Source organism: Dryobates pubescens, chromosome 22 (genome assembly GCF_014839835.1).
Source record: "Dryobates pubescens isolate bDryPub1 chromosome 22, bDryPub1.pri, whole genome shotgun sequence".
NCBI classification, from domain to species: Eukaryota; Metazoa; Chordata; class Aves; order Piciformes; family Picidae; genus Dryobates; species Dryobates pubescens.
This window is the reverse complement of record NC_071633.1, coordinates 9473985-9618163: the sequence shown is the minus strand read 5'-3', so window position 1 is coordinate 9618163 and position 144179 is coordinate 9473985. Positions and strand designations below refer to the sequence as shown.

Sequence of the window (144179 nt, the reverse complement as noted above, 5' to 3'; positions counted from 1 at the left end):
TACGTGAAAGGAGGTTGTAACGAGGTGAGGGTCAGTCTCTTTCTGGTCTGTTGGTCTCAGGATGAGAGGAAATGGCCTCAAGTTTTGCCAGGGGAGGTTTAGATTGGGTATTAGGAAAAATCTCTTCACCAAAAGGTTGTCAAGCATTGGAACAGGCTGCCCAGGGAAGTGGTTGAGTCACCATCCCTGGAGGTACTTAAAAGATGTGCAGACGTGGCACTTCAGGACACGGTTAATAGTGGACTTAGCAGCATTAGGTTTACAGTTGAACTTGATGATCTGTTCTTTCTAATGTGAAAAAATATATATGTGGATCTGCTGCACAATGAAAAGGAAATCTCCCAAACTGCACGTTGCTGCTCTGAATTAGTATTTATAACAAGTTCACTGTGATCTTATCCCAAACCTGAGAATCTGTAATGTGAATATGAGCTGTTGTTGGTATGCTCATGGTGCGCTGAGCACTGCTGAGGGAAGCCGTCACCATCCAGGAGAGTCCTATGGAAATACCTCCATCTAGTGGGTGTTACTGGGCTGAGGACGCTCTTCTGGTGTGCCAGGACACTCACTGTTCACTGTTTTTATAGCAGTTGCACATCTATTATTTTACTGAGACTAAACAGCAGAAGTAGGAACCTCCTACTATTTGTAAAGTCATTTCAGATTTCACATGGGTATTCAAAAGCAACTTAAAATAATATGGTCTTTCAAGGACAGACTGTTCTGCTTATCACACTACAGGATACTCTGAGTACATTATGCCTAAACAAATTCCATTTTCTCTGATGGTTTGTCTATAAATTAGTGAGTTTTAAAATGAATTAAAAATACTGAAAGGTTTTTAGGCTTGACATAGCCTTTCACACAGTTAAAGGTACTGCTTTGCTCAGAATATTTTACATAAGGTGTTCACTGGATATGGAGAGTTGGCATGTTTGTAAATGTTCATTGTTGTCTTCAAGACAAAAACATGAGAGAGCAATGTGAAAATACAGTAGCATCCTGATGTGAGACATGACTAGAAATTCCCACACCTACTCTCTCTGTCTTTTTGAGGGAGTTGTTCTTAGCTGGCAAAAAAAATGCAAGTTTGTTCCTAAACCCACTAAAATTAGTAGGAGTTTTGATAGTAATTGAGTCAGGGCTTAGTGAGGAATATTTCAGGAAGGAATACAGAGTAGCAAAACCTGCAGTACATTCAGTCCTAAAGAAAGTATAGTGCTCATCTAATGGTCATCCAATTAATGTTTTCTTACTTGTCTTTCTCAGAAAGGATTAGTGTCTGAAACAGTGTAATAGTTATTTAGGGATGGTTGAATAATGTAATGGCATCTAACTTAATCAGATGCCTGTTGCTGATATTTGTAAGCAGGGTTTCAGATTCTCCAGTATCCCATCCAGGCTGGGAATTTCTGTTTTAAATCCAGGCTGCAGCACATTCTGGGTTTTTAGGTAAAAGGTGGGATAGGTTTCTGAGAGGAAATACACAGCACCTCAGGTGACTGGGATTCTAAAAATCTCTTTTGACACACTTCTTAATGCTTATCCTATTATCAACACATATGGTACGTAGATAGTTTTACACACAGTCATACATGCATATATATTCCTCAGAACAGTTAAAATCCTTTCTCTGTGGATACTTTTACAGGTATATATTACTTTCGTGTTCAACTGGCCTTTCACATTTATTCATGGGGTTTTTTCTTCTCAGGAAAATTTCCCTCAAAACAGTTCACCTTACAGTCTACAAGGTAGTGTTTTAAAATGTAGGTTTGACTACTGAGGTTATGAAACCAGGAGATTAATGTCATTAGCTCAAGTCAGGCACCATGGAGACAGGTGCCATATGTGTTTCCCCGTGTAGCTCTGCCAATGCACATCAATCTTGATCTGCAACATTCCTGCTATTCCAGTCCTGGGCCCTGTTGTGCCAAACTTTCTAGTTTATTTGTTTATAGGCACAGCAATGTTTTCACTGAAGCAGAAGTTATTGTGAATACCTTTTGCTCATTTTGAGCTTTTGCTTTTTACTCTGCTGGTATGATCTGTCTTGTCCATGGTGCCTGTTCTGACGGGGATGGCCCAGACATGGAGCTGACTGGCACTGAAGTAATACCATGATTTTACATGATCTGAATGCCAAAAGCAAAGAACGCCAAAGTTAATCATTGCTTACTAGGACTGACTCAGCCTCTCTAATCTGCTCTCTTTTTCATCCTCAGTCCTTGTCACTGTGGCACTTGACCTGCTTCCTCAGGGCTGGACTATGTACCTCCAGCATGCGTTGCACAGGAATCCAGTCTGGGAAGAGGAAATAATTCTTGCAAAGCTTTAGAGACCAACTCTGTTCAGAATAAAAGTCGTTGGGGGAAGACATGATGCCCTTGAGCTCTCTGGACTTAAAATTTCATATCTCAGGCAGTTACTCACCTTTCTCTTCCTGTGCTTGCAACAGAGCAACTTTGTCTTTTAAGTAGAGAGGAGTATCCAGCTCAGACAAATTGAGTATCTGTATGCAGGAGTTTTGCCTCCAGGACTGGGAGTAGAGATACAATCTTCTGCCACCACCACACCTATTCAGAATCTCCAGGAGGTAATTTTTATTTCTTTTTGTGCTATTTGTCACCACTTGTAAAGAGAGGAAGACAGCAGAACCCTGCTGAGCAACTGATATGTTTGTGCTGCTCTGTATTAAGAAGTAATGTTTTTGCATCACTTAGGTTGCATACTTCTAGTCTATTATGTTACCCACAGCTTTTCCCTTTCTGGATTTTTCCTCCAGCAGGCAAAATGGAAGGATAGGTTTTGCTCCTACTTAGCTCACATTGTGTACTCCTCCTAAGGAGTGATATATGAATACTTAGGACAGTAACAAAGTTCAAGTTTGTCATAGAGTCCAACCGGACTAGAATGGGCTTTGCAAAAAAAGTCCTGTAAGATGATATCTAGATTTGTAGAAACTTTTGCCTTATTTTGCCAGTGTCACTTAGATCAAAAATCAGCCCTGCAGAAAATGATAATGTGCTACCACAATCTGTCCAAGTGAAATGTTCTCAACACTGGAGCATCTGCCCTGACACGGTGCTCATCTGCTTGCCCAGAACACACTGCTGGTATGGCTGGGAGCAACGAGACTGAGCTTCTTCTTCACTAACACTTGTATGCATAGGAATCAGGAGGCAGGTGAGATGGACAACCCCTTTCCATGTAGGACCCTGGCATATATTGTATGAGATCTCAACAAAGGCACACAACATACAGATGGGCATCCTTCAGTATTTCCAAGATTTCACTTGACTGCTGCTCAGCATAATGAATAAAATTCAGGAGAGTCATTCTCTTGTGCCAAAGGTAACAAGTATTTACAATGACACTTCACCCATATATCAAAAGAATGTACAGGACCATAAGACACAAGGTCATGCTACTGGTATTTCCAGTCTAAGCAGAGAAAATCTGTCTTAGTTCCTTAGAGCATCCAGGTGGTGGTGCCAAATAGTAACTGCAAAGGACAGGTTTTTCTGAATTTTGAATGCTTGCTGTTTCTTAGACTATTTTTAACAACTGGCCTCTCTCTCTCAGTAGACTTAGCAGGTCAGCTTCTAAAAGTCAGTTGTTGTGTGTTTGCCTCACACAAAGGGATACAGCCCTCTTCTCTGATTTATTTGAAAGCTCGCTCTGTGCGCAGGGTGCAGGAGTTGTGTATAGATATACATGGATGATAAGTGCTGAAAGATCAGGCCCGGAACACTCCGGCCTGTAGGAGTATGTTTACTACTTCATAAATCATAGTTAACCTTAAGAACACATACACCTGTTTTCTGGGGCGGTGAGTATCTCTGTACCTGGCATTTATATAACTTCTCTGATCTGATGGCCTGTTCAGGATCTTTAGCACATTAATTATAGCTGTGGGTGAGTTAGCTTGTGACTTTCTTTTTCTGTGAAGTTCAGTAGTTACAAGTATTTAGTTTGGAAGAAGACACCTGTTTTCAAATTTTAAAAAGATGGGAAGGAACAGGGAGGGGACAAGGGGGAAGTGTCCAAGGAACAGTGTGTTATGTTTCATTGGCCAAACCGTGACCTATAAAATCTGCTGGTGAGAATAGAAAGTGTAATGCACCAATGACTGCACCCACAGTTTGTTTTCATTCTTTTTGGTACTTGATTATAAAGGTTAAAGCACGGGAAAGGGAGTGCTAACCTGAAGTGCTGGCTTTCCTATGGCTCCCTGCCATGTAAGTCAGTGCTGATTTCAAAGGGTCAGGTTCTTTACTGGCAGGTGGGAGGCAATGAGGAATAAACCCCAAGGAAGCCTGTTTCTACAGTAGGATCATAGTCACAGCTATTTTAGGAAGTGTTTTACCCTGTTCTGGAGGGTGCCCACTGTTCCCATCAGCCTCCAGCTGCCCGCTGAGAGATTGCAACAGACTGCTGCTTGCGCAAGACACGGGTATTGCTGAGATAGGCTGAGCAGATGGCAGGCTGCAAGTACGACTAGTTGGGGTGGGGAAAGTGTCAGAAAGGTGAGTCAGGCAGAGAGGCACGTGGAGAAAAGCACAACTACATCATGCTTCTTTTGCTTGAACTCCAGAACTGGTGGACAGGTAGCCAATGCAATTCATCCAAGCACCATGTCAGCGTTTTTCCAGAGCATAAAATTCAGATCTTTGATCACTGAAAGAAAGCAATTAAATGTTATATGCTTAATGAATGCTGAGAAGGACCTGACTCCAAAGACATCTGCTTAAGATTTCTGCTTACCAAAATAATTCCTTAGTTTGGTTTCAGGGATAAAGACACTTCAATATGCATGTTTATGGTAAAATTATGACATAAGAAGGAATATTAATAAGTAAGAAAAATATGTATAGTCTCTGGTATAGTAAAATCAATCAGTGTGATTGGTTTGTTCAGTACTTCAAAAATACATTGTGCAGTAGAAATATTAGAGGAACAGCTCAATCTGTTCTGAGATCATGTTTCTATCAAGTATGACTTTGTCTTATTTTGCTCTGCTAAAGTATGCCTCAAAAAGTTCCCTGAAGTATCCCTGTGCAACTGTGGAGGCCAATGATTTACACAAACTCATTAAGAAAATTAGATTGTCCTCAAAGAATTCTGAAAATGTTTGGAAAGACAATGGCTGCACTCTGCCCCCAGATGCTCTTGTGAAATCCTGCTGTAGTGAATGAAGGCTGGACTAGAGCTTGTTCATACTGGCTGAGCAGCTATAGCTTACAGTTACAGCATCTCTTCAGGGAAGTGGGGAGCCCATTTAAAACTTCCACAGTATCAGTTGTTCCTGTCTCCATGGTACCTTGAATCTGTCTTACAAGAATGACTTGAGATGGAGCAATGCAAGAAGTATGGGACAAATATTTCCACCCTTTACCTCCACAGAAACTAAGAACATGTTTGAATGCAGAGAGATAAAAGAACAATTACTGGTTAATCTCTAGTCTGGGTTGCATGACTACAGCTAAGAACAGACTGTAGCTGATTTGCCATGTGTGTATATAGAGTCATTTGCCATTTGATGAAAAGGGGATAAATTGTACCATTGGTGGAATTTCTCAAGCTACTTACCTGCTGCCTTTTCTAATGGGTGTTCAGTTAAACAAGGTTTTTCCTTTCCTGCAGGCAAGCAAATTGGTGTTTGTTTTTTTTTTTTCCCTTTTGATCTCTCAGAACTCTTTTTTTTAGCCAACTATCTTACCTTAATTCCTTTTGATAAAAGAACCCTTTTAATATGCACGTTAAGGTTGTTGGATAGGTCTGTTTGACATGCCGTTACAAAACTAAATAATTAGCTTTTTAAATGTCATGTATCACTTAGTTTTTCCTTATGTTTCATCACTAGATTTCACAATATCAAGAGTGTCTTGATTTTTGGTGTTTTTTCTTGACCTTCAGCTTCTAGATTTTTTTTGCTTTAAATAAACAGGAAAATAGCTTGCATATCAGGCTCTTGTGGTTGCAGAAAAGCACTTAATAACCTGCTCAGTTGTATGTGAAAAGCAAATTAAAAGCATATTTATTGTGAAAAAAACACTGACTGGGGGGTCTGGGCTCATGATTTTAGAAAGCTTGGGCTTGGTTGCATTGAGTACTGTGTCCAGTTCTGGGGCCCTCAGTTTAAGAGGGACATTGAGACACTTGAATGTGTCCAGAGAGGGGCAACGGGGCTGGTGAGAGGCCTTGAGCACAAGCCCTGTGGGGAGAGGCTGAGGGAGCTGGGATTGTTTGGCCTGGAGAAGAGGAGGCTCAGGGGAGACCTTGTTGCTGTCTACAACTCCCTGAAGGGAGGTTGGAGCCGGGAGGGAGTTGGTCTCTTCTCTCAAGCAACCAGCACCAGAATGAGGGGACATAGTCTCAGGCTGCGCCAGGGGAGGTTTAGGCTCAAGGTGAAAAGAAAGTTCTTCACTGAGAGAGTAATTCGCCATTGGAATGTGCTGCCCAGGGAGGTGGTGGAGTCACCATCCCTGAAGGTGTTCAAGAGGGGATTGGACGTGGCACTTGGTGCTATGGTTTAGTCATGGGGTCTGTGGTGATAGGTTGGACTTGATGATCTTTGAGGTCTCTTCCAACCTTGGTGATTCTGTGAGTCTGTGATTCATATATTGTTTTTCATTGTTAGCAGATAAACAGCAGGACAAGATTTCTGTACTGGAGAATTTAGGATTAAGAATTTAATGACTGTTTAGTGACACTGACTTTGCTGTCCTAGGCACATAGCAGTTTTCAACACATCTATAAATGTGAGTAATAATTTAGCCAATTACTATGAAAATAAAATCTATTTTTGTGAGCTGTTCAGATCATCTCCTCCATATGAGTTTTTCTAAACCAGGAATATCTGTGCTACTTTATGTGTGTGGCCTTTAATTATTGGTAAACTCCTACACTGAACATTGTATTTTAAGGAATGACTAGAAAAAAATAGGATTTGTATAACTTTTCTAAGATAAAATTTGTTATTAGCTACAGAATTGTAAAAATCCTCCAACTTTTAGGGTCTTTTTGGATGTTTTTTCTTTTTACCAGGCTGTGTGACTTGGAGGCAGCAACCTATTTTAGTGCCCTGTCACTTCTATTTTAAACATATAAATTAGTATTCAAATTTCCTGTCCTAATCTCATTAACACAGTGTTTTCTGTTGCAAATAATGGTGTCATCTCCTTTGCCTCTTCATTCAGAAAGCATAGAAAGATACTTTAGTTAGTACCTTGAGTTTTTGGGGTCTAAACTAGGTTTTGGACGCTTGTTCGAAATATTGGGGAAATATTACCATAAGCTTTAATTCTACAAGGATTTAAATGCACATGACATCTAACAATGTCATCTAGAAATGACAAATCTGTTACTATATTATGAGATTTTGTGCTTTTAGCCACTGCTAATGTGTATCTAATATGTGGAGCTCTTCATGACCTTACGATTAATGTTTTAAATAAATTATTTTCAAGCAAAGGTTTATTCAAACCCTTGAATTGTGCAGTAGATATCCTGTAATAATAGAGAGGGATTTTTACTTGTTTATCAGGAGTGAAATCAATACTCAAGCACAGAAGACGTATTTATCTGTGAATTTGCTGTGGAAGCCACTCTCTGATAGCAGAGACATGCTGTTGTAAAATAGTTTGCATTTCAAAATCACAGTTTTACAGGCATCATGTCACTGCAGCCTATAAAAAAAGATCTGACCCCCCTTATGCAACTGTTAGAAATGAACTGTGAATTATAATAGGAAGTGATAACTTCTAAAGAAGCATTCATACCAAATATTTCTATTACCAGGAATATATTTTTACTGGTGATTTATAAATAGATGGATTTATTTTATAAATAAAGGACAGATGCTGCACAAAATTAGATCCTTGGTAACCTGCTAAAGATTGCTCCTTTATACATGTAATACTTGCACTGTTCCATTTTTGAACACTTATACATAATCCTCAGATAGGCAGGACCTTCTGAGTTTGCCATTTGTCTGGTCTTGCCCATTGTTTTTTCCTTTCAATAGTTTATGAATATTAATTTTACACTAATCTGTAAAACCAGCACTAAGCACTATTGCTTTTTTTTTTCTGGTCTTATTTTCTTCATAATGAACACTTTAAAAATCTATGCAATAACTGGCATTTATTCTTCATGTATAAATGAGTAAACCAGGTTCCAGGTCCAAGTAGTTGTTTTCATCTTCTTTTATTTCCAGAACACTTTGCAACTCTACTGAGAGTGTTTAGCCTCAAATATTATATTCTTTTATCTCTGGGAGACAAGATGTGTAAGCAATAGGACAGAGGCTTTTTAATAACAAACACCAAATTAAACACAGCAGAGCTGTACCAAATCCCCAGGTAGAAATGTTCATGGAGAATTAGATAAGATTTTTTTAATTGTCCAATATAAAATCTAAAATGTCTGAGAAAATACTTCTCACCTGACACATCTATAGTCCACCTGATGTTTCAGAATATATTTCATATGGAGACTTCTTTTTCTGCTCAGTTTCTTCTCCTCTCCTGTAAAAACATGCAAAACTTGTTCAAGAAATGCAACTATTTCACCTCAAATTAAAATTTCAGTGCTTAACACAGAAGCTAAGAGGCCAAATACAGAGCTGAAATCCATGAGGTAGTAAGGGTACCGAGGGCTGTAAACTCTCATTGCTGATCTTTTAAATTAAAGAGTAGCTTCTCTCTTTCAGCTCTCCTATTTCTAACCTTATCTTGGTTGTTGTTACAGTTAGAAGCCTCCCAGAAACTGCACTTTGAGGTATCCAGTTTGAAAGTTTGGAGGATGAAAGTTAAAAATATTTTTTAAAAGGAGGCTTAGACACAGAGTGGGGAAAACACTAAAGTAGGCATTGGATCACAGTAGAAGGAGAATATCTGTGTCAGAAGAAAGACTGCTGCAGCCCAGGCCTCTGTCTTTTGTAGATGTACTCAGCTTTGCATGTTGATTAAAATCCTTTGAAGCTGACAGGGCTGAATAGTTGTGGGTGAACTTAAGCTGATATGTAAGTTGTCAAGTGCTGCATATTGCTAAGAATCAGGTTCTGTCAGAAGTCACCTTATCTTTTTTCCTTTGTCTGTTGTATCTCTGATAGATACAGCCAAAGATGGAATTTGTTGAATGTTCCAATTCTGACCTTGATCCTCCAACATCTCATTTAACTACTGACATGATAAAGGTATTTGTAAATGTTAAATCTTTGCAGGATTATCATCTAAAGTAGTATTAGAGCTTGATCCAACTGCTTCAGAGGCCTGCCCTAGATTTTGGTGATCAGTGTTTCAGAGTCATAGTAAAGGGATTAAGGTGCTGCCAGTGCTAACTGAAGATAGAGTTTTCCTAAAAGCAGGAGTCAGTGTTCCAGTATTGACAGAGCAAAGCATGTGACAGAAGGGTGCACGTTACATCCTGTATCTCACCATACTTAGGCTAGCACAACTCTGATGGTTTACAGTGGCTCCAGTAGCCTTCACTTTATTTATGCTTTCATAATCCAAATGCTTAGCAGTGTAAATATTTCCTCTGTGTGGCTATACACAGAGAAATGTATTTACTTATATAATGTGTGGGGCTATGTCATGGGAATGTAAAACTTATGCTAGTGTCTTCTGAGATGAGCAGGTTACCTGCTGCAGTGTCATGCAGATGTTAGGCCAGCTGCCATGGCCCTGTAACAGTGACTACCATGCCCAAAGCTCTCCAGGAGACTAAGCCTTTGCAGCATTGCAGATGTAAAATGGCACTTTTTATAGCACTTCAGCAGCTTGTATATATTAGGCTTTTGTGAAAAATAAAGGAAGATGTTAGAAAATCCTTTTCCCATCACTGGTACAGAAATATTCTGGGGTCTTCTCTTTTCCTCCACATTTGTCTGATTCCATTTACTTCTCTGCCTTCCTTGTATCAGGAGAGAATTCTCCTTTTTTCACAGGAGTGCAAGCAGGACTGGGGAAATGATACAGGGAGAGCTTGGGCACTGTATTTCTTGTAGTGGCTGACATGATATACAAGATGGCCTACAATCGGGGAGGGATACTTCCAGAATGTCTGTGAAATATTGCTGAAATGTGAACCAGGTGACTGAAAACTAGAGCAGAAAAAAAACCAAAAGTAACATTTTTGTGGTAATTTTTCTGTGTGAGAAATCTTCTAATGAATCAGGAAGGACATAAAAACTGACATCATGCTAGACTGGAAGACTTTATATGAAAAAAAAAAAAAAAAAAAAGGAAAAAATGAAAATTCCCCTCACCTGTTTTGTGATATATCTCAGGGCTACAGAAATTATGTTGTCTTGCTTGATATGATGATAGTCATGTTATCATGTGTTTTATAGCTGTTCCACCCGAGCAGCTTTATATCCATCACAAATGCACACTAGTTTTTCTTAAGAATGCTGGAACCAAAAAGAAAAAGCTATTATCACTTCCATTTTGTAGTGAAGAATCTGAAGGCCTGTTAGTTCGTTAGTTTCTTTGCCAGATCTGAGAGTCTAACTTCAGAATACTTTTCTCATTATATGACATCATCATGAACAAACTGATATTAAATGATATAAAATCATCATTCTTGCATAATGCCTTTCATCTCAGGATTTTAAAGCACTTTACAATCATTAATCTGTACCTCTTAACCCAGTAATCACATGAGTAAGGTCTTCCTCACACAGAAGAAACAGTTCTACATCTTTTCACATCCTGTCGAAGATGAGAGAAGCCAAGTTTACCCAGACAGGAACTGGGATTAAAACTCAGTACATCTGTTTTCCATAAGCATCTTTCTTTCAAACTCATCTACAGATCCTAAAGTCCCAATAAATATTAAGATATAGGTGGGTTTGGTGCAGATCTGAAACCTGATGCTTCTTGGTTTAAATTTAGGTTCTCCAGCTGGCACAGGTCTGTTTGCTGCTTTGCAGAAGAAAAAATTCTGTCATGTCATGCATGTAATTGCAGCTGGTTTGTTTGTTTGCTTTACTAATGTCTTCCTTTACAAGATGGATTTTGTTCAATATCTATTACCAATTCTGGTATATTGGTCAGCAGGGACAAGAAGAATACTTACCCAGATGAATAGCCTTCTCCCATGTGAATAACTAGTGACTTCTAATCCCCTCAATCACTCTGTATAGAGCAAGTAGAGAAAGAAAATCTTTCTATGGGACAGGAACATGATTCAGTAAAAGCTTTCAGAATATTAAATGAATGTACAGGAAGACTAAATTCTTCATAAAAGAAAAAAATATTGCTGTGTCTTTTCAAAGTAAAACATTATTTGTCATACTTTGTGTTACAGTTTTGCCCTTATTTTGGTTTAGGGTCATATTTGTTTGTTCGGGGGTGAATGGGCTTAGGGCCAGTATAAACCTGGACCTACTGTCAGAGAATCAAGGGTATCAACTCGTGTGAATGGTTTCTTCTGCTTGATCTAAATCTGCTATAGAAATCCACAATATCAGGTTTTGATCTCTCGCATAGCTACTATGTATTATCCAGTGCAGCCTTTCACTATCTTTTTCTGCTAAATCTTGTCTGTCTCTGTGCTTGTTTCTCATGACCAGAAACCTGTCTGTTTGATATTATTTGTCTTTAGATGAAGGAGGGTTGGCAGCCATACTTACCAGAAAAAAACACTTGGTACTGAGGTCTTCTAAATATAAACACTTGCTGAATTTACAGAGTTTACTTTTTCTCTTTATATGGAATTACTCCTCAGCTACTGTATCCTTTCAGATTCAGGCTGTTGTGTTATTTTTGAATCTTCCTATTTGAGAACAGTATTTCAAGCATTTGAACATTTTCTTTTTACCATTTGTAGAAGAGTGCTAGGCTTTGACCCTGTCACCACCCAAGATGTTTTGAAACTTGCCCACACCTTTATTTACTGTGGACTGCATTACTGTGATTCCTGCCAAACTTCCTGCCCAGACACTGTTATTAAAGGTTTTGTAAGAGTCAATATATTGAGAGCAGAACTTCATAATCTTTTTAAGCTTTTGAGTCATGTTATTTTATTATTGATTCTTTGCATTGTGTGATGGCATGCGTTACTCTTGATTCCTGCTTTTAAGTTGTTGTGTATACAAAGATATGTTTACAGCTTTGATTGTAGTCCAGTAATTCACAACATATAGCCAAGATGGTGAAATATTTTTTTTGTTCAAGTAGCATTTTTACCAAATTGTAGGATACAATGGCCTAAAAATAGATGTGTACCAGTATTTAAACTGGGGAAAGGTATGGATCATGAACTTCATGGTAGTTACTATGAGACTGCTAGAGGCAAAATCAGACAAAATCAAAGATGGGTTACAATAAGAAAACAAATAATTGATGGTAACATAATTAATACCGGTTGACATAGTTTTATGGGTGATAGAGCTTGACAATGGATATGTGATGTGCCTTTGTAAGTGTGACTAATAAGCATACCTATGTTTATACCTAATATATAATTCAGTCATCCTAAGGACATTGGACATTCTGATTAAAAAAGAATAAAATAAAAAAGGCAATATTAAAGAGTTAGCTAATTGGTAGGCTGGAAAAGTTGAGAGGAGATTAGTTAAATTATTTCTATTACTCCAAAGAGTTTGTACTTGCTCTGTTGATATGTCACATTTCTACCAGAGTCAACATGGCAAATGACTCCAAGTCACTTATAAAACTTAACCTGATTAATTTGCTAAGGCTCAATAACTTGGTAATATATGTGTGTGGATATTAACAACCGGTGCTTATTGAGGAAGAGTCTAACAAAGGATAATTTGTTTGTTTCATCCAAGAGTTAGCATTTATCACAGCCCACAAGCAAAGGAAAGGTGACTTCCAGTTCTATAACTAAGAAGAAGAAACACTCTAAATTAGGAAGGAGAAACTAGGTACATTGAAGCCACAAATAACGTGCAGCAGCAGGTTTTTCATTCTGAGGCAAGGTAGTTCTTGGTGCAATCTTCTTTGGTGTGCAAAAGCTTCCTTAATACTTGATCCTTTTTGATAAAGACTAAAGTATTTATAAAATGGGTACTATAATACAAGCAGAAAGTATATGGTGGAAGCTTAGCAGCCTGTGTTACATAGGAAGTCACATTGAATGATGATAAAGTTCCTTGGGTCTTAATCTATTCATATATCTTCCAATGAATCCTATTTTCCTTCAGATTACATACGACAATTCACACCAAAGTTTATCAGAGTCAGTGAAAAGAGTGAATAGTTTGAAAATAAGCCAATACTTTGAGTGCTTTAATGTTCACTTTTGGTAAAAAAAAAAAAAAAAATCACTTGAGATTATCCATTTTCTTTGAGTGACAATGGCATTGTTGTCAGATGAGGTGCTGCATCTGGGGGAGTAGTAACTCTTAGCCAACAAGACATAACTGACTTTAGAAATCACATAACCTGTGCTGTCTACAGCTTCACCCTTTTGTCATATCTGAGCACTTTCTGAAAGAGCACTGACGAACAGAATTACAATTTGTTGTAAGAACTACGGGATTTTCTTAGCAGCCAAATGCATATCTGATCCTGCACCACTTAGGTCAGTGGAAGTGGGATGAAACTAAATGGGTGTTAGTCTTGTGAAATTTTGGTATGTGCAAAAATGTGCTCATGCTGCATCCCTTCAGGTCAGGAGGTAGAGTTCCCTCTGTGACTAGCAAAATTTTTTCAGGGCCAAGTTAAGGAAGAAGGTTTATATTGCCTTGTCACTTTGGGAACTATTCACTCCCTCCTCAGTAAAGCTGGCTATGGTGACAAGTTTCCCAATTTACCTCCCTAAGTAAAAGCCTCTGAGTCTGTGGTGTTGGTGCTTCCTATGGAACCACTTCTGGTATAATTGATGGATTCTTGCTTTTGAGTATTTCTTAACCAAAGGCCGACTAATATATTACTCCTTGGTGAGTGGTTTTACTGTTCTATCTGACAGGCTGTATGTCAGTAGCAGTTTGTTGTATTCTTCATTTGCCTTGTCTTGATGGCGCTTGCTTTTGTGACTGCCTGGAAAGGTACACCTATGCACAAGATTGTGACCAAGCTGAACTCTAGCTGATTTGCTCTTTGCATCCACTTCTGAACTTATCCTATCAGAGCAAGGAGAAAGGTGGAAAGGGGAAACTAATCAAGTTACCCTCCACAAGAAAGGGTGAAGGAGTTGTTTAAGAACACAATACAAACAGAGCCCTTAGGAATAATACTGGTGCCTAGCATTAGTTTACTTTTTGTTCTGTACTGTTATACAACTCATTTCACTCCATCTAATCTAAAAAATACATTTGCATAATGACTTTGTTAAACAAAAGGTTGAACCATTTAACTGTACTTTGGCTGACTTGCACGTATTTTCAAATCCTAATAACTTTAAACGAGATAGAGTTTGCCAAGTTCTCTGTTTAATTAAGTCACTTATGTTTACATTTTCTTTTTAATCTGATTTCCTCCCTTTTCCCCTCTTTTTTTTTCTTCTTCTTTTCCCTGTTGCAGAACACAGCCCCAGGCATTCACACTTAGGCAGTTGTTCAAATCTGTTTTAAAACAAAATTTTAAATCAAAACTTTTTGCAGCTCTAGGGTCAGCATGAAGACCTGTGATGATATTACAGACCCATCTCTCTTTCCTTTTCCAGTAAATATATGCAAAATGTAGAGCTATAAAAATACTGCTTTTCAGGAGAAATTGATGTTACCTTGTCCAGTGGAAAGATCTTTGGCTTAGAAAGGAGAGGTAGGTATATCTTACACAAGCCTTTTTTTTTCCTCCTGATTAACAGCAAAGACTTAACAATGTCTAGATTTTGCAGTGTTGACAAGCAGCTTTGTCATTGCCATAGTAATACCGCTTGGTATGAGAGACAGAGAAATATGGAACCTGAAATGACATTCAGAGATGGGAAAAGTCATGGCATTTTGCAGATAATGAGTTATACAAATCTTGTGTAGGCACTAGTTCATTGTTCACACCTGTCAGTTTTCCATACTGAGCTCAGAGTAGTCCTGTGGTGATGTAAAAAGGTAGACACTTTGAACAAAAGCTGGAGTAGAAACAGATTTTAACACATTTGGAGCCAAAAACATTCTAGTATTTTTTTTTTGTCTTATGTTTCTATGGCATAGAAACACATCTGTGTATGTTTTCAGCTGCTTTTGAGTTACTTCACTGTGCTGCTGGCTGTGAAAGTGAGGGAACAACTTCTACAGATGAAAGGCCAGCAATGATAGCATTGGAATGTGACCTCAGACATTTATCAGAATGACATTGTCTGTCAGATGATACGGCGTTCTTATTTTTCCAACCACTTTTGGCATGGAATCAGGTCAGTTCAGGCTGGGGGCATATATTGCCATGCTTAGTTAATATGCAGTAGGTTTAATTTAAAAATCCCTTTCTTGCCTATAGACATTTAATGTGTTCCTCTGTAGCTTCCAACATGTTTTAAAAGTTTTCTTGAAAGACACCACTGGGATTAGAGAATGATTATTCACTGCAAGAAAAATGGAAATAAGCATTAAATGAGGATAATGTTCTTTCTGTAGATCATGGGTATTCTTCTGCTTAATAGACCAATGTCACATAAACTGTAAGTTCCTGCTTCAGACTTCTGAAGTACCTGAAGCAATGACAGAAAACACTATTATCTAAAAGATAGATTTTTGAGTAAATGAAGTTAATTTAGATTTAATTTTCATCTTCAGTCAGATTTTGAGCATGCTCATGATTTTCTCACCAGTTTTGAATCCTGTATTTGGGAAGTGCCTGGGCTGATTGGTTGAGTCATTTTCTGGTGATTAAGTGGTATGTCTCAACAGGAAGCATAGTGTAAAAGGCTTAAGGGAGTTTATAAATAGAAAGTGTTCTGAGGGAAAATCGTTACTCAGAAAGCAAATTCTATTGATACATGCCTGCAGAGATGTTGTCTCTTGCACAAGAACAGCTCTTTTTAATGGAAAATTCTATATCTTAAAAAAACCAAACCAAACCAAACCACAACAACAAAACACCTTTAATTACTTTATACAATTTCTTTACATCTTTATGTTACTCAGATGAATGTGGAGTGACACTAATCACTTTTAAACTTCAAAATGGAGTGCCTTGATATCTATCCTTTTGTTTTCAATGCTCTTGATTCCAAGAACATGCATTTCTTTAAATCCATGTTAAACTGGCAAAATCCTGATTTACTGTGCACTTCCTATGTGCTTTCTTCAGATAGAGTCCGTGCATGTGATACATCATAGATAGGGAGAAAAGAATGGGACACAAAAGCTAGGAGTTCCTGCATTAATGCTGCTTCTGCCATTGTTAAATTAGTGAGTTGCCTTAGATGAGTTTTCCAGCCATTTCCCTACTTTTTCCTGGGGCTGTGATTTGTTTCCACTTTGCTCTGGAAAGGTTGGATAACAGCTACTCGTCCACTTCAGGGTGGTATTTTACCACATACTGAATACAAAGCATAATAGGATCATAGAATCATAGAATCAATAAGGTTGGAAAAGACCTCAAAGATTATCAAGTCCAACCTATCACCCAAGACCTCATGACTACTAAACCATGGCACCAAGTGCCATGTCCAATCCCCTCTTGAAACCTCCAGGGACAGCGACTCCACCACCTCCCCAGGCAGCACATTCCAATGGCTAGCAACTCTCTCAGTGAAGAACTTTCTCTTCACCTTGAGCCTAAACCTCCCCTGGCACAGTTTGAGACTGTGTCCTCTTGTTCTGGTGCTGGTTGCCTGGGAGAAGAGACCAACCCCCACCTGGCTACAACCTCCCTTCAGGTAGTTGTAGAAAGCAATAACAGTCTCCCCCGAGCCTCCTCTTCTCCAGGCTAAACAACCTCAGCTCCCTCAGCCTCTCCCCACAGGGCTTGTGCTCGAGGCCTCTCACCAGCCTCAATCATCCAAACCTCTTCACATTTCCTCAGGATGCTGTACAGTTCCCTTCAACTCAATGACCTTGTCCACAAAACCAGAAAAGGTGTCTTTCATTCCCCCCCTCCAGTCAGCAGCAATCTTGGGATCCCTAGCTGGTCATATTACAGTGTAACTTACTGACAAACCCATCATCTGACTGCTAAGAGCAGTTCTGCCATTGCTTACAGAGGAACTGTGTTGTTAACACAGGAGAAAAATATTGTGGTCAAGTAATGGAACTAAAATCAGATTTTCCTAATTTATAGCTGGATCCAAAGATGACCAAAGACAGTGAGAGTCTTTCCACTGACTTCACTAAACTTCGCATGTTTGTCCACAGAAGTGCTGGTAATACAGCCGAGCCAAGCCCTGGGAGATACTCTAACCTCTTGTTCTCAGCTGATCTTCTTTGGACATTATTCAGAGCTGCTAGAAGATGCTACTGCACACACCACCAAGGGCAGGCCAAACTAAAAGCTGAAGCAAAAAAATGCTGTAGGAAAACTGACTAAAAAAGAAAAAGCCAAATATAAATAACAGTAAATGGTAGCAGTATTACAAGTTCCTCTGCCTCCAGGCAAATGCCTACACATTTATAAGTAATGACATGCAGACATCAGTTTAGTTTAAGATACTTATTGATGCTTTGTAGGCTAATGTTTTAAGCAAAACAGAAGCCAAGAGTGGGCAAGTTTCCAAAATCTGCCTATGTTGTGAAATTAAAAAAATGTACCTATAAGCTGTCTCTCCTGAGCACACAGTGAAATGTACACACTGGCTAAAAATCCTACTACCACACACCAAAAAACATCCTACTCTATCACAGGCTGAAGTAAATGATAAGAGAAGTGGCAGGGCTCATGAAGGAAACCAGCCAGTTAATTCAGTTAATTGACAATGGAAGTTTGCTTTTATTCTAATAAGGCAATTTCATCTATAAGGTTTCACAGTAAAACACTCTCTGAAACAGTCTGTTAGTTAAAAGCATTATCTATAACAGTCTGTTAGTTAGTGACTGTGTTTTATTGACATTTACTATGAATTATCCATTTATGTCTAAACTTTTGTTTACTGTCTGACAACAAATATTTATTTGTATGGGTGAATGTGAAAGGCCAGGAAGTACTACACTGTTGTAAACAAGTCGTTTGCATCCTATGAAGTTATTTCAAATTCACTTTTTCAATACTGAAAATACCTTTTAGTCTTTAGCTTAGACATTGTTAAAGAGTACTTTGGTGAATGGGTGATGCCAGATGCATATCTTGAAAGAGCAGCATAATTGCAGCTCATTAAGAAATGGAAAGAATGCAATATAGCCAAAAGAAGCACTTCACATGCAGAAAGAAGTGCTTTCAAATCAAGAAGGTTGAAGGCTGGAAGACTTCAGCTGTGCTGAGTTTCACAGGTCAATTTAATGTATGAATTTTAAACAACCTATGAAGAGCACTTGAAAGAAATGCCAGTTCTGTGAGCAACATGGAGCAATCATATGACGAGCTGACGGACTAAGTTTCTGCTCAACAGGATTTCCCCTGGGAATGTGGTGGTTGTTAGATGTCTTCATTTCAGCTGTTGTGAAAAGCACTTGTGCCCAGGCTTTGTTTTCTCCCCAAGTGCTGCTGTTACCATTCCAGAGAGTTCAAAGTGGTTTTACTCTCTGGGTGTTCAGGCTCCTCCTTCACCAGCTGAAATCTGATATTTCAAATGCTGGCTATGCATGAGCAGGAAGAGTGGAGGGATGCCAGCTGCCCTGTTTGACAAATTTGCAGATGCACAGGACTTTTTTTTTTTTTTTAATTAAAGAATGCGTTTTTTTTTTTTTTAATTATTCTGGCACGGAGACTGGAAAGCTGTTGGCAGGTGGTGCAACTCATGAAAGGTCTCTATGCTTGCTTATTTGAAGTTGCTAACATGGCATGATTCAATACTAAAGTATGGAGTTTATAAAAAATGTTTGCAGGTTGTCAAGAACAATATTAGTTGTGCTGTGATCCAGTGCACTCACATGAGCTAAAGAAACCCAAGCAACAGGAAGGAGACTGTTCAACAAATCTTAGTGTTACCTTGGGACCAGGTTGCAATTCATGAGGTGGCAACAGCCTGTCAAGCACTAAGACAGCCACGATTAGAAGTAGAGATCATGGTGGTGCAGAGCCTGCCATTGAGGAGGAGCCCAGGGAGGTGGTGGAGTCACCATCCCTGGAGGTGTTCAAGAGGGGATTTGATGTGGCACTTGATGCCATGGTCTAGTCATGAGGTCTGTGGTGACAGATTGGGCTTGATGATCTTTGAGGTCTCTTCCAAACTTAGTGATACTGAATGACCTGCAACATCTTTGAAATCTCCAAAGCTTATGCCAGGGAAGGAAATAACCATGGCCTTATTGCACGTGTGGTCTCAACATGTCAACTACTTGCTATAGAACTTCTTTTGCTTTGCCAGGTGGCATATAGCACCTGTCTCCCTTTCACAAGCAGTGTCGAAGGGGGTTGTCTCCTCCTGAGCCACTCTGGATTTGGCTGATGGGTTTCAGTAGCACTGATATGTGTGCATGGCCTGCATCTATACAGCAGCGTTGAGCTCCTCTGGGAGCTGGGGCATAGTGTAGGGCTGAACTCTTCCCTGCAGATCTATGGAAAACTGACAGTGCTGGGAGGGGGCCAATTTAACTGGGAAAACTGAAGTTGACTAAGCTTGAACAATTTAATTATCATTTAAAGTTAAAGATGCAAATGGCTTTAGGCCCCATTTCAGAAACCAGGGATGAAAGGGTAGAAACAGGAATAAGCTGCCTTTATTTTTTTTTTCTGTGATCAGATAAGAAAGAGAAAAATTCAGTGCTGCTGTAGCCAGATATAAAAATTAAGATGCAGTGGGGAGTTGAAAAGCAAGTAAACTTTCAAGAACCTATTCCTCAGTAGCTATTTGAGACCAGAGTAGCAATTTGAGCTCACTCTTGTATTTGTACCGAGAAAGAAGTCTGGTCTTGAGGATAATTTTCCTAAGGTTAAGGTAGTGATTAGAGACCTATAACTCACAACTTTACAACACCAGGTTTAGGAAGAAGTCTCTTTTGCATCTGTTCTACTGTGGGTAGCCTATCAATGCCATGAGTAACTCTAGCAGTTGTGTTGCTGTGCTGCTATTTGGCCTCTGGTGAGGACTACAGAATCCTTTTTTTACAGAACTTCGGGTTGGGTTTTTTTGCAGGTGAGTGAGGTCAGATGGAAAGCTGGTTACTGATTTAAAGGAGCATAGGACTGACTTCAGGGAAAGGTAGGAGGCTGATTGAAATTTTCTTCTTTACCAACAAGTATAGTAGTAAAAAATGCCAATATGTATATTCCATTGAAAATATCCACTTACTTCCTGGACCATAGCAACAACTGAGTGGTTTTGAACCAAAGATTTCATATACAACTATTTGTAACACATATAAGTCTGAATGAAATGTAAACCTGTATTAAAGCAAACCAAGCTTTTTCTATGCATCAGCACTTCTCTTGCTGAACTATAGAGAACCATAATCTGTATAATTTCTCTGGAATCTACATGTCCTTAGTTAGTGGAATATCACAGTATCATAGTCATACTGTGATACTGTGATATTCCACTCCTTTGGAATCCCATATCTTTTGAAAACCCTTATCACCATCATCTTGAAGAAAGAGTAAATATGACAATAAAAATGTCAGTGGCATTAATTGACATTTCCTGTTGATTCCAGAATATGGAAAGGAACTTTGGAAGTTGTAATTATACATTGGCCAGAGTCCTAATTATGACATGACAGTAAAATTCACATTTCTTCTTCTTTGCCCAGACCATGAGTTTACATTTCAGTTGTGCTGTAGTAGTCTCCAAGTCCGTCATGGCTACGTTTCATGTTTTTATATAAATACTGATTGTCAATGACATTAAACATGCATAACTTTTGTTTCTTAGCAACCTTATTTTTTAAACAAAGGGGTGCTTAATAAATGTAATTTATTTATTTTATGCTGTCAAGACAATAATGTACAACAGACAAACCCAATATTCAGCAGCTGATGACTGGTTTTTATTATCTCCATAGAGCAAGTTAGAAACATTTGTGTTAGATTGCATTGAAAAAAGACTACATCTTCTTCTTGGCCAATCCTCGCTGGCTAAGAATGAGAAGTGTGGTTATCTTTTCTTTAATGCAGCAAAATACAGCACAATATAAATGATCAGTCACCAGAATCTCCCAAAGTAAACTCTGGAATTGCCAAAGAAAGTACCTCCTTCCTCAAGAATGAAAGAAAAAAAAAAGAGATTTAACATTAAAGTTCTAACATGGTTTTGCTCATGCATATGGAGTAATTTTCATTAAAGAAACAATTAGAATAGCAAAGGCTAACCAGAAGTGTTTAACTTAAAAATGAAGAATGAGAATCTGTGAAACTGGAAGCATGACAATTAGAAGAGTTGTGCTTTCATCCTTGAGCTCGACCAGTATGTCTCAGTCTTCAGCTGTCTGAGGAACAGTAACTTCCCTAAAATATCATCAGAGACTATCTCTGCATTCAGACTTATCATGATGGTGCTCACTGGTTCAAACTCTCTGTCATTCTTCCATTAATGACATTCAGGGAAGAGTTTGCTCAGTAACACCCACCAAACGTAAATACCATTTAATTAAATAAAGTCTCTGCTAGATTTAATATGCTAACATCAAAGCATTTGAAAAGTGATCTTTGTCTCTGACAGAAGGTTTCCCACAGACAAGAAATAATCTCAGGCTCTTGCTGACAACACCTATAGAATGGTTAATTTGTATTGAGCATGTATTTACAGAAGGTTCTCTTTATTCACTGACAGTTACATTCTAGGAACTATTTTCATGCAGGTGCATGCTAAAGACATGAATCTTCTCTGTTGCTTTTTTAATTTTTCATTTGTTGTTAGGTTTGGTTGAGATTTTTTTTCCTCCAAATTTCCTCAGCACCTCTATCACAGATCACTGTATTTTTCTCCTGATATGATCTGAAGTAACCTAGCCAGCTGTTTTGCAATGTGACATCCTTTGAGCAGCTGACAGTTACTGGCTCATGCGGATGTTTTAGCACCCTAACAAGGCAAAATCTATTTACCAGCTGTATGCAGCCTGGAATTATTTGTCTTGAAAGACTGTGCATTGACTTAAATTTCTTTATCAGCTTAGCTGACCTTTAGGTTTCTCTTTGCTCTATGAAGTCTTAATCTGAAATGAAGTATGACCAAACTCAGAGTACATTTTCAGGGAAGGTGTTAGCACAGCAGTGCAGGAAGGAAATCTTATCAGCTTTGTTGAGCTTGGTTGGTTAGTTTTACACGGAATCATTTGTCAGCAGAATCCAAATCAACAAAGCTGCAAGTACTAGCTAAGAATATGAGGCCTGATGCAAAGCCTGTTGGAATCCATGAAAAATAATGATTACTTGATCCCTTTCTGAAGTCAGTGAGATGTTGACATTTATTTCAACAGAAGTAGCTCTACGCCCTTGATATTCTCTCATATGTATTTCTCAAAGTAGTGACTTTGCAAATCAAAGCAAAATCAGAATTGTATCTGAACACGCAAACCCAAATGTCAGAAATGAAAATATAAAATAGCTGTGGAATAGTCTTCAGGGCACTGAGGTCTCAGCATTAATAAAAGGAAGACATTTAGTGATACTCCTTAGGGAAAAAAAATCCAAATATATCCCCTATGGAAGACTAAATCTTCTAACAGCTGGCTAAATGAGTGGATAAGTACAGGGTGGGGAAAAAAAGGCAGAAAATGCAACTCTTTATTACAATGATTTATTCTGCCTTTCATAAAGTTTTACATTTCTTAAGGTTCTGGTTGTTACTTTCCAGAAACTCAAAGAATGTTCCCATGATTTGTAATTACAACACCACCGAGGGTGACATAATCCCTTACATGATGTGAAATGACACTGGGATGTGACTCTGCTGTAGGAATAAATACAGAATTGTAATTTTGTGCCTCACTAAAATGGGACTTATTCTAGGGAGTGTGAGGTTCATTCATTTTGCCTCCAAGGAAGGAACTTTTTGGTTCATGTACTGAAGATATTGAAGGGGCTGGTGCCAGTTAGCTGGGTACTCTGTGTGAGCTGGCAGTTATCAAAGTGTCATAGAAAACCAATCAGTTAACATTGAATGATGCTGGGAGCAAGAGATCATCCTGTGCTCAGACTACTGTATTAGAAATTTCACACCAGTAAAAACCTTTTTAGTTTCAGAAAAAAGATAGGATCCAAAAAGCATAATTTCCTAGGTTTGTGTCAGACAAGCTCTATCTCCTTTTTGTCAAAATAGTAGAGAAAATATTCAGGTGGAAAAAAACAACAAACTAAAATAATCCTACCCAAACAACAGAATATTTGCATTGATGAATGGAGGACTAATGTTGCCAACCTGAGGATGTGTTACTGGCTGGGTGTGCTGTGGGATGTTTGTTAGAAATGCCTTCTTCAAGGACAGGGGCAACACAGGGTAAACACAAATCCTGGCAGTTCAGTGCTGATGTGGTAGACCCCTACTGTGTTACTGCAGCAGAAGCTGTGAATGTATGAGAAGTTGCTAACATGAGGAAGGTAGGGTAGCGAAGGACTCATCTCCAAGCCTCCCTAAAAAAAGAGCTTGTAGTCATCTGTGGGAAGAGGGCTAGAAAATTTATCTAGGTGTGTTTAGTTGATACTTCTGTCTGTTTTTTAACTTAAGAAACAACAATCCTTTGGAATAGGTTAAATATTCATTATTCACCAGTGAACCAAAGTGTTTTGAACTGTTCTTCAGCAGGCATGTTAATGTCCAGAAACTTGAACAGAAATGTTGCTTAGAGGGTATCTGACACTAGAATAGTGTCATTATATGCTATGGGTATTATCTGACACGTTCAGGATTGGGTAGGAAGGGCTGTTTCCTGCACATGTGGTAAGAAAATCCAGCTATTCCAGGCTCCAGGAAAATATATGCTCCCACATGCTTCCTTTCCTTAGATCTGTTTTCTTTTCTTTAATCTATAAATCAAAATTCCTTTAAAAGAACCACTCCAATGGCTTTATACAGACATTCGTTTAAAGCTTGTTCATTACTGAGGGAAGAGAATATGACAATTTGTATTTAATTACTGATTCTCACCAGAGGTTAATATGATGACATACTTGAAACCAAGAAATACCCTATGCTACCCACAAAGGCCTTTCACCTGATGTAGTAGAATGTCAAAGCTTATGAGCCCCTATAAGGTAAAGAAGTCTTACTACCTTCTGTGTGAATTCTGAAACATGAAGGGGATGAGTGGTGGAGAAGGCAGTTCAGTACAGTCTACTGAGACTTAGGCTGTGACATCAAAACTGGACAGTCTCTTTCAAATAAAAAAGATAGTTAACTTTGAATAGATCCACAATTAATCAGAATTGATCAGGCAGGTTCTTTAAACACCACAAGAAGGGCTTTTGTTGTGTTGTCTATGTAGACAGCACTGCACTTAGAAGAATTTGAATAGATAGGCTTGCACATGTTGGGAAAGGGAGTGCTCCACATAATCATCTGCAGTGAGGGGATGAACATCCTACAGCATTTACCAGGTGTGGTTTTATACTAGTTGATAAGGCTGAATTGATTTTCATAAGGACTATTCTTATTCCTTTTTCCTATCCTTCCAACAGGGGAGAACAGCCTAGGACTGAAAACAAACAAGGAAAAAGTTTATGAAGCAGCTGCACTGTTAAAAATAATAGGTTAGGACCTTGGTCTGACTGGAAGGGGAGGCTGCACAGCACCCAGGGAACTTGCTATTTCCCTTTCTAGCTGAGTGTCCCATGCTTCACATAATGGAGGGTGGGCTAGGGCAGCCAACAGAGCCACAGCTAATGCTGAATTTGTAGTTCTTGATTAGTGTTTAGCAATTTAATCTTTACTGAATTGTGTTCAGCTTAGCTCCAAGTGATTAGACAGTATCTTAGTGATGTGTTCCTTTGGAGAGAGGTAGGTGTGACTGTGAATAAAGATTTCCTTAATTCTGTTTAAGTAACATCTAATGAAACATCATTTTAAAAGATGGTTATGATAATAGTTAAGAGCAGTGAGTATGAACTATAGATTTATCTTTTGGGCATTGTCACAGCTCAAGTATTTAAGGACAATGAATAAATATACTAACAATAGTTATTAGAATGACAAGGTCCTGGTGGTCTTCATGCAGCCCCTGACATGTCTCCCTAGGCAGTGTATAAGAATTTTGTAAGGACCTGGCAGGAGAGCATTGTTTTTTAGGGGCTTAATAACTTTTTCTGAGAGGGGTGGAGGGAAGAGGACAGATGGTGAAGAGATCTATGTGAAGCCAGTGCTGTAAGCATCTTTCCTAACCAAGAAGGGCCATCTTTCCAGAAGAAGGAAGTTCTGGAATATTTCTCAGGAGGGGTTAAATTCTTTTTCACTTGGTATCATCTGAGGTTTGTGTGGAGGAATCCTGCTTTCGTGTGGCTCTCAGTGCTGGGCAGAAACTAGGAAGACTTGGTACAAATCCTATAGATACTATTTCTTTCATGCAAACATCCTCCTTTACTAACTAGAGATTGCTTCTGCTGGAAGCTGGCCAAGCGCATTTTCTCATTCCTTGTTCTTGCCTTCCTCAAGGCTGATCAAGAAGACAGTATTTTAGATAACACCATTATTTCTCTATTCTTGGTTTATCACTTTGACTAAGAAGTACATTTAATCTCCCAAAGTTAAATAAGCAGATAGACTCCAATTCAAAAGTTAATGATTGAGTAAAACTTGGGTTCAGCCAAGCACAATGCAAGAACCTAGAAGGCAAATTTCTACCCAAATGAGAGGTATTTTCCACAACAAACTGCTTATTTTAGTGGTCAGCAAATGGTTTTAGAGAGCTGTTTAAATTCTTGGCTTGTAAGAGATTGTGTTACATTGAGCTGTGCATGGATACTTAGGAGCACGTTCACACTTGGTTTCTTTCCACCTTATCCAAAGCAGCTTTAAATTTGGCTCAGAGCAAGCAAGTGTGAAAAAGGTCAAGTAGCTCATGTCATGGCAGAGAAGGGTCCTGCTGCCTTGGTCTTCCACAGCCTTCTTCAAGGTCATTTAAGGTACAGTGTCTGTGTGGTGCATGTCAAAATATTTATGAATGTTTTAAGTTGCCTAAAAGCAGGCCTGCTAGGGTTTGTAGCAAACCTTTAGGTTTCAATATGAGCTTTAGCTGTGGAGCATTTTACCCTTGCTGTTGCAGCAGATCGAGGGAATCCTGTCTATCTTTTTTTCATAAAACTTCACTTCTACTGTTAGCAAGATGTTGTCACGTCCATGAAAGTCAAGGAGTTGTAGTGTAAGTGCTGTTAGGTACATGACTTGGTAATCCTGAACTTTCTTTCTAGTAGTTTTCTGTTCCCCTGATGACCTAAATCTTTTTAACTTTCCTGAATATATGACAGCCTTTAAACTTCCTGAAGCACAGAACCTGAATAGGCTCAAAGAGCGTTTTCCGAATTCTCTATTTCACGCTGCCCCAGACGCACTGCCACTGATCCCCGCTTCCCCAATTCACAGGTAGCCCCAATTCACAGGTAGCATCTCCTCCACCGCCCCTTCGGCACGTCCGCAGGGAATGCGGCTCGGAGCGGGGACCGGACAAGCAGGTGACCCTCTGCCTCTAGCCGGGGATGGGGGCAGAGCAGGGTGCGAGACCTGGGCGGCACCGGGCACGGCCGGCACCCCAAAACCACGGAGGGGTATGGGTAACAAAAATAATCCCTATGGGGGCAGCGAAAAAAATTCACATTGCTGGAAGCACTGGCGTCCGGCGGTGGCTCGCACGGGCTGGGGCAATCTCCCCGCCTCGGCCCGCCCCGCTCCGCTGGCCCCGCCCCGAGCCGCCCGGCGCCGACATGAGCCGAGCCGCGGGCAGCATGCGGGTCGCCGCTGCTGCGGGTAGGTCCGTGGGGCGGGTGGAGCAGGTGCGGTGGGAGCGGGGCGACTGCGGAGGGCAGCCACCGTGGCGAGAAGGGTCCCTCCGGGAGTGAGGGCACCCGCAGTCGGGCTTTGTCACCGGGAGTGAGGGCACCCGCAGTCGGGTTTGCCTTCCGCGGGTGGCGGCGCCAGGGATTGCGCCCTCCCGTCACTTCGCGGAGCGCAGGTGGCTGGTGGCCGGGGCTGAGCGAGGGGGGTTGCCCGGCCGGTGCCCGACGGGGCGTGCGAGCGCTTGCAGCGCTTGGGGGGCTGTGCGCTCTTGGCCGAGTTCGGTGCTTGCCGGCTGGGGTGCTTTCGCAGCCCAGGGTTGTACCTGCCCCCTGCGCGGCGGCAACACGGGGACTCCGATGCGGTGTTTGAGGGCGACGCAGCAAAAGTAACGCTTGTCTGTATTTCGTGAGTACCCGGTGACTGAGGCAGCGAAATGCTTTCTAAATGTGTTGCCACACTGAAGTGGGCTGTTGGGTTGGACGCCTCTTAATGAGCGTGTTAATCAACATAACATCCCTCTCTGCTCACCTTTTGGACTAATTGAATATGGCGTCTGTTGGGCTTTTCTTTGTGCTTTGAAGTATATGTTAACCTGTGATAGTAATTGTCTTGTCATGTTCACTGCGTTTTTAATGTGTAAATTCAGCATGTGACTTGAATTCAGACAGTTGGCCGTGGGTTGGCTCGAAGATCGATGACTGTAGATTTTTTTTGCCCCTAGGCTTATGGGCTTGAACCAGTATCAAAAAGTTTTAAGTTCTCTCTCAAGTTTATCGGAAAAGATTTGGAGGTCTCCGTCGACCTTAAACAACTGTTTACAATTGGCAACCTTGTTGGTACTTTCAGCCAAAATGCTATTTGAGCGTGGAAACCTAGCTGCATTCATGTAGCTAAAGATGGTCCCTACATCTCAAAACACAGGCGTGTTGGCATGGCTGGGAAACCTCCTGTGAAAGTGGACTTTTTTTCCAACACCACCCACCTACCCCTTTAGAGACTCAAATCTTACACGGAGGTGCAGTGCTGCTAGGCCTGGCTGGGGTGTAGCTTGCTCCCTGCCCAACTCTGTTGTTGATTTTGAGGAAGTTCTTAATCTCTCTGACTCAGTGTTCTAATCTTTAAAATGTCTTAATAAGACTTGTCACACTTGCCTCCCAGGGATATCTAATTGATGAAGTGCCTTGATCTGGGAGAAAAGGGAGCATCATACCTCCCTCATTTTGCCACTCTGTATTGGTTGCTGATTGTATTACATGGGTGGGAAACAGATTATCCAACCTCCAAACTGGAGTTCATGTCTACTGGCATTTCCAGAAGCATATGTCCAAACATACAGTGGATTTTATTCCCTCTGGAGGATGCCTATGAAAGTGTACTTCTAAAATAAGGTACTGAAGCATCAGCAAGTTTTTGTTCCTAACTTCAGCGATATTACACATTTATTATGCATTTTCTCTTTGTGTATTATGAGGTCAGTAAATGTTTTAAGAATTAAAATTATGTTGGGTCACTTATCCTTGATCTTAGTCTAACTCAGACTGAGACTCAGCCTCAGTTTTTTGCGTGTTTTGCTTCTTTAGAAACTGGAAAATAGTGCAACAGTTTTACAATTCTCTGGTTGAAAACATAAGTTGTCTTTTAAAGTATTTACCTTTTTTTACCATTTTACTTGCTGCCTAGAGCAGTAATTAGCCACTTCACTCCCCTGACTTGAATCCCACCCCACCTCTTCCTTATCATCTGCCTCCTGCTTTGGGCAGATAGCAGAGCCTGCAGTGGCAATAGCAAAGGGCTGGGGTGATGAGGGTCACCAGCAACTAAATCAGCTGCTATGAGTGGACACACCTACTTACAGCACACCTACTTTCCCCTAAAGCCTTGGGTTGAGACAATTGTAGTGCTTTTCCTGCACTTAGCTGGGTGCTGGGAGGCTGCTTTATGATTGGGCTGACCAGCCAGGTACCAGTGTGTTTGGCTCCTGTGTTTTATTTGGTTCTTCTTTTCAAGACTGTTGCTGCAAGGCATGTCTTATCCCCCATAGTAGACAGACCCATGAACTTGAGAATTGACAAACAAATGCTACTTGACGCTGGTTAGTGCTGTTCTTTTCATAATGCTGGAAAAAAGTATGGGAGATGCTGCTAATACTGTGTTACAGTTTGCAACTAAAATTTTAGTTGTGAACAGAAATTTCCAGTAGGAGACGGGTGGACATCTCAGAGTGCGTGGCAAAGAAAGCAAGTTCCAATGGGAAACGGGGGGATGCTGCATCTGAATTCCTCTTGTGTGAGGCCTGCAGCAAGTGACTTTTCCTGCCTTATCTGTAAACCTAGGTAAATTCATAGCAAGCCAGTAAAGCATATAAAAATGAGATGTCTCTGTTTTGAAACTCTGACTTCCTCTTTCTTTTTGTTTTTGTTCTTAGTTGCATTAATACTACCCTAGAGATGTACAGCAGTAAAATTTCCCTGGTAACAGGGTAGTGGTTGGACTACTGTTTGTGAGGAGTTCAGGTTTCCTTCAGCTTTGTCTAGAAGTAAATGTGGTTTGAAAAGATTTCCCCCCATCCTTATTTTACCCCCCAAGGTATTCTGAAGTAGAGTTTTCTTATATGGTATCCATGTCCCATTCCTTGTGGACATGAGAGAGACTTATTTTTTTGGCTGGAGACGTTCTTTAAATGTAAGAAATGATGAAACGAGAGGTGATTGCTGTCCAGTTTCTCCATGGGTAGGCTTTAGGTCTTTCATTTCTTTTAGCAATACCTTGTATCTGCTCCAGCTGTCTCACTGCTCTGGTATTTTATAATTAGTATCTTGAAAACTCAAGGGAAAACTTTCAAATGCTATATATTTCCCACTGGGACCCTTCCACATGGCTGTAACATTTGTTGTGAGTCCTTGGTGACGTGTAGCTATTCCTCAGGAGTCCTTCTCAGTTTGATTCCCCTGGTGTCAGCAGAAAAACTGTTTTCTAGTAGAGGAGGCTTTGCTGCTTAGGGGCACGGTGTGTTTTGATTCCCTTAAAATGAAGACAATTTCAGATGACTGAAACTAAGGTCTGCCACCCTGTATGCTGCTCCTGTTTTTTCAGCTTGCTCGTGTGTTATATCTGGAGCCAAGAAGCTACAGGAAAGCTGGGGTTGCTCTGTGTGGCTGTACAGGCAGCCTGGCATGCATGTATCTGTATAATATACATTTAGCCTGTGCATTCTGTATGTGAGCAAATTCTTTCTTTGATGCACCTTTTCTTTTCAAGCTCTTTCTGTCAGGTGTCCATTAATTTGGAAAACACAGCCTCTGCTGCATCTGGCTGCTGGGGGGTGGCATGCTGTGTGCTTTGCTCATCACTAGGCCCAGTTTTAGAGGTGTTTATACTGCAAATTGACTCTTTCAGAAGTGGTATTAGTAGTTTGGGGTATTCCAGCATGGTACATTAGACTGTCTCCAGCAAATACAGATATTCTACTTTAAGGCTATTAAGTGTCCACTGAATCAGCGGCTATGCAGACAGACAGTTAGTATTGTATTGTGACGCATTCTGGAAATTGCTGGGTTTATTTTTGACATGGAGAATATGACTAAGAATAACTCTTTCATCTATGCATAGTTAACATTTACAAGCAAGTAAAAACTTCCCCAAAATGATCTTTAGTCATACTTCGACTCTTAGTTCCATGAAAGGAAAAAAATTCAGACTGGTGCTTCAGTTTGAGCTGCATGTGCTATCAAGCCCTGTTTCTGCTCTGAGCTCACACACCACACACTCTTCCACCCCACAACTTCCGTGTTCAGTTGGGGGCTTTCCTTTATTTTCTCCTCCAAATTTTTGTGTGCAATTTAGTGTGCAGGGAGAGGGGTAAGAGAAACACCATTCCATGTTGAGAACAGCAGACACAATTGCTCTGGCTTATGTTTAGTTCAAGTTCTGATTGTTTTTATTTCAGTGTCCCAGTAACACTGATGTAACTAGGAGGAAGCCTGGGATCATTTCTTGCTTTTTTAACTCCTAGAGCTGTGATGATAAGATCTGGTGAGGAGGGAGTAATTCTGAAGATAACCTGTAGGCTCAGCAATCACCTGCCTGTCAGTTTCTGGACACTTAGCTACACTTTGTTAACTGATCTCCCAAACCTTCTGTTTAAAGTTTGACTCCATCAGTTGGAAGGTTTATTGAATTGTGTGATGGGACTATGTGGATTAGATTTAAACTTTTGTTCTCGCCTCATCCATGCTGATCTGGACAAATAATGCCAGCAGTTTCTTCACTTGCTGCATTCACCTAAGTGGATATTACCAATTCAGCTTTTAAAATGACCGTGCCTGGTATTTTAAGTGTGTGTTGTGGAGTTTTGGCTTCTGAAAAAGCAGGTTCTTTGGATCTGTTAGTCCACAATAAATCCTTCTCAGACCTTTAAAGCTTGCAGCTTATTGCCTGTGTAGACTGCAGTAATGCCCAAGAGGTGTTACACATAAGGATAAACTGTAACTGCCATAGCCAAGCATAAAAATAGAATTTCCAAAGCCATGTGAAATTTTTATTGGGAATATGCAGGGATGTTTTATAATCAACTTTAAATAGTCTTATGATAATTTAATTGTTTAACTGATTTTTTAATTTATTTTTTTAAAATATAGTATTACTTTTAAAAGACTTGGATAACTTGCTGTTTTCTCACCTGAATAGGCAACTCCAGTAGCCAATTGGAAGGCTTTTAAATCTTCCAAGATGTTTTTTCCTAATCTGGCATGTGCAAATTGTATGTGGAGTCTAGCAAAAAATTATTGACAGTGTACAAAAAAGCAAAGCAGAAGGTGGAGGAGGAGCCAAAGATGAATTTTCCCTTCTCTTTGAGAAGACTTGGGTTTGACAGGTAGTGGGATTCTTTCGCACATAGTCAGATGCAAGAATATCGCCATAACACAGAGAGAGTTGTTGGCCCATTCAAACGTGCTGCCCAGGGAGGTGGTGGAGTCACCATCCCTGGAGGTGTTCAGGAGGGGATTGGACGTGGCACTTGCTGCCATGGTTTAGTAGTCAATAGGTCTTGGGTGATAGGTTGGGCTTGATGATCTTTGAGGTCTCTTCCAACCTTATTGATTCTGTGAACTGTAATCTGTGTTATTGGCTGAGGTGAATCCCATCTGGTAGTGGTGTTAGGGCCTCTGGACTTGGGCACACAGAGAGCAACAAATGCAATTCCTGAAAGCAGTTGCTTAAAAAGGAAGAAATTCCTAATGCAGTACAATGTTCTCTGCTGACACTCTTTCCAGCTGAAGAAAACCTCTGGTTAACCATTAGACTTAATAAACTTTACAAGATCTTTTTGGTTTCTGCTTGCTCATGAGATCAGTTTCCTCTCATACAGGATCATCTATTGTATAAGCTTGTTATCAGGCTGGGGTTTATGGCTTTTCTTTATGCATCAACTCATGCTGAGCTGGGGAATAATTTGTAAGTCGCAATCTGAGCTGATGAGGAGAAAAATCAGTTTGTGTTGCAGGAGGTACTTGGGCTGGACTTCGTGGTAGTAAGTGTATAGTCAGTGCTGGCTTATTTATTTCTTCACAAAATCTTCTTGTCATCAGCATTTCACTGTGGATCTGGCACAGTGTGTACTTGTACACATGAATCAATCCTGCTTTTCTTTTGATCGAGGTTGTGTAAAAATGAGCATCTTGGGATGAGAACTTCTGCATGTGCCATGTCCATCCTAGCTAGACTGAAGGAACTACTGGTGGGATGTGATACTTGGGTTTGCATAATTTATGTGAATGTCCTCTCTTTCAGACCTTAAGTCTCAGTGTTTGATTTTTTTTTTTTAATTTTTTTTCCCCCCTCCCCCTTTCACAGAGTGCTACAAATTCTTATGGCTGTCACCTGTGCAGCCACTGTTTCTGTCAGTTCAGGAAATAGTTTAAGTCACTACTTGGTTGTAGGGACAGAAGAATATTGAAGTCTGGAGCCCCTTTTCAGGTTTCAGAGTTTTGCTTCATAGGGTGAATGCTGAATGTAGGCTCCTCTTTGTTTCTGACTACAGATTTTTAAAAGCAACCGCTGACACTCCTCTAAGTATTTGTATTCAGGACACAAATGTGGTTGAATGAATATCAGAAATGTGCTTGGGAGCAGGCTCCATAAATATGAACTATTGCTGCATATTCAAAACTGAATTGGGTAAATATAACCAAATCCCTCTTGCTGTAATTACTCTCTGAAACACTGCCCTTGCACTGAGTCAACATTAGGTGTCCTAGCAAATGCATTAGAAAGAATAACACGTGTAAAGAATGCTATACATCCCAACAGCAAGCCTGTTAAGACAAAAGAAAGCATCTTTGTGTTGTTCTGATGGAGATTGTATATGTGAGGGTGGTTGTCTTTATTTCCTGGAAATGAATAGCATACATTTTTCAGTGCATAAAACGGATATTAGTCAGATTGTGACCTGCTTCCTAGTAAAAGTGCCTTGAAACAGGGATTGGCTTAAATCTGTTGCCTGCATTCCTGGCATAGGGTATTGTGTGATGCTGTCTTGTCACAGGGGCATGCAGCATGCCATGATATATAAATAACCCTGTGTGTCTAAGGTAATTTGAGACAATGTGCCAAATATTTAATGAAGCGCTGGGTCTTGTCCCGGGTACCTGGTATATATTTGGGAATGGGTATCTGAGCTGAAACTGCAGCAGAGGGGTGAGGGGTAACATAATACTCCTCAGCACACCGTACAGAGCTACTCTGTAAGACATGACCAGCGCTACAGAGGTGCATCTTATTTGTAACTGCCATGCTTTGATGAGCGGACAGGAAAATAGATTGGCCTAGTGCACATTTACCTGCTTTGCCCATGTTGGGCCGGGGGGCGGGGAAAGCCTTCAGTGTCCAGTGTGGAGTATTTGCAGTGAATACTTCACATATCATTTTTCAAGATAAATATAGAATATCATACATGGGGCATAGCTTTATTCCTTTGGGAGCACCACTTTTCCCATGGAGGTGGACTCAGCAGGATGCTGACCTTGGGCAGTTCAGCATGTGCTGTGCTTAAGGCAGGGTAAAGGTATCCTGGGGCTGACAAAGCCCTCAGAGAGAGATGGCTTTGGGGAGGTGTGAAGGAGGAGCTGTCATGTATCAGGAGCTTGGTAGAGGCTGGGGTGTGGGTGGCAGAGGTGGATGCAGGCCCCTTGCTCAGAGGAGAAAGTTTCTGTCTGGCTTTCCTTCTGAGATGGGAATGAAATTCTACAATGAAGAGTTTTCCTCTATGGATTTGTGTGGGAAAGATGATCCAGAAGGTCTTTATCTTACACTTGCCTATGCAAAGGGCAGGGTTGTTTTCTTTCCATTTTCTTTTTTACTGAGAAAGGACTTGGGTGTGTTTCCTGAATGCATGCATGTGGAGTGCTCCAGTAATATTTCTAATGCTGTTTTATGTCATAGGCAGAATCCTGATAATATCTGAAGGCTGTCTTCGTGCATGCATTTGAAGGTACACCACCAAACCTGTACATAGCTACTTTTCAGCTACTACCTGTTCTAGTGCTCAGAGATCATGAACAGCTACTACTCTTCAATTTTATTTACTGAAGTAACCTATAGACAAGGAAAGAATGGCAAGATGGCAAGGCTTTCCTTCTCTGTCTGCCTATCAGCTGTCGTGCAGCCAAAATCTCAACCCACCTCAAAGTTTATTGAAAATATGTGTGAGAGAGATTTACTGGTACTTCTACAAAGCAGAAAGCAAACTTACTTCATTGCTTTGGCTTTCCTACTAGGTATCAACAGACTTCGTAGGGTTGTGTTCGCTGCTTCTGTGTTCATGGAAGCCTTTATGCATTTTTAATGACTGTTTCTCTAAAGAGAAAAATAACTTTGTCATACTAAGCAGCAACTCATGTTTTGAATCTAAATTTCTTTTCCTATGGGCTTCATCTGTTCTCTGATTATTTTTTTTTTTCTGGGGTATTATGCCCAGACACAAGGCTGAAATTAACGTGTGGTTGTTTTTTTGTTGTGTGTGGTTTTGGGGTGTTTGTTGTTGTTTTTTTCCTAATTTTGGAGGAGGAAGGCAAGATAAGCAGTGTTTTCTTCATTTGGCTGGTGATTTCATTATTATTTTAATGATTATTCTGATTTCTTGGGGGAAGATAATCAGAAAAGAGAGCTTCTGCTTTTCTACCAGATCCGAAGAACTTAAAATTTAATTTGTTATTATGGACCTAGTCATTAGAAACTAGTATTGACAGCATAAGTATTACCTCTCAGAAATGGAATTAAGCACAAAAAAAGGCAACCTTTACGTTAATCATTTCTTTATCTTGTGGGGTAATGAATGGTCTCTGCCAAGTGTGTATCTGCAGTCACTCTTCTGTTTTTGGAAATAGGATCTTAGTTTCTAATATTTCTTACTGGATATATTTTAATCTTAAATGGAATATTAACAGCCATTGTCCTGTGCAAATAGTTTCTTTATATCTCGTGGTGTGTTGCTGTTGTGGTGGCTTTGTTTGTGGTTGGTTTTTTTCCTTCTCTGGTTAAAGCTTCTTTAACTTCACTTGCAATGTTCTGTCTTTTCCTGTATTGGTGGGAGGGGGGAGGTAAGAAGAAATGGCCTTTCTTTTCAAATTGGTGGTTGAGTATTGATGTATCCAAATACATGCTTAGTCATGTGCTGTGATGCTGCTGAGTTTCGCTTGGCACACCCCAGCAGATGCAGTCCCTCCCCTGTTTTCAGCAGAGCCATCTTCTCTGTGGTGCAATTGTAGATGACAGAATGTGTTTTACAGCAGTGACACAGTATAATGATAACCTTGCCAATGCTAAGGGGAGATGGAAACAGCTGAACCTTCTGCTTGTATAGCACATTTTGAAATTTCACTCAAGATACTGTGGCTTCAAGATTTTGGTCAGTGTCACAAAACTGTCATGAACTTCTGTAAGGAGGTGTCAAAGTGGCAATGAGACTTGAGCCCAAGGTTTGTTTTTTCATCCACCAAAATTATATGTAAATTACTAGTTCTTTTCTCTTCTCTCTCTTCCCCCCCCCTTACCTTTTTTTCCTTGTCTAAGCCTATAGGCTAGATTATGGTTTTATCACTTTTGATTCAAATTCCAGCAGTAAAATTTGCAGCTCTTAAGCTGTGAGATGTGCTGGAGTGCAACCTCAAAGGGATCAGAAAAACAAGAAGTGGGCAAGCATAGAGAGAAATCCGTTTTAGAGCTCCTGTGGTAATTGTGTTGGTAACTGTTGCTAATAATCTGGGGTTCTGCCTGGGAGCTATAAGCATGTTGGAGTTCTTGTGTCTCTTACCAGCTGAACTGTCTGTGCCTGTAAGGGGATAGCTGTTTGTCAGAGCGGGGATGGGCTCTCCACCTTGAGAGTGCAGTGCACCTCCTCTACCTGCCCAGGCGATCCAGAGAAGTGGAGTCCCATTAGCAGTGGCTGTGCTGAATGTCTCTGGTTGAGATCCTTGCCTCTGTCTGTCAGGCATATGCCTTAAGCAGATTTACGAATCTGACCTTTTAACCTGCTGATGACTAATAGATCTCAGCTAGAACACTGAGACATGGCTCCTCTGGAGCAGCTCTGCCAAGAAAGGTCTGCCGGGAGGTAAAAGGAGTAATCACGTAAGTGCAGCTGCCCCAACAGCAAGAGGATGGGCTGTAAGGGGCCTGTCCAGAGCTGTCAGCTTCCCTTTTTAGAATGGAAGAGTGATTTCTGCTTGAAGCTGTGCTGACCCATTTAGGATATAGTCTGACCTGAAAATATTTAAGTGAAGTGTTCATGAGTTGCCATACACTGCCTGCCAAGGTGCCTTGGGGAAATATGCTCTGCAAAAGTCAATTCATAATTAGTCAATACCCTGGATTTTAGAAATCCAATGAAGTGCTGCCTTCATTTTTTTTCAAGTACTCGTAGATCAAATTTCGGTATTCAGAGTGGTGTTTTGTGTATGCATCTTACAGGCAACAGCAAGAGAAATTGCGGTGGCCCCTTGTGTAGCTCAATACCTGTAACACCCCTTTTACACTGTGTTTTTAGTCTCCATTTATGCAAGCATATGACATCTTTTGTCATAGTGAATTAAAAAAATCAGATGATACTTGAAGAATGCTACCATGTCAGTCAGTTGACTTGATGCATTAAGTAAGCATTCGGTAAGCAAACATTTTGTTGCTAAAGGTTTTGAATTTTTCTCAGTGTGTTGATTTTGCTTCCCGGAGGCAGTGTGCTGGTCACGTTTAGTGGCAGGACCAGTGGGCAGCAATGGGCAGAGGTGGAAGAGCCCCAGCTATATGTGGTGGGGTGAGGAGGATCTTGGGTCATAGAGCACAGATAAACCATCGTGTAAAATACAACAAAAGAGTTTTTCATGAAAGGCTTCAGCCAAATCACTGTACTATGTTATTGGATGTGCATGTGTGTGGCATCCTAAGGGAGCAGATTAATCTGGCTATAAGGGAGCTCATTTTTGCTAGATGCAGACAGTGGTATGTCTGATGGACCTTGTTTGAAAGGAGTTCCCAGAAGTTGATAGCATCAACAAAGAAGTCATGCTCTGTCTAGGTTTGATAGAGACATGAGGTCTGACAGCCCCGTCATCCTCCCTAGCTGCACCAGGCACCAGAAGCACCACCAAGAGATGTTGAAGTACAAAGCCTTTGCTATGATAATCTGTGCTACACACAGGGGAACTTCTTTCATACTTGAGTTTAATGTATTTCATAGTTATCTGCACTAGGCAGGAAGGAGGTTGGAGGCCAAAACTCTCTTCTTGTACCATAAAGAAATGGACTGATTCTGTGACTGTTCCAGTGGCTTCCTGGCTCCCTTTCATTAAGGTTTCTGATGTAGATGTGTTGGTGTGCTTCTCCCCGCCTCCATTCTTTTAGGTAGTATCTGGCTGTAGTGTGTCTAGCACGTGATAGGAAACATTTTTCCTTGAAAATTTTGCTTCCAGTACTGATACAGATACCCTTTAAATTTGTTCCATGCTTTTTCCTCTGCAGATTATTTCATCTGAGGTTTAGTTTGTATGCTGACTGCATTTTTTTTTTTCTTCCACGGAGTGAGCTCATATTGTGCAAATTGTATTCTTTGGACCTGATGTGCCAACTCTCCAAAACTTCTCATGCACATCTTTTTAATTATTATTACTCTTTTAAAAATTTTTACCTCCATTCATTAACTGCACAAGACCTGAAACTCAATTGTGATCACATGCCTGTGGGTGCAGCATGTACCGAAGAATCTGTTTTTAACTTCAGTTCAAAATTGAAAGATGACATACTACCATTTTACATGTGCTGTTTTCTGTAGAGGGTTGTGTAGAGAGCTCCAAGGATGTGTTACCTTTAAAAGATGCTGCAGCAAAACCTGCGCTGGTTTGTGTAGCTCTGGGGGTACTGGTTGTGTTAGTATTTAGTCACAGAGGTAATACAGCCACTGCATTAAGGCATTGGCTACCTCCTTATTACTAATAAACTAAAGCTTGATAAGTGGAGTGCAGATAAAGATCTGGTTGCACATTTCAGTGAAATAAGAGCAATATTGTTTGCCTGTACGCTGAAGAGAAATCTGTACTGAAGTAAAACTTGAGAGAAGTCCAAGCCAAAATAAGGTCTTGGGCTCAGTAACAAAATTGGGAAGAAAAAAAAAAAGTATTTGTAGAGTGGGGGACTTAACAATAGTTCCTTTGTGAATAGTTTTCATCCAGAAATATTTCTCTCCATCCTTTTACTGATGGTCCATTCTCTGTTTTCCTTCTTGAAGTTGGGGCATATTAAAATTGCACTATATGTAAAGGAACTGTAATAGTGAAATACGTCTTCCTATCTTCTCAGTTGGTTTGACTTTGTGTATTGGATGAATGGAATTTGGGGGTTCTTCTGATCAGAAGCTGAGTGAAAAATGTCTGTGTTCTGACAGCTTGGGTTCCCTAGTTCCCACTCTTCACAGGACAGGTGCAGTGAGGAAGGAGCACAGTGCTCAGGGGGTCAGGCTGTGTGGGTTCAGCCTTGGGGCTGTGGGTAGCCTACAGCAGCTGGATGTGGGTGCAGCTGCCCCAGACCCTCCCTAGTGTGGCCTTGGGGGCTGGCAGCACTGAGGCATGGGCCAGCAGGCATCCCACCAGCTGGCAGAGGCTGGGCTGTGCTAAAGCAAAGCCAAAGTGACCCAGGATCTTTTTATAAGCCACTTTTCTACCTAAACTGTTTTCTCTAACAAAGCCAGCTCTAATCAGGGCCTTGTGTACCAGTCACTCTGCAAACTCAGAACCAGTTAATCCTTTCTGAAAATTACAGACTGCTTGAGAATTGGGGCACCAAAGCAGCTTTAGTTCTGTCTTCCTATGGCTGTAGGAAGGGGAAGAAGCGTGATGCCTGTAATGTACTCTGACACTGTGAACATTTTGCTCAAGCAGGCAATGTGTAGTCACCACATGGCATCATTTCAGGATCCCCAAACAGCTGTAGCTGTTTCATGTGCCTTCAGGTTCATATATGGGTATGAAAAGCTAACACTGTCTAAACCACGACCCTCAGCACCACATCTCCACAGCTTTTCAATCCCTGCAGGGATGGGGACTCCACCACTGCCCTGGGCAGCCTTCCTTTTGAGGAAGAAATTGTTCCTCATGTCTGACCTAAACCTCTTCTGGTGCAGCCTATTTCTTCTTGTCCTTTTACTTCTTCTGTGGGAAGAGACCAGTACCCACCTGTTTCCCACCTCCTTTTAGTGAGTTGTAGAGAGCAATGAGGTCTCTCCTCAGCCTCCTTTTCTCCAGGCTGAACAATCTTGGTTCCCTCAGCTGCTCCTGGCACCAGCCTTTCTCTAGACATGCTCTGGCACCAAAATGTCCTTCTTGTAATGAGCGACCCAAAACTGCACCCAGGATTTGAGGCGTGGCTTCACCAGTGCCAAGTACAGGAGGACAATCCCTGCCTTGGTTCTGCTGGCCACACTATTGCTTGTGCTGACTAGGATGCTGGTGGGCCTTCTTGGCCACCTGGGCACACTGCTGGCTCATATTCACCTGGCTATCAACCAACACCCCCAGGTACTGGATTGGGTTGCCCAGGGAGGTGGAAGTGTTTAAAATATGACTGGATGAGGCACTTAGTGCCATGGTTTGGTTGATTAGATGGTGTTGGGTGATAAGTTGGACTTGATGATCTCAGAGGTGTTTTCTAATCTGGATAATTGTGCTTTCTGGCTGTGACTAACATACCTGTCTTTTCTTTTTTTTCCCTTAAACATGCTCAACTCTTAAAAGCACAGTTAACACTGAAATTTAGATGTGTGTACTGATGTTGGTCATAGCCTGCTACAAATGCATTCTTTCATTAAGAAATTTTGACTCTTACATACAGTACAGTGAATGTTAGGAGTAGGTAACAGCGAGAAAAGTAACACTTTAGAAAAAAATACATTGTACTTTGCCTTGGCATTTCTTCAGAGCCTGTCTGCTTGCCTGCAGTGGAGCACACATAAGTGGAAAACCATATTTTCCAAATGAAAGAATGACTAATGAAGAGCCTGATGATAACATCATCTATGTATTTAAGCACAGGTCATTCTGCTTGGTAGGTGATTGGAAGCAAATGGCCAGTGTTGCATAAAGACTTTAATATGAGAAGATGCATCCACCTCTGCCCTTCAATAGGGTTGACAGGACCAACAGAGAATTTAAACCTCAGGCTTTTGTAACCAGTCAGAGTAATGAATGATTACTTCTTAAGTGCTTTTTTGGTGTTTCACATTTTCTAGTAAACTCTTCTGTGCTGGAGAAGATGAATCATTTAATTCTGATTATATCTTAGCTTGCCTTATGAAAACAGCAATGCCTTTGTCATCTCTCCTTGGATAATGATGTTCTGCCCTCAGATGGTTTTTTTGAAGGGACTGCTTCCAAACATTTTAGTTCCACTCTTGTTGTTTTGTTTTGCTTTTATCTGATGGATTTCCCAAAACCAGTGTTTTGAGATGTATTTTGTTGTTTGAGAGGATTTTTTATCAGCAGAAATGCATGATGTTTTTGTAACACTCTTGGAATCTTTATTTGGGTTTTTAATACTTTGTTTTTCTTTCTCTCTTTTTTTCGGAAAGACAAGGCTGAGAGAGGGTAGAAATTGCCCTGCATGTGGGTGTTGTTTGTTTTGAGGTTTTTGGGGTTTTTTGGGTTGTGTTTTGTTGGTGTTTTTTTGGGGGGGGATGGTGTTGTTTTTCTCAAATACTGTTTCTGCTTTTAGAATTGGTGTCTTTTCTCATCTGTGCTGGTAAGTATGGGTGCACTTTACAAGGATTAAAAAACAACAACAACAACAAAAAGTATATAAAGCAGTCTTAGTAGCTTGCTTTCTTCTTTGTCTTCTCATGTAAATATTCCCTGAAGCAGAGTTTGGTGTTTAACCTGAATTTTCTGGGTTTCCACCACCCTCTGGCTGACTTGTCTGGGTGCGGCTTCACTGATGGCTGCTTTTCAGTGGTGCGTTGACATTACTCTAACCAAGGAACATATCATTCAAAAGTGCTATGGGGATTCTTTTGGTTCTTTTTCTTTAACTTATTTGTGGTTCCCACGGATTTCAGTGTGACTGATAACATTAATTCCCCAGTAAGCCACATTAATAGCCCTGTTAGCCATTGAGTGCTAACTTGCATTAAAATTACAAGAATGGAATGTGTTGATTCCTAAAAGTGTGTGCATATGCATATGAAATACTGCCCAGAATGTTTTATTTCTTTGATGATTGTCAATGCAGTACTGTCTGTGTTTGCAGTGGATTAATCCTGGTTACTGATCTGGAAATTTGATGTCTAGAGTTGAGGGCAGCTCTGTCAAATGAATTATCATGGCCCTGGAGCCCTCGGGGTCATGCAGCCCTAATAATGGAAGGGAAACATACTGGAGAGAAGATATGTAACCCAAAATCCTCATTTGGAAAGACAATCTGAAATGTATTCTGGGGAACTTTTAGCAGGTACTCTGTGAAAGCTAACATTGGTGCTGTTCGTTTTCTTTCCCCAAGACATATCCTGGGCAGTTTACTTCAGCACAGCCATAATTCCATACTTTTACATAAAGCCTCAAAACCCCCATTTATTTCCTCACTTACAGAAATCCTGAGAGGAAATGAAAAACAGTCTTGTTTTTATCTACACTGTTCTCTGGTCCTTCACTGTAAGGTACTTTCTGCTGTCTGCAGCTGATGTCTTTGGGTGGTTCTCTGAGTAGCAGCAGTGCTGGTTCCTTTTTCTCTGCTTCATAACCCCTCGGGATCAAGAGTGGCCACAGTAAGGGAACAGGCTGTATATGGGCATAGGGTGGCTCCCAGCTGGAGAAAACAAGAAGGCATTGAAACAGGTGGCCTCCTTTGCCCCATCCTCCTTGCTGTGAGCTGCCAGCTGCCTCAAAATGTGGTGACACTTCCTTGGACACTGCCAGAGGCCTTTGCAGTCTTGAACTGACACAGCAACACATAGTTTGTCTTGATGACCCATCTTTCTGGATTATCCCTATTCTCAGTGTCACAACCAACATTATTTTCATGATTGCTGACTAAGATAGTCTTACATTCTCCTGGTTCATGCTTTGGATCTTTTTTCGTGGAGTATTTAGCTCCATAACTCTATCCCTTTTCATACAAAAGGAAAGCTGTACAAGTGTGGTGGGGATTTTGCTGATATGACTCTGTCTGCTAGTGGGATGCCTTTTAGTTGTGTGTGTGCGCTCCTTGGACAGAGTGGTGCTAAGTTTTCCCAATGATCTGGACGTGAGAGCAGAGAGGAAGACCACAGGGCTGTGAGACAGAATAGGATGTCAAATCTCCCAGTGCTAACAGGGCAGAAGTGGTGTTGGAGCTGCCTCTCCATTGTCCTTTTGTGTTGTCTGCCCCTGTTCAATGTGCCTGGCCCTGCCACCACCTTCCTGGATGTGATTTCAGTAATGGTAAATAGAATATTACTTGCTCTCTGAATTAGTCTGGCCTAATGATCTAACATCCTACTGAAAGCAGAAAATCTTGTGCTGATTAAATGCCAAAACCACCACCTGGTCTGTGATCAGCTTGTATAGCTCTTGCTGTTCCAGTTTGTGAGCTTGAAATTGTGTCATTATAGGAAATGAAAGGTAGGATTTCCAAAGAGCTTAAAGCTTGTCCTTTTAATTGTTTGCACTGAGAGTATTTTCATAACATCTTTCTCACTTAAATAACAGGTGCCTTTTCTGAAGAGGTATGCTGACTCGCAGGCTGATCTTATCCTTATAGCATACTTTTTCCCCTTGTTCTTGTGATCCTAACCTAGTAAAATATCTGCATAAACTTTCTACAGTTGTTTATATTGTGTTTCTAATCTACAACAACAGAACTGGAGAATGTTCTTTCTTGCAACCAGTATAAACAAGAGTCAGGTTTTAATATCTTATTTATGAATAACATTAACCCCTAATGACTGTGGCTTAATCATCTACAGTTAGCTTTGAAGATGTAGACTGTATGGCAACTTGGGACTTTGTAATAGAGCTTTTAGCACCTTTTGTTAGAAATAGTAATTCTAGATACTTGCTGTAGCCTGCTCAGAATAATAACTGGCATAGAGATTTTTTTTGTTGTTTTTTTTTTTCCTCAAAACCACTGGATGAAAAAAATTTAGAGTTAGTTTCCAGTGTTGCAGGTATAACAACATTACTTTTTAAAGAAAGTTTCTTTATTTTGCAGTTTGGCTCTCAGCAGCGCATCAGTATTTCAGATCAGTGTTTCTGATGAGTTGTCTCAGTATATGCTCCATAGAGATGTCTGGAAAATGATGCAGTGCCCATTCATTTGGAATGCTTGTGCCTGTGCTTTGCAAAATGAGCATCTGGGGGTCTTGGAGGCACTCACAGGACCAGGCTTCCTTGGCAGGCAGCAAAAGGGTGTGAAACCCATGACTGCCAGTTTCCTGCTCTGTGTTACCTGGAACTGGGGCTGCAGGAGTGGCCGTATGGCAGCCCTGGTGCAGTCTGCCTTGGGCTTGCCAGCAGTTGCAGCAGGAGCAGATGTTTGAGTCTTCATCTGTAGGATTGCAGATGTGGACCTTTGGGCAGCATCCATGCTTTACCCATGCCAACACCATATGTTTGCATGAATGGAGATATATGCAAGCTGCTGGCTTATGGGGTTGCTCTCATTTTCATTGTCAGTGTCCTGGAGCATTCCCACAGTAAAGGTGGAAAGCCCTGACCAGTGACACCAAGAACAAACTGGACTATTTTTAAAGCTTTCAAGTTTAAAATGTTTGGAATGTAACTTAGTCTGTGTTGCAGATAAAATTCTACAGATAGGTCCCTTTATTTTATGCTTCCTGTGAGCATATCTAAAATATTCACTGCAAAGTGTACTTGTGCATGTGCTTCCAGCTATATTTTATTGTGGGATGATTCCAGATGCAGCAAGCTAAATTGGCACAGCAGCACTTGTTGGAAGGCTCTTGTTTGAAATGTCTCATATAACTTCAGCAAAACAAGCCGATAGCATGTACAGTAACCTTGTAAGTTCACAGGCACAGAGTGTCTCGGTAGGAACTGTTTTGAATTCCATGCTTGGCCTGAAAAGTTATTTTGCAGGAGTTCTGTGGAAGTCAGCTTTTTATAAAAATACAGAAAAGTCATCTGGTTGTTTGTAGAGAGAGGCTGTTTGCAAGGCTTTGTTTGGAGACAAATTCTGTTTCTGTTAGGATGTTGCTTCTTAAGAAATGTTTTCTACGTCACCAAGGGAAAACAAGTGTGTTTGACACATGTATTTTTGTGCTTTTTCAACTAGTCCTGAAAGGGAAAGCTTCAGTTGTTACCAGAATCTCATCTATTTTTCCACCCCCCTCTCCTTTTATGTCCATTTTAGGGAAACGTGAAAGAAAACCAAACCACTAAAAAGCTATGTTTCCTCCAGAGAGAAATATTTGTTTGAAATGGTCACCATGAAAACAAAGTGCCTAGTGCAACTTAAGTTGAAAAACCTAGATCCTCTAAGGTTCTGGCACTTGCAAATCTCACTTGTAGTGGTGTTGATATTTCAGACTGAAGATTTAGGTTTTTGTTAAAAAGAGACAGCAGAAACACTGTAGCTTTTGCTAGGATAAGGAAGGAATCGTAAATGATTACTACAGAGGCTACAGAAGCCAATCTTTTGTTTCTCTTGACGTTTCTAACCTTAAGCAAACAATAAATGTATTGTATCCTGTATGCCAAACTGAAGCCTTAATAAAAGTGTTTGTTCTTGGTGCATGTTGCAGAATTAGGGCTGTATTGAAAATGGAGTTGGGATTAGTGGTATTGAAATGTCAGGAATGTAATTATTTTCCAGTCTCCTTGATGAACATGTCAAATGTTAAAAACAGAGTATTAAGGGACTAAGGAGGGACTGAAGTGGTTAAGTTTGAATTCAAATTAGGGTTGTCCTTTCTCCAGTGGGGCAACTTTTAATTTTTTTAGTATACTATCTCACAACATTGCTGACAATTTACATGGTGCTGCTGTCAAAGACGCAGATTACTTTCACGTGATGATGCCTGTATGCCAACTGTATTGCTTCCTCTGTTTTGCTGAAAAGCTTCATGTGCAGACCTGAACCAATTTCTTACATCCATTTGGCTAATGATAATTAGTGGAATTATCCTGACAGGGGAGACATTTTTTCACTATTCTCAAAATCATCTGTAGTAACAAAACTTGCTTCACTGACAGGAAATATCAGCTAAGACTGGAGACATTTGCTTTCATACCTGTACCTGCATCATTGTGTTAATTTCCACTTTCCCTCTGTCCCTGTTGCACTGCTTTCCATTAAGTTGTAATAACACCTCCAGTTTCTCCTTGAATAGCCATCAGGCATGAACAGCACTTCTCACCTTTGCTTATCTGATATTCCCATTTGTCTCGACTGGAGGCAGAAAGGAGGGTGGCCCAGCTTGTTAAGAGTAGAAGGGATCATTGAAGTGCAGCCCTTCTTCTTAGTGTCTGCAATTTGTCTGGGAACTCTCCAGATACTCCTGTAATAGTATGGAACCTTGAGTGGAAGGCCAAGTTCTTGTATGTACTTGCAACATCATGTGTCAACAGTCCATGTTAACTATGAATCCAACCCATGGATGCTTTAGTTCTGGTTTAAAAGAACTGTTTGTCCAGTCTTTCCTGTTCTCTAATACACTCCTCTTCTGTGGCCCAAATTTTTATAGGCCTCTGTAGCAGTTGGTAAAGTTTCAAATAAACTCAACTATATTTTTGGATTGTGCTTCCAGAGGAAGTTCAATAGTCACTGTGACAAACATAGTTTACAGTTTCAGCATCAGTATTCACCTTGATGAGACTACTCTTGGATCTGTGTTTCATGCCTAGGGTGAGCTATGTGGTGAAAGAAGAAAAAGAGTAAATGATAATATCAAGTATTTCCCCAAATACCTGGTGGCTTTTTTTCTCACTATAGGTAAGCAGTTTATGCATTGCCTCTTAAGTCTTTGAGACAGTTACAGAACAGGAAACTTTAATTATAGTTAAGAATTACTTTGTTCAATTTAGTGTCTTTACTGCATTGTTTCTAATGAGTTATGTGCCATACTGCAGTGAAATATTGGTGATTCCTCAGGAAAAAAGGCATACTTTTCCATGAGCTTCATATACTTGGAGCACCATCTTCCTCTCTATCTGTCAATACAGTGTTCATACCCCCCACCCCCAACAATAATAATAATTATATGTATTAAAATGTGGTGTTTCTAGCAAGTCAGAAACCCCAGTAACTAGTCTCCTGTCTCATCCTGCTTTTCTGACCACAGAACGTGGCTGTTTTGGAAAACATGACCCCTGACATAATGAGGAGAAGTGCTTTGTTGATGAGCAAATGTCTCTGCTGAGATGCTGCTCCACAGCTTTTCAGTGTGCATAAATGTTTTAAAAACTCATGAGGAGATGATTTTGTGCCCAGGAAGAACAGTCTTAAGTCCTGGCTTTGCAGTGTTGGAGGAAGAACATTTTAAGGCTGTGGAAGATGCCCCAGCTGTCCTGCTCAGCTGCTCTCTTCCTCACTGGAAGCCTAGGCCTGCTGCATGTGTTTGTGTGCGTGCAAACACCAGCTTCCACTGGTTTGCATCATGCTAAGAATGGTTTCCTCTTCATCCTGTCTGCAGCAGCTCCAGCTAACCATCTTTTCTGTCTTCTCCTTAGCATTATCAGCCCTAGCACATGCTGTTTTTTCTTCTAAGGTTGGTTCAGATACAGCTCTACCCTTTTAGCTTTTCACTTCCCCGACTTCCTTCCTGGATAGAAACAGCTGAGGCTATAAAAATCTCCTCTCTGTGAGCAGAAAAGATACTAAATTAAAGAGCTTGTGATCAGACTCATTTATCAATTATGCCAGAGTTAACTTTTAAAGATATTTGTGTTACATGAACGTGATAACAGTCTTGTGGGGAGCTAATGAAAACAATGGAGAGGAAGTGTGTTATAGCTCTTGAGTTGGTCAAAGTCTTTGGTAGCACTGAGGCAGTAGTGATGTGAGTTCATAGTGATTAAGAAAACCTAATCTGGCTGCCACTTGCTCAGCTGAAAAGCCCTAAGTGGAAAGTTTCACTGGCACTTCCCTATTCCCCAAGAAACTGTTCATTATTATTTTGTGAGAAAAATACTTTGGCTTTTCTATTATTAAAACCACCCCCAAACTCAGCCAGGCATAGAACTCGGGTAAAGTAAGTGTTTATCCTTCATTTTGATCGATTTTTAATTTTTTTTGGTCAGTGGGTGTCTAATCTTGGGGTGTCTGTTTAAGCCCTGTTGTAACACCTTACACTGTGGTATTGCTATCTTTAGTTGTTGTGTGTTGCCTTCCCCTTGCAACAGCACTTGTGTGTAAAGCTGAAGCCCAGACATACATCAGCCTCTCTGCAGGGCAATCCCTTACCTTTCCCTTTCCCCTAGGAACTTTTGAATTCATTGGCCAGTTCTGGACTGATCTAAAACTGCTGTGCAGCTCTGCATTCCCAAAGCCAGGGCTGGTGAGGGTAATTCTGGGCTGTACCCACACTAGGGTAGCAAAGGTGGCTGGACTTCTTCCTGCCAATCTGCACTTGTTGGAGGGCTTTGTGAATTAATCATTGAGGATGGACCTGGAAAGGTGCTGGACATCCTGAACTACTTTTGAGCTTGTGGAAGCTCATTGCACTCAGTTTCTTGAACACTTAGACCTTCTGGAAGTCATAGAATCAGTAAGGTTGGAAAAGACCTCAAAGACCAAGTCATGGCATGTAAAATGTTTGTGCTTTCACCTCACAAGGCTCTTCAGAAAAGGGCATGGATCGTACTATAAAGTATGGAGAGGGGAAAACAAAAACTTCCTGATTTATTCTTGGCACCAAACATTTTATCATGACATTTGGCCTAAGAAAATGTATGAACTCTCAAGATTGCCAGTTTGTTTTACCCACAAACCAACAGGCTAATGATGTGCACACAAAGGTTATTTATTTTGAGTGCAGCTGGGGAATGTGAGTATTCCAAATGCTTCCTTCTATCTCCCTGTGGGATCTCTTTAATAAGTTGCATAATAATTTTCTGTATTAGAGGATTGTAAGGTAGACATGGTAGGTCTCTTTGCTTAAATACACTGGTTAAGCTTTCCCTTTTCTTCTTTGATGGAAATGCAAGCAGAGAATTAATAGTTTGTGAACAGTGTTAAATTAAAAAGCGTAACTTCAAAGGCCTTTCTAACAATTTATTCTAAAACTATCAGTTAACAGATGATGTTCCAAGGAAAATAACTAATTATGTGGGAGGTTAGGCAAGCATTGATTTTTTATTTTTTTTTTTTTTCAGGTTTTGGTTTCTTGGACGGGTAGATAATTCTTTAATAGCAAGAAAAAGAATACATGACTTAAATCTCTGGGCTTGTGTCTGGGTAGACTCTCATCTGAGCACCAAGTTTATACATAATCTATAACAATTTTCTTGGAAAACGTGCAAGCCACTTGGATATTTTCTGTGGATCTTGGCTGACTCTAAGACAACTCCCCATTAAAGATTGAGAGTAAGGTTAAAGAAGGATAAGGGAGTGTCGCAGTGGAAGGGGTTTATTTTTTTCAACCTTAAGTTCATTTAGAATAGCATTGCTCTTACAGAATGTAAGGGTGTTTATCTGGAGTACCAGGCACAGTTTCACAGTGGCCATGTTACTAGGAAAAGCCAGTGGGGCTTAGTGGGCCAGGCATCATTACTTGATATCATCAGCACAACAAGGTGAGACTCCAAACATGTAACTTTAGCATTAGCATGTAGAGACAGGGAGATAAAATTCCTTTCTGTGCACTGAAATCTTTCTCACTTTGGCAAGAGCGTTAGAAAAAGGGGAGTGCTCTGTGGTTATGTTTCCTGTATCTTTAGTTCTGGTGTAACTTGTAAAGTTTCAGCTTTGCCTGTTTGCATTTGCTTGTTGCAAGTGATTTTGCTAGTTCTGAGGTGCTCTGGCTCAGCTGTGCTCCTGGCCCTAGCTTGTGCAACAGGAGAAAATTCCCTCAGTTAGTGTTGACTTTTTGCTGCAGGCTTCCAAGAATTCGTAAGACTTGTAATGTTTTAAGAGATGTACTTGCAGTGACAAACTCTACTTGGGAAAAGAATCTGGACATTTGTTTTCATCTATTACCTAGCACTGAACAAAAAGAAATGCTCAGGCTCTTGGTGAAGCTGGTTGTTTCTGAAACAGTAGACTAGAGTTTTACTTTCTGAAGTACATGTTATGACAGCACAAGTATGTTATGCTTGTTTGTAATACTTGTGTTGGATGCCACTAACTTTTTGTACCTGGTTACTCTGTCTCCCTATGCTGTGTTTTTATGTTTGTATTGGATATGCAGTTTGTAGGTTTAATTTTGTTAGGCAGAACATGCTTTCAACATAACCTATGTTTGTCTTTTCCAGGAATTACATGCCTGGAAGTACTTGGTAGTGTTGATCACCTGTACTTCAGCACAAGAACTCCAGCTTAATCCTTTTCAAATACTTCTCTCAGAACATGGGGGAAAATGATGACGAAAAATGCAGTCAGGCTGGCCAGATATTTGAGAACTTTGTACAAGCATCAACCTGCAAAGGTACCATTCAGGCCTTTAATATTCTCACTCGCCAACTTGAATTGGATCCTTTGGACAATAGAAACTTTTACACCAAACTGAAGTCCAGAGTGACGACATGGAAGGCCAAAGCTTTGTGGAACAAGCTTGACAAAAGAGCAAGTCACAAAGAATATAAACGTGGGAAATCTTGTATGAACACGAAGGTAAGAGGAATTCGGTTTTGGATTTCATAGCTTAGACTCTTTTACATGTGTTTTAATACACCTTTTGAAACTATGGCTTTATATAAACTCATTTTGACACATTTTCAGACGTTTTTGTTCTGCAACTTTTCTGGAAACACACAATATGTAAGAGTGGTCCTAAAAACACCCTGCTTTACAGTCTGCCTCAAACATGGCAGAAGAGTTTTCTGCACTCCTTAGATGTCAGCATCAGTCAGCCATAAGTTCTAAACTCATGAGGCAGTAGGCTTCATTCATTCCAAGCTCACAAGAACTACTTGCTTTATTGAATGGGATTTTGCATGTGCAGTCATGCCATATTCAGTGGGCTTCTCAGTTGCTACTTGCTGCATTTTTTTAAGAGACCAGGGATGGCCAAATGTATTTTGACAGGAGTTCCTAAACTGTTAGCTGGAAAATGCTACTTGGAGGCCTGGGGTATCTGTCTTTGGGCCTAAACTACAGCAAAGGAAATTCTTGCACTATTTTTGGATTTAAATACTTTCCTGTAACTGGTTTTTCACCAGCACAATACAGATAATTGCTGTGTGGTAGTTACTGAAGGACATGGTTGTGGGAAGAACAGGAAATGATCTCTTCAGCAGAGTTTGTAGTATGTTATTTGATAGAGACACTGAACATCAATATAAATCTTTTGCACAGAACTGTACAAAATCTAGTTCATGCCACTTGTTTCATTTAACTATCACAGAATATTTTTAATAGCTTTATTACAAAGTAATTCACTTATTTACTGCCAAGTGACAGCTGAAAGTTGCCCCAAGAAAGGTAAGTTTTAAGAAGCTGCTTTATAGACCTAGAACAAGGAGGAAGGGCACACTGGCAGGTAACTAGATAGTGATAGCAAACTATAGATGATTGATTTTTTTTTTTTAGTTAAAACTAAAGTGTTATTTTATGGATTCAGTAGACAGCATTGAAAGTTTCATTCTTCTTTGAATCATTGCCTTGAAATTTCTCAAAAGCATCAGGGAGAAGGATACTGTTACCTTCAGTACATATAGAGATCTTATTTATTAGTTTTGAATAAACTCAAATGATGATTAACTCTTGCTAAGTTAATAAATGCCCTTACTATAGTTTTCTTTGGAAAATGAAGAGCATCATTACAGCTGTTTGCACTGATTCCCTGACAGCCTCAGCTTCTCTCCTTTCTTTTTTCCCTTCTTTTTCCTTTTTGACCTGTGCTTCCTTCCTCCCTTTTGTTCTGTGGAAAAGGCTGTGCACATATGTCATAGAGAGTCTTTGTGATGAAAACAGACAGGAAAGGGAAGGAATGAGAAAGCAACTGATGATTAATAAATTACAGGAGATATTCCATGTGCACCTCACCTATACATACAGCCCCATGTCAAAGTTTCCATGAGAAAATATTTGCGGCAACAACAACAAATAAGGCAGTTTTAACACCATGTTAAGCACACCAAGAAGTCCTTCTCTCAAGTGTGACATTAGAAAACCAAGGCCTGGTTCAGCAAAGTTCTTAAGCAAAGTGATGAATTTTTATAAATAGTGTGAGAATTGTGGAAATTGGTTGGTACCTAAAATACAGTCTGTATCATGCTTTACAAGGCTGCCAAACAGGAGGCTAATCAACACCTTCCATGGTGTTGAAGGTATGGTGTTCCTTGTTAAGAATGAAGATATGTTTGTAGTGGCATGGTGTAAGTATTTGCAGAAATTAATGGACATATGCACACATGATCAAAATGTAAATGACTATAGAATGGCTGTATGTGTGTATAGATAGTCTGTAAAATACATGTGGATGTTCATTATGAAGCTGGACCATGCCTAGACCTGCACTTCACTGTGTCATTAGTGATTTAACTAGAGAAACATGAACCTTCGGATTTTGGCTAATGTAAGTGGTAATGTTAGCCTGTGAGCTCTGTGGGGCTATCTACCCAACATTCCTCACACATGAATCACAGTCTGCTCTGAAAGCCTATCTATGCAACATGAATGAGAGAAAACATTTGTGAGAAGACTCTGGATTCCCAAATCATCTCAGTGGAGTACTCTGACAACCGCACTTAAGATAAGGAATTCTCAGAAGCACTGGCAGTCCACCCAAAATGCCAGTGCAGGGAGATTAGGCTAGAATTTACATACCATGATTTTCCTCTGGTGCAACTGGTGATTTTGAGGTTCTATCTTTCTGGTATACTGTGCCAGCTACCATTTTTAGTAGTACAGCAGGCAGAGCGGAGTAAATAGACTAAATCCTGGCAGAGGTGCCAGCAGTCAGCTCTGTGGAGTTGCCTGAGGACTGATGGGAGTAGATCAGCCTGGAGTAAAAATCTTACCTGTTAAAGCAGGATCACAAAATGAGCTAAGTGGATTTTTGCAATTGCAGCTCTGTAAACAGACCGAAGGTTGCTAGTAGGCATAATTAGAAAGAAATATATGACTTGAAGGCTTTGCATGAGGTTATGGCCATGAACCCTGTTGCTAAATCTGCAGCACATGGTTCTTTTCAGATAAAGCTTTACAATTGGGCTTCTTGCAACCTACCCAGTCTTTGGAGTATATAAAGGAGATAAAACACGGTTGAGATCTAAATTACTTTAGGTTTTGGCATGGTTTTCTATATTTGTTTGGTTTTGTTTTGTCTTTAATCAAATCTGCTGCCTCACACACGTGCTGTGTGTTTGTGTTTCTTCCAGTTTTACAGAGCTGAATACTGTACGTGTTGATTTTTGTGTTTATAAACACTTCAGCCACACTTGTTACTCATTACAATATACTGAAGTTTTATACATACAGGTTCTGTTCCTCCTAAATAAGAGTCTTGTGTCTTAACTTCTTTTGAAGAACACTGCCAAATATGGCTTTCAGAGATTCTGCAATTATTTGATTTTAAGCTGTGTCAAAGGCTTTGCTGAAGTCTAGGTAGACTGCAGCCACAGACCTTCCCTCATCTACCAGGCAGGTTGCTCAGTCGTAGAATGAAATCAGATAGGTTAGGCAGGACTTTACTTTTCTAAACCCATCTTGGCTGGGTCTGATCCCCTGATTGCCTTGTACATGCCCCTTGATGACACTCAGTATGATCTGCTCCATAACCTTGCTAGGCACTGAGGTCAGGCTGACAGGCCTTTAGTTACCTGGATCCTCCTTTTGGCCCTTCATATAGATGAGTGTCTCACTGGCCAACCTCCCGTCATCTGGGACCTCCCCAGTTAGCCAGGACTAGTGATAAATGATGGAGAGTGGCTTAGTCAGCTCTTAGGCTAGCTCCCTGGGATGAATCCTGTCCAGACTCATCAACTTCTTAGGGTCTAAGTTGCACAGCAGGTCACTAACTACTTCCTCCTAGACTTGGCCTTCCAACTTTATTTTTTTTTTTTTTGGTAATAGATTAGGTTTCTTTCCAAAAACTCCTTTTGGAAATGTTGCAAGAGATTGACTCAAATGATCTATGACCATTTTTCCAGGGTTTATATACACTATGGCTCTTTTTGGTAGTGTTGCATGCCATCAGTCTTGCCTGGCCTTGGTGGCATTGGTGTCTTTGCTGTAGGAAATATCCACAGGCTCCTCCAGTGGGGTGATGCTTTAAACAAGGCAGCATTACAGAGAGTGTGTGGCTTGAGGGGAAGTGGGGGTGGAGGGGAATCAGGGGCCAGGGTATGAGTCAACTGAGGAGGAATGCTGGGTCAGAAATGGGGATGGAGGCTGGAGGTTTTGTGACTGACTCAGCACTGGCTCTGAGCCTTCTCTCCTAGTACTAACCACAGTGGTGCACCCTCAAGTGATACAACAGGACGATCTTTATTTGCCAAACCCCTTCTGCTCTTTTCCATATCGTCTTTGTTTCCAAAGATGGTCAAATGGAGTTAGTTAAAGCTATTTCATCTAGTGTTCTCCTTACGACAGAGCTGAGAAAAGGAGAGGGAATTCAGGTTGTGCTGAGAGCTGCCATGTTACTTACCCATAGGGTAATTGACAAGCGAAATGGGTACTAGGCCTCTCTCATTATTTGGTAAGAATTGGCTTCCTACCAGTCCTCAGCTATTTACAAACATCCTAATCTGCATTCTTGCTCCTTGTAATAAATGGGGCAGATTGGCTTTTAGATGTCTTCCTCTCCCTGCTCTCCACCTTCCTCAGTAGCACTAAACAAATACTTGTCTCTTAATTAAGTAAATGATCCAGCATGTATAAACCTGCTGGTATTGCAGCTAAATTTCTTCCTGAAGTGCTGGCATTTGTTGATCCCTCAGAGGCAACCCAGATTTTCAGCCAGATTTCTTCTGTTCTATATATACTGGTACAGAAGCCAGTGTTTTTTTGTGTTCAAGTGTCATGATAGCTTGCCCCTCGAGACAAATATTTTTTTGGAAGAGAGTAACTGAATTTTAAGATGAAAGAAGGGAATCTTAGATGTGCTCCAACTTAAAAATACCCTTATTATAATGAAAACTTTAATCTGTTTGTTCTATAAAGAGCAAATGTTCAGATGGCACATCCCTTTCACTGAACATACTAATCTCTTCAAATTAATACTTGAAATGGGGAGAATTCCAAACCTGATAATCCAGGTTTACAATGAACAGACATCAGACTTATTTCAGATGTTTTAGATAGTGTTGCTAACTCCTATTATCATAAAAATATGTTCCTGTGAAGGTCATAACTTGAAACTAGAAGTGGACTGCCATGGAGGTGTTGTGAATGAAAGGTTGTGGGTTTTCACAAAGGCATTCAGCTGCCTTTGAAAAAAAAATATTATTATGATCACACAGTGCTTGGATAGCAGAATCCAGAACCTATTGAGCCATTGGGAGTATTAAGGACCATATTTTACTGACTTATTAAGTGTCACTTATTAGGTGTTTATTTTGATATCTGTGCTTTGCTTTTGCCGTTTAGGACGAGGTACCAAAAGCCTTGCTCCAGATTTCCATTGTAAATTTATTTTGAAGAATTTTAATAAGTAACTTTTCCAACATTATTTCAAAGTAGACTATGCAGGACTAATAGGAACAAGTGGTAAGGATGATTTGAGACTGGGGGAAGCAGCACATCACCTAAGAACAGGCAGTAAAACCACAGTTCTTGAACGTTGTGCATTCATTTCTCTAAGAATTTTTAGAGAGGGAATGGAGAGAAGCTTGGGTGATGACAGGACACACAGCAGACAGTTCTTTGAAAACAAAACAAACTATTAGACTCTGAGCAGTGCTTTAAACTGAAATTGGGCCAAATTACATCAGCAAAGGCAAATGTTTGGCATGTGATTTGATAAGGAAATCAGTTTATTTTTATTAACGTACAGACATTTCACAAATCCACGATTTTTCAGATTTATCAGTCATGAAGTCCGGCCAGAGTAACATATCAGACAGCCCAAGTAAGACTTTTTCAAACAGTTGGGAATTTTGAAATTTTTGGCTTGCAAAATAACAGTAGCTTTACAACTGTACTTTGGTAGCACTGTGCTGATTCGCTGTTACTTGCTTCATGGCTTTGCAAGTAATCGGCAGAAGGGAACTGTCCCACCCTGACCTGATTTCCTAGATATTTTGTAAAGACTCCCACAGGGAGTGACACCCAGTTACTTTCACACAAAACGCTGCTATTGTCACCACAAGTGGCTTAATTAAGTTTGACTGAAACAAAAGGTTATGACAGGGTGTGTTCCCCGAACTGTGTCTTTGTAGTGCTTTTGGGTTTGAGTGTGTGAAGTGGCAAGACTGTCCATCCGCCAGGCAGGGTGGGGTGCATGGGCAAGGGGTGATCCTGCATGGTCCCGGCACACAACTCATGCCTGTACGTTGCTCAGGTCAGACCTTTCTTTTGGCCTCAGAGAGATCTCTGATGGTGCCAGATGTAGTTATTAGAGCTTTGTTGTTAGCTACGTTTCCAGCTTTGCTCGGGTAATGTTTGTGTACTGATAAGTGAGGAAATCCATAACGTTTTCTACCAAGAAGTGATTAAACACTTGGCTGCTAAAAACGAGATTTCAGACAATAAGGCAATTTCCTGTCTCCTATGGTTCAGGTCCTTCCCGAGGTTCCCATGGCTGTCCTGAGAACTGGGGGTTTGGGGATGTGGTTGCTCTCTTTCCTCTTTCTGCTGATAAATCTAACTTTAAGCAGAGAGCTTTTAATATACTTTTGGTAGAATGAAAACTACTGCTGCTCTAAGAGGTGCAGTGTAAGAAGTGAAAATGCAAAATACTTTAGCAGAAGCTGCTTCTATTTCAGCTATGAAGAGCAGCTTGTTTCCTAAGGTCGTGCCTGTTTCTTCTTAAGAAACCAAGTGGTACTGCCTTGCTTGTCTTGCTCTTTGGATTTGTTTGACTAAGATGCTAACTTAAGAAGGAATCAGGTGTTTATGCCACACTTTGAATTACTCCTGTGTTGCTTGCTTCTGGTGCCCTTTGAACAAAGTACAAGAGAAGCTTTAAAAAGATCTCTGCAACAGCAAATACTTCTCTCTGTGACTAGTGTCCACCTCTCCATCCTGCCTGTACCTGGATTTACATTTCAGATAAAACAACTGTGCCAGGGTAAATTGCATTTCAGATCAGAAAACATTGCGAGGGATGGTAGTGAGCTTCCTGCCAAGGACTACACACCCAGATCACTAATAATGAGTTATGCTGATCAGCAAGTGCTCAGTAAAAGGCAAAAGCATTTTTTTCAGGGTTGTATTGTGTTTTTTGTTTTGTTTGTGTTTTGATTTCTCATGTTTGTTTGTGTTTTTAACATGGTAGGAAATAATTGCATGTGGTGGGAAGCCTTTCCTGCGAGGTGAGGGCTGTTGTGACTGTTGGGGCAGCCACTGAGGCTGCTGGCTGGCTGTGGAGCAGCAAGGGCTGAGCTGGTTTGCTTGGCTCCTGCTTGGCTGTAGGCATCTGGGGTAGGAAGTTCACACTGCTTGTCAGCCCAGATACAGCCCTGATAGTGGCAGAACGAGCACAGCCGGTGTTGTTGAGGCAGGTGCCTTCATCTAAATTTTACCCTGGCTGGAATGTGAAAACAGGATCATTAATATGTAGCCATGTAAATAAATGCTGATCTTCTATGCTTGTTTATCCCCCTTCTGTTGTGTTGTATGTTGGTGTAAGAGAGACTCTTATACCTTGTGATGTGTGATTTGCTGCCAAATTTTATGCACTTAGCTCACTGTCCCTGCTTCTTTTGTATTTTGTCACCTTTTTCATATTTACTTTTATTTTTCAAGACTCTTTCCTTCACTAGTAAGGGCTGTTATGTACCTTCTTTGTTTTCAGCCAAGAAAAAGGTTTTGGAAATAACTAGAGGTGCTGGAATCTTGACTTTCACAGCGTGGTATGCTGCCAGCAGCCTCCCTTGTTGGTTCTGTATGAGTGCTGTTAACTTTCCCTGCTCTCAGAAACCTTCCTAAAAATGTTACACTAGGGATGTATTTTGTAATTCTGGTTGTTTGAACTGTTCAAGTTCGTCTTGTTGTTTGGTGCTATTGAATGCCATATATCTCAGAGGTGCTGGTTTGGTTTATTTCCAGTGTTTTCAAACTGTAAATAAAAATATTAAAAGTAAAAACATTGTCTACACATAATAAACCAGTATATGCAAATGATCAGTTAAATAAACTGGGGGGGGAAATAGGGTTGTCACTCTTTGGAGCTGTATTGGGCTGTTCTAGTTAAGTGGCTATGAATGCAGCCACTGGCAAATGCAGTAGCTTTGGAAAATGCACGATGAGCTGGAAGAAACTAGATCCCAGGAGCCTAGAATTGTTGCTGCCTTGTACAGCGTTGTGTTTTGAGCTCAGCCATAGCTGCCATACACTACTGCACAGTCATTCACTTTATGAAAGTTGAAAACGATGGGATGAAATGATTCAGCTTTTTACAAATTAATAGCCATTTATATCAGGATTTTGACTCAGACCTGGCTAGTTCTGTATGACCTCATGTACCTAGTACAGGCTTCTAAAAGCCAAGTCTTAGCTGCGTGTTGGTTAATAACTGACCTAATATAAAAATGTGTTTTATTATCTGTAAAATGACCTTCACATAATTTGACTTACCAAATGCTGTAAAAAGCTGGTTTCTAAGTGGAAACTTAAATGATTTATTAGATTGTTGTAATTGTTTAGCCAAAGAATTTTAGGTTCAGTGTAGTATTTCATCTCTGTAGAGATTCCAGACTGTAGAAACAGTGATGGGGGCTTGGTTGGTTGTTCTGTGTTGTTTTTTATTTTAAGCATATTATCAACTTCTTCCTGTAGCAAAGCCAGGGTTGTTGACCAACTTGCCTTTGGATGCCATAAAGCATGAGAAATCTCTTCCTCCTGGTCCATAGGCCAGTCTTCTCCTTGCTGGCCATCCCCCGACCCTAAAACCATGTAGAGGATTAATTTTTTTCTTGCAATGGTAGTCTCATAAGTGTCACTACTCTTAAGGCTCCTAAGGATCAAGGCTTAATCTCTGCTGTTTTGGAAGCTGAAGCTCTTGCTCCCTTTGTTTCTCTGTTCAACAGTTTTCTGTTTGTGGATGAATTATTTTGTTTTATGGGTTTGGTTAGAGGCTTTTTGCCAAGCTTGTAAGGATAGCCTTAGAGCATTATCTCTGTATGACAGACAAGTGTACGTGGCGGGGCGGGGGGACGACACAAACAAAAAAAACCCCAACAAGGTATTTAAATGCTGCCAACTGTATTATGACTGGGATAGTCAGGCAACATTCTTTCTGCAAGGTTTATTGCGGTTTGTTTTGATTGTTTAAGCAACTGGCCTAAAAAACCCCGGTGTGCAGGTTTTCTTTAGGTAACTGAAAGTTTCTGGAGATGCTTTTCTGTTTTATATCTACCAAGTGCAATTTAAAAATAACCCTTATTTTTGTAAATTGTTATAAAAGCCCTGAGATCAAGTCAATGTATTTAAAATATGATCAGTGCCACCTGAGAGAGTTCTTCAGAAAAGCTCCAGATAACAAAGTCCTGACAGCTTTGATGCATCAAGGACGGAACTCTTGACCTTCTAGTACACTGAATGCATGCAGACTTTCTTCAATGTGTTGCATAGCAGACGATAAGTTTCAGATGTCTTTCATACCATTGTTTTAATTTCAATCTATGGAAAGGTTTTTATATGCAAATGTAATATTAGCTCATATATCTAAGAGGCAGCGAGGATGGATGGGCAAGTGTGTTCAAATTCATCCAGGAAAAATGAAGGCACGTATTTTTTTCCATGCAGAAGCTGTCTTCCAAAAAAAGAGAAATAAATGCCAGTAGAGATAAGCCGGACGAATGCAGTAAATGTACTAACGTTTCACTTCTGTCACTTTGACCCTGTAAAACAGGAGGGCAATGAAGATAAATCCTCTGATCCCTGAATCATGCCATGTCCAGCTGTGAGTGCAGCAACTGCTGGGCACAGTGCTGTGGAAAGAGCTCTGTCTAAAACCAGCCTAGTTAAGGTATCCTCAAACCCATGTAGAAGTGTTTTAAGAACAAAAGTGTCAATTTCTCCCTTGTAGTCACTTGCAGATGTGGGTGCTTTTGGCAGCTGATGACAAAACTGCGTATTTCTGAGATGCACAGTTGGGGATACGAAGGGTCAAATACTGGTGGGATGGAAAGCAGAAATGGACTTGTCATGTCACGCTTCCTTCACTGCAACAGAATTTTGTTCCTGTGGTTGATGACAGTTAAGGGTGCATGCACCTCAACATTCTCAGCTGCCTTTGAACTTCTTCAGCAGTGGTCTTTATGTGGTGTTTGCTCTCCAAAAACGCTTGTTCAGCAAGATCCAGATAGTCTTAATAATATTTTAAGGCAGATTTTGGAACTATACGTAGTGCATTTCGGTAGTGTTCACATAATGCTCTGGAGAGTTAGGACTCCTCATTAAAATACATGTAACCAAATATTATTCTTGTCCAGTTAAGTATTTTTAACCTTATGAATTTTATAATAAGCTCAGAAAACAAAGTATAATAGAGGAAAATCTGGTTTTAAAGGTCACTTAATTTTTGTAGGATGAGTTTAATTCCCATATCTTCTCCTCCCCCTTCCTTTGGAAGAATGACTTAAAAAAAATAATAATTAATATTTGCATGTAGCATAGATCAGTTAATCACAAATTTTAGGTACAAGTTTCATCTGACCTTTTTCTAGAAATGAGAAAAGAGCTCTTGTTTTAGGTCAGCATTGTCCCTTTTCTATATGTGTATGTAGTCAAATGGACACTTCCCAAATCACTGTCATATTTAGCTACAGCTATCATCACTGTTCTTGATAGGGTCGTGTTCTGTTGCCTTTTAGTAAAACCAGTTGTATAGGTATGGCAGCCTGCAACAAGTACAAGCATCTCACGCTACGCAGGGCACATTACTGTCAGGAGAGCACTGTAAGTGCATGGCTCTAGTGTGTCTGGCAAATGAGCTATTTTACAGTGAGACATCCTCCATTGGTGTCAGTGGCTGTAGTGGTTTGTAGAAAGATGACAAGTATTTTGTAGCAGGGTCATCATCTAGAGAAGCAGTGAGAACCTCAATAGAGGAGCAGCCATACATTGAAATGCTTTGGTAGACCAGGGCTGAGGCAAGATTAGACTTGCATCTTAGATTGACAAGATGTGTCAGGCATGCTGTGAGCTTAACCTTTTTTTTAAATTAAACTTCATCTTGACACTTCTAACACTGTCTGCCATTTAGTGGCGTATAGAACTTTATTTTTTCAATGGCTTCAAGTATAATGTTTCAAACATGAAAAGTAGATTGGTTTTCAGTGGATTGTGGCCATGTGCGACTGCACTGTTGTATCCAGTGGCTGTCAATGAATTTGTGATAAAATCTGAAACTACAAGTGGGAGATGAACTGTAAGTCAGTAAGTCAAGAATGTCCTACTGAGCAGTCCTATTTTTGCCAGAAGCGTTTTCATGTCTAGTAAAGGGAATGAAGTGAGAAGTGGTGCAGTGGAGAGAGCTTCCTGCTGCAGCTTCTGGTAGTTGTCTGCCTTAGCTGCTTATGCAGCTGTTTCTCTTTGGAGCCTTTCCAGGGAAACAGTCATTGCTGATCCGGAAAATGTGGTGTTTCATTGTTTTGTGCCTATCTTGGTTACATCACATTTAGCTCTATCATAGATAAATACTTGCCCAAATCCACACAGCACATAATCTTGTGGAATCAGTCAAGTTAATCCTTGGTGTATCCCTGTCACTTTGGACCTTGCAGGAAGGCCAGGGCCCATGTGAAGTTCCAGAAGGATCTGGCAGCTGTGGGAATGAACACATCTGAGGCTTGGAGCAAATGAAGGAAGAGGGATTGCTATGGAAAAGCAAAGTGTTCTGTCCCTCTGCATCCTGCAGCAATCTGGGTGCAGGCAGATCCTCCCATCACTGTGTGGGGAGGCCCACAGCTGTTGAGGGCACCTGCAGCACCAGACAACACTTCAAGGTGTGTGTGGAAAGCTGCTCCTTGTGGCTTGTTTCTAGCACCAAGATCCACTCCTATAGGCTTTGAGTTCCAAGTGATGATTTGGGTAAATATTGCATGTTATCTAAAGAAAGTTAAATACGTCAGGCAGGTGATTTTCACTACTATGCGTGTATTTAAACTGAAGAGTAGAAATGGTGTTTCTAACTTGTGCCTTGGAACAACAAAGGGTGACTGTGTCTATCCAGTTGCTCTAGAACTGGAGTCTAAAATTAATCTCCTCTTTTTCACCTCCAAAATAACTGAATGAGAGACATGAAGAAAACCTTGAATTCCGGGAGTGATTGTAGCTTCTTTCCTTATCCCAAGAATACATGGATAGTGGATCGTAATTGAACATGTTTGTTTTCCAGGACTAATTTAATGATTCTGTAGCTTGGGCAGGAGAGGACTGAGGGATTTAGAGCAGGAAAGTATCTGTGCAATGCACTGAGCTAAAATGGGATTTGTGTATTCTTAACTGTGCAAAGAGGTGCTGTTTGGTTCCATCCTCCACTCACAGGCTACTACCAAGTAGCAGCAGATTCCTTGACTCTTAAGCATGTAAATGCTGAGAGCTGGCTTTTTTTTTTTTTTTTTTTTTTTAAATTGTCAAGGTTAGGAAGTAGATTCTACCTTTTAAATTACTAAAACAGATGAGATGTCCATGACTGGGGCATTGTGGAGTGTTATTTCGTTGGTGGTTTTGTTGCTATTTTTCTTTTTAGTGGTATTTGTTGGTTGGTCGTTGGTTGGTTGGTTGGTTTTGTTTGTTTTGTGTGGGGGGAGGTTTTTTGGTTGGCTGTTTTTTATTGTTTCTTTGTTAGACATAGTGCTGGTACTCTTGCTTTGTGTCTCCTTTTCTCTCCAAACCTCAGCTGTTTCTGTGCGAAAACCAGCAAAGGCATTCTGCAGATTCTCAGCTGTTAAACTGCATATGGTTTTTCCAGAATGGGATATAGGTGTCTGGATTTCCATGCTGCTGATTTAGTAGCTGGAGATGGGAGGAATTGCAAGAGGCCCCTACTTGAAATCCCTCTCTCCTTTTCCTCCCTTTCTATTTCATAAGTCATATACATTATATATGACATTTGTACATTATATGCAGATGACATTGAAAATCCATGCCTAACACAAGTCATTTTGATTTTGGAGAGGTAATGGGTGCTCAAACCAGCATGTAAAACTTTCATGGTCCCATTTATCATAGTCAGTAATTACTATCATTCACATGCAGGATATTTTCAAGAAGAGCAGATGAAATTAGCTTGCATAAAAGTGTCATTAAAAGCAGTTGTGGTGTTCAGTGCTTGTAGGAATTAGTGGTTATGTCAGAGTTTCATTGTCACAGTGTGTACAGCCCCTTCTAGGGATGCACGCTCAATATTTTAAGCATTTGTAAGATCTTTGGATGAACTATGTGAAAAGATAAATTATTTTCTTGAAGGGTAAAGGAGGAAATTAAAAATCATGTGTTTAATCTGCCACAGGAATGCATAACTGTGTTTTCTTCCTTCTGATTTATTCTTTCTGTACTTTTGCCTGCTTCTGTCAACTTGTAATGCAGGTGCTGTTCATGGAGTGTTTTACTGAAGCTTCTCATTTGGCAGGGAAGTATTTACATTTGTTTGCAGGCAGATCAGCCCTTTATACTATGAGGTTTTCATGGCTTTCTATCATTACTGCTATCTTGTTCTGACATGGTATACTCCCTGTAGTAAACCAGGATGTGACATCCAACATGGCACTGATTTTTCAGGAAGGTCACAGAAGTCTGTGATTTTGTTTTTTGGATAAACTTCCCTGTAATCAATACAAGTCTTTCTCCCTGTGTTTCCAGCCTGAACAAAAGACATGCAAAAGCTCCTTGTCAGTCCTCTTTAGCAACTGTAACAGGCTAATTTGCAGATGATGTTGTGGAAAGTCAAGTTACCTTTACCTTTTTAGGAGATCTGGCACTACTAAAATCCAGTTGAGCTGCAAATTGTGATGTGGGCGTCAAGAAACTGTTGACATTTGTCCAACCCTGTTTGTTAGATTTCAGAATTGCTTATTCAAGACTTCCTTATGTGATGTCAGTCGTCACAGTCTGTTAAATTGCAAGAGCAGGAAGTGGAAGTAGGAAGCCATTTGAGATACGTTCTGGGCTGGCTACAAGAAAGCTTCTAGTGTGTCTGTGCAAGCAGTGAGCTGGGGATGGAGAGCAGGGACAGGACAGTGATATGGTTCCTTTCTATATTTAATAAAGGTGGGAATATAAACACAGGAAGAACTATCTTTGCAAGGGTTTTGAGATGGTTTTGGCCCCAGAAGTTTTAAAAAAGATGCTAAGAGTTTTTAAAAAGTGCTAAGAGTAAGCTCTCTGCCACTGGGAAGCGTCCTTAATAAATTGAAGAACAAATAATTCTGAAACATAGATAAGTATGTTTAGGGAAGGTAACCATGGATGACAGCAAATATACAACCTTTTTTCACAATGTCTCTAAGCAATTAAGAAGATATTTTTTTCAGTGGTGATAAGAGGAGGTGGGAGGGCAGAATCCTCCTTAAAACTGTAACATAGTGTGTTGAAGAGTACCAAGAGGAACTAACAGGTTTTTTTTCTGTGTGGGCTCTGTTACTTGGCAGGATGCACTATGACTAAATCTCCAAAGACTGTTCTGTGGTAGTTGTAGGGTGAATTTTTGTTGGTGTTTGTTGTTTTATTTTTAAAGTTGCATTTATTAATATGTAATACAGTTGGATAGCCAAAAAACCAATCCCCACTTTATCAAACCATGTGTGGTCTTTATTTGTAAAATGTATCTGTGTCCTTGCAATACACTGCTGGAAGGCTGTGTGGCTGTGAAGGCAGTCACCTACTTGTCAGAGCTCAGAGGTCCCATGTTAATCACAACAAGCATGGACAGGAAAGAGCTGACCCAGACTCCACCAGTGATCCTCTTCAGTCGGGATAACATCCGTAGTCCACTTTATTCCTTTATATAATTACATTTGTTGATATTTTCTTAATATTTATCATGCAGTGAGGGGTGTTCTTGTGCAATTGTGAATTAAATACGTTCTTTTAGGAGGAAGAAAGCCAAGCTGCTTATTTAATATTTCTAGTTTGCCTAAAGCAAAGCAAAAGCACCTCACAGGAGCCCTTTGTTCAGTGGGATTTTTTTAAAAGTATTTATTCAATTTTAAAAAAGGCACTTTTATGATTGGTTGGACAAAAGTCAGCACCAGATAATTTTTGCTTAAGTTGTCAAATTTGAAAACAAATGACGAACAAACCAAAATAAATAAATTACTCAACTTTATGCAATTGAAATGTAATGGGAACCAGACTTGTATCCAGAGAGCCTCCAGATACAGGCAGTGCTTGCTTTGAAACTGTAATCACTGTCTGGCTATGTGCACAGGGTACGCAGGAGCATGTCTGGTTTAATGAGATAATGGCTTTGGGTTTGCAGTGCAGTGCAGCTTGGCCGTGCAGCCAGACCTCTGCCTTCTGCTCAGGCTCACCCTGTCCTCCCTGCCCCAGCCTGGCGCTTGAGCTGATGGCACAGGTTTTTGTGGAGTCTGTGTGGATTGGGGGTGAGGAGGGGGTGGAACAATGACACCGTCCAGCTCTAAGACTGTTTTTGCTGAGCTTTTAGTAATCAGTCAGGAAAATGTAAAGGATTTGGTATTGTTGGGTTTTAATAAGTTCAGTTTCTGGAAATCCATTGCTCATTAATCTCTGAAAATTTACAGCTGTCAGCTAAAACTAGGGCAAGAATTCCCTGTAGTCACTTCTGAAACAGTTCTTCTAGATCCACAGACCTGGATTTAAGCTCCTAAAATTTGATTGTTGTGAAGGTGATAATGCTGATTGCTGGGTGGAATGGATTAGGGCAAGCTGAGTTCCCCAGCTCTGGTGAAATATAAGTTGTCTGCTGACCTACCTTGACGTGCCCTGCTTTACAGCACTACCAGGTGAACTACCAGGAGAACAGCAATAGGCTCTTAGACTATGCCCTTGCTTGAAATAGAGAGGAACTAATACTATAAGACTATTGGCTTATCATAGATTTATCTGACAAGTATAGTGAATGCACAGCAGTTTCCTCTTTAAAACAAAAAAAGCCTACACCAAGACCACTTATTTCCTTTTCCCTCTTATTTTTGTAGCTGTAGTTCAAGTGCTTTCAAAATGTGAAGATAGAAACGTGCAAGCAGCTGTTCACGCGTGTTTGACTTTTTGCTGTTACTTCTGTTACATCTTTTTATTGGGTGCTTTTCTGTTTGCATGGAGCAGTTTATCCTTTTGTGTGGACTGACTGAACACCACATGTGAACAAAATTTTAATGTTCACTGATTTGAATAGATGATTTGAATATGCTCTTAACATCAGTCTGGTTGGGTACCAGGTCATGCCTCAAGAATGAGTTAGAAACTGTGTAGAAGTCAGTACAAAATCCTGTATAAGACTCCTTCTTTCCTGTGCTAGTGTTTAATTATTGGAGGTGGCCCATGTGGCTTGCGGACTGCCATAGAACTTGCCTTCCTGGGAGCCAAAGTTGTGGTGGTGGAGAAGCGGGACACTTTCTCAAGAAACAACGTGTTACATCTCTGGCCGTTTACCATCCACGATCTCCGGGGACTGGGAGCAAAGAAATTTTATGGGAAATTCTGTGCAGGATCTATTGATCACATCAGTAAGTATCTGAGGGTGTGGATTTTGTTCAGGTAAGAGGTGTGCTGAGATCAGAAGATTAACAGAGACTTTCTTGAGTTGACCAAAAGTTCATCTGCCTTAAACATGCGTGGGTGTGTGCATGCACACACAAAGGGAAAAAATGGTCTCATTTAAGCAACATAGCAATTAATAAATGACAGTCTTCTGAGCAGCTTTTTTATTAGTCTGGATTTGTTAAACGGTAGGCTTTTATTAAGAAGAATGAAAAATACCAATACTCATTCTAGTATGTTATAAGGTAGACAGAGCCCTTAATCTAATGAGAAAATATGCAAAAGTGTGATATTTTGGATGGAAATTAACAGTAAAAATGTATATCCTAAAATGAGCTACATAACAAGTAGCAGATCCTGTAAATATCATCAAGAAAGCTCTAAGGAACTCACTGAAATGAGTTATGTTACCTATGAGATGGAGCTGCAAGAGGGAAATGAGAAGTGAACAACATCCTGTGACTGCTGCTACAATTTGCATTTGACATAGTATGGAAAATAATGCTGTGTGCTTAACAAATATCACTTGTGGGGCATGCTAGTAGCAACTGCAATTACTTGTGTATTAAATACATCTTTGTTACTTGCTGCCAACAGGTATTCGACAACTTCAGCTTATCCTCTTCAAAGTTGCACTTATACTAGGAGTTGAAATCCATGTGAACCTAGAATTCGTGAAACTCCTGGAGCCTCCTGAAGATCAAGAAAACCAAAGTATTGTTTATCAGAATGTAGTTCTGTTCACAATAGCTTCTTTTTATGTGAAATCCGTCAAGGTAGTTGAATTCTATTTAAAGAAATGTGAGGGGGTTTTCCCCTTCTTCTTCAGATAGGTTTTCTGTATGTAGCTGTATACATGAGAAGGATCATTGTGACAGAGTACTAATAATTCTTTAAATACAACCCAGTCTGAGAAGTTGAGTTTTTGCACAATGCCTTCTGGCATGTGTTTGAGGCTTTGTAGGGAGTCTGGTGTGGCTTTCTGGTATCTCCTTGCAAAAACAATTATTTTTTTTTTAATGGTTAATATAAATATTGAGGATCGATTAAGCTCTTTGGGCCTCATTTTGCATCTGCATTTTGCTGTAACTCCCATTGGCACACAGAGTCTTATCAGCCATCTTTTAAAATTACAAAATACAGAAAGATTTAACTTTTTTTCTTTTTTTAAGATTAGTGTATAAGGCACAGTAGTAATACAATATTTTAAAATGTTACTGTAATTCAAGTACTGTCTCTCTTTAGTCATCTAGTAACAGTAGAATAACTAACTTATTTAAAGTATATATTTTTCAACATGGATAGTACAAACATTTTTGCATAATCTACTTTGTCCTAATGCAAAGATTAAATTTAGCTTTGTGAGTGTCCTTCCATTTAATTTTTTGTTTAGGAGGCAATTAAAAGTGCTGCTGATGGAATGCTGCTGTTCTTTTAAAAGACAGCCCTTTCTTGTGCTTACTGTGAATATAGTGTCCTGAAAAACCCATTTCTATGAGAATGAAATGCTTAAATACATTACTGTGACATGGGTTAGAGAGCAAGCTTAGTGCATTAGGTGACACAAATGGACACTTACTTTTTTTTCTTTAATTGTCAAATTATGAGCCTGAACTGTATTAGCAATGTTCTTTGACAGCAGCAGAACTTCCCTGCATCCAACTGAGGCAGAATTCAGCTCCCTCTGTGTGAGAAATAGAGCATTTCTCTCAATGCCCTTCAGAGTCTGAAAGCACTTTTCCGTTGTATTGCTGAAGAATTAATGAAATTATTCTTCATGTTTTCAGAGATTGGTTGGAGGGCTGAATTTCTCCCCATGGATCACCCGTTGTCAGAGTATGAATTTGATGTTATTATTGGTGCAGATGGCCGCAGGAACACGTTAGAAGGTAGGTGAATGTGTGCTTTTAGCTTTATTTATGGCCTTATTTATACCTTAGAGGAGAACACAAAGCAGTAGGTTACCTTTTAATCTACTGAAGTCTATTTGAAAACTTTTTTTTTTTGGGGTGTCATCATCTGCTTTTGTTCTTAAGTTGTATCTCAAAATAAAGATATTCAAGTCACTATGGATTCTCAGTACTGTCTATCTGGATTTTCTACAAAATGCAGCGTGATGCCATTGAGCTTGCTTCAAGGTTAATAATTATATAATAATTGAAGGAAGCTGACAAGATACATGTCAGGAGTTGCACTGTCTTTGCTATTATGCCCTAAATTTGCACTATATGTTTAAATTAATGACCAAAATGTGACTGCGAGGTATTTAATGAAGGCATGAGAGGTATCACTCTTCTACAGAGGTGATTAAACCTCAGAAGTTCCTACAGATACCAAAAAGTAATAAATAACTGTAAGGTGGTGAGGGGAGAGAGAGTAAATGCTTCATGAACTTGAACAAGTGCTGAGAATTCAGACCTCCTGAGTTGTTTTTCCTAGTGAGACACTACCTAAGCTGCTCCTGTATCACATGAACAAACCTGTTAATTACATATTCCCCTTACAGCTTTAATTATATCCATGTTAGCTTTGGTTCCCTAAGTACACTATTTCCTTTTATTATTAGCTTCTTTTTGTCTGCTTGTTCTTATATCTGCCAACCAAAATATGAATAAACACCTTATAGTGCTCTATTGGAAATTTCCCCTCTTTATAGTCCAGCTATGTCCCATAAAAGACTTTGGTAGTCAGATATCAGCAAAATGAAATTATTCTTATCACAGCTGCATACTCTGAGAAGTTAATGATTATCATAGTACCAGGATCTAAGGGAATGTTTAGTGCACTGGAGGCTGTTTATGTACAGAAGCTGGTATTGCCACATTAAATTTATCCCAATGAAATAACAAGAGCATAACGAGAAGCACAGTGATTTGATTTTAATTTTCTTTTCTTCCTTAGGATTTATGTGTAGTCTCTGAATAGTCATCTGCAGTTGGACACAAATACTCTAGGGACCCCTGTTCTGCTTCAGAATTCACTTACAGATAAGGGAAATATGTAGAGGGGGAAAACTTAAACGTGTGATTGCAAGAGGCTTCTTTTGTAAAAAGAGGAAGCTAGGATAGAGGGAGGAAGCAAGTAATTTCAGAGTCAGTTTCACCTTAGAAATCTAACAGAAGCCACTAAATTCTTTTCAACACCTAGTGTCTTTGAAAATCCTCAGTAGCTGGTAGTCTGTGCACCTGTACACTGTTAAAGAGGTTTCTATTTTTTTTTTCAGATATCTCTGCTGCTTTTGACTGCTGATCTCTTGGAGATTTTTTTTTTTTTCATGAGCTATTTAGCACCTACATAACCAAAGTCTTATGTGATATTTAGTCTAGTAAAAAAGTTACTCTCCATTAAATTTGATAATTTGATCTGCTTTATTTCCAGTCTTGTTTTCTTTAGCTACCATTTGAATTTTTTTTCTTTTTTTTTGAGACTTTATCTTGAATGCAATAAAGCTCAAGCTTTGCATCTGGGAGTGAGAAGAAAAGACCTTTTGCATCCCAGGGCATTTTTGAAGAATGACAGAATCTCTTGGTGCTGCATTGTTTCATTAAAATGTAGGGCTGTAGGAACAAGACTGAGCTGCCTTGACCTGACCCTCCCTGAGAATCTGCTGTGAAGTTTCCAGTCTGTTAAATTTTCTTTGCTTACCAGGTTTCAGGAGGAAGGAGTTTCGTGGAAAGCTGGCTATAGCTATCACTGCCAATTTTATAAACAGAAATACAACTGCAGAAGCCAAGGTAGAAGAAATTAGTGGTGTTGCTTTCATCTTCAATCAGAAATTCTTCCAGGACCTAAAAGAGGAAACGGGTGGGTGTATCTTTTTTTTTCCACAACCAGATACAAGAGGCAGTAGAGGAAGTCTTTATCTGCCAGTCCTTCCCCCTATTCCTATTAATATCGGTTTAAGTATATTGTGTGTGTGTATATATATATTTTAGAAAAGTAATAAAATGCTGTAGATGACAGCATCTTGCAGATGTAGTTCTCCATCTGTGGTACAGTGGGGTGATCTCTTTTTTTAACTTTTATTTTTAGCTTAGGCGTTGCCACATTGTAGCTTGTTTTAATGTTTAAATTCTTCTCAACTGTAAAAATGTCTGCTATGTTGAACAAATTTAGAAGAGCATTTTCAGTGCCCAGAGATTTCCCTTAAGAAACAGTTTGTTTTGTTTGTATCTGTCCACATACTGAACAGCTTAAACCCTGTGAAAAAGGCTCTTCCCTTCTGGGAGGGGTTTATTTTTGCTTTTTGATATGTAGATCTGATAAACTGAAAAGAAATAGACAGGAATCTGCCATAAATAGCTTCTATTTTAAGTAAGAAAAGCATCTGTATGGAAAGGGGTTTCAGAATACTTGTGTCCACTGTGAGTACAAGCAATTTCATTCTTGATTTTAATTTAAAAATTATCATTAGTACAATAACAACCAAAACTCCAGGTTGGACCCGATGCCAGACCCCTAGCAACCTAAAAACCACTTTGTTCTTCTTATTCCCCTTCTTTACCTCAGAAGATTAAGACTGTTATTAATTGACTATTCTTTAGCATCATTCTAAACAAGTTTAAGTTGTGCTGAGACAAATTCCTGTTGAGGTAAGTCCAATCTCCTCCCTTGTTTTACTTTGTTTTAGAGCATCTTGTCCACTAATTCCTTATCCCATCTTGGAAAGTGAACGTGTTCCCAAGGAGGAAATTCACCTGAGGGCATCAATCCCATGTTAGTCAGTGACACAGATAGTGTGCTGCACTGCATAATAAATGTATTATCTCTTTTTAGGAATTGACCTGGAGAATATTGTTTACTACAAAGACAGCACTCATTATTTTGTGATGACAGCAAAAAAGCAGAGTCTTCTGGACAAAGGGGTGATTATTAATGTATGTAAGAATGCTGGCTAAACCCCCAGTTTGCTTGGCACAGAACAAGTGTGAATATTGCATAAACATTGTGGTATGTTACAGAGGGTGTTTACAGACTTGGTAGATCACTTCACTGAAGCTCATGTCATTTAGATCTTGCTCTAACTTTTTTTGTTTGTGCAAACTGTAGGCAAATCCGAAGTTACTGTAGAGAACTGAAAACAATACTTCCTAAATTTCTGTTCTGAAATTGGCTGAGATGGAATCTTGGCTCACCTTGGAAATATGTGGTGTGGTCATGACACCAGAAGATAAAAACCTTTTTCATTTAAAGGAGAACTTAGTACAGAGCACAGCTATACCTGTTTCATCAGGCAAATAAGGAAGTGTTGAAACGTGCCCCTGGCCAAACTGCAAGTTTTCTGAAGTGGGTGAAACACGATGGAAGGAGACTAAGGGCATGGCCTGAACTTTCAAAAGTACTTGGGGCTTTGTGGCCTCCTTTCTCCCCCCGCCTTTTTTTTTGTTTCTTCTGTTAGATGTGAGGGTTTGCTTTGTTTCTAGAAAGTGTTTTGGCACCATGTAAATTTCTTTTCCTGGAAACCCAAGAGAGGTCATTTTTTCTTGCAAATAAGACAGTGCCATAAACAATGGAATATCATTTCCCAAAGGAAGTACTCGTGGGGAGCTCTCAGAAGGCTTCTTGGCTTTCTGATGGGACTGCTACGCCCTGTGGCTTGATTTCTTGCTCTTTTGGGGGACAGATGCTCCCAGGGCAGAGCTGCTGAGGTCAGAGAGGAGAAGGGTGGGAGGTGGGCCTTGGGCTTTAAGGGGCTGATATTTGTAGGTGGGCACAAGAGATCTGTGGGGAGTGTGGAGAAGAGAAACAGCAGCTGTAGCCTATCAGAGCTGTTTTCTTGACCTGCTTGGGTCTGAGTTAAAAAAAACAACACACCACCAACACCAAAGAACACCAGTCTGTCTATAGCAACTTATCTAATAGTGATTCTGTGCTATCATCCTGGTGATTAGGGGTCTCATCCATGATTAAGCTCTAAATAGAAACTGCTGTATTAATAAACACTGGCTTTAAGCAGGATGACCTGTAAACATAGTCCTTCATTACAAAGGCAAATAAAACCCCAGCCCAAAGTAGAAGAACAGAAAAGTTTCTATGATCCAAGTTTGAATGTGTTGTTTCTGAGATGTTAAGTAAAATCTTCATGCTGAGGCTGCACATTGTATTATTGGTATTTCTGTTCTTTTGTGGTTTCACATGTGGGGTGAACACATGCATAAAGGCATTGCAGTGATAATGATGACATCTTTTGATGGGAGGGAAGTAATATTATGAAGATATATAACAGAGGAACTGGGACGTAATAGAATCTGTTGCAAATAAGCCTGCTTATTCAGTGTCAGCATAGAGACTTTGGGGCAGCACAGTAACCTATCTGTTTGTGTGTTAACTTATTGGAGAAGATGACAAATCTCACTTGCTTCTTTATGCTCCGAGATGTGTAGCTGCTGCCCTGGTGCTATAAGATTACACAATGAAATCCAGAGAAGACACCTGGAGTATCTAACTTCATGCTTCTCTCCTTGCAGGACTATATTGATACTGAGTTGCTCCTCTGTGGGGAAAATGTGAACCAGAGCAATTTGCTGTCCTATGCCAGAGAAGCTGCTGACTTTGCAACCAATTACCAGTTGCCTTCCTTGGATTATGCAATTAATCACTACGGGCAACCAGATGTTGCAATGTTTGATTTTACTTCCATGTATGCATCTGAAAATGCTGCACTAGTGAGAGAGAGGCACAGACATCAGCTCCTGGTGGCACTTGTTGGAGATAGTTTGCTTGAGGTATATCTTGGAATAACTTCCAAGTGGTGGAGTTTTTGTTTGGGCTTCCTCCCCTCCCCCCCCCCCCCCTTTAATCCAGCCCCTCAGTCTACCCCCCACAACAAACTGCCTTCTCTTACAATTCCTGAAACAATGGTACCTTCTTTGGAATTGGGGGGGGTGGGGGTGTTCTCCTTTTTTCTACTCTCTTTGGTTTTTGTTTGTTTGTTTGTTTTTTAAATACCATAGTTTATGCCATAACTAATACTTGGCTGGCAGACTCTGGCTGTGTTCCTGTTTTGCTTTATGCAAGTCATATTTCTGTCTGAAAACTGAGCTGTGTCCTTAGCTGGGGTGTATGGCATAATTTTCCTAACTTCTATCACAGAGAAAAACTCAGTCCAAATTTTTGTTACGGTGTCTTTGCCTTAGTATCTTCTCTTTTTCTGAAGTGAAAAGTGTATGTTGCAGTGAATTACTGAACAAAGAAAAAAAAATATTAAAGAATCATACTGACACCTGAACTGTTCGAAAAGATCAGTCCAAAGCAAAATTTGGAGATGAGAAAAAGGCATCTTTTGTTTTCCGTGACTACCTCTTGAGTATTGAATCTTTTTTCCCTTCCTTTTCCTCAGTCTTTACCTTCTGAGATTGAGAAATTTCCTTTTAAATATAGAAGTTTGAAAAAAACACAACCAAAAACAAACAAAAAACCCAAACCACAAACCAAAAACAAAAGCAAGCAGTCTTCTCTCCTCCAAATCTTAGCTGATGAAAACATGTTTAAAACCTTCAAGAGGTCTTGTATTTTAACTTTTTTTGAGCTATTTTACTAAGACAATATGAAACTCTACACTGTTGGTTCACATTGCAAACTACTTTTGTAATAAGACCTTAAGAAATACAAGGAATTAAAATGTAAGTGCTTCTTGCAGCCCTTCTGGCCAATGGGTACTGGCTGTGCAAGAGGCTTTTTAGCTGCTTTTGATACTGCGTGGATGGTGCGGAGTTGGGCTCAAGGAAAACCCCCGTTAGAAATCCTTGCTGAACGGTGAGTGCTGCTTTTGTTTCCTCCATCATTTTGCAGTATTGGTAGAAGGCAGTGGAATTTGGAATGCCAACAGGAGGAACAGTCATCGTCACTGCAATGGCATTGGCTTGAAATTACCCATTTCTTCATGTTACAGGACAACTTACAATAGCGCTAGGCTGTTGCTGTGTAAACTGTGTGCATGAAATGGGTTTAAATCACTAACTGAAGTCACTATACTAGAGTTCAGTGTGATCCTTAAGGAAATAAATTAAAGATACTTTGTCTGAAGACTAATCCTCTATCATCTCAGCAATACACAACCACAAAAGCCAAACCCCTTAAATAGTCTAAATAAATACTCCAACAGTGTTCATAGTTGCTATGTGTGATTTTTAACTCTACCATTTAGTTTAGTAGCCCACATGCCTTCTTTATGTAGATTGATGAATGTGTGGCAAAGGAGAATTGCTATAATGCTCCTTATTATAATACTGTATTTGCAATGTCTTTGACTGGAGCAAAAAAATGTCAAGTACACCATCAGTTCTGTGTCACCATGGTCTGCTGGTTGAAGTTGCTGACTTGGCCCTGATGGCAACTGGTCTGCTCAGCTGTAGCTGCCCAGTGTGTTTTGGGGCAGATACACAATACTAAGAGTCATGGTTGTGGCAATACAAGTGGAAGCATTATTAATAAGTACAGTGCTTGGAGAAGTTTTAAGACAGAAGCCTGTGGAATGACTCAAATGTGGCATAATCCCACATGGAAAATTGAACAGCATAATAAAAAAGGCTGTGGTAACGTTATAGGGATTGCAGAATGATGGGATTTAGTGCTGTTATGTGGTAAAGAAGTTACTCCTTGGGTGGAGGTTAAAGCAAAACCAGATGACTGAATGACGTAACCTCTCCTTCCCCCTCCCCCCCCCCCCCCCGGCCCTTCTCCTGCTTGCTTCCTGTCCCAGGAAAATATGGGCATAAGCTTTAAGTGTGTCTGTCTTTTTGTTGTCCTTTTTCTGTCTGGCATCCTTCTGCTGAATGGAGATAAGAAATGGGATGGATGCTGTATGCATTTGGTGCATAACACATGTCCTGACTGAATCACAATAAAGTGCAGGTAGCTGCAAAAAATAAAGTACTCTTTATATATACTGGTTAAAATAAATACCTCTTGCATCTCTATTTTTTTTTTTCTCTGTAAGGGAGAGCATTTATCGACTCTTGCCTCAGACTACCCCTGAAAATATTAATAAGAACTTTGACCAGTATACCATTGACCCAGGAACAAGATACCCAAACTTGAACTCAAGCTGTGTTCGACCTCACCAGGTCAGTACTTGAAAAGCTTACTTGTGAAATCACAGTTCACTTTTTTGTCCAGTAGGAATAGTATGTAAAGAAAACCTTGGGGAGACTTCCTAATTTAGATACAACTGTTGATGAAATTAACCTAGAAACAAAACTCTCTTTTCTTCCATTTTCAAGCAATTTTTATATTATTCTGCCAATTACTTTTACTTGTAGGTGAGACAGTTGTATGTTACCAGTGAGTTACAACAATGTCCCCTTGAAAGAGTAAGCTCCATTAGAAGATCAGTGAATCTCTCAAGACATGGTACGTGACATCTCATGTTTGCTGTGGCTTAGTATTTGGGAGCTTCTGAACATACAAAAAACTGATCAAAATATTTGCCCTTCACTGTAACTGCAGAGTCAGATATTCGTCCTAACAAGCTTTTGACCTGGTGTCAGAAACAGACAGAGGGGTACCGTAATGTTAATGTCACAGACCTGACTACCTCCTGGAAAAGTGGCCTTGCCTTGTGTGCAATTATCCATCACTTCAGACCTGACCTCATGTAAGTGACATCTTAGAGTTTTTTGAGAGTAGAATATATGAAGCATTTACCAAAGTACAGTGTCAGACCAACCAGCACAACACTGACACTCTACAGTTCCCTTCTCTTGCTGTTTTTTGCAAGAAGTGCACACTGTTGCCAGGTTTGGGGGATGGAAGGGTGGAGTTGTTTATGCTTTGTTTTTTATGTGTCTTCTTGCATGCCTTTTAAAATTAAATGTATAAGTTTTCAAAGAGCTAGGAAGGCTTTGAACCTTATGACTTAGGATGACTTGTGGGCATCACATGGCTATTTAAAACAAAAATTGCAGTGTTTGGAGAATGTGGGAGTTGTATTCCCGGTCCCCTAGAGGCAGGTTTTCAGTGTACATTTAAAACCACAGCCATAATGGCACGGTCATGAGTTGCAGAAATACCTAGATGAGATTTAAATGACCAATCCTCAGTGTGTTGTTGTGGTGGTTGTGACAGTCATGCAGGGAAATGCTGGGCCACAATGATGTGTGGGAGATGGTGGTTACGCACAGCTCTTTGTCCAGAAGAGCCCAGTGCCCTTGTGCATGGAATACACAATAAGGATTGGCCCTTGAAAATTAACTGCTTTAGGAATTGAATGTAAGCCAGCGTTGCCCTTTTGACAGCATTTCTGGGGTCTTAACCCCCTACAAGGCACAATGTTTATGCATGAATGTTTTGTAAGCTTCCTTAGTTAGATACAAGAGGGTCACTATATAACAGGTGTCAGGAAATGGCAATTGCTGGCACCCAGTTACTGAGCCTGCTTGCTGCAGTCTATTGTGGGGTGGCTCTTCTGTCTTCTCCCCAGTCTCCAAAATGCAGTGGATGCTTTCTGTTGCCTTCCTACACAGACATAGGAGTCACAAATGAATTACTGTCTTTTAAAGCCTCCCTTTGTTGTGAATAAATGAAGTGATTGGGCTGTTTTATGAGGTGTGGTAATTTGGAAAAAGTAAGAGTGATACCCAGGGTGCTTGTTTATACAGCTTTGCCAGAGGAAGAGCTAACACTGTAAGATAGAATTCTATTTTTTTTTTTGCCTTGGGTTATCTTAAAAATATGAGAATTATGGATGGTTTTGTGGATGTAAGAGGGGAAGTGTGTGTAGATAGCAAAGCAATCTTTACTGTCTGTGGAAAGCAGCACTGCTCTCTCTAGAAAGTTCATAGATTTATCATCCTAAGCTGACAGACCTCCTGCTGTTTAATTAACATTGTGTTCAGATCTTTTTGCCTTTTTGTATAAAATGAGACTGCTGAAGGACTTGGCCAGATGAGAGACAGCTGGCAGTGGCTGCTGGCAGGATTGGGACAGAGGGCTGCCTGCAGCCCCCTGGTCTAGATATAGGCCAAGTGTATGGGAGGGAGAGAGAGAAACTCTTTGGGGGTGCAAAAACTCACATTAAGAGGAGAAAGCAACTGCCTTGCCTGGATCTTTGTAATTTATTCACATGTTTGGTTTAATCGTGAACTTTGGAAGCTGTTCAAGGGATCAGAGTCTTAGAATAGGTTCCATAGAAAATGGATTAGCAAATGGATAGTGCAGTTCCAGATGTGTGATGTACTGATTTAGGGCACTGCTAAATCCGGTTATGACACGGACAGGAGGTCCTCATTCAAACTGTCTGACACCTGAAGAAACGCGGTGCTTGTGTGTGTGCATACATATTACATGTTTATTTCATAAAACACTAGCCTAAATTTCCTGGTGCTGTTCTGCACCTCTCTGGTGAGCAGGGAGCACTATGTATTTCTGGAGGAGACAGTAGGCTAAACCGCCACTGATGCCAGTGTGTTGTCCCTGCAGTGACTTTGATGCGCTGAATGAAGAGGATGTTGTCAAAAACAATCAGCTGGCATTCGATATTGCGGAGCGGGAATTCGGGATTCCCCCTGTGACCACAGGGAAGGAGGTGGGGTCAGCCAGGGAGCCTGACAAGCTCAGCATGGTCATGTACCTCTCCAAGTTTTATGAACTGTTCAGGGGCACACCTCTGCAGGCAGTAGGTAAGCTGAACCTAGGCCCTCCTAATGCTGTCCTTTTGGGGAGTGTACATTGTATGTATTTACTTTTATTTGCCTGGCTCTCTTCCACATAATTGCTACCAGAATTCAACTGGGAAGTTTTTGCTTTGTAAAGTATTTTAAAAAAATTATCTGAATAAATATCCTAAGAAGTTTGTTTTTTTTTAACAGATGCTGATGACAAGCAAAATGGAGAAAATGATGACTTTTTCTCAGCAAAATCATCAAACTTCATCTTCAATAATTATATCAATTTAACTTTACCAAGAAAACGAATACCAAAGGTAGGTGGTGAAGGAAGCCTTGCCCAAGATACCTTTCTCTCTTAAAAACATGAAAATAAACTGTTAGGTTTAGAGATAAGGGCTTTATATATACCCTACTATGAAAACACCTGTAGAAGGAAATTTTTGAGCATGTTGAAAGAGTAAAATAAGATTTCACAGTAAACAAAGCTAACACACGTATGCACATTCAGCCATTGTAAAGCTTGTGAAAATGGATCTGAAGCATGGTCAGTGTGAAATTGTTGAAACCCTACTAGCAGTCCCAGTTAAATGTGCTCTGTAAATGCAAAATCTGGAATGACAGTGAGAATTTGGGTATACTTAGGGAAAATATTGTGTCCATTTTGTGTCAGCATTCTCTGTAGGTCAAAATGAGAGGAAAAAGGCAGAATGTTTTATTTGGTATGTTTATAAGTTGCAGTCTTCAACTTGAAACATCTGAGATCTTGACTCCGTTACTGTATTGCCTTTTGTGGTCTATTTTTGGAAAACTTTCAGGAGATATTTTCGGGGGTGGCTGTGCAACACTAGGTGCTAAGTCTTCTATTTTGGGGAGCTTTGGATCTGGCAGTTTGTGTTTTGTTATTTGTTTGGTGGTTTTTTTAAGATGAGAAAGTCTGAAATTTTTCTGTGTTATTATCTGCCATTAAGAAAAATAATGCAGTAGTTCTGGAGTTAACTATAAAGCTGTAAGATTACCTACCAGTTCAAATAATCACTGGTATTCTCACATGCTTATTGAACAGGAGAGAGTGCTGTTTTTTAGAAAGGGGTGATTTGAATAGTTTGTGAATGCTGTCAAGGTTCTGGATGGAAGCTTTCAAACTCTTACATGTATAAAGCCTATAACAGTGACAAACAGAGGGCAACTTGACTAGAGTCAGGTAATGATCTCCTAGTCATACCCATATACTTTTCTTTCTGGTCACTTACTAATAAAAACTTATTGACATGCCTTGTTTATGTCCCTGCATGAAACACATCCATGCCCATACATGTTTCTTTTAAGGACTCCAGGGCCTTGAGGTGTTATGGAGACCTGAGTTAATACTGTCTGGCATAGGACTGTATGCAGTGAGAATATTGTCTATACATTTCTAAATGGATTATAACTTCAAAGGTTTGGGATGATGTAATTTAAAAGCTAGTGAAATTACTCAGTAATAAACTGTTTCAGCTTCTTCCTATTCATTAACTTGGTCCTTTTCTGAGAGGAGACCTTGAGGATGGGCTTTGCTGTCATAGCCAAGCCTACCTTCATTTTAATTTCAGTTTAAAGAGGGAGTGTCTGCACAACGTGGCTCAGAGAGCACTGTCTGATGTACAACTTGTGCAGATAAACCAGAACAAGTTAGACATCAAAATTAATTTAATTAATTTCACCAAAATTAATTAAACTTACATGTTTTCTGAAACAGAGCTTAATGCAAAACTGTTCCAGGTTTTGAGTTCACTGGGCTAGCCAGAACCTTTATCTGCTACAATGATTCTCTAGCTTGCTTTTTAATTCCACCCCCCTTTATTTATTTATTTAAAGATAGACCTCCTTAATGCTTACCTGCATTGCTCCATTTACATCTATGCAGAGACTAAGTTTTGCCTTCAAGACTACAGGTTTCCTACTTTTGGAATTCTGTGTCCTTAATAAAAATTAAGCTGTACACTTGCATGCTGCATTTTTCAGTATTTTAATATACTGCTTTTTAAAACTTAGCTTCTCAGTTTTGGTAGAAATATGATTGGTTTATTCTTTTTTTTTTTTTTTTTCCCCACCTGAAGAATTGTTCCAGAACTTCTAGATCTTTCCTAGACTGACTTAAATCTTGAACATTATCCACCCACAAACACATTTTCAGAATCTGTGGACAGCCAGCTGCCCAGTATCTCATATATCCTTGTTAGGAAATAACTTTTCCTTGGCATGCACATATACACAAAGCCAAATGACATGTTTCCCAGTTACAAATAGGCAAAATAAACATTGCTTTCTCTTGTCAATGACTTCTGTAGAAGAAAAATCTTTTCTGTGATCAGCGTTTTGTTTTTCCATGAGTTAGTTGCAGAAGTAAATAGACTTCTAGTAGTGGAGAGAGCTTTCCATTACTAAGCCATACAGCCCTCATGAAATAGCCTTCTGTCCTAACAAGAGGTATAATGCTTGGCACTACGTGAAAGCCTGAGGTGATTTTTCTTGACGACCTCTTTGATTTCACACTAGAGGGGTTATTTTCTGGAAGTGCTTTCCCCCCGTCCCCTCCCCCCAAATCAGCTTGGGGAACGGGACTGTGAAGACCTTTTTCTGTAATACATCTTTGCAGTCCTGTCTGGGATGAGATGTTAAACTAGGCATAAAGCACAGTGCTTGGTCAAGACAGACTTGTAGGTGCTGTTGCCCTCTGAAACTAGCTGGGAAATGAAGCTCCCTGGAAAACAGCTGCTTTAGTTAAGAGTTTGGCTGTGGCATCAGTTTTGTGGTTCTTTCCCCCTGCAGAAAGTAGTGCTGAGTGTTACTCGGGTATGACAGTAGGAATGCACTTGCATATCAGAGTCAAAACCCAACCAGGGTAATGAACTGTTGCTTACTAAACTTTCCATGCCATCTAGTTTGTTCTTTTTTTGGCTGGAAGAGGGATCCTTATCTGGGGAGCAGGTTATGAGAGATCAGGAAACAGGGGCCTGGAGCTGGTGTGATAGTAGCTGTTTTGGCAGCCTGTGCTGAGCTGGATCATGTTTTCCATTCTCCTATGAGTGTCAGCTGGGCTGGAGAGGAACTGAGATTTCCTGTGCTCCAGACTAATAAATGAATGGAGGTGTTTACACAATAAAGGGCATGGTCCTTTTTCTTGGAGTTCTGCTAGGCAGTTAATCTGTTTTGTCTTTCACTCTGTGACTATGTTCATGAAAGTCCTTTCTGTAAGACTTTTGAAAGGCAGCAGCTTGTTTGCTCATTAAGACACATTCTGCTTTTATGTGGTACAGATTAATATGCAGAATACGTTGTGCTGTCATGTTGGCAGACTAATGACTATAGGTAGTGTACTAGGTTACCCAGAGCTTGTTCTTAAAAGACAATGAACCAAAGCATACAAAGTAATCAAAATATTGTCATCTGATTCTTTTGGTGTTTGCCCAGAAGTTGTTTGGGATTACTTCTATTCACTGCATAATGACTTATTACAAACAGTCTCTATGTAGAAAGGAAGCCTGTCGTCTTTGATCTTTCTCTTCATTCCTTTTTGTATTATTATCTTATATTTTGCGTTGACTGAGCAATCACTAAGTTACAGCATGGGCAAATGTAAAGAAGTGGAATGTAGTTTGCTTTATAAAACATAACATGACATTTATCAGACATAAAAAACCAAACTCCATTGTACCAATTCTTCAAGACTGAATTTAATAGGAACCATCAGAAATGTTTAAGCATTGACTGTTTTGCAAGTTCATACAGACTATGCCATATTATTTATAATTTGTGTAATCTCAAGTTCAGTAAAACAAATATATGCATAGCCTGAGCATGAAATAGGCAGTTTGAAAGCTTAAGTGCTGTAATTTAAAACCATACTGTCAGGAAGATGAACCTTAAAAGAGAGACAGACCATTAAGGGAGATACTAATTGCTCCACAAAAGGAGTCCTCATGATGAGTACATGATCTGCATGCAGATACCTAAGTTAAGAGACATGTGGAGGTTGTAGTAAAATTGTGAGGGGTTTCCAGACTTTGTTACTTATCTGGAACCTAGTGTAGTCAAGACTGAAATTCAGAATACCAGTGACTGTGATACCTTTTTCTTCAAGATGTGCAAGCACTTTATGAATTATAAAGGCTTCAGTACTGACAGAGGAAAAGGTAATGAAAGCTATCATCCTGGGTTAATCTGCTAACTGCTGCAGTTATTCACTGAACTTGTTTTGGCTTTACTATTTCAGAGTGAAGGGAAAACAGAAGAAAAGGAGACTAACAAAAGACGTCGAAAAGGTCTTTTTGGTGTCTTCGAGGAGGTTGGTGTTCAGTGGTGTCCACATATATCCAGTAACTTGATGAACACCATTATTGAGGAAGCAGTCAGGGAGCCAGGGTTTGGCATCTTGTGCTTAGTGGGAGCAAAAAAGGCTCTCCCCTTAAACATCAACTATACTGTGGTATGCACTAAAGAGATAGAAACAAACATTTTTCAAGCACTTGAAAGGAGGATAGCATTATTTAAATTGCATTAAGTTTTTTTTCTGACCTAAAAACACTTAAAGTATTTGGTTTACTATTTTTGTGGTGGTTTCACTTTTTTTTTTTTTTTTTAAATCTTTCCCCGATTCAGTTAGTTAAACAAATTTTTGTTTGAATTGCAGCCTGGTTCCTGGCTGCTCTCTGCTACCTTTCTATTACCTCCACTTTATCATCACCAGCACCAATTAATATTCCCTTTTTATCATACTCTGAGACCAAAGAAAATATTTTTTTGGTGACTTTTGCATGCTAAGTAGTCATGTTTAATGTATTGTAGACTGTATTTCCTTTCACCCTTTGCTGATATGGATGTTATCTCTCTCTTTTGTGAGTGTCATAGGTACACTCAAGAAAAACATTGCTGTTTCCTTGCAGGCTTCAGGCTTTTCAAGCCAAGGGACAAATGCTGGGAAAGAACAAAGTGATGGCAGAGAAGGAAAGAACCAGAACAAAGTTAAATCAATGGCAACACAACTGTTGGCAAAGTTTGAAGGGAATGCTTCAAATGCGATTTTGCGGAGGCAGGTAGGTCATAGATGAACAGAAAAGTAATTTCTGAAATTCAACTGTAGTCCCTCCTTGTGAACATGCTGCAGGCTTCCAAGGGGAAAAACTATCTGTTAGGTCTTTGAGTGGATTGTATTCTCTTTTTGTCTGTCTGTTTTTGCATATGTACTTTATGTGAAGCAAAGACATTCCTCTTAGTGAATAAACATGACTAATTCATGTTAATGCATTAATATCTATTTTATTAATAAAGTGTACGGGAATTGCAATGTCTGGAAAACTTTTGCAAGCTAGTGTACAGAATTATGGTGTTGTGTGGAAATCTAAGCTGGCTGTAGAAAGACTTTGTTTACCCTACATTCTGTGAATAAAGGACACATCTATCCAGTAGCATCTTTCTTTGCAAGAACTTGGGTAAGCATAAGAAAGAAACCTAATTTGTTGTGGGATGTGTCCAGCTGTCATTTCCATTCCTCAGGTAGGTATAATGAAATGTATTTGTATGTTCCACAGCATTGTCATGGTTTGTTGTTAGTGTGATTAGTGGTGCTTTAAAAGTAATCCCATGCTGTCAAGATAAAATCACCCTTTAGCTAGTGAGGTGGTTTGAGTCAGCTGAGTCCTGAACTGTCACCCTAAAATTCTTGAGGGAAGGTTGAGCAAGGTGGTGAGGTTTTGTCGAGGATGGTGGCATTCTTCATTCTTTGTGCTTGTATCCATTTATTTACATATTTAAGTGTAGGCTTTAGAGAGATCAAGTGACTTTCTCAGCCTGTGAACTAGTATTGTTTGCACTCTACCTGGCTGCCTGTCAATGCTCTGAGCTTTCTGCATGCAACACATGCAGAGGTCTCCTTGGCCATGTTGGAGGAAGCCACTATGCATTACCTTTTGATCATAAATTCTTTTAAAGAATATGGAATGTTCTGAATGTTAAGTATATATTTGGTGGTAGAAGGGGTTAATAACATGGGTAGGTGACAAAAATTGGCAAAATGTATTAACTTCCATAATAATGTCTTTAAAAGCAGCTTTTATTTCTTTCTGCCTAAGAAGATCCTTCAATTCTGCTTACTGTCTTCCTTTTATTTTTCCCTACTCTATAATTTTTAAAATGCTTTACAAGGAGCTAGATAGACCAGCCCTGCTCTCTTCTGACCCTCCTGTTAATCCTCGCTTTGCTAAACCTATGGATCCAAGCCTTCTTCCACCTCAACCCAAAAGGCAGGTAGGAACTCACGGGTAACACCTAACACCACACCATTTCTTGCACTGCTGAGCACTCAACGCTACTGTGTAACTACAGAATGTATAAAATGATGTTTGGATATAATCTGCAGCATTAACAGATGTATTTAGCGGACAATTATGAAAACAGCATTGAAGTTTAAAGGCATATCAGTCCCCCTTGACCAGATGAGAAAACTATTGGAAAGAATTAGTAACTGGGGGGGGGGGAATAAAACCACAGGTGTTGATTTCTGTGTTATCACATCTAGACTCCAAATCATATAATTGCACAGCTACATTTAACATGGGAGAAAACTACAGCAGTACCTGAAAATTTGTCTGTGCATGTACTCAATTCTTTAGGTTGTTGTAATGAATAAGGGATTTTCTACTCTGAGAAACCTGGTCAAAATATCTAAGATAAAAGCTTGAGCACTGAAAAGCTGATGTTGATGCCCAGGTTTTTGGTGTGGGGTGTTTTTTTTTTTCCACTTAAGCAGAACTTGTGACAGGAATGTTTGCTGAAATCTCTCTTGCAACATCAGAGACAGATGGGGCAGTACTTTTTAATATATTGCTTAAATTTTTCTGTTGGTACTTCCAATGAAAACAGTGTGATATCAAATAGTATTGGCATTCACTACTGTAGAGTTTTAAGTGGAAATAAATATCCCACAGTGGCATTTCAGAAGTAGTCTACAGTGACAGGAGATCTGCGTTGCATGTGGAAATGCACAGAGCAGCATAATGAAAAACATGGATTCCTCAATTGTGTTGAGGAATTGTTGATTTAAAGGCAGGTATGCTAATCCTGAGGCATCAGGAGCAGACTGCTATTGATTTGGATTAGGTTTTTGAACTTTTTAATTCTGAGAAATTTGGAAAGTTTCTGTATTTATTTGAATTGGACAGATAAAGTGAAGTAGAAAACTGTCAGGAAAAGACCAGCTGAGAGGTCAGTTTGAAGACTGAATTTTATAAAACTGAACCAGTTTAAATGTTGCTTTTACTTTAAAAGCAGTTTTGTATGAAGATTCAAATTTGGAGACCTATTCTGAACTCCTTGGAAAATATTTTTAATCTGAAATACAAAAGGTGTGTTGAATTTTATTGACGTGGGTCAGACAAGGTCTAGAATTATGTGAAAAACTACTGTTGATATTCTCACTATTTGATTGTAAGTTTAGTTTCAGACAGATGTGATGCTAAGAAACTTCCAAGACCTTTGCTAAAAGCCCCACATGTAGTACTCTTCTGCACTGATGTTATCTGGGGTTATTCATAAAAACACAAATGTAAAGAAGGACATCAAAACCTGCCTAAGTCATGCAGGGCTGTTTTATTTCAGTGCATGGGCACAGACATTGGTGATGCAGCAGACAGTGTGCAAAGAGTGATCTGGGAACATTTTATTTCTAGTTTGGTGCATGATTGTTCTGCGCTTCTGAAATCATCCTTAAAAGCTGCATATGCTGCATGGTAGTGCAGAAAGCAGAATTTTTTCACTTCAAGTGTTTCCCAGTTTCAGGTGGTAGCTAGGAGTGAACACGAGGTCAGGGAACCCAAACAGTCTTTAAATGGTTCTGATCATATGGCCAGGAGAGCAAAGACTGTACAAAAAGCAGATACCCTGCCCAGTCTGTCAGAAACCTCTGAAAATCTCGCATCTGCCTGTTCTGCTGCCTTTGTACTTTCTGGAGTGCTTGAGCGTCTTCAGCACCTGGAGGAAAAAATAAAACAGGTGATGAGCAATTTCTTTTCCTTTCTGTCTCATAGCTGCGTATGTTAATCTGTATTTTTCTCTGGATATGCTAGTCTTTCCTGTTGACTTTAGATTATATTAAGACTATAAAACGTCTTTCTGTAAATGTTCTGTATCCTGATGATGCGTGTGGCATTAACTGAGATCTTTCTTTTCTTGGCTTTCCTTCACTGGCTTTTATTGCAGAAAAGAGCCCAGACCATAGCAAATAGGGAATTCCATAAAAAGAACATTAAAGAGAAAGCAGCACATCTTGCCTCAATGTTTGGATACATGGAGTTTCCAAAGGTGAATATTAGGTTTTGCACCTAAAGATGTGCAGAGTTAGACGCACAAGAATTCATGTGGGGGGAAAGTGGCAGTGGTTTGAACTTCCTTTTATTTTGGGTGGATCTGAAAAGTAAGGTAGAATTCACTGAGACTGGTAAGAAGTTTTGTTTAAATATTGTGTCATGATTTAATTGAGGTAAAACAATCTTAATCATAAAGCTAGTCACAGTTCTTTAGGGTGAAGGTGTTGGAAGGAGGAAGGGTATTAGAATAAACTGTCTTGTACTTAAGAGTGCACGTTGGTAGCTCACAATTTTCAATGAATTGATGAGCAGCAGCAATTAGTGCAATGTAGTGTTTCTTATGTTTCATTATGCTTTCTCCCAGCACTATCTTACCTTACTGCCAGCTGTATTTAATTTTAAATGAGAAAACTGAAACTAAGTACAATAATACCATTTGCCATGGAAGTTCTGCTGTAGTGATTTCCATGGCTCCTTACTGTGCAGACATAGAGGAAGGAAGCTGGAGTGTAGTTGCTGTCTTTCTATTCTTTTGATGCATGACTGGAATTATTCTCTTAACCTGTGCTAACATTACTGTCTGTTGGATAACTTTCCTGTTTCTGCTTTACACAGAATAAGCTACCTACTAAAGGCTTACCTCATTCTCAGCTCCCAACTCCCTCTTGCCCTCTACCTCATGACTCAGCTGCTGCATCTTCTCCATCATCTGTCAGTTCAGCTTCTCCTGCTGTTCCTTCTAGACAGGTACTCTAACAGATATATTTATTTTTTCCCCTGTCAAATCCAAACTTGTGCTATAGCTGCTTCAGAAATGGCTTGGATGGAAGGTGCTGCCAGCAGATCTGTTCTATATGTGGTACATCACATTTGAGTCAAACTTCACTTTGTTCACTTTGTTTGTGTTTCTTTTCATAAGAATATTGGTTCAGACTGCAAGGGAGAGCCTGCATAATAATGTGTTAGAATTGTATGAGCACTTGTCAGTGCAGACATTTTATTACTGTTTTTATTTTGTTTGGTTATTTGTACTTCAACTTCTTCCTGCTGGAATACAGTTCCTTGTAACAGCAAACATTAGAGAGGAAACAGGCGTTGTCTGAAGATCTAACTTAGATCTAACACTTGAATTGGAGATACTCAGCTTTTATTACTTTTGCTGATGTTATAATGGGCTGTGTATTTATCTGTGGAAGATGACATTGGCTTCTAACTTGTCTTGTTTGGAAAGATCTTAATTAAAGACAGATTGTTTTTCAGCTTTTCAGGGCAGGTAGCATCCTGGGTTTCCTTTCACTCACCTACAGATTATGGATGAGTGGTCTGGGAACACTGTATTAGTAAATAGGGTTTGTATGAGAATAAAGGTGGAAATACCAAGTTTCTAGAAGTATTGAAGCCAACTCCTTTGTTTACTGTGAGGATGAACAAAGTATTCTGCCTGCCTTTGTATTTAAATAGCAGTAGTTTTATGAAATACTCATCTGCGTTGCCCAGCTTCAGGTAAGCTATGGTTGAAAATATTTACTGCCTGGACATTCAGCAGGATCATTTAGTGGGATTGGTCCAGAACTTTTTAGGGGTTTGTGGGTGGTTGTTTTGGTGGGTTTTTTGGTTTGTTTTTTCCCCACCATATTGTTAATCAGGGTTGGAAATGGGGCTCACAGCTTCAGCAGAAACTGAGCAAGTAGATACTGAGATACTGAGCTGGCTTTGCTTGCAAAGGGACATTCCTTGGTTGAGACAGAGCTGTGGTGAAAAACACTGTCTCATTCCCTGGGAAAATACAGGCTGCACAGCCTTTCAAGGATACTTCAAGCCCGGCAGGTGCCTTACTGTGATAATCCCCTAATTCCCTTCAGCTTCCAAATAATTCCTTCGCCTGGATTTACCTCGGACTTTTTATGACCTAGGAGGTACAGCATGTGATGGGTTTTAAGCTAAGTAATGGTTGGCAAACATCAGGGTCTGCTGCTCATTTGATTTGGAGAGCTACTGTGACACTGCAGAGAATAAAGAACCAAAAAAAAAAAAAAATCAAACTATGTGAGAAACCTTTGAGAATTAGAACTAGGCTCTTGTTCGTATGAATACTGTCACCAGCAGAGTAAATAAATGTTCACCTAATTTGGTAAATATTTGGCTGGTTAGGTAGGACTACATGCATGGCAGATCTATATGCATGAATATCTTAATACCTAGTGTACTGCTGTGTAGGGTTGTGCAGGCTCAGGTCCTCTTAGGCACTGTACGTTTTACATATCTAAATATGGTGCATCTGCCATGGTGTATTTGAGAATTTTTAAATAGCAGGTCTGATAATGACCAGGCAGACTTTCACTTTCCTCCTCTTTTGAAGTGGATGTGGTAATGGAAAGCTTATCCAAATGAACTGCAAGTGATGATGAATTACTATAGGTACTTCAGTGGGAAGGCAATAAGTAGATCAAAAAAAAAAAAAAAAAAAAAAAAAGGCAGAAAAAATCTTTGAGTTTGTTTTCCAGGGCAGCCAGTGAGTACAAGTGACATGTCTGTCTCTCTCTCTGCTTTTTTCCAGCAGAACAGAAGGTGATAGAGGTATTGAGTTGTGTAGGACTTCTTGAGATATGACCTATAAATATAAGCACACTCCCATCCTTTAAATAATTAGTACTGTCATTTTAATTTTGAGTGAATACTGAGGTTATCAGACAATGATGGTCCTTTTACAGCTGTTGAATTTTCTTTGGAACCGTGTTAGTTATGGTGGCAGATTCATTGAAAGTGGTTGCTAAGAAATCATTCTGATTACACAACCCTTTTATTAAGCCTGAGTCTGAAAGGAGGACATGAAAGGAAGGCTGTGTAAATGTATTGTTTCTTTTAAGGACAGAGTCATTGCAACTTATGAATAATTAACTTCTAATTGATGCTATATGCAAGTTGCCAGTAATAATCAATCTACCTTTAACCAGCTGTCAAAATTCACGTGGATAGAATTGTGAATTAACAAATACCACAGGCTGGGCTTTGGTTACTCCTGTTTTCTGTTTAAAGTTGGATTGACTTTTGGAAAACTTCATCTGAGCTTTGCATGAGTGAATCCACACAATATGTTGTAAGAACTGTGAACATGTTGCAATCAGTAATAGGCTTTGCTGCCTGTGGAGTTTGGACCAACTACTTACCTTCAGTGATGTGACTTTATAATTAGCAGCAGTAAGGAGACCTTGGGTGTTTCCTACACACAGTAACTTATTGCTCAAATGTTTATCTCAGAGGTAAAATATACTTAGCAGGTGGTATCAAAAGTAAATAAATCACCTTCAAAGCAAAATGAGATCAGGAAAACCATTAAGGATATGAAACACAGGGTTGCTTGGTGGTTTTGCTGTTGTTGTTTGATAGCAGAAGTAGATCCTTGCAGGGCAGCACTGCTCTTGCATGCTCCCTCCCTCCCATTCTCTGTGGCTTTTGATGTGGCAGGTGCCCTAGCAGATTCTCATCCCTCCTTGATATCTCTGTTTAGTGATTGACTAGCATTTGAATAGAATATTTCATTTGGAAGTGACCTACAATGATCATCTAGTCCAACTGTGTGACCAGTTCAGAGCTGACCAAAAGTTAAAGCAGATTAAGGGCATTGCCCAAGTGCCTTTTAAACACTAACATGTGGTGGGGCATCCACCACCTCTTTAGGATGCCTGTCCTGGGGTTTGACCACCCTCTCAGTAAAGAAGTACTTCTTAATGTTCAGTCTAAACCTCCTCTGATGTAGATTGGTACCAATCCCATGCATCCTATCAGTGGATACCAAGGAGAAGATATGAGGACCTTACTTTCCCCATTCCCCTCCTCAGGAAGCTGTAGAGAGCATTAAGGTCACCCCTCAGCTTCCTTTTCTCCAAACTAGACAAACTCAGAGTCCTTAGCTGCTGCTCATAGGGCAGTCCTGCCTTTCACCAGCTTTGTGGCCCTCCTCTAGATGCACTGAAAGACCTTCACATCCTTCTGAAATTGTGGGGCCCAGCACCATACACCGCACTCAAGGTGAGGCCACACCAACACTTGATACAGCAGGACAATCATCTCTCTTGGCTGTCTGCATGTGCTCTGTGTGATGCATCCCAGGATGAGGTTTGAACTTTTGGCTGTCAGGGCACACCTGTGGCTCCTTATGAGCTGCTCTCAACCAGCAACCCTGGATTCCTTTTTTGCAGGGCTGCTCTCCAGACTCCTCTCCCAGTTTATACTTGTGCCTGATGTTACTGTGTCCTAGCTGCAGGATCTGGTGTCTGGACTTGTTAAATTTCATCCCTTTAATAACTCCCTGGTACTTCAGTCTATTGAGGTTCCTCTGTAAGGCATCCAAAAGGTGAACTATAAAGGCTGTAGCAAACTGATCTGAGACCCATTTAATAAGGAGAACTAGTAGAGATCTTCCCCCAGTATTATGTCCTTGTTGAACAGCTTCTCTAAAATTAAATCTAATCAGTCCTCAAGTCCACCTGCTTCCTGTCTTCCCTACTGGTGAAGAGCAACAAGGTTTGTGTTAATGGTAGTTGATCAGGAGACCAGAGCAGTCAGCAGTCTTTTTGGTTGCTAGATTAAACTGAAATCCCCTTTGCTTTCACATGGAATGTGAATTCACATTCATTACAAGAACATTTCCTTTTAATAATGTTTTAGAAGTATATATAAACACAGAGTTTTCTTGTTTGGACTGTTTTAATGTTGACACAGATTGCTCCAGTGGGTGGAGAACAGAAATCAACCAGGCTGACCAATTGTAAGGTGTAGTTCAGGCTCAAGGATACTTCTCCTGAAATTGAGCTTTTTGCACTTTAAGCATAACCTTATTGTTTAGCTGATTGCTCTGCATTTAATGAGCTCAAGGTAAACTTCAACTGACTTTGAATGCTTTCTTTACTTAGGAGCTCATGGATAATAAATTGTATGTGACCTTAAAGTTTCTCAGCAGGTACAGATTTGGGGGAGGAAAATTTTGTCTTGTGATCTTAAACAATACAAAGGAACAGAGTCTTCCTGTAGTAGCAAGTAATCTTACTTCTAGTATTGATTTATAATGTACTGCTCAGGATAGAAACGTCATTTTGCTGAGAAGTATGGGCCCTGTGGAAGGCTAATGAAGCATAAACTAAAGATCATGGATCCTCCAGGAGAAAAAAGAAAAAAAAGTCTTGATTTCAGAAGCTGAGCACTGGGACATGCCAGGATGGCTCTTGCTGGCTTTGTCACCTTGACTATCAAACTAAAATCAAAATCACTGCAGAAAATTTGGTTTAGGGTAGAAAATACTGCTGTAAATGTACAAAGTTTACAGGTTTTCTCCAGAAACATTGAACCACAGTACCTACTGATCTGTCTGCCACTTGTGCACACCCCCCCCCCCCCCCCACCTTCTTTTCCAGTCCCCAGGCATGTGTTTTGACAAGGAAGGCCAGACCATGCAGTCACTGGTCTGACTGGAGCTTAAGGAACTGCAGTCTCCTTCAGGCATGTCTATTTGATAAATTTTGTTAGAAACCACCTAATATTCATGTCTGCAGTAGTGAGATGAGGCAGATTAATGGAGATGTCTTCCCTTCATGAGCATAGTTTCTCCAGTTTTCCCTAGTGTTAGGATGAGTCATTGGGGAGACAGTGAATTGTTGCTCTGTAAGCATCAACAAAATGTTTCCGTGCAGGATGTCTAGTATGTTTTCACAGAATGTTTCCTGAAATGCCACAGTTTGTGATCCATTAGTGTGAAGTTTAGTCCCCATCCCCTGTTGTGAAACGTAACAACAAAGTCCTAAGAAGTAGAAGTGAACAATAGGTTTGGTGGTGGTTTTTTAAATCCAACCCTGATAGCCAGGCAGTACCTTCTAGCTGAGCTGCTTTGTGCACACAGCAGGATGCCTTGTGCTGTGGCAGCTGTTTCTCAGTGATCTGCAGGGAAAGTGTGTGGGCTCTGTGGAAGCCTTCTGTGGCCACCAGCTGGGCCATGCTAGTCATGCATGAACATGCTTGTGCTCTGCTAGAGTTCAGCCATGCACTTTCTCCTAGCCTAGCATGTTTTCAAATCATTCTTGTCCGTTTCTCATTCATTTCTTTTTCAAGAATAACTAAAATTCTTTACCTTCTATTCTTCATCTTCTCTGGTTAGATGACTGTAGGAAAGGTCTCACGTGCAGTTGGAGCTGTGGCTGAAGTTCTTGTCAATCTGTATGTGAATGATCACAGGCCCAAGCCACAGCTTCCCCCTCTTGAACTGGTAAGAGTAAACACATACAGAAAGAATAACTTGACTTAAGAGTGATGTTTCCAGAATGGCATTGTAACGTAAGATCCTAGTTGTGGAATTCTTAGTGTTATGAAAGGCCTTAGTCTAACACTTACTAATGAATTGAGTGCTTATTGGCAGAATACGCTGACGTGTGGGTGTGCTGGAAATGTTGCTCACCGTGCCTTCCATTTATATTTTTATTACTGCTCTGTATGAATTAAAACTTGAGGAGGCTTTTATTAAATGTAATTACTGGTACAGCTATTAACAGAAGACAACTATTAATCAGGGTGGCTTCTGAAGAAAGTTTTGTCCAGTACGTGTTTAGGCAGTTATTTTTAACATAAATCCTGAATCACCATGCCTCATTTTGAAAAGAGCTGGTTTTAAATTCTGACACTGTTCTGTGTTGAATTCAGAAGCAGTTTCTGGACAGAGCTACTGATTCTTGCCTCATTCCTCCTCGATCTTCTGCCTCTACTGCTCAGAGCTGTCAAGTGTTGGGAAGCAAAGTAAGGTGTTCTGTTGTGGTGATGATACTTAACAGCCAGCACTAAACTCAATTGCTTCCACTTTGTTGTAGCTATCTATTGTATTAACTTTTTTTTTTTTAATGTATTTGTGGGTTTTCCCATTTGCATGGTTGGTTGGTTGGATTTCACAATCTGAAATGATCCATCACAGCAAAACAGATTATTTAGGGTAGATTTGGAATAGGAACTTATAAGCACAAGACAATGTGACAATGACAACTGTGACTTGTACTTAACATTAAAAAATTATCCAAAGCCCTCTTTTGCTTGTGTGTTGCTGCCTGAATGTGCCTGGACTTTGGCAAGCCTGCACCTTGTCAGTCCCATGCATGGCTGTGGGGGTGGTAGAAGGAAAGGGAAATGACGATGGCTATGATAAGGACAGGATACTCCTCTTTACTAACCTGTAACCAGGCATAATGCAATAATGCAAAGCATTGTCCTCATATCTGCCTCTAGTAAGAAAAGGGAGGGAAGACCAGTGGCATCTAATTGATAGTTTATTTTTCTGTATTTTTTTGCACATGTATCTAGACAGGTGTGACCTGTGGCAATCAAAATATGTTAATTGCCAGCCCAAATTCAACAACTACTTTGAAAATATTTTCAAGTGGTTAATAAGGATCATATTTTAAAGTATGAGTTAAAAATATTCTGAATGTCTGTGGTAGGACCTAAATTGATTTTTAAAACAAACCAATCTCCATCTTGGGCTGTAGACTTAGGAGGAACATGGATGAGAAGGGAAGCATGTCTGAAGCAAAGTAAATGATAATTCCCACACCAGCATCAAAGTCTTTTTTTTCTTACTGGATCTTAAAATGTCAGCCTGCATTTTCCTCCAGAGCGTGTATGAACTGAGCCTTCATGGTGTCCTTTCTTTTTTTTTGACTTCAAATGCGTGTCTGTTGTTGGAAGCTGGTGGTGTCTGCCTTTGTCCTCTTCTGAGAACACTCGTGCCTGCAGCTGTGAGCTGTGAGTGCCCAAGCCAACATGGTGCAGAGTGGCGAATGAGCATTTGGGCCTGATACTGCTTTTGTACACAAAGTATTGGTGACCTCCCAGAGGAAAGCTGGATGCAAGTCCAGTTGAAAATGCACGTCTGATTTATGAATTGCTGCACAAACCTATGGAACTGCAGCAAACGAGTAATAAAAAAGCTGATTGATGCTTACTTTAACTGTATGTGGAGGGTGCTGTGTCAGAAAACTTCAGGCAGCTAAAGCAGCTGCCCACTTAAGTGTTTCTATCTGGGTGTAGTGCAATGGCTTTATGTGCATTTCTGGTTTTATCTTTTACCAGGGATCTCTGCGAAAAGAATTTCCACAGTCTGTCGGGGGGAGTGACATCTGTTATTTCTGCAACAAACGGGTCTACGTTATGGAGCGGCTGAGCGCAGAAGGCCACTTCTTTCACAGGGAGTGCTTCAAGTGTGAAGTATGTTCTACAACACTGCGGTTAGGAATTTATGCCTTTGATGTTGAAGAAGGTAATATAGGAACTATTGAAGAATATTTTTAAATGTCTGCATATCGATGCTTTTAATGGAACTAGGGAAAAAGACCTGGCCAAGTAGCTCAGTCAGGAGGAGGTCTGCCAAGTATGTTGCTTGCATCTATGCTGATACTTGCAGATCTAGTCTTCCAATTAATCCACTTAGGACAGACCTGAGCTTTAAATGAAGTAATCCTCAGTGGAAAATTAGTTAAGTGACCAAAATGCAGATTGTCCAATTACAGATGAAAGTTGCGGGGGAAGGTCATTGATTTCCCGACCCCCCCCCCCCCCTCCAACAATACAGAAGTACTCTCAGCTCTCATAACTGCCCATTAAATAATGTGATCTGTGAAGGTAAGTCCTGATAGTGGAGGATTTACACAGCTGGGGGGAATATGGATTATTTCCTTCAAGATCTTCTGGCTCAGGAGTTGAAAGCACTGTAATTTATTCTGGTTTGCTGTAGAACAGGAGGTTCAAATTTGGGGTGCTCAATCCCACCTACAGCCTGGGCTTTGGAGATGGAGATTCTTTAAGTTTAGAGGGAAATTATTAAACTAAATTTTAAATTCCTTCACCATTTCCAAATGATTCAAGTGAATTGGAGCATTAATCTGACCTCCTCCTGCAAAAGGATTAAAGACTTGAGGCCAAAGGTGCTTCTTTGGCAGTTTAAAGAATCTTCTCTGAAAAGCTTTTTTTAATTGATTATTAGACTTTTTTGTTGCTTGATGTCTTGTGTTGGTTTGTGGCTTGATATTTATAGAATCTTGAGTTTTTTCTGCTGAATAATAATCTTAAAGCTGAGATAGATAAATGGCCTTGCCTTATTCGACAAATGTTCAAACCTATACACTATAATGGAAACCCACTCAGAGCTGTGAGCTATTCAGACTGTGTCAAGTTTTGCATTCCTTTTGCTGCCCAACCCTTAATTATCCGACTTTCATCTTTTGTAGATGCAACAGTGGAATTTCAGTCCATAAACAAATAGATAACATATCATATATATTTTTTTCCTTCTAGGCAAATTTTACTGTAAACCTCATTTTACACACTGCAAAATCAGTACTAAACACAGAAAGAGAAGAGCAATGACACAGATCCAAGGAAAGGTGCGTATCGGTTACATTATTAATGCAGATGATGTTGAGGCAGCTCTGTCTGGAGCAGGGTGCAATCCTTGTGTGTGTGCATAAGATATTTTTATATTGATTTTACTGGACATCAGGTAGAAAATATCATCTCCTGTTTCAGTGGGTTTGGCATATTTATAGTCTGGTACTCAATGGAATTTAGCTTTTCCTATAAAAAGTTGAACTTCAAAAGCAATTGGAAATTACTATGTATTTATATCTATACATATAGATAGATGTACCCTTGAAAACAGTAACAGGAACTGGATTTTCAACTTCTAAAACTATATTTAACATTGGTGGGGTGTTTTTCTTAGTATATTAAACTTTTTTTTAATACTTTATATAAGGAGACAACAGAAGCATGGAAAAAAGAGGAACCCAAACCCACGGAGACCATCACAGAAAACACTTTGTCTGCAGCTAACAGTCCAGAGGACAGGTCCCCAGGTATCCTGACTTCCTTCTTTAGGGGCACGCTAAACTGGCCCCTGCGGGTGACAAGGGATCTGCTTGACATTCCCAGACGCCTGTCTAACTGGATGCATGGTTTTCTGCACGCTACCAATCTTCATTTCAGGGACAATGCATATAACTATACCTACTTGTACGAACTCTTGAGCCTTGGTGTGCCATTCCTCTATGCTCTTCTAGAGGTACTTGCTCATATGTACCGGGAAGCAGAGCTATCACTTGAGAATGTGCTTGAGTGGGTGAAAAAAATTCTATAGGGTATAAATTCTTCTATGTGTCTTGCTCAGTTGTGCCTTTCAGATTTTCAAAATTAACAGCCTTGCTATTTTCTTGAGGTGTTTTTGGTTGTTGTGGTTGGCTGTTTGTTTGTTTTTTTTCTAATGCAATTTAATGTGACATAAACGAATGGTGGATTCCTTCTGATACGAACAAGGTGCAATCAGAACTGTCAAGATAAAATGTACTGTATGTTAGAGTATGAAGGGCAGTGTCCAGACACATTTCCAGAACACAGAGGTGGATGAAGGATAATTTTGTAGATTTTGTACCTCCTCCTCATTTTTATCCTCTGGAGGACCATTGGAGGGCTGTTACATTTTAAAACCATTTGTTCCCCTGTGTCATTGCTCCCCCCTCTTGTTTTGTTTTATTTTGGGTTTTTTTTGTTAGACCAAGAAAGAATGTGTGTTCTTTCAGATGCTTGGGGAATACTAATGACAAATGACTGGTTTTGAAACCTGAATATGGTGCATACCTATTTTTTTTTCTTGCTTCCATCTTTGCTCTGAGGTTTGTAACTTGCATGACTGTTAAAAGAAAAAAAAATAATCATGTATTTAATTGACATTGCTCCTAGACAAGCCTTTTACATTTCTTACATGTGATAGATACCCTTTCTTGACAGTGGGTACAAACTGTACTACTAACTTATTTAAAGGTTTGAAATAAATTTGAAGAGCAAATCTTAGCTGAGTGAAGGCTTGATTGAAACTAAGTCAAAGGAACTGGTAGTGTAATTACACCTGTCTTGCTTTAAGTCAAGGTTTCCCCATTAGTTGGCTGTTGACCTCTGGATAGGAACTGCTCTACTTTTTTTATTTTTTTTTTTTTTCAAAAATGGTAGTTTAGAATAAACAACAAAAACCTACAAATGTACTCTGAGGAGATTACTTCTTAACTGAATGTTTCATTCATTTCAGTGTATAAAGCTGATGACAGAAAGGTGAAATTCTATAATCTGGAGCAACCATTAAGCAAATTTCTTTCAGATGCCTCTCAAGTTCTCCCTTAATCAGAAGGTTAGATAAGCTATTTGACAGCAAGAAGGCACCAACATCATAATTTCTGATTTACTTCCAGACTAGTTAGCTAGAGAGGTAAGCATTCTCCACTTAATTCAGAAGCTAACCAAGAAATAGGTAAATACATAAATATGGTAATATGTATAGCCTAAAATTAAAAGGATCTGTAGCATTTATTTCTGTCCAAAAGTGTGTGGCTTAAAATGGTAGGAAACATTGCATCCAGGTAGTACCAAGGTTGAGGATCACTTTCCAGTAGTCTTATGACAGGTTTCTGATTTTTTTTTTTTTTTTTTTTTTTTTTTTTACATAATGTGAGAAAAGATGATTTGAATTGTTTTGCTTCCTAGGCATTAAAAGGAAACGTGTCTTCTGTTGAAAATAAATGATAAACTGGATTTTTCTTTTAGATAGTTTAACTTCCTTTAAAATACAAAGATAAAGCTTTTGACATTTTAAGAGTGCTCATGTATTTTGGGGAAAAAATATTTTTAAAGTATATGCACAGACCTTGAAAAAGTGCTTGAAGAGAGCTGTTTAGGTATAAGACAGCATTCATTTGAAATAAATTGCCATTAATGCTCAAACATGTACTCAGCAAAACTTTGCTAGAATATTGACTGGATACAGTGACATTTATAATGGGCATCTGTATGTACATGAAGAAATGTATCTGTACCTTTTATAGCACTTTTGAAAAAACAATCAACAACCTACTTTGGAACGCTATGCTTTTTAATTATTTGCTAGTGATAGTAATTGCTTCACTCTAAAAAGGAAAAAATATGCAGTGCCATTTACTGTGTTACTCCTTGAATGCAGCAAAAAGGTTAGTGGTAAAATTTTTAACATTTGGCTGGCCATCAGTTTTGCTTTCAGTTTGTCAACAGCACAGGCTTTAGGTGCATTTTTTTCTTTTTCTGGATTTTTTCCCTGCTGTTCACTATGGGAAATTTCCTGCTTTGTAGCAGAGCAAGCATAATGGTAAACTTACAGAAAGTGGTTATATAGTAAGAAACTTGGAAATCTCTAATGTCCTAATGTCCAATGAATTTAAAGCAAATTAATCTTACTAGTAGAAAGTTTAAAAATTTAAAGATTATATTGGCTTTATATATATGTATTTATACAACAAGGAATAAAATCCCTGCATTCCCACAACACAATTCAGGAACTTGCATAATGAAAACATTTACCTGAGGAATCTTAATTACACTGCATATTCCACTGGAAATTTGCAGGTGATTCTGTTGGGGAGGGTTTTTCAATTGGTATCTAATTGGTAAACTTCCTCCCTTCCCCCCATTTATCTTAACTTTCTGCTAGTAAGACTCATACCTATTTGTCCTCATTCATGATGCAATGAAAAAATTGGCAGATATGTTGGGACTAATTCTTCTGTGTGCCTACAAAGTCTTTCTGAAGCTTTCTTGGATAACCAACTTCTGTCTTGTTTTTTTCCTACTGTCTTCTCTGTCAATCTCCTTCATTGCTTTTAGTCCAGTTCATCATTCCGGTGCTGCACCCACTCACTGGCTGAAGCTTTTCTGCTCTCAGGTGACTTTTTTCTGCTTACCAGTTCCAAAATTGTGTGACTAACACTGTTGTTTGACAGCATTTCATTTGCGTCTCTTTTAAAGACTTTTGGAGCAATCTGTGTGTGTCTGGTATATTAATGGATGCGAGCTTTGGCATAATCATTTAACCTGCTGCTGATTTCATGGTTCTAGAGAAGGTAGTGTCTGTGCACTGTAGAGAATGCTTTTCTCTGAGTCTGTGCATGTATGCTTCTTTGTACCTTTAAGGTAAGTTAAGGCTAGTATGTTTTCTTGAAAGAACTAGTTAAAGCATTTTTAAGTTGGTTTTTTTTCCCCAAAGTATTAAAGGAAAGATTTTAAATAAGATCAGGACAAGATGAGCCTGGTTAGCATGAACAGCTGTTTCTGTTCAGCTCAGATATGCCATGAGCAGCTTTCCATTGAGCTCCAGTATGCAATGAGCACACAATGTTTGAGTACTGTGATGCTTTCTTTCTACTTTCATATTGAAAAAGTAAAATATAAAAGGATTGTGTTAGATAAGTAGCCATAGTGATTCAAATTCCAGTCTTCCACCCCAAGTGGTATAGTAGGCAGGCCTAACAGCAACACATCTGCATGCTATTTTCAGTCTGTAATACTACATGATGGGTGTGATTTGATTTGAATTGTTTTGTTAACTAATTAACTAGGCCTCATTTGCCACTCAATGAATTTTTCTTGCTGCATGAGATGTTGCCACTGCTCTCCATGACAGATTTGTGTGATTATTTTGTATGGGTTTTTTTAATGAGTTCCACTGTGTGTAATCACGTGTTGATTATCTGGAAGGGAAAATGAATCCGAACAAGAACCAGGGGCTTGGTCTGACACACAAGAGTGCTAAGGCTTTGGCTGATACAGCCATGGCCTTGCCTTCCCTGCTGAGGATCCCTTTCAAAGGGAAGGGCCTTTGAGAATTAATCTAAACAGCAATTTTCAGGAGGGGCCAAATATCTACTGCTACTACTTGCCCCATTTTGCACACCTCAGCCAGGAATGCAGAATGGCTTCAGGGTCAGAACCCAATACCTTATCTTGCTGACCTGTATGTTTGCATGACTAAAGCAATAGTATTTATTTGTGTGGGCATCCTAGAATGTCTTGATGGCTTTGAAAGTACCCAAGCTGTGCCCACACAGAAAACTCTGTATTTTGAGTGTCACTTCCTGCACAAATGGTTAGGACATGGCTTCCTGTGTATTTCAAGGCTGTGGTGTTTTGTTACAAAGCTCAGCATGCTTTCATATGAAGGTCATGATGGTAAAGGTCTTCCATTTCAAACCACTTCCACTGCTGTGTTTTTTACCCTCTGTTGCAGAGTCTTCCTAGCTCTTCCTGGCCAGTGAGGATTCTGTCCTTCTCCTCCTAAATCCTCTGTCTTCATTTTACTTTATAATCTTAACTGAATATTTTTATTATTTTTTAATGCTGTATTTAAATTTTCACATGGAAATTCTGTATTTTGCACACAGTGAAAATTGTTTTAGCTTTATTTATGATATCTGCTGTAAACAAAAATAAATGTAGTTCTTTATAAGTCTCCTTGTTTCATCTTTTCCTTTCAAAAATACTTCCTCGGGATAGAGACTTTACCCTCGTTTTGCAAACTCCTCTTCTGGTGAATGCTGCTGTAATCTTTGTTGTGGCCTGACCCAAAGGCCAGGCAGTTTCAGTGTGGTGGTGTATTTGCACTTGTGTCCCTTTTGAAAGGGACCTATGTCGGGGTCCTTGACAAGCTATCCCATCTGCTACAGATCAGGAGGTGCCTGGTGCTGGGATTTATCCTTCCTGGGAATGACAGATTGGTGTTGGTGAGCATGGGGGTTGCTTGCATTGGGTACGTAAATGGCACTTGCGCTCTCCTCTTCAACTTCTGCCACTTTTCCTTATATTTTTATTTTACATATGCCATACAAATCATGCTAAGTTACTTATTTGAGATCTTATATTGTGTACAGGAATAGCAGGTAATAACTGTGTGTAAACCTTTGCTACTGGCTCTGGAGTATTGTTTGCATGCTCCAATCTATCTTCTGGTCCCCAGGGAGCTGCAGCTAATGTGACCTATTATTTAAGAGTAGCCTTGTTTTATCTGTTTGCTTTGCCTTCCTCTTATTTGCTTATTTTGTCATCTTTTGCTCCCTCAAGGCTTTATTTTTTTTAATCATTCTTTTTGGTTTTAAAGCTAATGATGTGTTATTTTTGAACAGCAGGTTCTCCGAAAGGGCCTTCCTAAGTCTTCCTCCCCTTCATCTTCTTTCTTTTGCTTGCTCTGCATGTCTTGAACTTTCTCTTCCTTTGTATTTCAAGAAAATAACAAATCCCAGAAAGAATAGCCCAAATAATTTAATGAGAAAATTGTGTGGGTTTTTTTAATAGAAATGTAGCCTTATAAGGCTTGATTGAACAATAGCAACACTTGGGGAAAAAAATCATTTCTAAAGACAACATTGCTGAAGAACAACAAATGTTGTTCCTGATGAACTGTTCCATCTTCCCTGCCAAAGAAAAAGCCGTCATGCACAGTAGAAAGTTTACTGAGATGGAGATGATTTGCATAATAAAAACTTAGGGCAAGGAATACCATTTAAGACAACACTTGGCACTTCCTGAATTGCAAAGGACAAAGAAATTTGGGTAAAACTGAATTTACTCTTTGCACTCTTTACAGTTCAGAGCAGGCTTATTTTTGTCATCTTTACTTGATTGTGTTAGGCAGAGGCAGTGGCATGAAAACATCAAGAAGAGGGTTTTGTGGCTGCAGAAAGTGATGATTTGTTTGGCACTGAAGCCTTGAGAAGCATCAGAGGTTCATGCTGTTCTCAGAGTTTCACTTATTCATGCTGAAATGCCAGAACAATAGCTTGCAACTGGGATAATGTTAGAGCCTAGATTTGTAGTAATTGTGTTTCATGGTAGCACAGAAGGTCCAAAGTATAAAATCACTAGCAAACCCTATGACTGGAGCAATGTACCCTAGCAGTAAACAGTCCATGCTGTGGAACAACAGTGGAGAAAACAGGACACATTGTATGGAAAAGAAAGCAGACAAAATGAGCTATGTGAGAGGAGCAAGTCTGTTTGTTCCTTCACTCTACCAAAGCCATTACATGATAAAACCAAATATTCTTTGTTTTGTTTCCATTAATGCTGCTAGAGGAAGAGATTAGCAAGTTAAGTGCCAAGTCAATTAACAAACCTAATTTGGGACTGCTGTCTTCCTCTGGCTGCATGAGCAGACCTCCTTATGAGTAGGAGGCTTGAATCCTCCTACAGCTGTCGTATTGAGCTCTTTCCAAAAGCTCCAGTACTCTGTCTCCAGCAAGTACATGCTGTTACAAGTGCACCCCGAAACACAAATGCTTTGTCCCTTTCTATAGCTGGAATTGGCATCAGTGCTTGTTTGAAAGGCAAATGGGCTGCTACTCTGGTCTCAAGCTGCCACTGAACTGGGTGCCTTCCAAAAATCATGGGTTTGGAGCAGATGAGACTAGTGTCTCCTTACATAGTTAATGCTTTCTAAGACTTGAAAGACACTTGAAGTTATAGATGCCATTGTAGCACCAGAAGTGCAGAAGTGACATTTGCTGTGTCTGACACGCTCAGGAGTTGTTCTGTTTTCCTCCTTTTTCTTCTGATTCCAGTGGGTTCTGAACTTGTCTGTTGCCACCAGGTTCATTTGGATTGAAAGTACATACACAGATGTGCCTTGTGGCTTGTGGTTTTGGTTTTGTTGTTTTGAGTTGTTTGTTTGTTTGTTTTAATAGTACCAGACTAATCTTTCATTCTCAAAGCAAGATGGCATTACCTGCCTAGGTTCTGTTAATGAAAACCAAACATGTCAGGATTCTGTGAAAGTAATCTTCCTTTATAACTCTGCTAATGCTTGATAATGAAAAAGATCTTGCAGTTCTTAAGCATACTTACTTAGGAAAAACAAACACAGTACAGGCAAACCTTCTTAAAATTGCTCATATTCAAATATCAGCCTTTCGTTAGCTCTACCAAGGAGAGTAATGTCTATTCATCTTTGTTTCTTCCAGGCTGCTACAGCTATAAAATTGCAGTGAAAGTTGCTTCTATATGTATCCCAATCTTAAGCTAGAGCTATGGTCTGAGTTCTTCCACAACATTATGGCAATTAGTTACTATAATTGGCTTTAATTTCTGGCTCACTCATTCCTCAAATTCCAATCGATGAGTTCTGAAATGCCTTGACTTCTGCATTAATACTTATGTTTTCAAAGGCATGACATGCTTCCAGATTACATGATTTTTTGCATGGAAGATCATATTGATGAAGATCAGAAAATGTAATGCATTAATGCTTGATCCAAGTATATATATTAGTCATGCAAATATTTCACCAAGTCTCTTTCCTTTTCTTCACAAACTATGTTAAGATAAAAAGAAGGGAAGCTTTGATGTCATCTCAAACTTGTTTGAAATGGCTGCAATTTCTGATGTGTTCTTTTGAAATGTGAAAGGGCAAAGAAATCTGGATGTTGCTAGTCTTGACTTTGCTCTATCAACATTTATTCTACAGGTCTTAATTCATGTGTTTTGTTTTAAGGTTTTTAGTGCTTTGAGCCCTTGTGCAAAAACAAATAATTATTTCAGCAGACACTGATCAACTCTAGAGACTGAACCCATTGTGGCTGCACTCTGAACTCTTATTACATGCATTAATGTACCAGATGAACACAGATTGCTCCAATAAAATAGGAATCTAGTCTAAAATGACAGAAATAGTGTGTTTATAGCAGGTTTTGTTTGAGAAGCATTTTCCATACATATGTACATTAACCATAACTTGTAAGTTTTCAGCGAGTTGATCTTGCCTTTCTCTCTATTTTTTCTTAGTTGATATTAGAGCATTACTGTGCACTGTCCTGGATACATTCATGAGTCAGGTGCTTTGGGTTCTGTCCTGCTTTGCCCTGGCTGTATTTTGTGTCTGAGTTTGGAAGTGTCTGTTCATCTAGTAAGTGATGAACACTTTGAAAAAGTGTTTTGCTGCTGAAGAACTTGTGTAGGTGCCGACGTGGGCCCAGAGGGATATGGAAGAATATAGAGTCCTGATTGTAGGGACAGGTAGATGGGGATGTGGAGGAGCCTATCACCATGCCATGACTGGAGAAAGGGCAGCAGGAAATCATTTGCAGGCACTGGTGGTTGGAAGCCAAGCAGGCAGTCTTGCCCCATTGCACAAGGACAATATCCCCATGGTTGTCTTTATTCTTTGCCTTGTTAGCCACCATAACATGGGAAATACTTCTGCAGGGGAATGAAGGAGACCTGAAGAAAAAAATAGGAGAAAGGTGGCAAGAACTGAAATCTGTGAAATGTCTTAACACTGTGAGGAGTCCTTTTTCAAGGACAGAAATATGTCTGCCACTTTCTCAGATGTGATGAAAACTTAGTCTGTGCAGGATAGCAGTTTGGGCATGCAGCTAGAAGCCCTACAGTTTCTTAAGGCAAATCTGTGAAATACCTTGATGCAACATCTTCAGATGAGAACTCTTAACACAGGGATTCTTCCATGCAGCCTTACACGTTTTGAAGCTGAGGCTCCAGGGCATAGCCAAAGCTGTAACATGTTTGGCCTCAGATTTTAGTCTGGTATGGGCTAGTAACCAGTATGCTGCAGTAAGACCAAGATCTAACCAAAACAGAGGTGTTGTAGTTCCCCCATCCCCTCTTAGTGCCACATGGACTGTGCTTCCCAGATGAGCACTTTCTGCTCTGTATCTCTCATCCCTGATCTTGATGGGCATTTTTCAGCTGTTGTTTCACAGCATTGGTATGAAGATGCCTTCATTCTGCCCCAGAGCTGTCTTAAAGCATTGCTGTATTGTAAGCAAGACTCAATTTTCAATATTTTTTTTTTTCACCCTATTACATATTAAGAAGTCAAAGAGTCAGTGAGGTGCACTGGCTGTGCTACAAACCAGATTGTGGTCTGCTGAGTGAATTTCTTAATTCAAGTTGTTTGATGCCAACTGATGTTTGATTTCACCATCAGAGCTGCCTGCATTTGAGTAGCTCTACATCAAAACTGTTTGCTCCAGTCATTTCCTTAGTCAGCAGCTCCATACATGGCCAGACAGAGTCCACTCATCCTGTGAATAACTTATGGGGTGGCACAGTTGATTGGCAGGTGAAGAGCCTCAGGTTTGCCAGCTGGAAGAGCAGGACACAGGTTAGGCCATGGTCTTTATGAAGAGGCACTGTGGTGTATTGGACCACTTGCACAGCAGAGAAGGTGAGCTGTGTGCCACTTGTGGGTACATGAGCACCCACCTTCTGCCAAGAGCAGCACCTGGGATTTCAGTGGTGCTTTTCACCTGAGGACCTGAATGCTCTGGCCAGTCTGGGCAGCTGAGGGTAAGTACTACCCCTGCTTCATGGCCTCAGGGTGTCACAAAAATTAGATGTGTCAGAGGTGACAAAAGATCACATCCTGAATGGAGGCTGCAAGGCCTAATTCCAGTAGGCTTCCTTCTTTCTGCCCCTGACTGAACGAGGCCATCAGCAGATAGGCAACAGGGGCAGGGCTGTATGAAATCAGATGTTTCTTGTCTGCTTTTTCTTGAGCTGTGAGGTGATAGATGCTGAGCTGTCTGCCCTCAAAGCACAGTCCCCTCTCACTGCCAGCAGTGAGTATGAACAGTTTCTTAGCACATTTGAGGGCCCAACTGGGCAGTCTCGACCCAGTCAGCCACCAGACCTTGTGTTTGATGTGAGGAGCCCCCCAAGCCAAATGGATCAGGGTGCTCTTGTGGGCATTTCCTGGATCTGCCTCTCTGTGGAAATATTATTCCTGGCCACCAGCGTGCTGGGTGTGTTGTGGCCCAAAGCAGGAAGGCTGATATCATCTTAGAATTTGTTGTTTCCTAGCTCTTTTTCCATTTTTCATCTGCCTTCAGGGCTGTTTCCTGGGTGTGTGTAAGTTGAAGCTTTCATACTTTGCTTAGCTCAGCAAGGCTCACTCCTGTTTTGCTTGTGTGGGGCTCCCGGTTGGTCTGACTCGCCTTGGCCACGAAATACCAATGGGAGCTCTCACTGTGCCTTGCTTAAAAATTAATTCCTTTCTTGTGACTTAAAACCAGCTAATGAGGAGGCAGGAAGATAAATGTTAATACTTCTGGCTGCTTATGGCATGGTGGTATTGACTTGATGGAGACTGTTGCAGCTGGCTTGTTTGAAGATCTTTGACCATTTTTGTCCAAGACAGGTAGAGGCACACACAGAGCTGCTGCTCCTGAGCAAAGCTGATATAAGACAGCTGCCCTGAGCCAGCTGGTGTCAGAGGCACTTGGCCCAGTGCTTCCAGTGAGGAGGGGGGTGTTATTTGGCAGAGTTCAGTCTTTGTGCCACTGTGGGCAGCACGTGCTCTGCCCAAGGCTGGGAGAAAACAGCCAACTCAGTCCAGCTGCCCCAGCAGGGGCTTGGCTCTGCCCAAATTTGGCTGCTTCCCGAGCCCTTGTCATCTCCTTGCCAGGTCACAGGAATGTGATTTGCCTGACACTGGTTTGGCAGATGAGCAGCAGCAGGCCATACAGAAAGTTGGGCTGTCTTGTCATGAAGAACTTGCCAGTAAATAACATCTCCTGCTCACATCTGTTTGTTGGCCCTGGCATTATCAGTGGGGGCATTCAGATGCTGGAGTGATCAACACCTTGTAAGTGGTAATCGTAGAAGGTGCTGAGAGCTGTCTGTGAAGGCCTGGGTGGGCGGATGCTAAGCCCCTTTGGAAAGAGACTCTCCTTTGCCACATACATAGCAGCACACTGCTCCTGGGCAGGTTTCTGAAGAGGTCCTGTACCAGGGACTGTCATAGGACCATGGAGTTTTCATCACCTAAGCAGAAGCCATTGCAATTGCACCACCAAGCATGGTGTAATATGGAAATAGGTTTCAGTGCTTCTCTGTGCAGTGCTGGATTGGCATGGTGTGTGTGAGATGCCAGCATGTAATGCTGCACCTTTACCATGCTAAATTGGGCTGGTGTGTAGCAAAGCCTCTGAGACCAGGAGAAGGCATGTGATCGTGCCTTTCTGTTTCGTGGTAGCAGAAGGCACTTACCTACTGGTAACTGCAGTTTGATAGCCCTGGAGGAATAGTAAGCACCTCTGAGAGTTATGCTTTCAAAAATCTGAGCTTGACCTTTTTGACTGGTCTAGTAGAGATGATATGGCCCAGCCATGCCAGGCAGTACTGTGGTCGTGCTGAGATTGAGACAGCATTAATCTTGGATTGGGTCTGCACAGGTCAGTACTCCATGCAAAACCTCCCTTGGTTCCTGTGAGGACTGGCAGTGATGCTCTGCTGTGCAGGGATGGGGTTGCACTCTTCCAGCATGACAGGCTGCTCCTGTTTAGCTTGAGCAAAACCAGCACAGGTGCCTGGTAGCCTGAGGGATGCCTGTCCTGTATTTCCATGGGTAGAAACTACCTTAAAATCACTGCAGGAGAAAATGACTAACAAAACTAATTGCAAGCTTTCAGGGATTTAAGGATATTCATGTAGCTCATGTCTGCAATATGCAGCATATTGCAGACATGACTTTTCCACTGCTGTGCTGGGCTCTCCACTTTGCTCTTGTACCTGAGGGAGGAAGGTGAACTGAGGTGGTCACAAAAGCACTTGAGATCCATGAGTCCTTGGTCCAGCTTGAATGGCTGGCATGTTTTTGTTACGTATTGAGAGATTTATTCATCTTTGGTTTTGGGCTTCATGATGACTTGTGGGGCTCTCCCTTCTGCAAAGCTGGGTCTTGGCTCACATGGTCTTACTGTAGTGCTACCTCCTTGGCTATTCCTGCTGGGCACAGAGCCTTTGCAGGAGTGGTGCTGCTTGAAAGCCTTGTTAGATGCTGAAATACCTCCAGATCACTGAGGATACTGGTACAAAAACATATTAACCCCACACACACACATACACAAACAACAACAACAAAAAGAAAGGCAAATAGTAACTTTTTAGGATACATGTGGTAAGCCTGGGGCTCTGAGTGCAGGTTGGCAGGTGAGCTCACTGCCTTGCTGTGTTGTCCCACAGGCTTGTGTTGCTTTGTTGCCTACTCTGCTCTTTGGTATGAACTCCCTTGAGTGGTCCAGTCTGTTCTGCTGGATCTGATGGGTGAATTCCTGTAAGTAAACCAGAAAGTCACAAATGGACTGAGGATGGCCATTTCCAAACATTCTCACTGATTTACCTTTAGTGAGTAAATGCCTGTGGTGTTTGGATTATTGGTGCTTTGGAGAATAACAGCATTTATGCTCCTTGACCATATCTGTGCAGCTGCAATAAGGCTCTCTTTCAAGTTTTGTAGACCTTCCTAGCATTGCAGAGAGATCTTTGTCCTTCCCTGGCTGCATCTCTAACTCATTTGAGACTTGGTGCAAAAATTGCTATCTGAAATGGAAGGGTGAGCTGGCACAACTTTGAGAAAACTTGGCATAACACTTAAAGGAGAATAAAAGTGTGCTTCACGGGAAAGAGGTTTGCATCTGTGGGGGCTGCAGGAGATGTTTTGAACAGCCGTGACCCTGGGGTGAGTGCCAACCTGGATGTCAGCCCTACAGATGAAGCTTTAGGAATACTTCTAATTTACTAGACAGTTAAGCTAACTCCTTGCCCTGTAAGGAAAACAGTAATTTTTTCATTCTGTATGAGGAGGATGAGGTAGGTTTTGAAAGGCAGACAAAGGAGAAATTTTTTATTGAAATTTTTCATCATGTTTGAGTGGGATGGCCAGAAGAATTCAGGATTGTTCTGTTGAAATCACTGGCTTTATTGCTGCTGCTTAAATAACTGAAGGCAGCTAGGCTCCCCTGCTTACATGAAGAACACCACCACCTCCCTCCACCCCCCACCCCAAAAAAAAAAGGCAAAGCCATGTTATTTGCTCTCTGATTGAGGAGAGATGCTTGCATTGAGGAGACAGGCAGTACGGCTTGTGTGCTGAAATGCTGCTGCCAGTTTGGGACGGAAGTGAATAAACTCACTGCAGGCTCTAGCTGGGCCATCAGTGCATTCTCCAGGGGCCAGCTGCCTGCACCATTCTGTCGTGCAGTGTGTCCTTCATCCATGTGTCCAGTGCTCTCAGGCTAGCAAGGTGGAATACAGCCCCTCCTGCTCCTGCCTGCACAGTGCCAGGTGAAGAAGTGCAGACAGTGCCTGCTCTGCTGTGCTTCAACTCTGCCTGGCCCCAGTCTCCATTTGGAACCTGTGATTTTGTCATCTGGCTTAAGAGGAGGAAGCAAGAGCCTGGTTTTGTGGTACTGCAGAACTTTCTTGTTGCTTTGACTAGCAGAGCCACTCCAAGCCCTTGTCTCAGGCCAGGTCCACCTGCTGTGGTGCCAGCAAGATGTCCACAACCCCAGAAATTGCCCAGCTCAATACCAGAGCCAGCCTGTAGTTGGGTGAGGTGTGTTGAGGTTTGGAGCTGGAAGACAAGGGTAGAGAACATACAGAAACCTGCTGACTGGCAGGTGGTAGCTGGGACATCACTCTGAGAAAGCTGGGGAAAGGCAACCAGAAGGTAGGGAGTCAGGCAAGGCACACTGTGTAAGGCAGGGGAGAGCAGAATCAGGAGATTAATGAAAAGGTAATGGCATGGCCAAACAAAGCATTTGCGAGACATGATGAATGAGAAGGATCATTGTGCTGTGGATGACAGCAGAGTAAGGAGATCTACAACTTAAGGAACAGAAAACTTAAATTCTCTTAATCCCATCAGACTTTCAGACAGCAGGTTACAGTTGTGTAAGTGTAGTCCATAAAACAGCATAAACACCGAGCTGCAAAGGAGCCATGGCTCCTTGCTGAGCAGAGCTGGGAGGGCTGCCCTGCCTGCTTGTTTCCCCTCACCTCAGTGCAGAAAAGCATCAAAGGACATGGAGGATTTGGGAATTGGCATGTTAGTTCCTTGGCTCACTCATACTGACTAGTTAAGCAAACTTCAGCACCTAGAAAACACAAGTCAGTGGTTGTTAGGATGTTTCCACTTTAACTGGCCAGCAGTGTGCTGTGAGATTCTTGTGGTGTGTGCTGCCTGTCCCTGCAGACACACTCACATGGCAGAGATCTGGTTGGGTGACTGTGACCTAAGATTAATGCCTTCCTATGCACGGCTTCTCTGTGTCCCCTCTCCTCGGGTAAACTATTCTAACACTTTGGCAAAGGATTAGTAAGGACTCCAGTCCAAACTCTGCTAGAGAGCAGGCATACTCACTGCTGGAGGTCTTTAGCATGCTGAGACATAGTAGGAAATCTAAAGTGAGCATGATGGAAATGAAGTAAGATCTTATGAAAATGCTATTTTGAGTGACTGTTTCCTGAGGACTGGGTTCTCCTCTGATAATGGCTAGTGCTGCCTGTCCCACACTGTCCCACAGAGATCAGTCGTACAGCACCAGTTTGCACTGGCAGGAAATGGGGCTGTGCCCTTTTTTGTCCCCCAGGCCAGATACTGCTTTTTTACGTGGTATGTGTTTATCTTAAAAAGTTCAATTCCTCTACCTCAGTCTCATACCTTCTAGTAGAAAACCTTCTGTCCTGGGGAGGAAATTTAATGTGAAGCAAGAGTACTGGCCGGTCACTGAGGTGCCTGTAGCATGGCAGGCTGCTTAGGTAACTCCAGACACATGGCTTGGTCTATCTGCAGGGCCCTTCCCCTTAGGGAATAGCAATAAGGCCATTTTTTGTCTTCTGGTTAAGAAGTGGGACAATGTGGGTAAGCAGAGCCAGGCACAGACTTAGGAAAGGACTTGTGCACTAGCAAAATCAGTTATCTTGGAGTTTTTGTGGTAATCCCACCTTGGGTTTAGGAGCTGGATGTCCACCTTGATTATTCTGCAAGACCTTGAGCTTCCCCAGAGATCAGGGATGGTGGTGGGGTTGCTGCATATGCCCAGAAGTGCCAAACAGCGTGGATTTATCCCCTGTTTGAGCACAGCTTCACCTCCAGCAAAGCTCGCTCTGCCTCCTCCCTGAGGGCTGGTTTAGCAGCCAGCATGGTCCCTGACCAGTTATTTGCAATGATCACTAGAGGTGCCATTCTGGGATGCTTAACTCTCAACATGCAATGAGGGAACTGAGATTGAGAGCCTGGTTTCCACTCTGGAGACAGATTCACGAAAATTCACTGTTGCCCTGCTCAGGATCACTGTAACATCTTACTCAGGACCTTGCTGCAAGGACAGGTGGCAGCCCAGTATACAATCATAGATACAAGCTTCCCAGCTGGCATGAAAAGATACAAAGGCCACTTCTTATTTAGGCTAGCCTCTGTTTGGGAGCAAAACCGTGTGCCTCACCTTTGTGCAAGTACCTGACCTTTGGACCAGCGTAGGAGACACTTAGTTCAGACAGCCCTTCTTACCTTTTTGTGCAAAATAAGAGGTTTAAAGGAGTCTCAGCTTTCTCATTTGTATCAGATTGTGCTTATTCTTTTAAAAACTCCTTTAAGAATTGCTGCAGTAATGGCCAGTGTTTAATGTTGGGGGGCGGGAAATTTTCAACCCACCCCACGAGTGGGATCAATTTGGCTGGTTGTACAGAGGCAGGTGGTTTGCCCCAGGCCTGTGCAGCCTCCAGGTGCTTGCTGGAACTGGCCATGCTCTTCTTCCGAGGTATTCACACGCGTCCAGCAGCAGCAGCTTGTCCCTGCTCTCTGCATGTGATCCCTACCCCTTTTGTTCCAGGGGTGGAAATCTCTCTCTTGTGAGAGCCTGCAGAGCTCTGCTGGGCTGTTTTCACCGTGCAGTGCCCACCCATGGAGCTGAGAGTTTGGTCTGGGCTGCCTTCTAGGAGAGGCCACTCAAATGGTGCAGCATCATCAGAGCCTTCAAAAAACCCTGACAATTGTGACGTCTTTGGGGTTTTGCCTGTGTGGGGGGTTTTTGTTGGTTTGTTGGTTTTTTGGGTTTGGGGTGGGGTTTTTTTTAGCCTGTTCCAAAGGTGCAGCCCTGTGATGAGAAACAGTCACACTTACTTTAATCTTTTGGAATGTGTGACCAGTGTTTGGGTTCATGTACACACATGGACATCCCACACACTGAAACACCAAGATGGTGCAGTTTCTGCTTTTATGGAGTTAGGTGCAATGTGATTTATTCAACTTCATGTATCGCAATACAAATACTGATTAAATATTAGTAAGGAGTGAGTATGCTTTCTAATCCTAGAGTGGTTTGGGTTGGAAGGGACCTTTTAAAGACCTAGACCAACCTCCCTGCCTTGGATAGGGACACCTTTCACTAGGTAGAGGTTGATGCTGATGCAGGATGCTGAACCTTAAACCTGATAGGTATTGTTGGGAATGCAAACTTACCTTACTCAAAAAAGGACCTGGCTGCCTAACAGACTGCTGAGAGGATGAGCTTCTAGGTGCAGAATTCAAGGAAGGGATATATCATGATATCAAAAAGGAAAGAGGGGGAAGGGAGGAAAAAAATCAAGCACAGAAGCATAACTCTTTATAATAAAGAGAAGTGACAGTGCCACCCAGAACAGTTATCTGGTAGACTGAATTACATCCTAAGGTCCTTTGCCAGCTCTGCCTATTATGTCTATAATGACTGAAAACTGTCTGTGTAACAGGCTATTGCAGAGGGACTTGTTGACTTGAATACATGCAGGAACCAAGCTGGGAATGATTTTTAGGTAGTCTGTCTGTCTGTGGGTTTCGATGCTCTCCAGCTGTGTGTCTGTTAGTCATAAACATGTTTTCTTCTCTTTCCTGTCAGCATGGTGGGGAAAGTATTAATGCACTGAGCATGCAAGCAAATGTCAAAACTGACTTTAACAGCCATGTGCAATGACCTTGGCCAGTGCTTATTGCCAGCATGGGTACAAAGCTTATAAACAGAGCTGGCAAACTTCTGTTTGGTTTTGCCTGCTCTGATTTTCATATAAAATGCAGCATCTCTTAGGGAGAAGGTTGAGCTGAAGGACACTAGGTTTTACAAATTGGTTCAGTGCTGCTTTCTACTCCTGGAGAGTAGAAATGGTTCATCGTGGTCCAGTCCAGCTCTGGGGGAGAGTGGACCATTCCTGGAAGGGGTTCATGCCCCCAAGCAAGGAAGGGTCACAGTATCTTGCTGTGAGCAGCTGTGCCCCATTGACTCATGGTATCACACATCATCACCAGAATACTGCTGGGCTTGCAGGGAGCTGCCCATTAGTGTGTTTGAGGTGGGTGGCCTGGCTTGGCCAAAGTGAAAGTTAGACACAAAAATCAGATAGGGATGAATTTCCTCCATCTCCTAAAGGAAATGAAATCTATGTGGTGGAGAAGCACATGTCTGCTGTGGTGCAAATGAGTTGGATGTAGAGACTGAGCATATGTTTTCACATGGGAGAACTTTGCTCTGGAGAAGTAGCCAGCCACTCCTCCGTCCTCTTTGGCTTCTTGTACATAGAATAATTTTTTTTAAAACCCCAAACAAAACCCATCCAACACTCTTGTGAGTAATGAATTCTTGAGGAGTTTTCAAGCCAAGAAAAAACGTTGGCTTTTATGAAGGGTGGAAAACCAGAAATCACTATAGCCTTTTGAAAAGCACAATGCTCTGTGCTGCTTGGGAAAATTGTAGTCGGTAAAACTGCTAAAAAAATTACCACCAAGCCATGTTACTCAGTCTGGGAGTGCAAGTAAGGGAATTTCACCTGGCTGGCACAAGTAGTACAGTCATTCCTGCCACCAGCAGCCAGGCTTTCCTCAGTGGTGCTTACTTTCAAACATAGAAAGGGGCTGAGCACAAGCAATAACTGGGAGAGGTGCAGAAGCTTGGAACACCAGTTTTCTTTTTCTGAAGGAGACAAGGAACTACCTGAATCATGCAGAATAAAGGTGAAGTTCTGCTGTTACAGCTTGTTTAGAGGGCCTTGCTTCACAACTCCACAAAAATGGTAGCAGTGACGGGGGCAGTGATGGATGGACCAAGTCATCCGAGATGGGATTAGGGCTTGGCGTGATGTGGGATATGCACCCACAATACCTGCCATATCTGCTTCTGCTGCCCCTGGCCCATGACCAGACAGATGTGTGATGGCTGGGGGACAGCCTTGCTGCTCCAGAGGGTCCTGTGGGTCAGCACTCGAGTGCCATGGTGTGTATAATCTTCCTAATGCATCTGGGCTTTGCTTGTAGCACTCTTGCTCCTGGGTGGTTTGTTTTTCATGTGCAATAAATGAAGGAGCTGCAAGTTAAAGAAGAGTTTAATTGGTATTTACTAGATAATTTTCTCTAATAGATTTCTGATTTTTGGGGTTGGTTGTTTCACACATTCAGGTGTACATTAGAAGCAACAGTGTTGAATTAAATGTAGCAAAAATACCTCACATGGGAGGTGAACTGAGCAAAGCCACTCTCCCAGAGCTAATCAGTTGTCCCTTCTGCACCAAGCCCCAAGGGAACTTGTGCCACTGATTTATTTCTACTTGTTTGTGCAGGAAGTTGTGGATAAATGAGGTTGCTCAAAAATTAAGGACTTTACAGGAATAGATAATCTTTTCCCTTTGGCTCTGTCTGCATCACCTGGGATGAGGAAACAGGTTTATTCTATATTTCTCCTACCTGAATGCAAAGTTCAGGGATCATGCTATTTAAGTGCTGTTATGCTGCTTCTTTTCCTACATCAGTGTCTGTATTTGCTGTACTCACTCAGAAATAGCCTTCTGAAGAGCCTGTTTTTGTTTTGCTCATTTCCACTGTCCTAAATTGACCTAAACTTACAATAAAATGATGGAGATTTAGCCACCCCAGCCAGGGTGGTCCATCTGCCTCCCTCCACATGCAGATGTATATCATGGCCTGACATCCCTGCTGGAATGGCTGGCATGTTTTTGTTACTACTGCCACCAGACACCCAGCCTGATGGCTGTCTCACTGAGCAGTGAGGACCTGCAGGCTGCACCTGAAACTTCCTCATTGCATCCTTGTGGAGTGGATGAATCCCAGCAGGGATGTACCACAGATCCCCAGGTTCAAAGGATGCTGGGCTATCAGTGTGTACAGCTTGCCTGCACCTGTGGGGACACATGGGGTTCCTCACAGAAACCACTGCTGCTGGCCAAGGAAGTGAGTTCCCCCCTGAAGACTCCTTTGCTTCAGCTTGCCCCTAACACCCAGCTTTGTGCTTTCCCAGACCATCACCTGCCTACAACTGATGAGCCCACCTCCCCAAAGAAGGCGAAGAGCATCCCCAAGTGCCCTGATCTGGAGAGCTGGTTCTCACCCCCTTCCCCTGAGTGGGCCACCGTCAGGATCATACCTGAGGAGGAGATGACTGAACACAACCTTCTTGCTATCAGAGTCATGGTCACCAGTGATGCAAGCAGGTACTTTAAAATATGAGTCTTTTTAATAGGCTTACTTGTAAGAGCAGCTTAGTTTTCTCTGGAATGGTAAGGAAAAAAGATAAAGTAATAGTACTGAATGTACTTACAAGGGGAGAAAAAAAACCCAGCAGACAAACCACTCAGAATAACAATTGCTCTTCACCACAGCCATAAATCCCCCAGACACATGACTCACTTTGCAGGAAATCTTCAAATATTCACATCCCACACAAGGGCCTCAATCAGAGCAAAACATGGTCCTGATCAGCCTGGGTTCGACTCTTTATGTACCAAAAAATGCTGGTTCAGGGATTAAGGCATTGGGTGTGTTGTGGCAAAAGGTGCATCCTCTGACCTTGCCTTCTCCCACCTTGGGTATCATCCTGCAGCTCTGCACCCTGGGCCTCTCCCTGGGTATTTGAGCCTGTCCACCCCCAAGAAATATGAAAGTTGATGATCTTTGGGGAGCACCCAGAGGAAGCCTGATTTCTGCATACAAATTAGAATACATTGGCTTTTGGGGCAGGATTCTGTGAAGTTCATTCCCTCTAAAGATTAGATTGGTATCTCCAGGGTAAAGCAGTTTCCCTTCCTGAGGACTGAAAAAGATGATGAGGAGGTACCAAAAAAAAAAAAGGGGGGGGTGGGGGCAAGGCAGGGGCAAACTGAAAACTTTAAGTGTTGCCAAACACAGAGCCATTGCTCTGTAAGGAAGCTCCTTCAAAGACTGGCAACCTTTAACATCTCTTCAAGGTGCTGTGTAGCTTGTGGAGTACTTTCTACCATTCCCTCTTGTGATTTTAAATGGCATTTGTGCTCTGATGCATGGGTCTGGGTGCTCTTCTGGGGAAAAATGAACCTCTCCAAGGTTCCTCTCCCATGAGGGATGGAGAGCTTGGGTTAGGGTTTCCTACCTGTTTGACAGACCTATCTGTGAAGTCTGTGTATCCCTCACTGACACCCTGCAGCTTGTGGTGCCCCTGGGGTGCCCAGGCAGCAATGACAGTCAACTGATCCCTCTGATTCAAGGGATCAGTTCCTTCTCTGCAGCAGCCCCTGCTGTGGCTGGACAGAGAAGCCCCTGGTTTCCTGCCAGGGGCACATGGTGCGAGGGGTGCTGCCCTGTCTGTTACCAGCATGACTGGTGCCAGCAGCTCTGAGGTCAGTCTCCCACTGTTGCAGCAGCTTGGGCACCCTTTGCTTCACACCATTTTGTCAATGACAACCCCTGTCTAAGAATGGGGGATGAGAGAAATAGAAAGTGACAAATGGCACTTCTGAACTGTGGGGCACTTGGTGGGATGGGGAAAACCACCAGCTTGGTAACACAGCTTTGCAGCTGAGGCTTTAGGTACTTGTGAATAATGAGCACCTATTAAGCAGAGTTTAGAGGAGAAGCTTTGTACTAAAGCACTTACATCCTTGCCAGCCAAGGAAAATAAACATTTTGCTCTTTGAAAGAGAAATATATCAATCAATGTTAATGGCAGGTCTTTTTTGTGTGGCATTCTGCCCAATCTCAGTGTGGTTTCTCCCTATCCACACAGGATATCAGCTATCAAAGTCTTCATCTATTTGTATTTTTTATATATATATATACACACATATACATGCTTCACATAGCTTGAAAGACGCCTAACAAGTATGTATTAGTAGTGAAATTTAAAGCTGCTCTGATTTAGCCTATGGAGAGAACAACGCACCTGGAGCTGTGCCCTCATCCTCACTACCTTGCTGGCCCTGGCCTCCTAGCACTGCTGGTGAAGTGGTGGGGGTGCAGGACTGGCAAGCAATACCCATATGGCATTTGCCCTGGCTTTATAGTGTCTACAGCCTTTTATTCAGTTGTTCTTCCTCCCACCTCCTGGGCTATGCCTTGGGCTGCTGAAAGAAATCTTTGCTTTCTACAAGGCAGTACTATATAAACACAAACCAGCTTTTCCCTGCCATGACAAAAGGACTACTCACAGCATAAGCTACTTTTTTTTTTTTAAAGATAGAGCTATTACTCATCACAAGAGATCTATAAACTAGCTTAGCAATGTTGTTTGCATTAAAAATAGGCTGACTGGGGTGATGGCATGTTTGTTTATGGCAGTGGGCATGTGGTCACGTCAGAAGGCTTGCAAATGCCTGTTCCTTACAGTCTGGCTTAAGAAATGAAAGAAATCTTAGGATTATTTAAAAAAAAAAAAGAAAAAGAAAGAAAGAAAAAAAGACTACTAATCACCTAAACCTGTCATTATCCTTCTCAGAGGTAAGGTCACAACGTGTGTGCCATTCATGTGTGTTTGTGCGACATATCTTTAGTTACATTAAAGGAAAAAGATGCTGTGATCAGCTTGGGGGCCTCATTACATCTTACTGTTAAGTCTGTCCCAGCAGCTCCTGAAGTTTGGTTGCTTATTTTTTATACAAAATACCTGAGTTTTACAGAGGCCTTATCCAAGCCACAGATGTCACCTCTTGGTCAAAACTGCTGCATGGTTTCCAGTATGAGTTCCCCTAAACTGAATGCTAGGCGAGATTCCTATCCCTCAGAAGTTCCTCAGAAACTCTCCTTGGCTTTGCCTTCTGCCAGCAGTGCAATTGCAGAGGCAGCAGTCACACTGCAGGAGGGGACTGTTGCATCCCCTCACACCTGCCAAGTGACAAACTCTCAGCAGCCAGTGCCACCAAGAGTAGGAAGCTGATTCCGGGTCCCAGATGGGAGATGAGGTGACATCCAACAGTAACTGTATTGAATTGTTGGTCATGGTCAGAGCAGGCTGCCCTGAATCTGGCCTCCTGTGAGCTCCCTATGGCATGCCTCTTATTTCCAAAAGTCTTGGGAAAGGGAAAAGATGAAAAATAGTTTTGACCCTTGGGCCTTTATTCTAGGCAGTGTGCTGCATTGCAAATACTGCTATTTCCCTTTCTTCATTTTGGTATGGCCTTGCAGGCAGAAGGACCTGTCTCTGCAAACCATGCAGTGCAGTGCTTCACCTCAAGCTTCTCTCAATGCCAGTTTGATTCCAGGTACTAAATGCAGTTGTGGGTGCAAACCTGGGCATGTGAAGTCTGATGGGGAAATGTATAGCAACTGCAAGTTACAGTCCTGTAATAGCAACAGTGAATGAAGCAAAATGAGAATACCAGGTCTGACTGCAAAACAGCTATTTCTCTGACACCTCCTGGCTGTAGGGCTGACACTGGTACTTACTGCAATGAAAGGTAGTGTATATCTCCATTTTATGCATCTTCTGACGTGTCCCACTTTCTTTGCATCTTGCCCTCCTTCCCTTGTAGCTCTGAGCTGGAGTCTGATTTTAATGGTGACTCAAACTCTGAAGTGAATGAAGGAGGGACCTCATTGCCTGAACCCTCTGTCTGCCTGAGCCCTTTCCAGAGGTGGGCATCACTCACCAGGAGCCCTGTGGTGCTAGAGGAAAGCCCCAAAACATCTAAAGTTGCCGATGGTAAGCAGCATCCTAACCTGGGCATCCTTTAAGCAGCCTCTTTTGAGGGCTGAAGTCAGGGCTGGGAGAAGTTTTCAAAGCAGAGGCCAGGCTGTACCTCTTAACAGTGTCCTTTTTAACTGGGGTGGGGGGGTGGTGGGTTCTGCCTTTTGGGTGCTATAGATGAAACAGCATTTCCATGATGCAAAATAACCAGGAGCAGTTGTGCCTCTTGCTTTGCTTGCCAGGGTGAGATGAATGTTTTGCCGTCGGTGAGGTGTAGACTTTATTAGCAGCCGATGCATTATTTGCAGTGCTCTCAAGCAGGGATGACGCTGGGAGGCACTAGAGAGCTCTGCGTCATTCAATTTGTATCCCTGTCAGCAGCTGTTTCAAATGTTTGTGTCCGGTGAAAGCACAAGGAGGAATGGCTGTAGTTAACAAGGTGATGGGGAGAGATTTAGGAACAGTCTGCCTCCAAATGGAAATTCCCTTCTAGAGCTGGAACAGGCCAGAACTAAAAGATGAGTTAAAAACAGCCAAAGAAACGATTTTACAAAAAATAAAATGCCATTGTCATTAACTTCTTCCCATTTTCCACCACCCCCAGCCCATATATGCTTTTCAAATCGGCAAGTAAAATGTACTCTTGAATAACTAAAGCCCTTGTTTAGGGCAAAATAAGGACAGCAGCAAACCCTGAAGCGTGCCTAGCAGTGTGTGTCCCTATGCAGTCACTAAAGGATTTTATCTTTTTTCTTTCACGGTTTCATACTCTTCCCCTATTTCCAGTTGCTAAGGCCACCTTTCTCCCCACCATCAGCTTCCTCCCCACCACACCAGACAGGTTTATCTAGATGTACATGAGCAGCCTCTCAGCTCTGCAGCCTCCCGCAGCTGCATTATCCTGAAGACTCTGTCCCCTTGCCTGCCTGCCTTTCTGCTCCCGCGGGCTTCACAGAGGAAAGAGCAAGTGCTGGGCTGAGGCTGAGGGAGAATTCCAGCAGCAATTTTCTTCCGGGCATCTCTTGCCACCCAGCGCTGCCCTCTCCCGGCCCTGCCGCAGCAGTGGGACCTGTATTGCTTACAGGTTTTCTTACTGCTTAGAAAACCACCCCAGACTCCATTTAAGCTGTTTTTCTCCCCTTTCTTTTTTCCTTTTATTTTCACTCTCTAGCTTTTGCTACGTTAGCTGACCATGTGTCTTTTCTGATTCTCTTCAGCACTACAGAGAGCCAACAGTTTTCACTCCACAGCATACAATAAGTATCAGAATTGGAGGAGAAAACTGCAAACAAGTGAGTAAAGCCCAAGAATGAATTTTGCCTTCTGTTTGTGCTGTCTTCTATTTCCTTGTCTCCTAAATGTCTGTTTCTCCTGCTTTCCTTGAAAAGTTTTCTGGTTTTGAGTTACTAGATGAGAAACCAGAGATCTAAAATGCAACAAATATTTTCCATTTTCTTGTCCTCAGGAGATCAAATTCCCTGGGTGACTGTTCCTTATGTTATTTCACCCACCAGCAAGTAGTGTCTGCTCTAATTCTGCAGCTAAGAAAATGTATCCCTATCCCAGAACCACTGTTCTCTCTCCAGCCCTACCTGCACTGACTGCTGCATTTCATTAGGTGCAGATCTAACATTTTGAGTATCTCCTATTAGAAATGCTCCTGGAGATGCCTACTTAGAGCCATCTACAAGCACTCTATCATCTCTTTTTAGCTGGAAAAACCCAGGTTTCTGGGTTACTGAAAGGAAGAGTGCTAACAGCCACACCAAGAAGTAAACGGGTAAGAGTGTTAGTGGTTCTTGTCCTCTAGCACTTTCAGTTGGTTTGGGCTGGTCCAAATGGCACAGGAATGCAGTGATTTCTGTAGTGATTGTGTCTGCACTCATCTCACTTCTAAAACACAGGGTGGTAACCCCTCATAGCCAGGGTTGCTGCTCATAACAGGGTTGCCCCCCTGCTTTGGCGCAGCTCCTCTGAAAGTGCACCCTGGCCTGCCCTGTGCTCATTATGGACTCGCAGGTACCTGCCCGATCTGACAATCCCAGTATGGGAGTTGTGTGAGCTTACCAGCATCTCACCAGATAAGCCCCAAGAGGGCTGTGTTCCCTGGGATTCAAGGAACCTCTGAGGTGTGGGAACTTGCTGTGCTCCAAGAGGCCTCTCTGGAGCAGCTGTGCAGGATGTCTGACCCTGGGGGAGGCTCATCTATGCCCAGGATGAAGAGGCAGAGCAGGGTGCCCTCGAAGTCTCATGGCACCTGTGTCAGCCTCAGGGCTGTCTCTGAGCACTGTACAGCATTTTAGGATTGAATCAAAATCAGATGTTGGCCTCGCCAAAAATTTGGATTTAAAATCTTGCCTTAACTGATCTCAGTTTTTAAAAGACCAAACTAAAATTATGCTTATTCCATACTCCAGGTAGAAAAAAGGAAAAAAAAAACGATTCTGGGAAAGGAGTGAAGACTGAGGTCACTTGTTAATTTCGAGTCATTTTCAGCTTGTTCTCAGCAAGTGCATTACTTAATTGTTTGCCAATTCATTTCCCCACCATTTTATTAAAAACTTCCGTGTGCCTCTGAAGGGCTCTAGAGGGAGCTAAAAGCCTTAGAGAGGGAAGTGTTGCACTGCATGAATTTGTCCGAAGCTCAAGTATGCTATTAAAACGAGGTGTAAAGCACATAGTGGGAATAGATTAAAGGCATTTTTAATTCTCTAGGGGAACACAGTAAATCTACAGTTCTATATTTAATCCATGTAATGTTTGGTTACAAGAATTCATATGATCATAAGTCACATGAAAGAAAAAGGTCTCCTTCTCAGGCTTATTTCCCAAAACACATATGTTTCATAAACAGCACGAGGTGCACGGCCAAAGAAAGGAAATCAGTGTCATGGTTTTATTGGCTGGAAGGCTCAGAGCAGGATATTACCTTTCAAAATCTTTAATCCCAGTCGCACGGCCACAGGGAACACCACACTCTTAATTTATCTTGGTCAGTTGGAGTAGCTGTTGGGCCAAGCAAATCATGATAGTACCCTAGGGAACTGAGGGTTTAAATCCTGTTTTGAACGTGAAGGCTGCCTTTTGGTGGGAATAAACTCATTGCTGCTGTGGCTTTGCACAAAGCTGTGTTCTCACATGTGCAGGCCTTGTCCTTGTAAGATAATGCATGCCCATGAGAGCTGTAGTGAGAAGCAGTTGTTCTCACAGGCACATGTTGTTACTCTGCAGACCCCTGGGCTGTGGGTTTACGCCCCCGTCAGTATTATGGTTATCACTGCACCAGCAGTTGCCTTTCCCCTTGGTGTGGTGAGCCATGACATTTGCACGAGTCAGGAGACTCATGTACTTGAGTGGACCAGACTAAACTCCTCTGGATCACTTATGCAGGTGATAGTGGGAATTTTTAATCCTAATTCTGGAGTCTCATGTTTTCGCATGGTTCAATTCAATCCTGTTTGCTAGTCCCTGCCGGAGTTCCTTCCCTCTGTTCATGATGGAATATAACAAATTGCATCAAGACTGGCAACAAATAGGTGAGACAGAGGAAAATTGGCCTCTCTCTCTGTCTTACCTTTTCTGACAGCCATGTACAAGAACTATCTTATCTCCCTGTTGTGTCCTTACACAGCTTTTAACTCCTGTGTAGAATAACTTTAGTGTGCTTTGGGAGCCTTTGTAGTTTTCAGAACTAATAGCTGGGTTTGGAAGTTAATAATTGAGCTATAAATATACTTGTGATATTATAGCTTGACATGGTAATATCTTGGCTCGAGATACTTTTCTTCTTTACAAGGATTATTTATTATGTAACATTCCTACAGGCACAAACATGAGAGCTCTTCTGACTCCCTTCAGGTGCAAGTTACCTCCCTTCTTTTTCTGCCAGCAGATCTTGAGTCTGCTTGTGCTAATTTTGGTTTAAGGCTTTTAGCAGTTAGCTACCTTGCCTGATCTTAGAAATGCCCAGCCTGTTGCCATTGGCTTGGCCTGGAAGGCCACAGGATTATTTTTGTCCTTATTGCCTGCAGGTGGTTGCATTTCTCATTTCTTTCCCATTCTGATGAACAGCCCTCTCAGAAGTCATCTATTTTCTTCATTTCTCAGAACTACCCAAAGCCTCAAAAGTTGCTGCTTGTTTTGACTACCTCTGCCTTTAATGCCTGAAAGCCCTCTAAAGAAGGCTGTTTTTCCAGAAAGTTTCCGGGAACACAAAAGCTGCTTCATGACATCCAGCCAAAAAGTGGAAGCAGCTCGGGTCCACCAATGAAAATGTCAACATGTATTTGGCATAGCATATGCACACCTGTGTGAGTGAGGCCACAAACTTCATTACTGTAGGTCATCTCTTCAGGTACAGCTGTATCCAGATGACTTTTTAGTTTTCTGTGCTTCTCATTCTTTAATCGCAAGCTTTACTTAAGACAAAAGCAATACAAATGTGATGGTAAAGTAAGTGTCTTTGGCAGGTTGCCCTTTACTGTCCAGCAAGAAACATGGGCTACACTGGAAGGAGAGCTCAACCAGCTGTCAAAGCAGTCCTGAAGAGGATCACCTTCAAACACAGGTACAAAGGAGAATTGTACAGAGGAAAAAAAAGAATGTAACTATTGGTGGGGTATGTCTGCCCCCAGCAGGCTGTCTGAGCATCCTCTGGTCTTTCAGGTAGTTTTTATTCTCACAGTAACCAGCTAAAGTTGGAGTTATGCCTGTGCAATACATAGGGAAAAGACACTGATACTCTGATAAACCCATGCAGTTAAGTCACTTTTGCTTTGAGATTCAGACCCCAGTTGCACTGAGAGTTAGGCACTAACCTTGTTGCAACAGTCAGCATGTAAGCACCACCACCCTGCCCTTCCCTTCCAGCATGGGAGTTCCTCTGTGCCATATTTTCTGCCTAGAGGGGAGGAAAACTCCCAAGCCTCTGTCCCCTGGTGCTCCCAAGCTGGCCATTGGTTTCCCTGCATGCTTGTGGAGCTGTATGGAAATGTGTGGCTTATTGGGCACAGCCATATGCCAGCGGTGGTGGGGTGAGAGGATAACTCATCTGAGTGGCTTAAATGCCACTTCATTGTTATGCATCATTAGGTGAAAGGCAAGTGCTGCTACCAGCCTTGAAGACCACATCTGGGAGCTGTGGTAAGGACTTGTATAATGCCAGCTGTAGGAAACCCAGCACAGGAGGCTGGAGGATTTCAGGCTGTTGCAGCCCTTGGAGGTTGGTGTGCCCTTGTCTAACATTCACCCCTTGCATTTGATGGGCAGAAGACCTCTTTTCTTAACTAGTAGCATGTCTCCCATGGCTGCATGCCTCCCATGGCTCAGCACTATCTTTAGCTTCCTTCAGAACCAAGGATTTCCATTTTCTACTTTTAAAAATGAGTTTATTTTTGAAGGCTGAGGAAGGGTGGGCCTGCTGTAAGGGCAGCACTGCAGCAGGAGTCATGACTGATGGTTCCAAGTAAAGGGCAGCACGTCTCCTGGCCCTGGAGCCAGGTGGAGTGAGGATCAGCCTATGTACTTCATGTCCTACTACGCTGTCCTCACCCTTTGGGTTAAACATGCTTAAAATTGCTTGACCTCGGGGTTAGTGTTTAAAAAAGAAAATCATATCAAGTCTTCCATGTCCATGGTGGTGGTTCAAATCCGGCCCAGGACAATAGGGACAGGAAGGGAACGTCCCAGGGGAGCAGAACTTCACAGTGCTGCCTAGCCATGCTGCACATGAGGAGAGGTGACTTTATGCAGCTCCCACTCCACAAGTGGTGCTTAGCAGCCTTTTACTTTCTCTGAAAGAAAGAGGATTAAGAGGGTGATAATTTGTTTATTAGTGTTTCTCAAGTTTTTCCAAGATCCTAGCCAATATTAATTTTAGTCATCAAATACAATTGTGAAACAGGGAGTAATCATTATTGCCTTACTTCTGATGCTTCTGGGAAGTGAGAAGACAGATTAATGGCTTCACCCATGGGAATTTGGGAATTTGGCACATAAGTGAAAACAGGAATTGAATCTTCACACTGTCCGTTATCATATAGCAGTGAGGACAAAATGCCTCCCTTTCAAGAAGGAAAAATGCCTAGTTTCTATCCCACTGGCTGGATAATATGGGCATTTATGCTCATTATTATCTCCAGCAGAGTATTTTGGTGGCTAGAGTAATGAATCATATCTTCATCAAAGGAAAAATAATCATAAGAGAGGACTGATTGAATGGTTTAAAGCTACTGTCTTGCATTTTACAGTCTTTGCTGGGTCACTTCATTCATTCCTACCTGCACAGTGTAAGCACTGAATATTATAAAAGCAGTTGGAGAGGACAGATGATAGTCTCTTGTGCTTGTTGGGAACTCTGAGGTGGTGCAACTGGAATAAAATGGGAGAATAGAGTTGATCTGCTCTTTTTTATTTTCCTGTGGATAGGACTGCTTTTTTCTGAGGAAAATACTAATGGAAATTCATAAAGATATGACAGATTCTTAGCATTATTTCAAGACTATTAATATTTCCCATAGTTTTAGATTTCCACTTCTAGAGAAATATCAGCCCTTTAGAGACAAAGACTTGTCTTGTATTATCATCCACATATGTATGTACATAGATACAAATTAAATGTTATGTTTATTAGCATTACATGAATATTAAACTTTTATAATACAACATAAAATATAACACTAAATTGTATCTGTCTACCCCTCAAATAATATTTTTTTCATGCACAGTTGGCTTCTCACAAGAAACCAACAGAAGTTACAAGAGATCATTTCAAACCCTACAGCCCAGTATTTCAAAGAAAAGAAAAATCTAGAGAGATGCCTGAAGAAATCCATCCCTATGTGCCTCATTGTCCTTTTCAGAGCAGCACCAGACATTTTCCACAGATCTCTCCTGGGAATGGGACACTGGCTGCTGATTTTTCAGAGCCCGAAGATGCAAATAGTGACGTTGGGGCATACACAACAAAGGGCTGGAAGGAAAAAACCCAGAAACATACCTCTGAAGCAGATTTTAATAGGAAGAAAAAAATGTTATCTTTTCTGGATTTGAAAGAGAAAGATGGCAAAAATACAAGGCACCCAGAAGAAAACCTTGAGCAAGAATTAAAGGAGACAGAAAAGAAGCTGATATTTTGTAGTCAACAGCGACCCTTGTCATATGATTCAAGCAGGGTAGACATAGGACAAAACAAAGAAGCTCTGTGGACTTCAGAGGAGAAGGGTGATGACTGGCAAAGAGATGGGTTCAAACTCTCTTGTCCTATGCCTCTCTTATTTGCAGATGGTGCTCCACCAGCTTTGCCAGTTGACACAAAAGATTCTCTGAGAGGTCCAGATGCAGCTTCCAGGGAGCATACAGCTGGCTGCCCAAAATCACCACTAAAGCTCATAGCCCATGCCATCAAAAGGTCCATTTTGGAACCTCTAACGTCATCTCCAGAAGGACTAAAGCAGGACTCAGACAGCAAAGTCAAAGCCTCTTCAGAACAAGCTGTCTTCAGCTTCTCCAGTGCTCCTGGCTGTTCCCTAAGCCAAAGGAATATTAACAGTAATAGAACAAATAACACTCAGCCACAGGAGCTTATAGCAGGGGAGTGTGCAGGAGAGTATTTAGCAAATGGGAGGCCTTTCTCAAATACATCCAGTTTTTCTGTTGGCTCTGAAGAGAGATCTCCAAGGCGTTATAGCAAGAAGGTATTCTTCCCTGTCTACAGTCCTCACACCAGGCCTTCCAAGACAACCAGTATACCTCAGGAATCACCTTGCACTAGGATGGAGGATGTCCCAGAACTTCTGGAAAAGTTTACCTTTAAAGAGAATCCTCTAGGGGCTCCCACGGATGACACATTTATCTGTAATGAAAAGTACCTCCTTCTTTCATCTCCGGAGCCTGACGACACCTCCAAGGACAATCTGGACAACTCAGGACAGAAGGGTAGCCTTGGGTCACTTTTCAGTAGATTGAGAAGTAAATTTTGTGACAAAGAAGGGTATTCCTTTGTGTCATCTCTGCCTTTCTTGAAGGACCATCCTCCAGAAGACAGGCTGTGTTATCCTTTCACAGGTGAGGACCTCAGCAGAATTATTTTTTTATTATTATTACAGAATGATGATAATGTAATAGCTCTTAACATTTAGAAGACCTGGGTGTGACCGTGCATGTACATAGCTGTTGTAAGTTTAATTCGTTGTTACTTTCTACATAAGAAGACTTAGTAAGTTTATTTTTTGGTTGAGGTTTAGGAGCTGCTTCTGGTTTGAAAGAGTACAGTAGATTTGCATGTAGAGGGCAGCTTGCTGGACCCAAGTTGGGTGTGCTGCTTGTTGCTATCCGGAGGTGTTTGGGTCAGGAAAAAGTACTCTCAGTGGGACACTGTGCAGAGCAGCTACTGCTGTGTGGTGGTAGGGCCAAACGGGCCCACCAGAAACCCAGAACAAGTCCTGGCATGTTCAGGTGTGCTCTCCCTCTCCCCTTCCCTCCTGCAGGGGTCCTGGGAATGCAGGAAAAGGACAAAGAACCCAGGCATCAGAAAGTCTGGTAAACAAGGAATTTATCCTCCCTCTGGTAAACAGGCACATGCACTGCCCATGCTTCACCTAGGCTAAGTTTATGTCTTTACTTCATATGGTCATGGCCTGGTGAAATCCCATTCTATCAGTTGCCAGCAGGCCAAATGTTCATATCAATAAATAAGAATCAATATTTTTATTAATATAATCTTGTCCTTATTAATCATAACTCGTATTCATAACATGCTATGACACTGAGTGTGTGGTGGAAGGGGAAATACATTTGGCAAGCAGAAGGACAAGCACTGAAAACTCCAGTGCAGAGTACATTTGCTATCCTTTCTGTGAGTAGCTTGGAGACTGAAGCAATATGGTTGCAGCGGCAAGAAGCTTTGCTCTGTGTCTGATTTCCCAGAGGGTGTCTCTTCAGCTCTGATGCTTTGATAATGACTGAACTGTAGGCATACTCTGGGGAGCTTTGCAGTGTCATCAATATCTTGTTCTTTATTTGTGAGGAGAAGGCACCTTATTGACCTACTCTGACCTACTTTGTGAGTTTGTTTGGATGGTGATTAAAAGGCATCAGTTTTGCTATTTGTTTGCAAGAACTAGGTTAGTATTAAAGTTGCAGATGAGTCTGAGAAACACTGACATCAGGCAAAGAGCAATCTTAGTAATTTGAGCACAGGTTCAGAAAGAATTACGTGCAGTACGGTTTCAGGTATGAAATATGAGGTATCAGAGGTACACCCACCTTTCTCCATGCTCCATCTTTCCACTCACCCATTGCAGAAAGTCATAGTTGTTTAACTAAATAATCTATTAAGTTTCATTGACATCCCTGTTTGTTTCTTACCTTATTAAGCTGCAACTCAAACTGTAACCCAAACATTGCTGCTGTGCTGAGGCATTAAAATAACAACCTGCATGTAAAATGTGAAGTCACTGAAGTGTTCCCACTGATCTTTTTTGTATTCTTTCTGCTTCAGAAGTACTGCCTACTGTGAGGAAGATAGCATATACAAGACTTGATCAGATGCTCATTGATCTCTTGAAACTCTTGCTCTCATTCCTGACTCTTGGAGCATCCTTTATCTACCAACTTGCAAAAGCAGGCATCCCCAGCAAGCCAAGGGATGCTCAGGACTGTAGTCAGAGGGAGTTGGTAGTGTTCACACTTGTCATGCTGTGGCCTCAAACAGGAGGCTTTTTTTGAATCTGTACCTAGTCATTACCCATCAGCTAAGCCAAGGTGATTTGCCCTTACCTAGATGTATTAATTAGTACATTGGGTTCCTACTAAAATAGAAAAAGGTTTGAATAATACTATATTTAAAACATTTTGAAAGACATGATGGTTTAATGTGTCACAGTCCTCTGCTGTGCAGGCCAAAATAGGAATTACTCAATTATTACAATTATTAAATATAGATTTTGCAAAGTCTGTTTGGAAGGGGAAAATGCAGTTTTGATCCAGCCATTTGCCCAGTAATCTGTTGTCTTCAACACTGCAGCTTCCTGAGCTTTTTCAAATATTCATATTTGAGTTAAAAAAAAAGGGGGGGGAAAGAGACAAGTCCTGTTTGGCTCTCTAAAATGGCATTTCTGTCTCATATTGGCACTTGCCTGAGGCCTAGGCTTGGCAAACTTCAGTCATGAACTGATGACGAGCTTTAGCCCACATTACCTGTCATTATTTTTCTCTTGAAATTTACCATGAACCTAAAAAAAACCCCCAAAAAACACCAACCAAAAAACCCACAAAACCCACCACACACAACCCCCCACTCCCAGCACCTTGCAGAAACCAATTTAATCAGGCTTTTCCTCATATTCCTCTTGGCTCTTTGCAATAGGGGGTTTTCTGTCCTACTTGAGGCCAAACACACTTATTCTGTGCAAGTATGCATCTATTATATTAGCAGAGAACATTGGTCCTGTGAAATGTAGATGCAATAAGTGTGCCTTAGCTAACCATCAATGCAGGTAGATCCATCAGATGTTTCCTCACTGAGTGGTTTCACCTGGTTCCTTGTGTTGTAGGCTTCTCAGGTGGGGATTATGAAGAAGGTTACTGATTACAGTCAGGTGGCTGTTGTCTTGTAGAGCTTTGACTACCACATTTCATGAAAGGCTGAGGTGTTCTGAAGCAATCTAAAAGACTTTCTCGGCCAAGATGCAAATACCTGGCTTTCTGTAGCAGATAGGCATTGTGGATGTAATTAATCTGTACTGCGTACAGACACGTTCTGTGTACATCTCATGTGCTCATGAGATGGCAATCAGAACTCCTTAGGGAAGTCATCGACACTCTCTCTGTCCCAGAAAGATGAACAGCTCCTGAGTCACACCCCCAAGAAGTCAGGTGGCCTTGTGTTACAGCAGCCTGCTTTGCCTCCAGACTTGTAACGCTTTTTGAATTATTGACATGACTCAAAGAGGAGGACACGGGGAAGCAGCCGCTTGTTCCCACAGCTGCAAGAAGAAAGGGAGCATGTAATTGTTTGTGTTTCCAGCCCTGTGGGTCTGCAGGGATTGTCACTTGCATGGTATGGAATTCATTTTACCAGTGGCCTGACCACAGAGTAGTTACTGCAAACTTTTGGCTGCACAGAGAAGGGCAAGATAGGTGAGTTTATTCCTCCAAAGGAATAATATCTGTGATACCTGCACATCTTCCTGCACCCTGTGCACTTGGAAGGGCTTTATGGATGGCTGTCATTGCTGGGGGCAGAGATGGGGTGTGGGTGGATAAGCACTCTTCTCTGCAGAGCATGGGGAAGTGCACAACCTCAGTGTGATCCCAGCAATCATGAGCCAGTGCAGAGTTCCCAACAGGCCAAAAAGCAGGAGCTGTGTCCCTTTTGTAAATGCTGAGATGCAGGGAGATGTGGGGTGGCAGCTTGGCCAGTTGTGGCATGGCTGATGCACCTCCTGCTGCCCAAGGACCTGTCCTGCAAAAAGGAGGGCAAGACCCAAATCTGTTCCACTGGACCCTCTGAGCTTGCAAGATCATTGACACAAGGTCTGGGTGCGTCTAAAACTGAGACTGCTAACAAAAGTCTGCGTTGCTGCCTTAGATTACTTGAATTTTCTTTCATTGCATTACCACCTGGGATGAACACGTTTTATGGATTTTGATTTTAAATGAGGGCTTGAGATGGAAGTCCTACTTCAGGACTGGGATTCAGGACAAGACAAAGAAGAAACATTTTACGCTGGGAGACTGGAAAGTGATTTTAATCAGAACAAAACTTGCGCATAGAAAAGCAACTGTGAGCTCACAGATACAAAGAAAACTGGCACTGTTAGCTTTAAATAATGTACGTTTCCAAGATGTTGCCCAGCTGTTAATCATTAACCCTGTAGCAGGTTGAAGCATAGAGACAGATGTTCCAAAAGCAGTTTTGTTTTCCAAAATGAAGAGAATGAAGCTATGAATTAGACAAATTAAGAAGAAATTCAAATATTTACACCCAGTTGAAACAAGATGCTGGAAAAACAGGCATGATAAAATTGCCGCAATTAAATGTAATTTAATTTGTAGTTCTGAGAGCATGCTTCTTCCAAAGGCAGTCTTTGAGTTTTCCTTATGGAGTGCATTGTTGTGATGTATGGATTTTCCTGACTTACTCTGGCATTTTAATCAACAGTTCAATGATGTGATAATATTCCTAAAACAGAAAAATAAGTGACGTTTGTTTGGACATAATTAATGAAATATTTATGTTGCATGAGGCTGTGTGATAAAGCCTTGTTCTTAGTCCATTTGCTTCTGATTACATTTGTGATTTTTTTATATGACCAGACATTCTGACGCCAACTATTTTACACTGAGCAGATGTCATGTAGTAAAAATGGGTGCCAGATGCTACAACCTACATAAGGGTAATTTGTTTAAGAGCTGGCTCAGACTTTTTGCATTCAATTACACTGTATAGTGAGCCTTGTACAATCATTTGGGTAATATGGCTAACTTCAGATATACATTTTAATGAATGTTGAGTGCATTCAGAACAGTGTGCTGCATGCAGTGTGTGCAAGGAATGAATTTATTTGCATGTAATACCTGAAAAAACCCAACTATACCCAGACAGAGTTTTTGACAGGGATCAAAAATTTAATTAATGCCTTCAGCCAAATTTCCAAATTGCTGTATGTGCTGCTGATTAGAGCTCAGGGCAGGTGCAGAGTGTCTGTGGAAGTTAAAGAACAGCAGCTTTTGCTCCACTGACCATTTTCTCTTTGCCTTTTAGGATGTGAACACCTACCTGTCAGAAAACAAGCTACTGAGTATTCTACTTCTTCCTCTGATGATGAATTTGAACCCAAGCCTTCATTAACACACAAGGTAATCTTGCCTGGGAAACAGAAAGATAGATATTTCATCAGTTAGATTGTATTTGATATTTGTCGTGTGATTTTGATCCAAAACACACAGCAATTTCTCAAAGTGGAAATTTGAACATTCTGTCAGTGGAGGTTAGGTTTCGTGGAAAGAAAATACATTAAAACTCTTGAAGACAGGTGAACATCAAAATTTGTTTTTGCTCTTTGGATCTTTAATTCCCCCAGGATACACCAGCATTGACAGGGGAGGTCTTAATTTGACATCAGGCATCTTTCACTAAAACCACTTGGAAGCTGCATTTCTTAAGTGGTCTTAACATGTAGCCCAACAAGCAAACTACTGGAAAAAATGAAACCAAACAGATGCAGCTTTCCCTTGGGGAAATACAACTTCATTTGAGAGGTGCTACAGACTGGAAAACACGGTTTATCGTAATCAGCAGCACTGCCTGAGCCACAGCGTTGTGCCCAGGCCCTATATGGTGAAAGAACTGGCTACACACTGGTGTCTCTGAGCCCGACTCAGCTTCCAAGGCTAACAGGAGGGATGGAGTTAAAGCACCACTGAACTCTTGATACTCAGCTCTGATGTGAAAAAGAGAGCCTTTACTGCTTGAATAGCTCATCAGAAATGTGTTTACCTCTTTCCTGCAGAGAGTATCAGTAAATGGAATTAATAATATGAGGTGGCCTTTTTGATTTGTTGTCTTCATGGGGGCAGGGGAAGGTAAGCAAAGCAAGAGACAGTCCAGCACACTACAAAAGCAGCTGAGCCGAAAGCTACCTGGGGCTTTGAATGGAAACCCAGCCGCACAGCTCCAGAGGAGCCAAAGTGCCATGAGGCAGAAGCACAGCAATCCCACCAGTGGCTCTGTGGCAGGATGCACTGAGACGGCAGAATTCATCATTTGTCTTTCCTGTAACAGGAATGACAATCTGCAGTAAGAAAGTATTATAGTGAGTTAGTTAAAGCTTGAACAAAATAGAGAAAAGAAGTGAGACACGGGAGAAAACTGCACGGAAGCAGCTCCCAATGGTTCAGGCAGTCACAGGACAAGCAGCAGTGCTGAGGCAGCTGCCAGAAATGGGGTGAATGAGCAGCTGTCACACATGGGCGTGAGCAGTAACTCAGTTCTGATGTACATTCCCCACTCAATGAGTTTCTCTCAGCTGCCTCCTAGCACCTCTTTTCATGCCAGTTCTGGCTGCTATTTTGCTAGTACCACCATTTGTCTTTGGCAAAACTCAGTGGGAAAAAAATTTAGCAGCTTCCTGGCTTATTAGTTTTTTAATCATCTAGTCTGCAGTGCTTATATATTCTGTCTCCTCCAAAATGGGAAAACCACAACCCCTGAAGCACTTCCAGATAGCTTGGGTCAAGGGCAGGACTGAGCAAGTGCAAGCCAATCCTACTGCCTCACTTTCCAGGAGCAGCCAGAGCAAACCCCACTCTGTAATGCAGTAGAGAACTGGCTTTGAGAAAGGCTTTGTAGGGCTTCAGGTAGTGTCCTGTGATGGCTGTTTCTTTCAGATACCTCCCCCTTCCCATGTTACAAGTGATCTGAAGTGAATTTCACTCTTAGCAATTACAGTGACAGAAATGGGTTGAGATTCCTTGAACTGGTGTTTCTCCTAGTCTGTGCCTGGCTTCTCCCCTGCTAATGGTGATGTCTGCAGAAGCCATGTCTAGTGGTATGTTGTATATAGCCAACTTTGAGATTTGGACATTTTTTATTAATAGGCATAGTTCACATTCACTTAGGGTGTAAAAGAGCTTGTAATGTTTTAAGGTCAATATAGGCAAATGCATTAAAGTAGTCTTACATTAATATTTCCATTTCAGTTGGGCTGTCCCAAGCACCCTGCAGCAGCTCACATTGTTTGAGCAGGGCAGTTGAGTTACATGGTCTCCAGAGGTCTGTCCCAACCTCAACGGTTCTGTGATTTAGAGGAGGGTTTGAGGAAACCTGTAATGGCTTCTTTATGCTTTGATTGTCTTTTTCCTCTCTCCTCCTTGTAGGCAAAAAGAGCTCTCAGAAGGAGAAGGAAGCTGGAGAAAGAGACAAAGCAACTGATTAAACAAGAGGAGCTAAAGAGGCTTCACAAAGCACAGGTGAAAACATAGTCTGCAAATGTCCCATTTATCTCCCAGGAGTGAATAGTGAGAATGGGAAGTACCCAATATGGGTTCTGCACCTCCACTCACTCCTCACTGTGGCTCACTGCTTTTTCCATTGAAATCCACAACACCCCCTCCCCACCCCAAGCCATCAGAAGCAGGAAGATGTATGTCATAGGGCCTGACAAGATGTGACAAGTTCACATGTGTCCCCAGAGATCTTCATGATTTTGTAATTGTGTGTGAAGAACAAGAGGGAATAGTGACTGACAATGAGAGAATAATACCCTGAAGAGAAAAAGAGATAGAAAGGGGAAATAACATCAGCCCTTGAGAATGTAAGAAGCCTGGCTATCACCCTCGTGTTCTACAGGAGGGTATAAAAATACAGTGGTATTTTTGTTCCCTCTCTGCCATAACACAAGTGAACTGTTTTCATTCTTAATGATGTAAAATCGCTTCACTTTATACAGGCCCGCTTTGGAAAATGCTGGAAAAGCTCTGGACTCTGCTGATGTTTTATTATTTCCAATTACAGTTTAAAGGTTTTAGGAATGCTTTTCTGCACAACTGCGTCTCAGATTATGTTCTCTCAGGTGTCAACATATGCAGATCTGTTTCACCTGCTGCAATAACATATCTATATACACACATATACCTTAGGGCTTATGTGGCCATTAGCACTTTTTGTGTGTTGTTTGTGTAGGACAGAGATTTAGTCTCATTAATTCAGACTGTAATTGTAATCAAGATATGGTAATGGGGAAAGCAGGCTTTTTGAAGACAGAGTTGTCCATCATTTTCAGTTGTATTACTGTTGATTTGGGTGGAGCTTCCACTTGCTATTTCTGTACCAATATTAAATTAGAAAACTAAGTTGGTTTTCATATGAGAATCTGAAATCTCCATTTTTGTATACATCGCTGTTTTTGTGAAACGTGTTACTGAAGAGCAACTGTGTTTGAAATAGATGGTGCCTTCTCTTGTTTTGCTGCTTTGTAGAAGTAATGAAGTCCACACTTCTTGAACCATCTTTCATGTTTATTAGGCTGTTGCTGAGGGCTTGGCTCAGTATGCCCTAAAAGAGCCTGACATGAGAATTGCTAGCATCCATTTTTGACAATTTAACCTTTTACAGTGTTTCATGCCTATTATCCACATGGCACCTCTGAAAATCTTACTTAAAAGAGGATGGACCAGTGAATGTATAAGCCCCCTCTGAAGTGCCACTGAGTTATCACTTCTTAGCTGTTAAAGCCTTTTCTTGCCATGTCAAAAGCTTGTGAAATATGAAAGTAAACCAAACAACAAAATGCTATGAACAACAGATTAGCTAGCAAAGCTTTCTAGCTGTAACCCTTCCATATTTATATGATCTTTATTCAGGTAGCATCTCAGAATATGTACTTCTGAATGTGTAAGATACTGACTTTTCAGGCCATGCAAGACGGAAGCATTACGTTCTCTATCTTACAATGGGACAGCTAAAGTTCAGGAAAATGGAGTTTCTTTTAGTACCTATAATACCCACATAAAAATGTGGATAGATACCTAGTGGAATTAGTAAATTGCTTAGGCGCCTGATATGTTTAGTGAATTTGCAAATCCCATGACTCCTTTGAGACCTTTTCAATCTGCTTCTCTAACCACTGGGGCCATATTCTGTCTCTGAATTTTTAAGCTATGTCTGTAGCTTTCATATCACTACATTTTTGCAGGCGGTCCAGCGCCAGCTAGAAGAACTGGAGGAAAGACAAAGAGCTCTAGAGATTTTTGGTGTCAAACTGGAGAGAGAACTAAGAGGAGAATCAGGTAAATGAAGCAGTATTTGCTTGGTTGTGTTTTGGTGATGGTGGTGGTTGTTTGTTTGGTTGGGGTTTTTTACCTCTCTCAAAGCACAGAGGTTTTAAAAAAGTCATAGAAGTAGAGTTTAGTCCAAAATCTGAAATGAAATAACAACTGGAAGGACAAAAATTGTTGTTCTCCCATTTCCGTAGATTTTGTTAGCTCAAGCGCCTTTGCACTGAATGATACAAATTTTCAAAGATTTCAAATTATTTGCTTGACAACAGAACCTAATTCTGTGTGTGTGTGTGTCCCATTTTTGAAAATCCCATCCTAAGCTTAATTTCATCTTCTGAAGGGAACCATGGGGGCTTGCAGGAGATGTCTCTCAGTTACTAAGCCAGCAGCAGCCTGTGCTTAGTAACAGAGTCCTTAATGACTTCTCCCAGTGTGTGAAATACCATTAATATGATTAGAGCTGGTGGCTATGCTATAGCAACAGCAGCAGGCAGGCACACACCCAAACTGCACAGCTTCTCCCGCAGTGGGTAAAAGATAACAGGGACATTGTCCTGGCCCTAGGCGGAGGCAAGGTTTTCACTTACCTGAACCAATAGACCTAAGCACCCAGCACTGCAGCATCCTGCTGCTGCTTCCCACGCATGAATGGGGTGAAACTGGGGAGACCTCCCAGAGAGGACATGTAGGGCCTCCTGCCAGGCTCAAAATGGGGATGAAAGTGTGAATCTTGCATGTAGGGGACTTCAGAGGGGGCTGTGGTTCTGTGCTGGAAGGATGCTGGGGAGCCGACAGATGGATTTCAAACGTGTCTTTACCTCTGTTTGAGAAAGTTGAACCTCTTGCTTTCATGAAAAACACTGAAAGCCTAGAAATGTTTTGACACCTGATCTTGTTGTCGTCTTAGCTAGGCAACCCAGCACAATCTGTGTGCTGGGTGTTTTAATGCCATATTTCTTAGCAGTTATTGCTCCTATTCTAACACTGAACCAATCAGTTCAGCAAGAGATTTGCTCAACCTTTTACATTTATTAACTGATTTCCTATAATTGACAGTGCCAACATATTTGAAATGTTATTTAAAAGGCTAGCCTCTTTTTTTTCTTAAATGAAAACATAACCTTTGATCAAATGGCACCCACCCTACCATCATGGAACGTCTACTAAAAAGACTTTAACAGTCTGGGGTATTAGCTTTTTTCTTAACTGCTGAGTTGAATAAGGGTGTTTGTTTTTTGGAAATCTCAAAAATATGAAGGGACAAGCCTCTTCCAGCTCTTGGGGTAGACACTGAATACTAGGGAAAATGGCCTAGAGCCACCTCTTGTTTTTGCTGTTTTGACAATCACATTTCCTAAAGAAGGCTGTCTGCCAAGAGATTGATGCTTCTCATTCTCTTCCCATCCTTAGTAATTGGATTGCCCTCATTAAGGTGAAAGTACTATTTTTTTCTCCCTGTTGATTGCTGTGTGTAGGTGGCCAGTTACAAATAGGGCAGATACTAAAATGCAGGATGTTACTGCCTCTCAATAACTCTTCTGGTGCAAAAGCATGAAGCTGAAAGCTTCTCAAACAAAATGTTAGCACTTCGTGGTTTGTAACAACGTATGTGTAATGATGCAGGAATTGGTGAGTTTAATATTCTCGTCAACCTTCTTAAAAATAATGAGCATTATTGTTTAATGAATGACCAGTGTTTATTAGGTTAAGTTGTATTTAAGCAGGTCTGTGCTTATGCAATTCAAGTGATTTAATAGGTATTATTACAGTAATTAGAAAACGATCACAGTTCAGCAATAATATTGAGCTGCAAAGGTTGTGAATAACCAAATTTAGAGACAGGCCTGCAAACACTACTCTTCGGTGACATTTACGCAACTCTCCTCTAATAATTCTGTGAGCCTGGGATGAATGGCCCCTTTGTTAGGGGGAGTTATTCATTAGCTCCTCAGCTGAATTAGAAGAGAACATGCGTGGGTGCAAAACAACTGCCATGAAGACCGATGAGCAAAATGAGGCTTTGATGATCTTCTAATTGTAGTGAAAACAATTCATGCCTTTTTTTTTTTTTTTAAAAGAAATAATATCAGTCCTATGAATAATTTTTCATGGCCATTTTCCCCTTTATTCTGGTTTGAAATACCAAATAATAAATCACTAATGTACCAGTGCTTTGTTTTCCCCTGACATTTGTGGAGGCTTATGGAGATCTTCTGCCTACAAGAAAATGCAGAAATAAAAATCTCGAAACATGTTTTCTACTGAAATTAGCATCCACTGAAAACAGCATAACTGACTAAACAGATCATGATGACTTATGGTAAAGAAGAAAATATTTGTTAAAAGAATGTTAGGAAGTCTCTTCATGGTTTGGAAGGTGAACAAATATCTGCACACGTAGGTTTTTTTATTTCATAAGGAGCCTATGCAAGGTTTCTCAGAACTTTCAACAGAGTCAAAAGAAGTCAGCTGAAAACCTGCAGGAGTGAGGAATATGAGGTTGAGCTGTTCCAAAAGGGCACAAACTCTCTGAGCCCCATTTACTGTGTGTCTGCTGTACAGAGGGACAACATAGCAGCACTGGAGAACAGAAAGCTCCTCTACAGCCTGTTGTTCCCTCAAATATGATGAAAATGGAAATAGCTATGATGTAATCATAAGAATAGCTGACTTTCAAACAGATTCTAGGTTAAAGGAGACTTGTGTAATTCAGGAGGAAAGTTTTGTTTAGTAGTGCTGTAAGAAAAAGCTGGCATGGCTCACAAAACAAAATCACAAATTGTTTTTCCTATAGCCTTTAAAAAAAATCTGTCATACTGTGTTATGCAAAAGGCTTCATTGGCTTGTTCTGCCCTTGGAAAGCATGAAGCACTCCATCAGGCTTAAATAACTATTAATAGTATGATTAACAAACCTTTGAAAAGTTCAGGGGAAAAGTGCCCTGAGGGGCATTTTGTGGGATGGAGGAGGAAAAACAAGGGCTATTTTTATTTCACCTTACAGTGAGGATTTTGCTATGAGTAGCATTTTGCTCATGTCGACCTATGACACAGTATTTTATAAGAGAGACAGAGATCTTAAGGTGTAAAGAGGAAACATTAAAAGAATAATTTTGCCTAATCAAGAACACAAAAAAGCAAGGCAAGAGTAACCTGCTGTATGTGCCAAGGACATACACATACCTGCAAATGCAGTATTTTTCCTGACAGCAAGATAGATCAAATATTGATTATAACTTCTGATGGTGGCATACAAAGACCTAAGACTGAATACTAATGCTGCATCGGATCTGTGAGAAGCTACAGCCATGTCACAGTGAGAACTGCTCCTGCAGTCACTCTGAGAAGACATTTTTCATCGCCACTTGCGGACCTGGAAGATCCCAGAGGAACACATCCATTACTGTCAGAGTAATGGAATCAGGCAGAAATCAGACCAGGATTGCTCTGCCTTCTGCTGCTGCTTTATCCTCCTGTTTCATGGTTTGGGTCAAATCCTGAGGAAAAATTGCGATAGTGCACCTAAGCCAGCATGACCCCTGTCCTCAGTCTGACGCTGGCATGCAAAGGGGTTGGTGATCCCCAACACCCAACAATTTTCCTCTTGCTCAAGAAGGTTGCTAGAGGGCTGCATTTGACAAGATCGTTTAAAGTACTGTTCTTGAGTGGAGCCAAATCCAGATTTCAATGTTATAGTGAGGGACTGCTGAAGCAGTAGAGGCAAGAGGGTAACTCCTGGAACCAAGACCTAAGTGCATTTCAAAGTGACAAAAGAAAGGCACCCAAAATGCTGCTGAGCTGTCCAGGATTCTGTCTCTCTCTACACTTGGTAACCTAGTTTAATGCTACTCTTGTAATTTGAAGGCCATTTGGCAAACAAATAGAAATTTATAGAGGATTTGATAATGTGTCTGGTGTCCACTGGAAGCAGGGACTAAGTTGATACTTGCCAGTAAGTACATCCTGAAGTCCAACTGTGTTAATGGGATATCCATTTATATATATATATATATAGTTTACCTACTGGAGTCCATTTTCAACAGAGAAGATGCTGTCAAAGGCAGAATGAAGAGAAATATAAAAGCACACATTAGGAAAAAAAAAAGCCTCTGTGATTATTTGAAAGAAAAAAAACTTTACTCCCAAAAGGTATTTTAAAATCTAATGTCTTTAACTGCAATAAACTACAACATTCAACCAAATGTAGACAAGGATGTTATACCCAGACATCATTGGTATAAGTGACATACAGCAAGAAAAGCTACATTTGAACTCACCTAGTCTTACAAATGAGGACTACTTCAAATGAACCTAAGTGGTAAGAGCACTGAAAGGGAAGCCAGAATGCACACTTAAGTTTCCTGTTTTGAACAGATTCAGGTATAAACGATGAAACTCAGATGCTACATGAATGGTTTGAGCTGGTCCTGGAGAAGAATAAACTAATGCGTTATGAGTCTGAGCTCCTGATTATGTAAGTAAGGACAAGCATTAGTACTAGAGATGGGAAGCAGAGTGGAGAAAAGTGTACCTGTGATACACTGAATGCCTTACTGCATGCTGCAGTTTGAGACTGTCATGGAATAAATGTTCCCAGAGTTGCTACAATCTGTTTTGAACACAGATTTTCAGCTGTGTCCTCCTTATCCTTTCCTCTCATGGTGCTTCAGTTATTTCAATCCTATGTGGTACTCTAGCATATAGATGCTCTGCCCTTACATAATGTAGGTCTAATAAACACTGGGGCACTTTCTCCTGTGGAAGAAAAATAGTCTGGCCAAGTTCATCTCAGTTTTTATGAAACATATGAGAAAAGGTCTAGAAATTCACTACAGTGATAAAACAAGCAGATAAAAACTGCCTCAGATGCTACCGTTTGTGGCTGATGGAAGCAATATTGGCTGTAGCTGCCTCACCCTGCTCCCTCAAAACCACTCCACAGCTAGGTGGAGGTGACTCTCAGGTCTTTCCCTCAGTTTCTGAGCAGTGTGGGAAGGCAATGAAAGCTGCAGCAGCCCTTGCTCACCCCTGCATTTCACATCGGGGCAGGCTGCTCATTGCCATTCATCATTTCCACATTACTCAGCCCCCCACGCTGCATACAGGGCTGCAGCCCAGCTGCTGTCTCCAGCCACGTTTTTTCTCAGCTGATGCTGCCATGGGCCAAACCTTTTATTTTTTTTGACTGTCATTGGGTGCTGTGGTAGCAATGCTTCCTGCTCACACTGTGCAAATCAGAGTTGTAAAAGCAGGCTGCTTTTAGCACTGCAGGGCAAAATACTGTCTGGATGCATTCAGATGTTAATTCCCTGGCCTCAGGACCTGTTCCTGTGCAGAGGGCATGGCAAGGCTCTTCATGCGTGGGAACATTCAGTCCTATCCAGAATCACATCGTGGGTGCCACCAATAAAAGTACAGCTGGTTAAAGCCTTAAGGATTGCAATGTCTGAGGGATTTCCATCTGATATACATAATGCAAAAGCTGGTAGTGGTACCTTGATTTTTGAGATTAATCACACCAAGGTTGGAAGAGACCTCAAAGATCGAGTCCAGCCTGTCACCACAGACCTCATGACTAGACCATGGCACCAAGTCCCACGTCCAATCCCCTCTTGAACACCTCCAGGGATGGTGCTCTGGCAGTGCTATGGTAATGTGGGCACAGGGAAAGCTCTTAGCCTTGACTGCCCATGAGGAGAAAATAGTGGATAAACAGAACTCTCTTGGTTGCAATAATACTAACATACATGTCTTCACTGAAAACAAGCTTATTCTTTAACTTACTTTCTATTGCACACAGAGCTCAAGAGCTAGAACTACAGGACCACCAAAGCCGACTGGAACAAAAGCTGAGAGAAAAAATGGCCACCGATGGTAAGTCAAAGGGAGGAGCACATTCCAGCCCACAGTGATAGGCCATGCCCATATTCCCTGCTTGTTTCAACAGGGACCAGAGTGGCCAAGCCTCTTCCTCATGTGCTCTTCTGCAAGTGCAGCTCAACCAGCAAAATGTAGTGTTTGGGATCTTCTCATCTGAAGTCTAGTAAAGACAGCTAAGCTAATCTGTCCAGTTTTACTGTGAACTGGATCAGAAGCACTTGCAAATGTAATTCCAGTAATGATGCTGTCTAGGCAGCAACATCGAGCTAACATGCAGGGTGGCCAGTAACAGAAAGTCATTTCTTCAACCACAGAAACACAAGACTGCTTCTGTGTTAACTGCAGCGTTACTGCAGTATTTTGGAACTGCTTTTTAGGTACTTAGGCTAGCAGTTTGGGCTTGCCCTTTTATTTGGTATTAGAAAAGAGAGCACATGAAGTCTAAGTTCTGCTGTAAGTTCTACTCTAGACATTAGAACCCTTTCATGGTCAGTTGTAACCCAAATGCAGGAGAGTATTTCCCTGAGCTGTAACATGAAAGACGTGAACTGCTCTTGACTTCATTTGTCATGAACTAATTCAACCTGTTCACCAGCAATTAAAATGCAAAGTGTAACAACAGAGTGATTTGGATTTTGACCTCTTCTGTCATGATCTTTCAGATAACCTTAAAAATGAGATGGATCTGAATGAAGAGGATGAAATCTTTACTGAAATGATGAAAGTGGTTGAAGAAAGGGACAAACTTGTATCTATCTTAGAGGAGCAGAGAGTGAAAGAAAAAGCAGAAGACCAGCACTTTGAAAGCATTATACTATCCAGAGGCTATCAGCTGGGCAGGATTTAAACAGCCACATGCAGACAGACATGATTTCAGCAATATTTGTGATCATGGAGAGACAGTCTTCTGAAAAATGAAGAAATTCAAATGTAGTATCAATGTATTCAGGAAACATTTTGTTATCAAAAGCTCTAAAGCAGTTCTGCTCAAACTGGAGTGAGTCACTTCACTATCAGCTTAAAGGATCACTGAAATACAGACTGGGACTGAATTTACCTGTCTGATGGACATCAGGGACTTTGAAAGGGAAATTATTTTCTTGGAATTTTATTTTAATGCTGAGAATAGAATTCCTGAGAAACATGACATCATTTAGTATTTTTGAGACTGCATTACTTCCATTTGTCTCAAACTGTACGTGGTTTTATTAATATTTTGTCACAGCCAAGCCATGTTGAACTATTTAAAGGTCAGAAAGGGAGCATCTCTTATAAGGTTAATTTTTATTTCTGGTGGAGGAAGGGCCATTTGACTAATGACTACATTTAAGCACTTATTAAAACTACTGTAAATGCAATGTCAGAAATTAATTGTCTAGGTATTTGTAAGTTTTAGTACACTGTGTATTTTTAACAGGAAGTTAAAACAGTAATAAATCCTTACCTTCTGTAAAATGGAAAGGGATTATCAGAGGGGTGGCTACCCTTATGACTGTTAAATACTCAAAGCTTTAGTGTGTCACAGATGAAGGTCTTCTCTAAAATATGCAAAGTGGTAATTTGAAATTACTCATCCAGACTAACTGCATTACAATTACTTGTTAAAATACACCACAGGTAGTATCATAGGATGTGATGAGTGGTGCAGCAGTTAAAGATCGCCTTGAGACTAATTCCCCAAAAGGGCTGCAGAAAGTCTTGTTTGTAATTTCAACATCTGATAGAAAATGGCTATATTTCAACTTTGTTTATCTTGCTGTTCAAGAATAGCTATGCAGATAGGACTGTCTCCTTTCTTACTGTTACATGCATTTGGAGATTTTGGCAAAGCAGATGTGTTGAAATTCTCCTTAGTGCTCAGAGTAATTTAGGTACTTTCTTAAATCTTGAGATAATTCTGCAATTTACAATAGGTAGTATTCCCAGCTGTATGTATGATGCACTACATTTTCAAACTGAAAAAAAACCAACCAAACAAACAAGGAGGAATGGAAGGACTGTTTCTTTTTGAGTATCTCTTTACCTTATGCTCTGACAAGATTTGATGTTCTCATTATTTCATGAATGGTGCTAATTTGAGCAGTTGCCTATGGTACAGCCAAAGCTAGAAGCATTCCTGTTCCAAAGGTTTTGAACTAAAAAACTTTTTGGTAGGTACTTGTAGGGTACCAGATACACTGGATTTCGTCACAGTAGTTTATGAATGACCTTAACTTTTTGGTGTATTGTAAGAAATTTTAAAATACCTTTTCTAAAGATAAAAGCAAGCTTTTACCACTAACCACAGATAAATAATACACCTCTGTTGGTGGGATATTTATGTATTTATATTTATTTATTGCTTAAAGATGGTAGAAGTGTCAGGTTACATGTTACTTGCTTGTTGTCTCTGATAAATTGTGTGTTTCTAGCAGCTGGGCACAATGGATAGCTTTATCAATTTGGTAAATAACATATAAACTAAGATTTTAAAGCAATGTTCTCAGTTACTATAACATTTAAGCCTTAAAACAGCATGTGGGTGGGGCTTTAACAATACAACCTGTCTTTTATCACAGTGGAAAAATATAGCACAAT

At 40.9% G+C, this 144179-nt stretch overlaps 1 protein-coding gene and 1 long non-coding RNA gene across 2 annotated transcripts; both read left to right on the top strand.

Annotated features, from left to right (window-relative positions):
- Nucleotides 1-26974: 26974 nt before the first annotated feature.
- On the top strand, nt 26975-142872 carry MICAL2 (microtubule associated monooxygenase, calponin and LIM domain containing 2). Its single transcript, XM_054172015.1, has 36 exons — nt 26975-27336; nt 49872-50229; nt 66170-66377; nt 67009-67125; nt 68199-68300; nt 70060-70215; nt 71188-71288; nt 72879-73136; nt 74051-74166; nt 75350-75476; nt 75672-75762; nt 75859-76006; nt 77830-78029; nt 78219-78338; nt 82277-82341; nt 82940-83089; nt 84198-84313; nt 85098-85101; nt 85785-86042; nt 86250-86351; nt 86972-87103; nt 92505-92612; nt 94460-94646; nt 95681-95769; nt 96141-96518; nt 115023-115498; nt 118787-118956; nt 120159-120233; nt 123411-123559; nt 125658-127005; nt 131708-131802; nt 133822-133914; nt 135639-135732; nt 140097-140196; nt 141523-141596; nt 142265-142872. The coding sequence occupies exons 2-36, from the start codon at nt 49966-49968 to the stop codon at nt 142447-142449; spliced, it is 6456 nt and encodes a 2151-aa protein (XP_054027990.1). The 5' UTR covers nt 26975-27336; nt 49872-49965; the 3' UTR covers nt 142450-142872.
- Nucleotides 98872-100682, top strand: LOC128898362 (uncharacterized). The gene is made up of 2 exons (XR_008462819.1): nt 98872-99122; nt 100464-100682. It is a non-coding gene; the product is annotated as an uncharacterized LOC128898362 (long non-coding RNA).
- Nucleotides 142873-144179: the final 1307 nt, after the last annotated feature.

Bases quoted from the DNA above. Each gene is read 5' to 3' on its own strand.
- MICAL2 (XM_054172015.1), top strand. From the start codon at position 49,966: ATGGGGGAAAATGATGACGAAAAATGCAGTCAGGCTGGCCAGATATTT. The intron at 78,030-78,218 runs GTAAGCTGAACC...TTTTTTTAACAG, and splicing joins CACACCTCTGCAGGCAGTAG to ATGCTGATGACAAGCAAAAT. The intron at 127,006-131,707 runs GTGAGGACCTCA...TTTGCCTTTTAG, and splicing joins GCTGTGTTATCCTTTCACAG to GATGTGAACACCTACCTGTC.